At 47.5% G+C, this 144179-nt stretch overlaps 2 protein-coding genes across 2 annotated transcripts; both read right to left on the minus strand.

The window, feature by feature from the left end:
- Positions 1 to 20890: 20890 nt before the first annotated feature.
- On the minus strand, positions 20891 to 105751 carry LOC106581294 (solute carrier family 12 member 9). Its single transcript, XM_014163255.2, has 13 exons — positions 105132 to 105751; positions 94485 to 94619; positions 93993 to 94130; positions 93090 to 93407; positions 89184 to 89291; positions 88978 to 89089; positions 78555 to 78712; positions 75217 to 75299; positions 73666 to 73790; positions 54605 to 54797; positions 43616 to 43790; positions 22189 to 22335; positions 20891 to 22051 (listed from the first exon to the last, which is right to left on the minus strand). The coding sequence occupies exons 1-13, from the start codon at positions 105355 to 105357 to the stop codon at positions 21123 to 21125; spliced, it is 2847 nt and encodes a 948-aa protein (XP_014018730.2). The 5' UTR covers positions 105358 to 105751; the 3' UTR covers positions 20891 to 21122.
- Positions 105752 to 119949: 14198 nt separating this feature from the next.
- On the minus strand, positions 119950 to 127144 carry LOC106581286 (cis-aconitate decarboxylase). The gene is made up of 6 exons (XM_045703909.1): positions 126893 to 127144; positions 125236 to 125293; positions 124329 to 124516; positions 123360 to 123452; positions 122177 to 122382; positions 119950 to 121253 (listed from the first exon to the last, which is right to left on the minus strand). The coding sequence occupies exons 1-6, from the start codon at positions 126908 to 126910 to the stop codon at positions 120308 to 120310; spliced, it is 1509 nt and encodes a 502-aa protein (XP_045559865.1). The 5' UTR covers positions 126911 to 127144; the 3' UTR covers positions 119950 to 120307.
- Positions 127145 to 144179: the final 17035 nt, after the last annotated feature.

Genomic DNA, 144179 nt, shown 5'->3' on the forward strand with positions numbered 1-144179 from the left:
TGTGAGTCTTGGTGAGTGTGACATGTTGCCCCTCTGAACAGGGTTTCAAGTCTGTTGTACACCAGGGGCACCGCAACACCCCAACACATAGCCAGGACCCTAACAGTGAGACCCTCTCCCCAATCCGCTCTGACTGCACTCCCTATTTCGTACTATCCCAGAGCAATAAGATTTCTCATCTCAGAAAACTGTCAGAGGAAACTGAGGCTCTCTGATCATACAAACACATTACACACGTCTGATACTTTCTTTGATTTTTTCAGGGCAAATACCATGTCTTCTACAGCACTTTCAAAGTGTGGCTCTATCTCAATCACTGTTCAGCTCCATTTTCTGACCAGATATTCATGGTTACGTTGGGTAATTTTTTATATCTCTCCCTTACCTTTCCTCCATTTATTTTATAGTTGCCAGCTAAGGGACAGAGCAATTTGTCTGGGCGTGTCTCTCTGTCTGGACTGGAGCCTTCCCATCTCTCCATCCAAGTCTAGTTTATTTGAGAAACACAGCACAGTTGGCACGAGGCCTACAGCTGCAAGACACATTAACTAATTAACCTTGACACACTTGTCGTGACGTTGTATTAGTTAATGTGACGACTGTTGCTCATCGAATGATTAACGGTTTTTAATTGCGTGATTAAATTAATCAAGCTATGAATCAAGCAATTATTAACTCATTAACCTGGGGCACCATGGGAAAATTAGTTTTATTGAGTTTCTATTTCCCAAATTAACTCAAAGAATATCAGAATATCGATTTTACAACAGTCGCTAATGCATCAATTTCCTCTACAGTCTCATTCTGAACGTCGCATAATCCGGGAATCTGCACGGACCCGGGTCCCACCAATGAGTTCGTACCACACCAATCTTAGTTGATTATTTATTTACTAGAAAGCTAAAATTATGATAAAAGATACACATACACAAAACACAGTCTAGGACATTGATTAGGACTTAGTATAACGGGCCAACACACTATGGCGCGTGTTACCCAAAATGGGGATTTAAGAGAGAGAGAAACAAAGAAAGTACACGAGAGAAAAATACATTTGGGTGCATTTGTCAGCTATGCTTATTTTAACCCTAGCATTGCCCCGAACTGCCGCTCTTATGGGTCAGAATATAATGATGTAATTACGTGTTGGAGGTCTCAGATGGGAAGCTCTGTGTGGGTCGTTTAGGCTTCTCAAGGACGCACTTCTCCGACGCAACTCTCTGGTTGTCCTCACGATGTCAGTGTCCCTTTTGGCTTAGTGGTCTGATTCCTCGTCCTTGCTTTGGAAGGGGGCTTCTGAGGACAGACAGCTCTGTAGCTCAGAGCTCACAGCGTAGGAATGAAACAGTGTAGATACTAGGATTCAATGGAGAGTGGAGGCTAGGTGGTTCGGCTTTGGTATTGAATGGCTTGTGGTAACTCAAGGGAACGTTTAGCAAAAGCGTCTGGCATTTCAGTCTCTGTGTCTATCCTGTCATCGGGAAGTTGGTATAGAGCAAGGTCGTCTATGTGAATAATCGCCCCCTCTGGTACCTTAACAAAAACAGTCTGGTTGGGGAGGTTCAATTGGGTGATGGAGTCATGGCGTTCGTAAGTCATAGTGGCAGACGCGAACGGTGTGTTGACCAACCATCGGTTCCCTAGGTGGCCCCATCCCTGGCTGTTAGTTTGGCTCTACAGCGTTCTTCGCTGGTGATAGCTTTAATACCACAAAGACGCTTAGTGTTATGCCTGACAAACGGTTTGCTACGACAGAGGTAGTGGACATCTTTGGTTAGAGTACACATTAGCAGGTTAGGGGTGAGATAGAAATCTGGGTTGTTTCCCTGGTAAGCTACAACTGGGGGTGTGGCAATCTTTACGTGGGTACTGTCACGCCAAAATCCTACATTGAGAACCGTTTTCAATCTATAGATATTCTCCAGTTCAACAACCGGCAGCGTCAGTAGAAAACCCACTTCATTACGATCAACATCAAGGTGTATTGGGATGGCCGACCCTAGACTATAGGCCAAATGTGACTGTAACGGCCTTATCGTGGTTGAAGTAGCTGAGGTCAATATGTTGTGCACCATTGAGAGGGGCACTAGATATGAGGGGATTATATTCATGGCCAAGTGGTCCATAGAAGAGCTAACTTCACGGAGAAAATCCTCCAGTAACAATCGTACTAATTGGACATGGGCATAGTCATGGTTCATGACCTCTGCTAGCTTTCCTACAGACAGGACAGTTTTGTTCAGGAGAGTAGCGTGTGTGTTGACCACCAGAATAGTGTCCTGGAGAGACTTTCCCACATGTTCCAACCTGAGGGCCTGTGCCTTCATCTGCTGCTAGATAAGTGGCATCTCTTCAGTAATCTCCCTAACATTCCTCTTGACTGTGGCTAGACTGACTGCATTGATGGCAGTGGTACCTAGGGCAAATAGTGACCCTACGGCTGCCCCTATCGATAGTAGCGCCCCGACTAATGTTTTTTCTCGCCTGGGCTCGGCTAGTTCTGACTGGGTTACTGTGAACTTTTGGAGTTGGGCCAACATATGGGCAATGTCTAGCTGGACGTGCTTAATTGCCTGGCTGGTCCAGTCAGCCCTGGCCCAACTCAAATGCGCCGCAGGTGGAATGTGTTGGCGGTACACATTCTCTGCATCTAGGCGGACATATACCCTCTGCGTGTGTACTCTGCAGTTAGTTATGAGGAGTCTTGGATCGTCACGGAGAACGATTCCCGTAGGGGGTCCGTTCGTGATTACGTCTGCTGGGTTGATTTTGACCAGGGCGCAGGGTGTCAGGATCATCCAAAGGAACTCCATCCTACAGAAACGCATAATCAGAGATTGTTGGATTATTTCAGTTATTTGTAAACAAAAATGTTTTGACAACTATTTTTCTGGTTTTCTTATTTTGAAACAGTACAGCGCAGGACGATATCAATAGTGACAACCGATGTATATCTGGTAGCTGGGAAGAGAATAAAATATGCTAGGTGCAATGTACTGATCTCCTGGAAGGGATCAGCTGAGGGTACTTAAGAATTTTCTTAGTACCTCTGGCTTTGCTAGGGTTTTATCTATTCGGTGCTGGCTAGCACCCCTTCTATTCCCATGGGGGAGTGTACAACTTGATTTGGTTCCGGTGGACCCACTTTAATGTGGCGTTTTGTCGACCTTTGCTGATTTTGATCTGGTAAGCTACAAGCTACAGCTAATCTCGTGTGGCCCCGTCCAGCGGGGCAGGAACTTTGTTGCGACACCAGCGGGTTTGGTGTATATGTAGTACCACACCTTATCCCTGACCTCGAACACCTGGTGTGAGGCTTTTTTGTCGTAATAGGTCTTGTCACCTTCTGCACTTCTTTCCAACTGTCCTTCAGCATACGCAAAGGTAGTCTGGAGATGGTTCCGCAAGTCGGTCACGTATTGATGAGCCGTGTAGGCGGTGGCTGCGGTGACTTCTCCCGGTTGGTACAGGAGATGCAGTGGAAGTGTCATTTGCCGGCCCGTCATCATCTCGAAGGGTGTTATTCCCGTAGACCTGTTGTGTGTGGCTCTGATCGCCATCAGTACCAATGGGAGTTTGAGGTCCCAATCTTTGTGGTCGGCTGCCACATATTTCCTCAAGATTCTGACGATTGTTGGTTGCTCCTTTCTACCCTCCGCGAGCTCCTAGGGTGGCATGCGATGTGGAGTTTAGCTTTGACTCCCAGAAGCCTCCACTGTTCGGTCATTACAGCTGCTGAAAAGTGGGTTCCTCTGTCGCTGTCCACGGTTTCTCCTGGCAGGCCGAAACGACTGAAAACGTGGTTTAGCAAAAGAACGGCTGTGGTTTCCGCTGTGTCATTGGTTGCCGGCAGGCACTCCACCCACTTTGTGAATGCGCAAGTCACTGTGAGGAGATACTTGTTGCCTCTGGCTGACCTGGCAACTGGGCCGACCCAGTCGATCTGCATCGAGCTCCAGGGGTAAGACACACCCTTGCGTTGCAGGGGTGCTCTGTGAAGTGGCTTGGAGGGTTGAAACTGGCAGCAAACTAGACACCCCCTCACGTATTGTGCCACGTCTTGTTCCATGTGAGGCCAGTAGGCCACCTGTCGCAATGTTTCACATGTAGCCTTGACCCCCTATGGCTTCCACATGGCTCGTCGTGGGCATGGGCTATCATTATCCCCCTCTGTGTTTTAGGAACCACCCACCTTCGAGCGGTGTCGGTTTCTGAAACATACACCAGTAGGTCATCTACAAGTGTGAGGTGCTGTTTAGTTGCGTACAGTGAACGCAAGTCGTTTGAACCTGCCAAAGCCAGTTCGGACACTGTGTGGTTGACAGGATCTGACAGGAACGCCATCAAAGTGGCGAGGGACTCATCTTGGTGTTGCATTGCTACCAGGTCGCCATTCAGGAATGAATGCGTTAGCAACACATTATGTTCGTGCGAAGACGTTTTCCGTGGTGCTACATGGCTACGCGTTACCGCAGACACCATAGCTTCCTCAGTGGCTTTTTCGTCTCGAGCATCAAACACCCAAGGGGTGCCGTGAATTGCACCGGATTTCGCCATGCTGTCGGCATGGTCGTTGCCAAGTTTGTCACGACCAGGTGATTTGGAGTGTCCCTTGACTTTCTTCCAATGCACCTGTATGTCGTGTTTGGTGATGAGGTCATCACAAGCTAGAATGAGCTCTTTGTTTTCACCTCTTTACCACTAAGTAGTCATGTGCTTTTGTTTCCAAAACGGCAAGTGGAATAAGAAGGTGAGTCTCGTGTAGTTGGAGTCGGTGCAGATCGCCAGTTCTGACAATTCGTGTTTCACCGCCATTTGCAAGGTGATCAGCACGCCAGCCACTTCTGCAAACTGGCTGGTCTTGTTGCCAAGCTGAAATTGAAGTGGTTTGCACGGAATGTCGTTGTGCCATACCAATCCCACCCCAGGTTGCAAGTGGTCTAGATGGTGATAAGAACAGCCATCTACAAATGCCATCGGCATGTCGAGACACACGTTCTCTTCGAAGTAGTGATGGTTCGAAGGCAATGGCGGAGCGATGTCACGCGGGGGTGGTGCGGAGTCGGTTTCATCGACACCACAGTGTTGACACACCGCAAAAGCACTGCCCAAAGGCAGGTTTTTCGCTTTTGCGTAGTTGATTACTACATCATGGCTCTGCAGCGTCATGAGCCAAGCCGCTATCCTGCTGTTGTGTACAGCACCCTCACGGATTTGTTGGCTTTTCAGAAAAGTCACAGGCTGGTGACATGTTTCTATGATCACCTTTTGTCCGCCGACATAACTGGTGAAGTGTTTGATTGCCCAGACTGTCGACAGCAGCACTTTTTCGCAGTCTGAGTATTTGTGTTCAGCAGGGTTGAGTGTTTTGCTTGCGTAAGCAACCACACGCTTGTCTTGGTCGTATTTTTGGTACAACCCAGCGCTTAGGCAGTGCTCTGAGAAACCGACTTCCAAAAAGAATGTCTTGTCTTTGTTGGGGTATACCAGGCAGGGTGCCTCGCAAAGCAGGTTTTTCAAGGAAGCCACAGCTTCGTTGTGAGTGGCATCCCAAACGAATGGGGTGTCTTTCTGAAGAAGCAGAGTCAACGGATTTGACAAGTCGGCGTAGTTTTCGATTAATTGATGGGAGTAATTACATACTCCCAAGAAGCTGCGCACCTCGTGAAGGTTTGTAGGTGTTTTGATGTTGTGGACTGCTTGGATTCTGTTAGACTGTGGCAGGATGCCCTCGACACCCACCAGAAGCCCAACGTAGTTTACCATGGTAATGCACCATTGTCCTTTCATGATGGCCAACTTAGCCCCTGCAGTCCCGAGTTGGGTGAGAACGTGGTCCATTTCATTGAGGTGATGTGACCAAGTCTCACTTCTCATGAGAACGTCGTCCACGTAAATTATTGTCCCCCTAGAGGCTGCGTCTGGCATTGCCTTGTGCAGGAAGATGTTGAACTCTGAGGGGGAGTTCGCATACGCAAATGGGCAACGATTGAACATGAAGAGCTTGTTCGAGAAAGAGAAAGCCAACTTGTGTTGGTCACGAGGGTCGACTGTCATGGTCCAGAAACCATTCGCCACGTCGACGGTGGAGAAGTACTTGGCGTTTGCCACCTTTGGCAACTCTTGGTCGAGCTGTGTCATTGGCCAACGAGACAATGGAACCAGTTTGTTGAGTTGTCTATAGTCAATGGTAAGACGCCATTTACCCATTGGTTTTAGAACGGGCCACACGGGAGCGCTGTACGTACTGTTACATTCCCTGATTATCCGTTTAGCTAATAAGGAATCGATAATCTCTTGTACCGCTGAGTATGCGGCAAGCGGGATTTTGAATTGTCTAACAAACGTAGGAGTTGCTCCGGGTGGCGTAGGAATACGCTCCACACGGATACCCGTAACTCCGCAATCCAGCGAGTCTGTCGACCAGATCTCACTGTGTTTGTTAAACAATTCTCTCAACTGATGGCGTTCAGTGTCATTGACAAGAGCATCAGCCTCCGACAGTACATTTACATTTACATTTAAGTCATTTAGCAGACGCTCTAGTTGTAATACCTGTGTATGGAAACCAGGATATGGTTCGGCGACATTGTACAGGTCTTCATCGGGTGGTGACGGCATGTCACTTTTGGAAGAGTCATCGGTTGTTACCTCACAAGAGTGTACTTCGCATGCAGGAGGAGACGTGATATCATCCTCCGTGACGATGGAGTATATTAACAGGTTGCTGTCAGAATCGACATCCAGCCTGAACGTTGATGTGTCGTCAAGTGGCAATACGGGAGTTAGTGCGATTGCTTTTGACTGACAAGTAAACAGCGTACCTCCCTCGCCATCTAGGTCTAGGGAGGACGGAAGAGGCCCAATCACGGGAACAACAACCAGTTCAAAATCATGGAAGGAGTAATCGATCAATGTTCCTAGCTGAGTGTGCCGAGAAATGGAAATATCCGCTAGAGTCAGATTTTGTACCAGGAGGTAAGTGGATCTAGCGGTTAGTTCCAACAGCGGGTTGACATTGATAGTTGGCCCCAAGTCGAATAGTTGTGGAGAGGGTTGGAAGAACACTGTGGTGCCTTCCATCCGGTATCCGGGTGCCAGGTTCAGTCTTACAGAAACCTCTGTGGTTCTTGCCGGAATCAACATGGCGGACTCAGTTATCACCTTGCAAGCTTCAGGAATAGTCTGCCCGGATGCCATTCGCACCGGGTCGAAAGACAAGGCATGTTGGTTTGGCTGCGCCAAAGACCAAAGAACTTGGTGTATGGTATCGAGTTTAACACCCAATCTTACCAAAATGTCCGCTCCCACAGACTGTATGTGGGAGGTCCGCGACAACCAGTAGGTAGTGAGATACTTCCTTGGTTCCAATGCGGATCGATAGCGCACACACCCCTATTGCGGTGAGCGTCTTCTGGGGAGTCGTTCCCAGTGGAAATCTAAACGTTTTCGGCACAAGGGGATGGCAGTTAGCCGTTTTCGAAATTTCGTTGAACATTTCCAAACTGATTGAGGATTTTTCTGACCAGGTTGCCAGCCTGGTATCCTCAACCATAGTGCCGTTTAGGCACACACCCCCTATCAGAGGAGGGAGGTAAGTGTCGGCTGGTGAATCACCCAAGCCACACAGGAAAACCTCATGTTCGGTTAAGTTCCGAGTTGAACTCACCTTGTAATTTGCCACCAATGGCGGGCTCATGGCCAAGTTCACCAGGTTTGCGTCAGATGCTGATGTCGAACCCACGTCGTTGCACAATGTATGGCAGGTAGCGTTGGAAGAATGCGGTGAAGTCAACGGAGTTGGCATAGGTATTTGTGACCAGATTTGATTGGTTTTCCAATCCATTAGTGGTATCAAACGGTCAATTAAATCAATCCCAATCAGCATTCGTTCGATTTCGATGCTAGTCACATACACGGGGTAGATCAGTGACACGCTTTCAAAGTTGAGTTTAAGTAGGAGACGTTTGGTTAGGGGCGAGGTAGCTTGAGTGAAACCTCGAAGATTCGTACCGCAATGTTCCATTTTCAACCAACGTTTTGCTGGGTCCACTGCCCTTTTTAGTTCATCCTGCAAGGTTTCGGATAAGAGGGAAATTGTCGAACCCGAATCTATCAGAGCGTGACAGGTCAAACAGTCCTCCAGGACTGTTCTAAGGTATGGCCTGTTCGAGTTGGTTTTTCTTGTCATATCCCCAACAAAATGGACTGGTTTGGGAGAACGGAGCGGTTTGTAATCTGTGTCGATTTCCAAGACAGATAAGTCACCTACGTGACCCAGTGGGTCCTCTATCGGAATGGGAGAGGAATCATCTGTTGCAAAGCTGCTTATCTGGTGCATCTCCACCTCCGTGTCCAAGTCTGTAGACAAAACCTGCGGGCTTGTGTCTAGAACGAGCGGTTCCTGGACAGGGATTTGAGTGGGGGCGGGGGTAATGTAAATGTTTGCGTCCTCTTGAATTGCGTGAGTTTCGGCGGACTTGGTTTCCAACGATTTTACGCCTAGTCATGATGACTTATCCTTGTCCTCTTTCTGAAATTTCTTACGATGCAGTACATCTCTTATCAGAGCTTCTACATCGTTTTGGTTTGCGTTTAGATCATTCTTGAACAATTTGTTGCCCTTGTTACGCTTGTTACCCTTGTGTCCTGACCCTTTGTGAGAGTTAGGCGCAGGGGCATGTCGGCTAGGTTGATCTCTACGGGACCGGTTAGATTGGGGACGTTCATCGTAGTTATTGTTACGGCAGTGGTTGTCGGGTGGTGGTTACTTGGTAGCCACCCCCTTTGATCGTCAACTTTTACCGCACATGTCCCTGATACAGAACCTTCTAATTCGAGTGATGGTTCCCGCCTAAGCTCGAAAGTCAAGGTGTCCGGGCTCTTAGCCCGGCTTGCTTTTGATGCTTCAAAAGCGGTGCTTGCAAGCTCTCGGAGCGTCGAGATTGGCAACCCAACGTGGGCAGTAGGGCCCAAGTAGTTAAATAAGTTGGGAGACATGTTTGACAGGAACAGTTGTTTGAATGGTAATAGGTCTTCCATTCCTGTTTCAGTGAGCATGCCAAAGTAAGCTGAACGAAGCCGGTGATAGTAGGCTTGCGGGTTTTCATTTCGAGCTTGTCTGATATTGTTAGCCAACGAGCTATCGTGTTTGCGAGTCGCAGAACCACTGAATTCTATTTTCAAAACCGTGGCAAGTTTAGCATAGTCGTTTTGCACGTGTTGCTCTTGTAGACGGTTGAACCTTGTCACGTGTCTGTTGGACGTTCGCTTCAAAGGTAGAGCCTGTCTGCAATCGTAGCATTTGGGTAGCCATCCAAGGCGTCCTCTATGTCTGCTAAGAATGTCTCAGTGTCGTTTGGCTTTCCTGGAACAGGGTCGAAGAGGCGGAAGTTTTTGACGATTTTGTCAAGACGATCCCCGCCAAGTGCGCGGGGAGCATCTGCACTCTCCCTTGGGGAATTGTGGGCCGAGAGGCCAAGAGGAAAAGTCAAGCTGTGGTTGTGTTGGCGAGGAGGCCCCAATTCACTGTGGGCCGAATGGCCAAGAGAAAGAGGCTGAGATCTCCTGTCATCTACATTCCCTCGTTATGTGAGCTAGGTTGCTTGGTTTGGTTGTCCCGCGATAGCGCGTGACTGTTTTGGAGTTCCTCCAGATGATACCTAAGGGTGGTGTTCTGCTGCATCGCAGAGTCCATCCTGGAGTTGAGGGTGTTTATTTTAGACACGTAAGTGTCGCACTTGCTCCGCTTGGCCACATACTTATCTTTCACGGTTTGCAGGGAGAGGTCTCGAGTGTGGAGTGAGAGATCCAGTGATGCGATGTCCTTTTGTTTAGAGGTCACATTTTCCAACTTTCTCACCTGGTCTTTCTCATCCTTCATTAAATCAGCAACTTCAATGAGTTCTGCTGTTTTGTCCTCCAACTTGGTCATTGTGTTCATTAACTGATCATCTTTGGTCTGCAGCTTTTGGAATAGAGCATTATTGCTTTGAGTGGTTTCATTCACAACCGTTTGCCGGGCATCAATTTGCTCGCCCCGTTTTCTAGCTAGCTCGTCCGATTCATCTAGTTTTGCGTGGACTTCATCGTATTTAGTTTTGGCTAAAACGAGTTGTTCCTTTAGAATACGGACTTGGTCAAGAGTTTGTTCGCGTTCTTTGTTATTAGTGTTAGACAGATCTTCCAATTTATCTGTTCTCACACACAGTTCCTCGGCTAGCAGTAGCTTATCTTTTTTGGCTTTCGATGCCAGCTCCCTGGTTCTCTCCACCTGTGCCTTGAACTCCCCAGCTTCCTGCTCGTGCGTCTGCTGGGCACTGAGGTACTGGTGCACTGTCCATCTCTGCTGGTGGGCATAGTTGAGGGCTAAACTGGAGAGAACCTTCACAAGGTCTCCGCCAGATGGTCTATTTTGAAGAGCGTCTGTCGCAATGTCTGCATTTTTCTCGCTTATGGCATCGAAATCTAACATTTTCAGCCCCTCGGCATAGTTAGGATTTGCATCGTTGCTGAGGTCAACGATTAATCTTTCCGTGGGTGAAGGTCCACTGATTAGAGGGGAAATGGGTGGAATCCCATCTGATGGATTGCTCATTGTTATGATTATCAGTTATTTCAATTTACGTAATGTTTGGGTTTTTGAGTTGGAGGCTGCAAACACGATTTAACTCAGTTTGTAAACGTCAATGAATCATCAAGACTGGGTCAGTAATGTGAGTTGGTTATTACTGAATTTGCCAAAACAGTTTTTAATTGATTAAATCGATTTTAATGATAAATCTAACCTATATAGGCTATTTGGGAATTTTAACTTTAATTCACCTGAAAGAGTTGCTATCTCTAAGTTAACGTTTGAAAAGTTTAACGACGTCTCATTGGTTAGAACCCAGTAGTTTGCGTATTAAAGGTAATGTAGCAATTTAATATATGTATTAAATTGAATGAGACAATGATATCTAATCAGTTGAGACTGGTTAGATATCATACACCATAACCTGAATTATTTTTAAATAATTACTGGTGATTCTTCACCACCGGAGGTCACTGTTAACACAAGCTAAATCGTCCAGGTACCAGTGAAGGTAGAATTTCACAATACTGTTAACCTGTCTGGGCTAGGGGGTAGTATTTTCACGGTCGGATGAAAAACGTACCCAATTTAAACAGGTTACTACTCTGGCCCAGAAACTAGAATATGCATATTAGTAGATTTGGATAGAAAACACTCTGAAGTTTCTAAAACTGTTTGAATGGTGTCTGTGAGTATAACAGAACTCATATGGCAGGCAAAAACCTGAGAAAAATCCAAGCAGGAAGTGAAAAGTCTGAGAATTGTAGTTCTTCTTTTGATTCTCTATCGAAGCTACAGTGTCTGTGGGGTGACGTTGCACTTCCTAAGGCTTCCATTGGCTGTCTAAAGCCTTCAGAAAGTGGTTTGAGCATTTTCCTGTCACTGGGCAGATAATAGGAGCTCAGTTACTGAGTTTTGACTGTTCGTCTCTCGTTCTGCACTCGCACGTTATGCCTTTGGATAAGTGATCTGTACGCACGAACAAAACGGAGGTATTTGTCCATAAATATGGATTATTTCGAGAAAAAAACAACATTTCTTGTGGAAGTCCTGGGAGTGCATTCTGATGAAGATCCGCAAAGGAAAGAGAATATTTCGAATACTAATTCTGAGTTTAGGGTGCCCCGAACTTGGCGGGTGTCTGAATAGCTCGCCGTGATGGCTGAGCTATGTACTCAGAATATTCAAAAATATGCTTTCTCCGTAAAGCTATTTTAAAATCTGACACAGCGGTTGCATCCAGGGGTAGTCCATCTATAATTCTTAAAATAATTGTTATATATTTCTTCAACGTTTATGATGAGTATTTTTGTAAATTGATGTGCACATTCACCGGACGTTTTTCTGAACATCACGCGCCAATGTAAAATGCTGTTTTTGGATATAAATAGGAACTTTATCGAACAAAACATACATGTATTGTGAAACATAATGTCCTAGGAGTGTCATCTGATGAAGATCATCAAAGGTTAGTCCTTCATTTAGCTGTGTTTTGGGTTTTATTGACACATGTCCTTGCTTGGAAAATGGCTGTGTGATTATTTTGTCTATGTACTCTCCTAACATAATCTAATGTTTTGCTTTCGCTGTAAAGCCTTTTTGAAATCGGACAATGTGGTTAGATTAACCTTTATGGGCTAGGTGGGACGCTGGCAGCCTGTGGCGCGATTTTCAAAACGTTAAAAATCCTATTACTTCAATTTCTCAAACATGACTATTTTACAGCTATTTAAAGACAAGACTCTCGTTAACCTGTTTAGGATAGGGGGCAGTATTAACACGGCTGGATAAAAAACATACCCGATTTAATCTGGTTACCACTCCTACCCAGTAACTAGAATATGCATATACTTATTACATATGGATAGAAAACACCCAAAATTTTCTAAAACTGTTTGAATGGTGTCTGTGAGTATAACAGAACTCAAATGGCAGGTCAAAACCTGAGAGATTCCTTTACAGGAAGTGGCCTGTCTGACCATTTCTTGAACACTCTTTTCCATCTCTATCATTTACTAAGGATCTCTGCTCTAACGTGACACTTCCCACGTCGTCCATAGGCGCTCAGAGCCCGGGAAAAAACAGAATGTCGTCATTCCAGCCCCAGGCTGAAACACATTATCGCCTTTCTCAAGTGGCCGATCAAGGGACACTGGGCTTATGCGCGTGACCCCGACCGCCCCCGCCTTTGGGATTTTTTCCTCTGTTTGCCGAAAAGGAGATTCCCTGTCGGAATATTATCGCTTTTCTACGAGAAAAATGTCGTAAAAATTGATTTTAAACAGCGGTTGACATGCTTCGAAAGTACGGTAATGGAATACTTAGAATTTTATTGTCACGAATTGCGCCATGCGCGCGACACTTCTTTACTATTTCGGATAGTGTCTGGAACGCACGAACAAAACGCCGCTATTCGGATATAACGATGGATTATTTTGGACCAAACCAACATTTGTCATTGAAGTAGCAGTCCTGGGTGTGCATTCTGACGAAGACAACAAAAGGTAATCAAACTTTTATAATAGTAAATATGATTATGGTGAGTGCTAAACTTGCCGGGTGTCTAAATAGCGAGCCCGTGATGCCTGGGCTATGTACTTAGAATATTGCAAAATGTGCTTTCACCAAAAAGCTATTTTAAAATCGGACATATCGAGTGCATAGAGGAGGTCTGTATCTATAATTCTTAAAATAATTGTTATGCTTTTTGTGAACGTTTATCGTGAGTAATTTAGTAAAATGTTAGCGATTTCCCCGGAAGTTTGCGGGGGTATGCTAGTTCTGAACGTCACATGCTAATGTAAAAAGCTGGTTTTTGATATAAATATGAACTTGATTGAACAAAACATGCATGTATTGTATAACATAATGTCCTAGGGTTGTCATCTGATGAAGATCATCAAAGGTGAGTGCTGCATTTAGCTGTCTTCTGGGTTTTGGTGACATTATATGCTGGCTTGAAAAATGGGTGTCTGATTATTTCTGGCTTGGTACTCTGCTGACATAATCTAATGTTTTGCTTTCGTTGTAAAGCCTTTTTGAAATCGGACAGTGTGGTTAGATTAACGAGAGTCTTGTCTTTAAATGGCTGTAAAATAGTCATATGTTTGAGAAATTGAAGTAATAGGATTTTTAAGGTTTTGAAAATCGCGCCACAGGCTGGCAGTGGCTGTTACGTAGGTGGGACGAATTCGTCCCGCCTAGCCTAGAGAGGTTAATGGAATGTATATATCTTGCTACACAATCGATATGGAATTACCCAATAGTGCGGCCTAATACTATCTTAGACTCCTCACTGGGGGCACCAATATGTTGTGACGTTGTATGTGACGACTGTTGCTCATCGTATGATTAACGGTTTATAATTGCGTGATTAAATGAATCAAGCAATGAATAAAACAATTATTAACTTATTAACCTGGGGCACCATGGGAAAATTAGTTTTATTGAGTTTCTATTTCCCAAATTAACTCAAAGAATATCAGAATATCGATTTTACAACAGTCGCTAATTAATCAATTTCCTCTATAGTCTCATTCTGAACGTCGCATAATCCGGGAATCTGCACAGACCCGGGTCCCACCAATGAGTTCGTACCACACCAATCTTAGTTGATTATTTATTTACTAGAAAGCTAAAATGATGATAAAAGATACACATACACAAAACACAGTCTAGGATATTGATTAGGACTTAGTAAAACGGGACAATATACTATGGCGCGTTACCCAAAATGGGGATTTAACCTCTCTAGGGAAGGTGGGACGAAATCGTCCCACCTACGTAACAGCCAGTGGAATCCTGTTGCGCGTTATTCAAATACCTTAGAAATGCTATTACTTCAATTTCTCAAACATATGACTATTTTACACCATTTTAAAGACAAGACTCTCGTTAATCTAACCACACTGTCCGATTTCAAAAAGGCTTTACAACGAAAGCAAAACATTAGATTATGTCAGCAGAGTACCCAGCCAGAAATAATCAGACACCCATTTTTCAAGCTAGCATATAATGTCACATAAACCCAAACCACAGCTAAATGCAACACTAACCATTGATGATCTTCATCAGATGACAATGCTAGGACATTATGTTATACAATACATGCATGTTTTGTTCAATCAAGTTCATATTTATATCAAAAACCAGCTTTTTACATTAGCATGTGACGTTCAGAACTAGCATACCCCCCGCAAACTTCCGGTGAATTTACTAAATTACTCACGATAAACGTTCACAAAAAAACATACATTATTTTAAGAATTATAGATGCAGAACTCCTCTATGCACTCGCTATGTCCGATTTTAAAATAGCTTTTCGGTGAAAGCACATTTTGCAATATTTTAAGTACATAGCCCGGCATCACAGGGCTAGTTATTTAGACACCCACCAAGTTTAGCCCTCACCAAAGTCAGATTTACTATAAGAAAAATGTTATTACCTTTGCTGTTCTTCGTCAGAATGCACTCCCAGGGCTTCTACTTCAATAAATGTTGGTTTGGTTCAAAATAATCCATAGTTATGTTCAAATATCCTCTGTTTTGTTCGTGCGTTCAAGACACTATCCGAAGTGTAAAGAAGGGTGACGCGCCCGATGCGTTTCGTGACAAAAAAATTCTAAATATTCCATTACCGTACTTCGAAGCATGTCAACCGCTGTTTAAAATACATTTTTATGCAATTTTTCTCGTAAAAAAGCGATAATCTTCCGACCGGGAAACCGTGTTTTAGTACAAAGAGAGAGAAAATAAAAACATGGGGTCGCCTCGTGCACGCGCCTCAATCTCATTGTCCTCTGATAGACCACTTACCAAAGGCGCTAATGTTTTTCAGCCAGGGGCTGCAAAGACGTCATTCAGCTTTTTCCCGGGTTCTGAGAGCCTATGGGAGCCGTAGGAAGTGTCACGTTACAGCAAAGATCCTAAGTTTTCAATAAAAAGAGTCAGGAAGCCCAAGGAATGGTCAGAGGGCACTTCCTGTACAGAATCTTCTCAGGTTTTTGCCTGCCATATGAGTTCTGTTATACTCACAGACACCATTCAAACAGTTTTAGAAACTTTAGGGTGTTTTCTATCCAAAGCCAATAATGATATGCATATTCTAGTTTCTGGGCAGTAGTAATAACCAGATTAAATCGGGTACGTTTTTTATCCGGCCGTGTAAATACTGCCCCCTAGCCCTAACAGGTTAAGAGAGAGAGAGAAACAAAGAAAGTACACGAGAGAAAAATACATTTGGGTGCATTTGTCAGCTATGCTTATTTTAACCCTAGCCTTGCCCTGAACTGCCGCTCTTATGGGTCAGAATATAATGATGTAATTACGTGTTGGAGGTCTCAGATGGGAAACTCTGTGTGGGTCGTTTAGGCTTCTCAAGGACGCACTTCTCCGACGCAACTCTCTGGTTGTCCTCACGATGTCAGTGTCCCTTTCGGCTTAGTGGTCTGATTCCTCGCCCTTGCTTTGGAAGGGGGCTTCTGAAGACAGACAGCTCTGTAGCTCAGAGCTCACAGCGTAGGAATGAAACAGTGTAGATACCACGATTCAATGGAGAGTGGAGGCTAGGTGGTTCGGCTTGAATTCACCCGCTTAGACACAGCTACTCATCCGTAGCTTGGGTAGAAAAAGGATTTCTATGTCTTCAACCTTGTGTTGTGTTTTGGATTTAGTTGAACTTTTAGACCTTGGCTGCAGCCTGGGGTCACTTAGTCTTCTCTGTTCATTCTTCACTCCCCTGTCTTATACCTTCGGGCCAGAAGTGGGCGTAACCTCCTTTAGGGCAATTCTCTGGGCGTACCAAGTTAAGAGGTAAAGCCTAGATTTTACTCAAATCCAATTTTAGACAACTTCACATTTCATCTTTACCAAAACATTCTCTTTGATTTGGACATTTTCCACACAACGTACAATGTATAAACATCAGGCATATACTGGGAAAACTCTTAAAGGTACAATGTTTTCGTAATAACGTCATCTGTTAACCTTTAATAACAAAACAAAAATTACATACATTTTCATATTCCATCTATCGTAATGACCACCATTGTGGCTGATGGAAACCATTGTTCCAAAGTCCCTTTATTGCATGTTTAATGTTCTGAGGCTGGTTCTCTATAGTGAGGACAAAGGAATTTCGTCTCTGGCCTAAGATTTATCATGGGCGTGAGGGGTCATAAAACCCTCACATCTTCAGACCCCTAGATCTCACCTACTCTGTTGGGGGTGAGAGATAATCTGTAGGGTTGTGGTCTCCTGTAACCTGACCTGATCAGGACAGTCATGACACACTCAAAAGTTATCAAAGACAGGGCAACAACAAGGGTTTGAGATTAAATGATTCACACTGACACGTAGCATCAGTGACTGTTCAGTCAGTTGTAATAATTAATTGCATAAAATCATCCACTCTTTACATAGATATCTCTTTTCTCATAGTGTTCATCAGTGGAGGCTGGTGGGAGGTGCTACAGGAGGACGGGCTCATTGTAATGGCATAAATGGAATCAAACAGGTTTGACTCCATTACATTTATTTCATTCCAGCCATTAATGAACCCATCCTCCTATAGCTCCTCCCCCCCAGCCTTCACTGGCGTTCATATTTGTATTATAGGCATTACTAATCAAGCACCACAAAAAACATGAACAGACCAATGGAGCCCGCAGAATATGGTTTTATCACATCCACATTAATTATTAGAATATTTCTTACGATTCTGTTGATCAGTGATGTAGTCGTAAAAAAGGGTGGGTAATGGGTATACTATAAACTCCAGTGGGCGATAGAGAGATAAACACCTATATAAAAAAGAACTGTATCGTTGATTTTTGATGTATGCTTAGGCCTATAGGGAAGATGTGATGTTCATATTGATGTTCATATTGGTTTTAAAATTGCCTTTTGTCCAGCATCTCGCACACAGTCAGCAGCGTCTCTACTTGAGCCGACTCGCTCACTCAAGCTGGGTTAGTTCGTTTCACGTCTCAAGTCTTCGGCCTGTGCCACCAGAGAGCGGAGTCAGCCGTTTGAGAGAGTGGCGAATGTGCTGCTAAAAAGCCAAATCCGACGCATGCGAACATATCAAACAAACTGTTCATGATTCCACTCATTCGCAGAGGCAGGAGCATGTAGAACTCAGATCAAGAATATAAGCGTTCTGAGCTTTGATCAACGCTAGGAGCAATATTTAGGTGTTGACGTTGACCCGTCATCTATTTTCTTTAGTGTACAAGACATATTTTTCAAATTAGAAAAAATTGCTGAGGTCCGGACCTCGGTGTCCTTAAATGTACACTGAACAAATTATAAACGCAACATGCAACAGTTCATACAAGGAAAAAGTCAATTTAAATGAATTAGGCCCTATTAAATAAATGAATTAGGCCCTAATCTATGAATGACTGGGAATACAGATATGAATCTGTTGGTCAAAGATACCTTAAAAAAAAAAAAACATATGGGCGTGGTTTAGAAAACCAGTCAGAATCTGGTGCGACCATCATTTGCCTCATGCAACGTGACAGATCTCTGCATAGAGTTGATCAGGCCATTGATTGTGGCTTCTGGAGTGTTGTCCCACTCCAATTCAACGGCTGTGCAAAGTTGCTGGATATTGGCGGGAACTGGAACACTCAGTCACACACTTCGATCCAGAGCATCCCAAATATGCTCAATGGGTGACATGTCTGGTGAGTATGCAGGCCAAGGAAGAAATGGGACATTTTCAGCTTCCAGGAATTGTGTACAGATTTTTGCAACATGTGGCCATGCATTATCATGCTGAAACATGAGGGGATGGCGGCAGATGAACGGCACGACAATGGTCTTCAGGATCTCAAGATATCTCTGTGTATTCAAATTGCCATCGATAAAACGCAATTGTGTTTGTTGTCCGTAGCTTATGGCTGCCCATACCATAACCCCACCACCTACATGGGGAAGTGTTCATAAAGGTGACATCAGCAAATGATCCAGCAGGTGAAGAAACCAGATGTGGAGGTCCTGGGATGTGGAGGCCTTGGGCTGGCGTGGTTATATGTGGTCTGCAGCGAATGGACATACAAATTCTTTAAAACCACATGAGGCGGCTTATGGTGGAGAAATGAACATTCAATTCTCTGCCAAAAGCTCTGGTGGAAAATCCTGCAGTCATCATGCCAATTTTACACTCCCTCAAAACTTGAGACATCTGTGGCATTGTGTAGTGACAAAACTGCACATTTTAGAGTGGCCTTTTATTGTCCCCATCACAAGGTGCACTTGTGTAATGATAATGTCGTTTAATTAGCTTCTTGATATGCCACACGAGTCAGGTGGATGGATTATCTTGGGAAATGAGAAATGCTCACTAACAGGTATGTAAACAAATTTGTGCACAAAAATTTAGAGAATATTTTTGTACATATGGAACATTTCTGGGATCTTTTATTTCAGCTCATGAAACATGGGACCAACATTTTACATGTTGCGTTTATATTTTTCTTCCGTATAGTTACGGCCGTGAACATACACATCAATCAACACTATGTTTAGATAAATTACTGGCTTACTCAAAACTAATGCACAATGAGACAGTGAAATGAAAATAAAGACAACACAGTACTGTTACAAAACAGCTTCTTTATTTAATTACAATATACACACACTTTAAAACATGATGATTTGGATGGTGCTTTTAACATGTGTGTGTTCCAGCAAAAAGTAATTGAGCTGTATAGTACCGTCATACCCAAGCATTCTTTGCATAGGAGTGTAGTGTTCAATAGAAGGGCTCCATTGAGATGAGATAGATCTATATAGAATAGATATCCCTTCAGTAAACATCCATGAGATTCCATGTAGAGGAGCGGACTAGAGTTGGTCCAGGAGTTTGTCCTGGTGAAGGAAACTACTGGCCCGAATGTATAGTCTGCTACACCCAGGGACACTTTGGCATTCTGATTGGTTCAGTCAGTAACACACACCCATAACAGTACAAAGGCAAATATTTCTAACAGGAAAAACAAATATTTTCTTTAAACATAATTTAATTTTTTTGTTGTCGTTATAAATAGATCCATAATAGTCCCATTAAACAGATTGCTGGATTTTCATATTTGAACTGTAAACTTAAGGTCACATGTTTCTGATTTTGTATTAAAGACAAAAAAAGTGATTTCAGAAAAGAAAACCTTTTACTGAGCTCCAATGACTTGGCAGTGTCAAACTTCAGTCCCCTTGAAGCATTATTATTTATTTTTTGGCCAGTGCAACCCTTCCATATTCATAAGGAGGATAGGGGAACGGAGGAAATACACTAGATTACCAAAAGTATGTGGACATCTGCTTGTCGAACATCTCATTCCAAAATCATGGGCATTAACATTAGAGTGGAGCCTGCTATAACAGCCTCCACTCTTCTGGGAAGGCTTTCCACTAGATGTTGGAACATTGCCGCGGGAACTTGCTTCCATTCAGCCACAAGAGCATTAGTGATGTGGGGCACTGATGTTGGGCGATTAGGCCTGGCTCGCAGTCGGCGTTCCAATTCATCCCAAAGGTGGGGTTAAGGTCAGGGCTCTGTGCAGGCCAGTCAAGTTCTTCCACACCGATCTCAACAAACCATTTCTGTATGGACCTTACTTTGTGCACTGGGGCATTATCATGCTGAAACAGGAAAGTGCCTTTCCCAAACTGTTGCCACAAAGTTGGAAGCACAGAATTGTTAAGAATGTCATTGTATGCTGTGGTGTTAAGATTTCCTAGCCCGAACCATGAAAAACAGCCCCAGACCATTATTTCTCCTCCACCAAACTTTACAGTTAGCACTCTGCATTGGGGCAGGTAGCGTTCTCCTGGCACCAGAGTCTAATGGCGGCGAGCTTTACACTACTCCAGCCGATGTTTGGCATTGTGATCTTAGGCTTGTGTGCGGCTGCTCACCCATTGAAACCCATTTCATGAAGCTCCATTTCATGAAGCTCCCAATGAACAGTTATTGTGCTGACATTTCTTCCAGAGGCAGTTTGGAACTTGGTAGTGAGTGTTGCAACCGAGAACAGACGATTTTTAGGTGCTAAGCGCTTCAGCACTCGGCGGTCCCGTTCTGTGAGCTTGTGTGGCCTACCCCTTCACGGCTGAGCCGTTGTTGCTCCTAGACGTTTCCACTTCACAATAACAGCACTTACAGTTGACTGGGGCAATGCAGAAATCTGACGAACTGACTTGTTGGAAAGGTGGCATCCTATGACAGTGCCACGTTGAAAGTCACTGATCTCTTCAGTACGGGCCATTCTACTGTTTGTGTATGGACATTGCATGGCTGTGTGCTCGATTTTATACACGTCAGCAACGGGCATGGCTGAAATAGCCAAATCCACTTATTTGAAGTGGTGTCCACATACAATATATATATATATATATATATATATATATACAAAAGTATATTAGTACAGCTTTGGGGAAGGTAAGTGGATCCTTGAGCTTTGTCTAAGTACCACTTCTACCTGCAGCAATTTGGTAAGGGGATGAGGGTTTAATCAGGGGTCAGTTGGTGAGAGTTCAGGTGTTAGAGGTCAGTGGTGAGGACAGGTGTAACTCCGTGTATGAGCAGGGTAGGACCCAGGTCCTTGGTGAGCAGGTCAAGCTGGCGCAGGTAGGCCGTGTAGTGCTGCGTGTCAGCCGGGGGGTGGGGCAAATACAGGAAACGCACGGCCGGAGGGGGACAGGCCTGCTCTAGGATCAACCTATTAACCGCCGACAGATACTCATCCGACAGCCTTGTGGCGTTGCTAGGGAAGCTATTCACATAGTCACCTCCTTCCTTCTCTTCAAACAACCCCCTCTTCCCCAGCCCCCCCTCCTCTCTCTGTGACTGGCGGGTGGGCCTCCTCTTGCCCGCCTCACCCTGCCTCTGCCAGTGTAGGGCCACCTGCTGGTCCCAGGGCACAGTGTACACGTTGGCTTTGATCCTCAGTTCCTTCAGCAGCTGACCCAGCTTTTCCTCAGAGCCTCGCAGGCTCCGCCCTTCCTCCACACATAGAAAGAGGCGGAGTCTAGCATGGCGCCAGGCGCGGACCATGTTGAGGACGCAGGCGAGCTGGAGCAGGAAGAGGGAGCAGGTGTCTACGTAGCTGGAGCTGTCTGGTCTCAGCAGGTTGACGGGCCACACATCCACGTACAGAGCACACTTCCCTGGGGACGAGGAGATGGTCGAGGTCCGGTCGAATTGGTGGAAGTAGCGGGCTAGCGCTACGTTCTTCAACATCTTCATGGCGTCTGCGATCACCGCCACGTATTCTTGGGGTCCCATGACTTTTCCGTTTCCCCCCATACCATCATTGGACGGCCGCAGGGCGGGGAAGTGGTAGGGCGGGCGTTTGTCCTCGGGGTCCTGAGTGGGGACAGTGGCATCTGCGAGGGTGGGGTCAGTGAGTTTGTCTTTGGGAGTGCAGTCATCATAGAAACCCAGGACCAAGGTGTTGGGCCTCATCCCACCTAGAGAGACAGAGGGATGGAAAGAGGGAGAGATGAGTGAATGGGTGTGATCGTAAAAGAGGTGTATAAGTGACAGTCGGGCCAGTTACAGCTAATAGAGAACATGGTATCAGAGAGTAGTGAATAGAATCATTGACCTAGGCCAGAGATGAAGAGTAGATGTTGGACTCCGTGCCGTACCGAGTCAGCCAGGGTGAGGTTAACAAATGCCTTGATGTTGAGGTGGTCCACCAGAGACAACCATGAGTCATAACGACACTGGAGAGGGTCAGACGGTAATGTGTCTGAGAGAAAGAGTGAGAAGGGGGGGTGGTGGAGAGAGAGAGGGGGTGGGAGGAGGATGGAGAAAGAGAGCGAGGGGGGAGAGGGTAGGATGGAGAGAGCGAGCGAGAGAAACAAAACATCAAAATCTGTGCAAACATTTTTGCCAGGGGCCATTATCTGCCAACTTCTCAGAGAATAAGAGATGAAGTTATTTCTCTGTGTAGTGACCTGATTGGGCAGTGCCACAGAAAAACATAACAAGAGACGAGAGAGAGAGAGCGAGCGAGACACACGCGAGAGCGAGCGAGACGCGAGAGAGCGCGAGCGAGACGCGAGAGAGAGCGAACGAGACGCGAGAGACAGCGAGCGAGCGAGACAGACGCACGCGAGAGAGCTAGGCGCGCGCGAGAGAGCGCGAGCGAGAGAGCGCGAGCGAGACGCGCGTGAGAGAGAGGGAGAGAGAGAGCGAGACGCGAGAGGGAGAGCGAGACGGGAGAGGCAGAGAGAGAGCGAGACGCGAGAGGGAGAGAGAGAGCGAGACGCGAGAGGGAGAGAGAGAGCGAGACGCGAGAGGGAGAGAGAGAGCGAGACGCGAGAGGGAGAGAGAGAGCGAGACGCGAGAACCAGAGAGAGAGCGAGACGCGAGAGGGAGAGAGAGAGGGCGAGACGCGAGAGAGAGCGAGACGCGAGAGGGAGAGCGAGACGCGAGAAGGAGAGAGAGAGGGAGACGCGAGAGGGAGAAAGAGAGGGAGACGCGAGAGGGAGAGAGAGAGCGAGACGGAGAGAGAGAGCGAGACGCGAGAGGGAGAGAGAGAGCGAGACGCGAGAGGGAGAGAGAGAGCGAGACGCGAGAGGGAGAGAGAGAGCGAGACGCGAGAGGGAGAGAGACGAGACGCGAGAGGGAGAGAGCGAGACGCGAGAGGGAGAGAGAGAGCGAGACGCGAGAGGGAGAGAGAGAGCGAGACGCGACGAGGGAGAGAGAGAGGCGAGACGCGAGAGGGAGAGAGAGAGAGCGAGACGCGAGAGGGAGAGAGAGAGCGAGACGCGAGAGGGAGAGAGAGAGAGCGAGACGCGAGAGGGAGAGAGAGAGCGAGACGCGAGAGGGAGAGAGAGAGCGAGAGGGAGAGAGAGAGCGAGACGCGAGAGGGAGAGAGAGAGCGAGACGCGAGAGGGAGAGAGAGAGCGAGACGCGAGAGGGAGAGAGAGAGCGAGACGCGAGAGGGAGAGAGAGAGCGAGACGGAGAGAGAGAGCGAGACGCGAGAGGGAGAGAGAGAGCGAGACGCGAGAGGGAGAGAGAGAGCGAGACGCGAGAGGGAGAGAGAGAGCGAGACGCGAGAGGGAGAGAGCGAGACGCGAGAGGGAGAGAGAGAGCGAGACGCGAGAGGGAGAGAGAGAGCGAGACGCGAGAGGGAGAGAGAGAGCGAGACGCGAGAGGGAGAGAGAGAGCGAGACGCGAGAGGGAGAGAGAGAGCGAGACGCGAGGAGAGAGAGAGAGAGAGAGCGAGACGCGAGAGAGAGAGAGAGAGCGAGACGCGAGAGGGAGAGAGAGAGCGAGAGGGAGAGAGAGAGCGAGACGCGAGAGAGAGAGCGAGACGCGAGAGGGAGAGAGAGAGCGAGACGCGAGAGGGAGAGAGAGAGCGAGACGCGAGAGGGAGAGAGAGAGCGAGACGCGAGAGGGAGAGAGAGCGAGACGCGAGAGGGAGAGAGAGAGCGAGACACGAGAGGGAGAGAGAGAGCGAGACGCGAGAGGGAGTGAGAGAGCGAGACGCGAGAGGGGGAGAGAGAGAGCGAGCGAGACGCGAGAGAGAGCGAGCGAGACGCGAGAGAGAGCGAGCGAGACGCGAGAGAGAGAGCGAGACAGACGCGAGAGAGAGAGCGAGACGCAACAGAGAGCGAGACGCGAGAGGGGGAGAGAGAGCGAGACGCGAGAGGGGGAGAGAGAGCGAGACGCGAGAGGGGGAGAGAGAGCGAGACGCGAGAGGGGGAGAGAGAGACGAGACGCGAGAGGGGGAGAGAGAGCGAGACGGGAGAGAGAGAGCGAGACGGGAGAGAGAGGGAGACGCAAGAGGGGGAGAGAGAGGGAGACGCAAGAGGGAGAGAGAGGGAGACGCAAGAGAGAGACGTGAGAGAGACGCGAGAGAGAGAGGGAGACGCGAGAGGGAGACGCGAGAGAGCGAGAGGGAGAGGGAGAGCGAGAGGGAGAGAGAGAGCGAGAGAGAGAGCGAGAGAGAGAGAGAGAGAGCGAGAGAGAGAGAGCGAGAGGGAGAGAGAGAGCGAGACGCGAGAGGAGAGAGAGCGAGACGCGAGAGGGAGAGCGAGACGCGAGAGGGAGAGCGAGACGCGAGAGGGAGAGAGAGCAGAGCGAGACGCGAGAGGGAGAGCGAGACGCGAGAGGGAGAGAGAGAGCGAGACGCGAGAGGGAGAGCGAGAGGAGAGAGCGAGACGCGAGAGGGAGAGAACGAGACGCGAGAGGAGAGAGAGAGCGAGACGCGAGAGGGAGAGCGAGACGCGAGAGGAGCGAGCGAGACGAGAGAGAGAGAGCGAGACGCGAGAGGGAGAGAGAGAGCGAGACGCGAGAGGGAGAGAGAGAGAGCGAGACGCGAGAGGGAGAGCGAGACGCGAGAGCGAGAGGGAGAGCGAGAGAGCGAGAGAGAGCGAGACGCGAGAGGGAGAGAGAGAGCGAGACGCGAGAGGGAGAGAGAGAGCGAGACGCGAGAGGGAGAGAGAGAGCGAGACGCGAGAGGGAGAGAGAGAGCGAGACGCGAGAGGGAGAGAGAGAGCGAGACGCGAGAGGGAGAGAGAGAGCGAGACGCGAGAGGGAGAGAGAGAGCGAGACGCGAGAGGGAGAGCGAGACGCGAGAGGAGAGAGAGAGCGAGACGCGAGAGGAGAGAGAGCGAGACGCGAGAGGGAGAGCGAGACGCAGAGGAGAGAGCGAGACGCGAGAGGAGAGAGCGAGACGCGAGAGGGAGAGCGAGACGCGAGAGGGAGAGCGAGACGCGAGAGGGAGAGAGAGAGCGAGACGCGAGAGGGAGAGCGAGACGCGAGAGGGAGAGCGAGACGCGAGAGGGAGAGCGAGACGCGAGAGGGAGAGAGAGAGCGAGACGCGAGAGGGAGAGAGAGAGCGAGACGCGAGAGCGAGAGAGAGAGCGAGACGCGAGAGGGAGAGAGAGAGAGAGAGAGCGAGAGGGAGAGAGAGAGCGAGACGCGAGAGGGGGAGAGAGAGCGAGACGAGAGAGGGAGAGAGAGAGAGCGAGACGCGAGAGGGAGAGAGAGAGCGAGACGCGAGAGGGAGAGAGAGAGCGAGACGCGAGAGGGAGAGAGAGAGCGAGACGCGAGAGGGAGAGAGAGAGCGAGACGCGAGAGGGAGAGAGAGAGCGAGACGCGAGAGGGAGAGCGAGACGCGAGAGAGAGAGCGAGACGCGAGAGGGAGAGCGAGACGCGAGAGGGAGAGCGAGACGCGCGAGAGAGAGAGCGAGAGCGAGAGCGAGAGCCGAGAGAGAGCGAGACGCGAGAGAGAGAGAGAGCGAGACGCGAGAGGAGAGAGAGAGAGCGAGACGCGAGAGGGAGAGAGAGCGAGACGCGAGAGGGAGAGAGAGAGACGCGAGAGGGAGAGAGAGAGCGAGACGGAGAGAGAGACGCGAGAGCGAGAGAGAGAGAGAGAGCGAGACGCGAGAGGGAGAGAGAGCGAGACGCGAGAGGGAGAGAGAGAGCGAGACGCGAGAGGGAGAGAGAGACGGCGAGAGAGAGAGCGAGACGGGAGAGAGAGAGCGAGACGGGCGAGAGAGAGAGAGCGAGACGCGAGAGAGCGAGAGAGAGAGCGAGACGCGAGAGGGAGAGAGAGAGCGAGACGCGAGAGGGAGAGAGCGAGCGAGACGCGAGAGAGAGCGCGAGACGCGAGAGGAGAGACGCGAGAGAGCGAGAGAGCGAGACGCGAGAGGGAGAGAGCGAGACGCGAGAGGGAGAGAGAGAGCGAGACGCGAGAGAGAGCGAGAGAGCGAGACGCGAGAGCGAGACGAGGGAGAGAGCGAGCGAGAGGGAGAGAGAGCGAGACGGAGAGAGAGCGAGACGCAGAGAGCGAGAGAGAGAGCGAGAGCGAGAGGGAGAGAGAGAGCGAGACGCGAGAGGGAGAGAGAGAGCGAGACGCGAGAGGGAGAGAGAGAGCGAGACGCGAGAGGGAGAGAGAGAGCGAGACGCGAGAGGGAGAGAGCGAGCGAGACGCGAGAGGGAGAGAGAGAGCGAGACGCGAGAGGGAGAGAGAGAGCGAGACGCGAGAGGGAGAGAGAGAAGCGAGACGCGAGAGGAGAGAGAGAGCGAGACGCGAGAGGAGAGAGAGAGCGAGAGGAGAGCGAGAGAGAGAGAGACGCGAGAGAGAGCGAGACGCGAGAGGGAGAGAGAGAGCGAGACGCGAGAGGGGGAGAGAGAGCGAGACGCGAGAGGGAGAGAGAGAGCGAGACGCGAGAGGGAGAGAGCGAGACGCGAGAGGAGAGAGAGACGCGAGAGGGAGAGAGAGAGCGAGACGCGAGAGGGGAGAGAGAGCGAGACGCGAGTGGGAGAGAGCGAGCGAGACGCGAGAGGGAGAGAGCGAGCGAGACGCGAGAGGGAGAGAGCGAGCGAGGGAGAGAGCGAGCGAGAGGGAGAGAGAGCGAGAGGGAGAGAGAGCGAGAGAGAGCGAGAGAGGGAGAGAGAGAGCGAGACGCGAGAGAGAGAGAGAGCGAGACGCGAGAGGGAGAGAGAGAGGAGACGCGAGAGCGAGAGAGAGAGCGAGACGCGAGAGGGAGAGAGAGAGCGAGACGCGAGAGGGAGAGAGAGAGCGAGACGCGAGAGGGAGAGCGAGAGCGAGACGCGAGAGAGAGCGAGACGCGCGAGAGAGAGCGAGAAGCGTGAGAAAGAGCGAGACGCGCGAGAGAGAGAGAGACGCGTGAGGGAGAGAGAGACGCGTGAGGGAGAGAGAGACGCGAGAGGGAGAGAGAGAGCGAGAGGGAGAGAGAGAGCGAGAGGGAGAGAGCGAGCGAGACGCGAGAGGGAGGAGAGAGAGCGAGACGCGAGAGGGAGAGAGAGAGCGAGACGCGAGAGGGAGAGAGAGAGCGAGACGCGAGAGGGAGAGAGAGAGCGAGACGCGAGAGGGAGAGAGAGAGCGAGACGCGAGAGGGAGAGAGAGAGCGAGACGCGAGAGGGAGAGAGAGAGCGAGACCGAGAGGGAGAGAGAGCGAGACGCGAGAGGGAGAGCGAGACGCGAGAGGGAGAGCGAGACGCGAGAGGGAGAGCGAGACGCGAGAGGGAGAGAGAGAGCGAGACGCGAGAGGGAGAGAGAGAGCGAGACGCGAGAGGGAGAGAGAGAGCGAGACGCGAGAGGGAGAGAGAGAGCGAGACGCGAGAGGGAGAGAGAGACGAGACGCGAGAGGGAGAGAGAGCGAGACGCAGAGGAGAGCGAGACGCGAGAGGAGAGCGAGACGCGAGAGAGAGAGCGCGAGAGAGAGCGAGACGCGCGAGAGAGAGCGAGACGCGAGAGAGAGAGCGAGACGCGCGAGAGAGAGCGAGACGCGCGAGAGAGAGCGAGACGCGCGAGAGAGAGCGAGACGCGCGAGAGAGAGCGAGACGCGCGAGAGAGAGAGCGAGACGCGAGAGAGAGAGCGAGACGCGAGAGCGAGAGAGAGCGAGACGCAGAGAGAGAGCGAGACGCGCGAGGGAGAGAGAGAGCGAGACGCGAGAGAGAGAGCGAGAGACGCGAGAGAGGAGAGCGAGACGCGCGAGAGAGAGCGAGACGCGCGAGAGAGAGCGAGACGCGCGAGAGAGAGCGAGACGCGCGAGAGAGAGCGAGACGCGCGAGAGAGAGCGAGACGCGCGAGAGAGAGAGACGCGCGAGAGAGAGAGACGCGCGAGAGAGAGACGCGAGAGAGACGCGAGAGGGAGAGAGAGACGCGAGAGGGAGAGAGAGACGCGAGAGGGAGAGAGAGACGCGAGAGGGAGAGAGAGACGCGAGAGGGCGAGACGCGAGAGCAGAGGGAGACGAGAGCGAGAGAGAGACGCGAGAGGGAGAGAGAGAGCGCGCGAGAGAGAGACGAGAGGGAGAGAGGAGCGAGACGCGAGAGGGAGAGAGACGCGAGAGGAGAGAGCAAGGACGCGAGAGGAGAGAGCAGGAGACGCGAGAGGAGAGCGAGACGCGAGAGGGAGAGAGAGCGAGACGCGAGAGGGAGAGAGAGAGCGAGACGCGAGAGGGAGAGAGAGAGCGAGACGCGAGAGGGAGAGAGAGAGACGAGACGCGAGAGGGAGAGAGAGAGCGAGACGCGAGAGGAGAGAGAGAGCGAGACGCGAGAGGGAGAGAGAGAGCGAGACGCGAGAGGAGAGAGAGCGAGACGCGAGAGGGAGAGAGAGCAGACGCGAGAGGGAGAGAGAGAGCGAGACGCGAGAGAGAGAGAGAGCGAGACGCGAGAGGGAGAGAGAGAGCGAGACGCGAGAGGGAGAGAGAGAGCGAGACGCGAGAGGAGGCGAGACGCGCGAGAGGAGAGAGAGAGAGCGAGACGCGAGAGGGAGCAGAGAGAGCGAGACGCGAGAGGGAGAGCGAGACGCGAGAGGGAGAGAGAGCGAGACGCGAGAGGGAGAGAGAGAGCGAGACGCGAGAGGGAGAGAGAAGAGCGAGACGCGAGAGGGAGAGACGAGACGCGAGAGGGAGAGAGACGCGAGAGGGAGCGAAGAGAGAGAGCGAGACGCGAGAGGGAGAGAGAGACGAGACGCGAGAGGGAGAGAGAGAGCGAGACGCGAGAGGAGAGCGAGAGCGAGAGAGAGAGCGAGACGAGGAGAGAGAGAGCGAGACGCGAGAGGGAGAGCGAGACGCGAGAGGGAGAGCGAGAGGAGAGCGAGACGCGAGAGGGAGAGAGAGAGCGAGACGCGAGAGAGAGAGAGCGAGACGCGAGAGGGAGAGAGAGAGCGAGACGAGAGGGGAGAGAGAGCGAGACGCGAGAGGGAGAGAGCGAGAGCGAGAGAGAGAGCGAGACGCGAGAGGGAGAGAGAGACGCGAGAGGGAGAGAGAGCGAGACGCAGAGAGAGAGAGAGCGAGACGCGAGAGGAGAGAGCGAGACGCGAGAGGGAGAGAGAGAGCGAGACGCGAGAGGGGAGAGAGAGAGCGAGACGAGAGGGAGAGAGAGAGCGAGACGCGAGAGGGAGAGAGAGAGCGAGACGCGAGAGGGAGAGAGAGAGCGAGACGCGAGAGGGAGAGAGAGAGCGAGACGCGAGAGGGAGAGAGAGAGCGAGACGCGAGAGAGAGAGCGAGAGAGGGAGAGAGAGCGAGAGAGAGAGCGAGACGCGAGAGCGAGCGAGACGCGAGAGGGAGCGAGACGCGAGAGGGAGAGAGAGAGCGAGACGCGAGAGGGAGAGAGAGAGCGAGACGCGAGAGGGAGAGAGAGAGCGAGACGCGAGAGGGAGAGAGAGAGCGAGACGCGAGAGGGAGAGAGAGAGCGAGACGCGAGAGGAGCGAGAGAGAGAGAGCGAGACGCGAGAGGGAGAGAGAGAGCGAGACGCGAGAGGGAGAGAGAGAGCGAGAGCGAGAGAGCGAGAGAGAGAGCGAGACGCGAGAGGGAGAGAGAGAGCGAGACGCGAGAGGGAGAGAGAGAGCGAGACGCGAGAGGGAGAGCGAGACGCGAGAGGGAGAGCGAGACGCGAGAGAGAGAGCGAGACGCGAGAGAGAGAGCGAGACGCGAGAGAGAGAGCGAGACGCGAGAGGGAGAGAGAGACGCGAGAGGGAGAGAGAGACGCGAGAGGGAGAGAGAGACGCGAGAGGGAGAGAGAGAGCGAGACGCGAGAGGGAGAGAGAGAGCGAGACGCGAGAGGGAGAGAGCGAGCGAGACGCGAGAGGGAGAGAGAGAGCGAGACGCGAGAGGGAGAGAGAGAGCGAGAGGCGAGACGCGAGAGAGAGAGAGCGAGACGCGAGAGGGAGAGAGAGAGCGAGACGCGAGAGGAGAGAGAGAGCGAGACGCGAGAGGGAGAGAGAGAGAGCCAGACGCGAGAGAGAGAGCGAGAGGAGAGAGCGAGACGCGAGAGAGAGAGAGAGAGAGCGAGACGCCGAGAGGAGAGAGAGCGAGACGCGAGAGGGAGAGAGAGAGCGAGACGCGAGAGGGAGAGAGAGAGCGACGCGAGAGGGAGAGCGAGAGCAGAGAGCGAGCGAGAGAGAGAGAGCGAGACGCGAGAGGCGGAGAGAGAGCGAGACGCGAGAGCGAGAGAGAGAGCGAGACGAGAGGGAGAGAGAGAGCGAGACGCGAGAGGGAGAGAGACGCGAGAGAGAGCGAGAGGGAGAGAGACGCGAGAGGGAGAGAGAGACGCGAGAGGGAGAGAGAGAGCGAGACGCGAGAGGGAGAGAGAGCGAGACGAGAGGGAGAGAGAGAGAGCGAGAGAGGGAGAGAGAGCGAGCGAGAGGGAGAGAGAGAGCGAGACGCGAGAGGGAGAGAGAGCGAGACGAGACGAGAGGGAGAGAGAGAGGAGACGCGAGAGAGAGAGAGCCAGAGCGCGAGAGGAGAGCAGAGCGAGAGCGGAAGAGGGAGAGAGAGCGAGACGCGAGAGGGAGAGAGAGACGCGAGAGAGAGACGAGGGAGACAGAGAGGAGAGAGCGAGACGCGAGAGGGCGAAGCGAGCGAGAGAGAGAGAGCAGCGAGACGCGAGAGAGAGAGAGAGCGAGACGCGCGAGGGGAGAGAGAGCGAGACGCGAGAGGGAGAGAGAGAGCGAGACGCGAGAGGGAGAGAGAGCGAGACGAGAGCGAGACGAGAGGAGAGAGCGAGACGCGAGAGGGAGAGGCGAGAGGAGAGCGAGAGAGCGAGCAACGCGAGAGGGAGAGAGAGACGAGACGCGAGAGAGAGAGCGAGACGCGAGAGAGAAGCGAGACGCGAGAGGAGAAGAGCGAGACGCGAGAGGGCGAGAGAGAGAGCGAGACGCGAGAGAAGAGAGCGAGACGCGAGAGGGAGAGAGAGAGCGAGACGCGAGAGGGAGAGAGAGAGCGAGACGCGAGAGGGAGAGAGAGAGCGAGACGAGAGAGAGAGAGCGAGACGCGAGAGGGAGAGAGAGAGCGAGACGCGAGAGGGAGAGAGAGAGGAGAGAGAGAGAGGGAGAGCGAGACGCGCGAGGGAGAGAGAGACGCGCGAGGGAGAGAGAGACGCGAGAGGGAGAGAGAGACGCGAGAGGGAGAGAGAGACGCGAGAGGGAGAGAGGCAGAGAGAGAGCGAGACGCGAGAGGGAGAGAGAGAGCGAGACGCGAGAGGGAGAGAGAGAGCGAGACGCGAGAGCGAGCGAGACGCGAGAGAGAGCGAGCGAGACGCGAGAGAGAGAGCGAGCGAGACGCGAGAGAGAGAGCGAGACGCGAGAGGGGGAGAGAGAGCGAGACGCGAGAGGGGGAGAGAGAGCGAGACGCGAGAGGGGGAGAGAGGCGAGACGCGAGAGGGGGAGAGAGAGCGAGACGCGAGAGGGGGAGAGAGAGCGAGACGCGAGAGGGGGAGAGAGAGCGAGCGAGCGAGACGCGAGAGGGAGAGAGCGAGCGAGACGCGAGAGAGAGAGCGAGCGAGACGCGAGAGAGAGAGCGAGCGAGACGCGAGAGAGAGCGCGAGCGAGACGCGAGAGAGAGAGCGAGACGAGAGAGCGAGCGACGCGAGAGAAAGCGAGCGAGACGCGAGAGACGCGAGAGAGACGCGAGAGAGAGAGCGAGCGAGACGCGAGAGAGACAGCGAGAGAGAGATCGAGAGACGCGAGAGAGAGAGCGAGACGCGAGAGGGGGAGAGAGAGCGAGACGCGAGAGGGGGAGAGAGGCGAGACGCGAGAGGGGGAGAGAGAGCGAGACGCGAGAGGGGGAGAGAGAGCGAGACGCGAGGGGGAGAGAGAGCGAGACGCGAGAGGGGGAGAGAGAGCGAGACGCGAGAGGGGGAGAGCGAGACGCGAGAGGGGAGAGAGAGACGCGCGAGAGAGAGAGACGCGCGAGAGAGAGAGACGCGCGAGAGAGAGACGCGAGAGGAGAGAGAACGCGAGAGGGAGAGAGAGACGCGAGAGGGAGAGAGAGACGCGAGAGGGAGAGAGAGACGCGAGAGGGAGAGAGAGACGCGAGAGGGAGAGAGAGACGCGAGAGGGAGAGAGAGACGCGAGAGGGAGAGAGAGAGCGAGAGAGAGACGAAGACGAGCGAGACGCGAGAGGGAGAGAGCGAGCGAGACGCGAGAGGGAGAGAGGAGCGAGACGCGAGAGAGAGCGAGCGAGAGAGAGAGACGCGAGACGAGAGAGAGAGAGGGAGAGAGAGACGCGAGAGGGAGAGAGAGACGCGAGAGGGAGAGAGAGACGCGAGAGGGAGAGAGAGACGCGAGAGGGAGAGAGACGCGAGAGGGAGAGAGCGACGCGAGAGGGAGAGAGCGGAAGCGAGAGGGAGAGAGAGCGAACGCGAGAGGGAGAGACGAGCGAGACGCGAGAGGGAGAAGAGCGAGCGAGACGCGAGAGGGAGAGAGCGAGCGAGACGCGAGAGGGAGAGAGAGCGAGACGCGAGAGAGAGACGAGCGAGACGCGAGAGAGAGATGACGAGACGAGAGAGAGACGACGAGACGCGAGAGAGCCGACGAGACGCGAGAGGGGGAGAGAGAGCGAGACGCGAGAGGGGGAGAGAGAGCGAGACGCGAGAGGGGGAGAGAGAGCGAGACGCGAGAGGGGGAGAGAGAGAGCGAGACGCGAGAGGGGGAGAGAGAGCGAGACGCAGAGGGGGAGAGAGAGCGAGACGCGAGAGGGGGAGAAGAGCGAGACGCGAGAGGGGGAGAGAGAGCGAGACGCGAGAGGGGGAGAGAGAGCGAGCCAGACGCGAGAGGGGGAGAGAGAGCGAGCCAGACGCGAGAGGGGGAGAGAGAGCGAGCCAGACGCGAGAGGGGGAGAGAGAGCGAGCCAGACGCGAGAGGGGGAGAGAGAGCGAGCCAGACGCGAGAGGGGGAGAGCGAGCGAGCGAGACGCGAGAGGGAGAGAGCGAGCGAGCGAGACGCGAGAGGGAGAGAGAGAGCGAGCAGACGCGAGAGGGAGAGAGAGCGAGCGAGACGCGAGAGGGAGAGATCGAGCGAGCGAGACGCGAGAGGGGGAGAGAGCGAGACGCGAGAGGGGGAGAGAGAAGACGCGAGAGGGAGAGAGCGAGCGAGACGCGAGAGGGAGAGAGCGAGCGAGACGCGAGAGGGAGAGAGCGAGCGAGACGCGAGAGGAGAGAGCAGAGCGAGACGCGAGAGGGAGAGAGCGAGCCAGACGCGAGAGGGAGAGAGCGAGCCAACGCGAGAGGGGAGAGCCGAGACGCGAGAGGGAAGAGCACGCGAGAGGGGGAGAGAAGCGAGACGCGAGAGGGGAGAGAGAGCGAGACGCCAGAGGGAGAGAGAGCGAGACGCGAGAGGGGAGAGACGAGCGAGAGGCGAGAGCGGGAGAGAGCGAGAGGCGAGAGCGAGACGACGAGAGGGAAGAGAGCGAGACGCGAGAGGGGAGAGAGAGCGAGACGCGAGAGGGGGAGAGAGAGCGAGACGCGAGAGGGGGAGAGAGAGCGAGACGCGAGAGGGGGAGAGAGAGCGAGACGCGAGAGGGGAGAGAGAGCGAGACCGAGAGGGGGAGAGGGAGCGAGACGCGAGAGGGGGAGAGGGAGCGAGACGCGAGAGGGGGGAGAGAGAGCGAGACGCGAGAGGGGGAGAGAGAGCGAGACGCGAGAGGGGGAGAGAGCGAGACGCGAGAGGGGGAGAGAGAGCCGAGACGCGAGAGGGGGAGAGAGAGCGAGACGCGAGAGGGAGAGAGAGAGGAGACGCGAGAGGGCGACGCGAGAGGGCACGCGAGAGGGCGACGCGAGAGGGCGACGCGAGAGGGCGACGCGAGAGGGCGACGCGAGAGCGAGACGCGAGAGGGAGACGCGAGAGGGAGACGCGAGAGGGAGACGCGAGAGGGAGACGCGAGAGGGAGACGCGAGAGGGAGACGCGAGAGGGAGACGAGAGGGAGACGCGAGAGGGAGACGCGAGACGGAGACGCGAGAGGAGACGCGAGAGGGAGACGCGAGAGGGAGACGCGCGAGAGGGAGACGCGCGAGAGGGAGACGGAAGAGAGAGAGAGACGCAAGAGAGAGAGAGACGCGAGAGGGAGAGAGAGAGGGAGACGCAAGAGGGAGACGCGAGAGAGACGCGAGAGAGAGCGAGCGAGACGCGAGAGGGGGAGAGAGAGCGAGACGCGAGAGGGGGAGAGCGAGCGAGACGCGAGAGGGGGAGAGCGAGCGAGACGCGAGAGGGGGAGAGGAGCGAGACGCGAGAGGGGGAGAGAGAGCGAGACGCGAGAGGGGGAGAGAGAGCGAGACGCGAGAGGGGGAGAGAGAGCGAGACGCGAGAGGGGGAGAGAGAGAGACGAGACGCGAGAGGGGGAGAGAGAGCGAGACGCGAGAGGGGGAGAGAGAGCGAGACGCGAGAGGGGGAGAGAGAGCGAGACGCGAGAGGAGAGAGCGAGACGCGAGAGGGGAGAGAGCGAGAGAGCGAGACGCGAGAGGGGAGAGAGAGCGAGACGCGAGAGGGGAGAGAGAGCGAGACGCGAGAGGGGAGAGAGAGCGAGACGCGAGAGGGGGAGAGAGAGCGAGACGCGAGAGGGGGAGAGAGAGCGAGACGCGAGGGGGAGAGAGAGCGAGACGCGAGAGGGGGAGAGAGAGCGAGACGCGAGAGGGGGAGAGAGAGCGAGACGCGAGAGGGGGAGAGAGCGAGACGCGAGAGGGGGAGAGAGAGCGAGACGCGAGAGGGGGAGAGAGAGCGAGACGCGAGAGGGGGAGAGAGAGCGAGACGCGAGAGGGGGAGAGAGAGCGAGACGCGAGAGGGGGAGAGAGAGCGAGACGCGAGAGGGGGAGAGAGAGCGAGACGCGAGAGGGGGAGAGAGAGCGAGACGCGAGAGGGGGAGAGAGAGAGAGACGCGAGAGGGGAGAGAGAGAGAGACGCGAGAGGGGGAGAGAGAGAGACGCGAGAGGGGGAGAGAGAGAGAGACGCGAGAGGGGGAGAGAGAGAGACGCGAGATGGGGAGAGAGAGAGAGACGCGAGAGGGGGAGAGGGAGCGAGACGCGAGAGGGGAAGAGGGAGCGAGACGCGAGAGGGGGAGAGGGAGCGAGACGCGAGAGGGGGAGAGGGAGCGAGACGCGAGAGGGGGAGAGGAGCGAGACGCGAGAGGGGGAGAGGGAGCGAGACGCGAGAGGGGGAGAGGGAGCGAGACGCGAGAGGGGGAGAGGGAGCGAGACGCGAGAGGGGGAGAGGGAGCGAGACGCGAGAGGGGGAGAGAGAGCGAGACGCGAGAGGGGGAGAGAGAGCGAGACGCGAGAGGGGGAGAGAGCGAGACGCGAGAGGGGAGAGAGCGAGACGCGAGAGGGGGAGAGAGAGCGAGACGCGAGAGGGGGAGAGAGAGGGAGAGAGAGAGCGAGACGCGAGAGGGAGAGAGAGAGGGAGACGCGAGAGGGCGACGCGAGAGGGCGACGCGAGAGGGCGACGCGAGAGGGCGACGCGAGAGGGAGACGCGAGAGGGAGACGCGAGAGGAGACGCGAGAGGGAGACGCGAGAGGGAGACGCGAGAGGGAGACGCGAGAGGGAGACGCGAGAGGGAGACGCGCGAGAGGGAGACGGAAGAGAGAGAGAGACGCGAGAGAGAGAGAGACGCGAGAGGGAGAGAGACGCGAGAGGGAGAGAGAGAGGGAGACGCGAGAGGGAGACGCGAGAGAGACGCGAGAGAGAGCGAGCGAGACGCGAGAGGGGGAGAGAGAGCGAGACGCGAGAGGGAGAGAGAGAGCGAGACGCGAGAGGGGGAGAGAGAGCGAGACGCGAGAGGGGGAGAGAGAGCGAGACGCGAGAGGGGGAGAGCGAGCGAGACGCGAGAGGGGGAGAGCGAGCGAGACGCGAGAGGGGGAGAGAGAGCGAGACGCGAGAGGGGGAGAGAGAGCGAGACGCGAGAGGGGGAGAGAGAGCGAGACGCGAGAGGGGGAGAGAGAGCGAGACGCGAGAGGGGAGAGAGAGAGCGAGACGCGAGAGGGGGAGAGAGAGCGAGACGCGAGAGGGGGAGAGAGAGCGAGACGCGAGAGGGGGAGAGAGAGAGCGAGACGCGAGAGGGGAGAGAGAGAGCGAGAGGAGAGCGAGACGCGAGAGAGAGAGAGCGAGCGAGACGCGAGAGAGAGCGAGACGCGAGAGAGCGAGCGAGACGCCGAGAGGGAGAGAGCGAGCGAGACGGGGAGAGCGAGCGAGACGCGAGAGAGAGAGCGAGCGAGACGCGAGAGAGAGCGAGCGAGACGCGAGAGAGACGCGAGAGAGAGCGAGCGAGACGCGAGAGAGAGAGCGAGCGAGACGCGAGAGAGAGAGCGAGCGAGACGCGAGAGGGAGAGAGCGAGAGCGAGACGCGAGAGGGAGAGCGAGACGAGAGAGAGAGCGAGCGAGACGCGAGAGGGAGAGAGCGAGACGCGAGAGGGAGAGAGCGAGACGAGAGCGAGACGCGAGAGAGAGAGAGCGAGACGCGAGAGGGGAGAGAGCGAGCGAGACGCGAGAGAGGAGAGCGAGCGAGACGCGAGAGAGAGAGCGAGCGAGACGCGAGAGAGAGAGAGAGCGAGACGAGAGGGGGAGAGAGAGCGAGACGAGAGGGGGAGAGAGAGCGAGACGCGAGAGGGAGAGAGAGAGCGAGACGCGAGAGGGGGAGAGAGAGCGAGACGCGAGAGGGGGAGAGAGAGAGCGAGACGCGAGAGGGGGAGAGAGAGCGAGACGCGAGAGGGGAGAGAGAGCGAGACGCGAGAGGGGAGAGAGAGAGCGAGACGCGAGAGGGGGAGAGAGAGCGAGACGCGAGAGGGGAGAGAGAGAGCGAGACGCGAGAGGGAGAGAGAGAGAGCGAGACGCGAGAGGGGAGAGAGAGAGCGAGACGCGAGAGGGGAGAGAGAGAGCGAGACGCGAGAGGGGGAGAGAGAGCGAGACGCGAGAGGGGGAGAGAGAGCGAGACGCGAGAGGGGAGAGAGAGAGCGAGACGCGAGAGGGAGAGAGAGAGCGAGACGCGAGAGGGAGAGAGAGAGCGAGACGCGAGAGGGGAGAGAGAGAGCGAGACGCGAGAGAGAGAGAGACCGAGACGCGAGAGAGAGAGCGAGACGCGAGAGAGAGAGCGAGAGAGAGAGAGAGAGAGCGAGACGCGAAGGAGGGAGAGAGAGAGAGAGCGAGACGCGCAGGAGGGAGAGAGAGAGAACGAGACGCGAGAGGGAGACGGAGAGAGACGCGAGAGAGAGAGAGAGACGCGAGAGAGACGCGAGAGAGACGCGAGAGAGAGAGGGAGACGCGAGAGGGAGAGAGAGAGCGAGAGGAGAGAGAGAGCGAGACGCCGAGAGGGAGAGAGAGAGCGAGACGCGAGACGGGAGAGAGAGAGAGAGACGCGAGACGGAGAGAGAGAACGAGACGGGAGAGAGACGCGAGAGGGGGAGAGAGAGAGCAGACGCGAGAGGGGGAGAGAGAGAGACGCGAGAGGGGGAGAGAGAGAGAGACGCGAGAGGGGAGAGAGGAGCGAGACGCGAGAGGGGAGAGAGAGAGCGAGACGCGAGAGGGGAGAGAGAGAGCGAGACGCGAGAGGGGAGAGAGAGAGCGAGACGCGAGAGGGGGAGAGAGGAGCGAGACGCGAGAGGGGGAGAGAGAGCGAGACGCGAGAGGGGAGAGAGAGAGCGAGACGCCGAGAGGGAGAGAGAGGGAGCGAGACGCGAGAGGGGAGAGAGAGAGCGAGACGCGAGAGGGGAGAGAGAGAGCGAGACGCGAGAGGGGGAGAGAGAGCGAGACGCGAGAGGGGAGAGAGCGAGACGCGAGAGGGGAGAGAGAGCGAGACGCGAGAGGGGGAGAGAGAGCGAGACGCGAGAGGGGGAGAGAGAGCGAGACGCGAGAGGGAGAGAGAGAGGCGAGACGCGAGAGGGAGAGAGCGAGAGGGCGACGCGAGAGGGCGACGCGAGAGAGGGCGAGACGCGAGAGAGGGCGACGCGAGAGGGAGACGCGAGAGGAGACGCGAGAGGAGAGAGAGAGCGAGACGCGAGAGGGAGAGAGAGAGGGAGACGCGAGAGGGAGAGCGAGAGCGAGACGCGAGAGGAGAGCGAGAGCGAGACGCGAGAGGAGACGCGAGAGGGAGACGCGAGAGGGAGACGCGAGAGGAGACGAGAGAGCGAGACGCGAGAGGAGAGCGAGAGGAGACGCGAGAGCGAGACGCGAGAGGGAGAGAGAGCGAGACGAGAGGGAGAGAGAGCGAGACGCGAGAGAGAGAGAGAGAGAGCGAGACGCGAGAGGGGAAGAGAGAGCGAGACGCGAGAGGGGGAGAGAGAGCGAGACGCGAGAGGGGGAGAGAGAGCGAGACGCGAGAGGGGAGAGAGAGAGCGAGACGCGAGAGGGGAGAGAGAGCGAGACGCGAGAGGGGAGAGAGAGAGCGAGACGCGAGAGGGGAGAGAGAGAGCGAGACGGGGAGAGAGAGAGCGAGACGCGAGAGGGGAGAGAGAGAGCGAGACGCCGAGAGGGGAGAGAGAGCGAGACGCGAGAGGGAGAGAGAGAGCGAGACGCGAGAGGGGGAGAGAGAGCGAGACGCGAGAGGGGAGAGAGAGCGAGACGCGAGAGGGGAGAGAGAGCGAGACGCGAGAGGGAGAGAGAGCGAGACGCGAGAGGGGAGAGAGAGCGAGACGCGAGAGGGGAGAGAGCGAGCGAGACGCGAGAGGGAGAGAGCGAGCGAGACGCGAGAGGGAGAGAGCGAGCGAGACGCGAGAGGGAGAGAGCGAGCGAGACGCGAGAGGGAGAGAGCGAGCGAGACGCGAGAGAGCGAGCGAGACGCGAGAGGGAGAGAGCGAGCGAGACGCGAGAGGGAGAGAGACGAGACGCGCAGGAGGGAGAGAGAGAGAGCGAGACGCGCAGGAGGGAGAGAGAGAGAACGAGACGCGCAGGAGGGAGAGAGAGAGAGCGAGACGCGAAGGAGGGAGAGAGAGAGCGAGACGCGAGAGGGAGAGAGAGAGAGAGCGAGACGCGAGAGGGAGAGAGAGAGAGCGAGACGCGAGAGGGAGAGAGAGAGAGCGAGACGCGAGAGGGAGAGAGAGAGAGCGAGACGCGAGAGGGAGAGAGAGAGAGCGAGACGCGAGAGGGAGAGAGAGAGAGCGAGACGCGAGAGGGAGAGAGAGAGAGCGAGACGCGAGAGGGAGAGAGAGAGAGCGAGACGCGAGAGGGAGAGAGAGAGCGAGACGCGAGAGGGAGAGAGAGAGAGCGAGACGCGAGAGGGAGAGAGAGAGCGAGACGCGAGAGGGAGAGAGAGACGAGACGCGAGAGGGAGAGAGAGACGCGAGAGGGAGAGAGAGAGAGCGAGACGCGAGAGGGAGAGAGAGAGCGAGACGCGAGAGGGAGAGAGAGCGAGACGCGAGAGGGAGAGAGAGAGCGAGACGCGAGAGGGAGAGAGCGAGACGCGAGAGGGAGAGAGAGAGCGAGACGCGAGAGGGAGAGAGAGCGAGACGCGAGAGGGAGAGAGAGCGAGACGCGAGAGGGAGAGAGAGAGCGAGACGCGAGAGGGAGAGAGAGCGAGACGCGAGAGGGAGAGAGAGCGAGACGCGAGAGGAGAGAGAGAGCGAGACGGAGAGGGAGAGAGAGCGAGACGCGAGAGGGAGAGAGAGCGAGACGCGAGAGGAGAGAGAGAGCGAGACGCGAGAGGGAGAGAGAGAGCGAGACGCGAGAGGGAGAGAGAGCGAGACGCGAGAGGGAGAGAGAGCGAGACGCGAGAGGGAGAGAGAGCGAGACGCGAGAGGGAGAGAGAGAGCGAGACGCGAGAGGGAGAGAGAGAAGCGAGACGCGAGAGGGAGAGAGAGCGAACGCGAGAGAGAGAGACGCGAGAGGAGAGAGAGAGCGAGACGCGAGAGGGAGAGAGAGAGCGAGACGCGAGAGGGAGAGAGAGGAGCGAGACGCGAGAGGGAGAGAGAGAGCGAGACGCGAGAGGGAGAGAGAGCGAGACGCGAGAGGGAGAGAGAGAGCGAGACGCGAGAGGGAGAGCGAGAGAGAGAGAGCGAGACGCGAGAGGGAGAGAGAGAGCGAGACGCGAGAGGGAGAGACGAGACGCGAGAGGGAGAGAGAGAGCGAGACGAGAGGAGAGAGAGAGAGCGAGACGTAGAGGGGAGAGAGAGAGCGAGACGCGAGAGGGAGAGAGAGAGCGAGACGCGAGAGGGAGAGAGAGAGGCGAGACGCGGAGGGAGAGAGAGAGCGAGACGCGAGAGGGAGAGAGAGAGCGAGACGCGAGAGGGAGAGAGAGCGAGAGCGAGAGGGAGAGAGAGCGAGACGCGAGAGGGAGAGAGAGCGAGAGCGAGAGAGAGCGAGACGCGAGAGGAGAGAGAGAGAGAGAGAGCGAGAGCGCGACGAGAGGAGAGAGAGAGCGAGACGCGAGAGGGAGAGAGAGAGCGAGACGCGAGAGGGAGAGAGAGAGAGCGAGACGCGAGAGGGAGAGAGCGAGAGAGCGAGACGCGAGAGGGAGAGAGAGAGAGCGAGACGCGTAGGAGGGAGAGAGAGAGAGCGAGACGCGTAGGAGGGAGAGAGAGAGAGCGAGACGCGTAGGAGGGAGAGAGAGAGAGCGAGACGCGTAGGAGGGAGAGAGAGAGAGCGAGACGCGTAGGAGGGAGAGAGAGAGAGAGCGAGACGCGTAGGAGGGAGAGAGAGAGAGCGAGACGCGAGAGGGAGGGAGAGAGAGAGAGCGAGACGCTGTAGGAGGGAGAGAGAGAGAGCGAGACGCGTAGGAGGGAGAGAGAGAGAGCGAGACGCGAGGAGGGAGAGAGAGAGAGCGAGAGAGCGAGACGAGGAGAGAGAGAGAGAGAGCGAGACGCGTAGGAGGGAGAGAGAGAGAGCGAGACGCGAGAGGAGAGAGAGAGAGAGCGAGACGCGAGAGAGAGAGAGAGCGAGAGAGAGACGCGAGAGAGAGAGAGAGAGAGCGAGCCGCGAGAGGGAGAGAGAGCGAGACGCGAGAGGGAGAGAGAGCGAGACGCGAGAGGGAGAGAGAGAGCGAGACGCGAGAGGGAGAGAGAGAGCGAGACGCGAGAGGGAGAGAGAGAGCGAGACGCGAGAGGGAGAGAGAGAGAGCGAGACGCGAGAGGGAGAGAGAGAGCGAGACGCGAGAGGGAGAGAGAGAGCGAGACGCGAGAGGGAGAGAGAGAGCGAGACGCGAGAGGGAGAGAGAGAGCGAGACGCGAGAGGGAGAGAGAGAGCGAGACGCGAGAGGGAGAGAGAGAGAACGAGACGCGAGAGGGAGAGAGAGAGCGAGACGCGAGAGGGAGAGAGAGAGAGCGAGACGCGAGAGGGAGAGAGAGAGCGAGACGCGAGAGGGAGAGAGAGAGCGAGACGCGAGAGGGAGAGAGAGAGCGAGACGCGAGAGGGAGAGAGAGAGCGAGACGCGAGAGGGAGAGAGAGAGAGCGAGACGCGAGAGGGAGAGAGAGAGCGAGACGCGAGAGGGAGAGAGCGTGAGGCGAGAGGGAGAGCGAGAGAGAGAGCGAGACGCGAGAGGGAGAGCGAGAGAGAGAGCGAGACGCGAGAGGGAGAGAGAGAGAGAGCGAGAGGCAAGAGGGAGAGAGAGAGCGAGACGCGAGAGGGAGAGAGAGAGCGAGACGCGAGAGAGAGAGAGAGCGAGACGCGAGAGAGAGCGAGACGCGAGAGAGAGAGAGAGAGCGAGACGCGAGAGGGAGAGAGAGAGCGAGACGCGAGAGGGAGAGAGAGAGCGAGACGCGAGAGGGAGAGAGAGAGCCGAGACGCGAGAGGGAGAGAGAGCGAGACGCGAGAGGGAGAGAGAGAGCGAGACGCGAGAGGGAGAGAGAGAGCGAGACGCGAGAGGGAGAGAGAGAGAGAGAGCGAGAGGGAGAGAGAGAGCGAGACGCGAGAGGGAGAGAGAGAGCGAGACGCGAGAGGGAGAGAGAGAGCGAGAGGGAGAGGGAGAGAGAGAGCAAGACGCGAGAGGGAGAGAGAGAGAGAGCGAGAGGGAGAGAGAGAGCGAGACGCGAGAGGGAGAGAGCGAGCGAGCGAGACGCGAGAGGGAGAAAGAGAGCGAGCGAGACGCGAGAGAGCGAGCGAGACGCGAGAGAGCGAGCGAGACGCGAGAGAGCGAGCGAGACGCGAGAGAGCGAGCGAGACGCGAGAGAGCGAGCGAGACAGCGAGATGCGAGAGAGAGCGAGCGAGAGCGAGAGCGAGCGAGAGGCGTAGGAGGGAGAGAGAGAGAGCGAGACGCGTAGGCGGGAGAGAGAGAGAGCGAGACGCGTAGGCGGGAGAGAGAGAGCGAGACGCGTAGGCGGGAGAGAGAGAGCGAGACGCGTAGGCGGGAGAGAGAGAGAGCGAGACGCGTAGGCGGGAGAGAGAGAGAGCGAGACGCGTAGGAGGGAGAGAGAGCGAGACGCGTAGGAGGGAGAGAGAGAGGCGAGACGCGTGAGGAGGGAGAGAGAGAGCGAGACGCGTAGGAGGGAGAGAGAGAGCGAGACGCGTAGGAGGGAGAGAGAGAGAGCGAGACGCGTAGGAGGGAGAGAGAGAGCGAGACGCGTAGGAGGGAGAGAGAGAGCGAGACGCGTAGGAGGGAGAGAGAGAGCGAGACGCGTAGGAGGGAGAGAGAGAGGCGAGACGCGTAGGCGGGAGAGAGAGCGAGACGCGTAGGAGGGAGAGAGCGAGACGCGTAGGAGGGAGAGAGCGAGACGCGTAGGAGGGAGAGAGAGAGAGCGAGACGCGTAGGAGGGAGAGAGAGCGAGACGCGTAGGAGGGAGAGAGAGAGACGAGACGCGTAGGAGGGAGAGAGAGAGCGAGACGCGTAGGAGGGAGGGAGAGAGAGAGCGAGACGCGTAGGAGGGAGGGAGAGAGAGAGCGAGACGCGTAGGAGGGAGGGAGAGAGAGAGAGAGCGAGACGCGTAGGAGGGAGGGAGAGAGAGAGAGCGAGACGCGTAGGAGGGAGGGAGAGAGAGAGAGCGAGACGCGTAGGAGGGAGAGAGAGAGAGCGAGACGCGTAGGAGAGTTAGAGAGAGCGAGACGCACGCGAGAGAGCAATCACTGTCAGAGCAAACCATTTCCATGAACAAATAAACTTCACACACTGGTAAGCAGCCTGGCTTACCACACATATAACTTTAGTTACTGTACTAGCCAAGTCAGAGACATACTTCTTCAAACATTGGTTTGACATCAACCCAGTCTAACACAATTCCACTAGACATTCACCAACAAGCCTGAACTGTGATGGATGACGGAGGTATTCAGCCACTCTGGGAGAATAATGGAAGGGAAACGTAAAATGCTTCTTTATTCTTAAAAAGCCAACGTCTCCGTGTGTTCTCTTACCCAGGTCTCCTAGCTGTACATGTCCCAGGACATAGAGACCACTCTTCTTGATGTCGTTGATGAAGGTGATGAGACCTACATTGCTACGGGGGTTAGATACCATCAGCAACACCTGGGGTCTCCAGAACTTCACATGGTCCTTACGCACGTCCAACATCAACAGGTACTTACGCACCTGGAGGGAGAGAGCGAGAGTTACATTACAACAGAGCTGTATACTGTATTCTCTATAGCAGTGGATCCAAACCTTTTTTCGGTTACTGTACCACTAGCTGAATTTTGCTCTGCCCGGAGTACCCCCTCAAACATTTTACCAGTAGGCCTATGGTCTCATGAGCCTTCAAGTACCCCCTGTAGATAGGCCAAGTACTCCCAGGGGTCCTATTACCCATGGTTAGGAACCAATGATCTATACTGCACACACAATAGTTATCAGGACTCGAATGCTAATTGGTAGCAACATGGTTGTAGGATCATAATTTGACCTATATTGTCACAGCAAAATAATCCTGCCGGAACAGGAATTACATTTTTGGCCAAAATGTTGCTTTATCGATGGTTAGGCTATTAGCTGGCCAAAAGTAGACTACATGAAAAGTGCAATACTGTTAATATAACAATGTGTTAATGTGGGCTTTAACCTCTATGGGCTAGGTGGGCTACTCAACAGCCAGTGTAATCCCGTGGCGCGATATTCAAATACCTCAAAAATGCAAAAACTAAAATTTTTCAATCATATGACTATAAAATAGTCATTTTAAAGACAAGACTCGTTAATCTAACCACACTGTCCGATTTCAAAAAGGCTTTACAACGAAAGCAAAACATTAGATTATGTCAGCAGAGTACCCAGCCAGAAATAATCAGACACCCATTTTTCAAGCTAGCATATGTCACATAAACCCAAACCACAGCTAAATGCAGCACTAACCTTTGATGATCTTCATCAGATGACAACCCTAGGACATTATGTTATACAATACATGCATGTTTTGTTCAATAACAGACTGGAAGCTTCAAAAGGAGGGTGGTGCTAGGAATCATTGTTCTTCCTCTGTCAACCATGGTTACCTGCAAGGAAACACGTGCCGTCATCATTGCTTTGCACAAAAAGGGCTTCACAGGCAAGGATATTGCTGCCAGTAAGATTGCACCTAAATCAACCATTTATTGGATCATCAAGATCTTCAAAGGAGAGCACTTCAATTGTTGTGAAGAAGGCTTCAGGGCGCCCAAGAAAGTCCAGCAAGCGCCAGGACCATCTCTTAAAGTTGATTCAGCTGCGGGATCGGGGCACCACCAGTACAGAGCTTGCTCAGGAATGGCAGCAGGCAGGTGTGAGTGCATCTGCACGCACAGTGAGGCAAAGACTTTTGGAGGATGGCCTGGTGTCAAGAAGGGCAGCAAAGAAGACACTTCTCTCTACGAAAAACATCAGTGACAGACTGATATTCTGCAAAAGGTACCGGGATTGGACTGCTGAGGACTGGGGTAAAGTCATTTTCTCTGATGAATCCCCTTTCCGATTGTTTGGGGCATCCGGAAAAAAGCTTGTCTGGAGAAGACAAGGTGAGCGCTACCATCAGTCCTGTGTCATGCCAACAGTAAAGCATCCTGACACCATTCATGTGTGGGGTTGCTTCTCAGCCAAGGGATTGGGCTCACTCACAATTTTGCCTAAGAACACAGCCATGAATAAAAACTCCCAACCATCCAGGAACAGTTTGGTGACGAACAATGCTTTGATGGAGCACCTTGCCATAAGGCAAAAGTGTTAAGTGGCTCGGGGAACAAAATATCAATATTTTTGGGTCCATGGCCAGGAAACTCCCCAGACCTTAATTCCATTGAGAACTTGTGGTCAATCCTCAAGAGGTGGTTGGACAAACAAAAACCCACAAATTCTGACAAACTCCAAGCATTGATTATGCAAGAATGGGCTGCCATCAGTCAGGATGTGGCCCAGAAGTTAATTGACAGAATGCCAGGGCGGATTGCAGAGGTCTTGAAAAAGAAGGGTCAACACTGCAAATATTGACTCTTTGCATCAACTTCATGCAACTGTCAATAAAAGCCTTTGACACTTATGAAATGCTTGTAATTATACGTCAGTATTCCATAGTAACATCTGACAAAAATATCTAAAGACACTGAGGCAGCAGACTTTGTGAAAATGTATATTTGTGTCATTCTCAAAACTTTTGGCCCCGACTGTACATTATGTATATGTATGGTATAACAACAAACCACAGAGGAGTTGGCTAAATCACAAACAGATCCGGTTACCACTGGCAACTAGAAACCATGGTGTACATGGCTTAAGTTGGCCACTCTCGCTGCATAAAACCCTTCCTTTACTTTCTTCTGACATGTGTTCCTGTGCACATCCCACACAACGCCCCTTGTCTGCAGAGTGAGCGTGTGTCTGTCTGTGGTCTGATCAGGATTCCACCACTGCAGAAACAAATTGGATCCAGAATCAGAATCCCATTAAGACATGAGACTGTGGCAGAGACTGCAGACCAGGGAGTGTGTAGGAGGGGTGTGTGGTGGTCATGAAGAGACAGTTGTCATTATGGAATGACCTCCCGCCATATTCTCATTACATAAAATCACAGAGCTGTAATTATATCTACAAGACTAATGTTGAAACATTCCAAGTCTGGAACGTAAACCTGCCTATCCTATATTAATTCCTGTTACCTAACCAACCATATAAATAATTAGCAAATACTAGGTCCAAATGGCCACCAACCTACAGATATTCAAGACAATGGGCCTATTAAAAACCTCTGAAAACATTATGTTCCTTCCACCCTTCCTTGGTGTGATCACTGAAGGGGCATGACTTCCTTGGCGTGATCACTGAAGGGGCATGACTTCCTTGGCGTGATCACTGAAGGGGCATGACTTCCTTGGCGTGATCACTGAAGGGGCATGACTTCCTTGGCGTGATTACTGAAGGGGCATGACTTCCTTGGCGTGATCACTGAAGTGGCATGACATCCTTGGCGTGATCACTGAAGGGGCATGACTTCCTTGGTGTGATCACTGAAGGGGCATGACTTCCTTGGCGTGATCACTGAAGGGGCATGACATCCTTGGTGTGATCACTGAAGGGGCATGACTGGATATGTGTAAGACGTGTAGTCGAATCTAGGTTTCACTTAGTATCCCATCTCCCTAATTACTGATCTAACAAAAGTATAAAAAAATTAAAACGCTATGATACACGGTTTACTGAAACCGCTTCTGACCAGACAACCTCATGTGAATAATTAGTGTGTGTATGTATGTTTCTGTGAGAGTACGTGCGTGTGTGTACATACTGCTAATGATGAGAATCCTAAACACTCATAATAACAAACATTATCATCATTATAATCATTATCAAAGTATCTGCCAAACAGAGAGAGTTCCTGGAGTCAACGTGCTTCTGCCTCCTCCACTCATCTACCACTCCATCTGTCACTTACTCCGTCTCTCTCCATCACCCTCTCTTGTGATCCATCACGGTCTTCTGATAGATCACATATTTTCTCAATCCCTCCTCCTCTCTTTCTCACCACCCTATCCCCGTGTCATTGCATTTGCATATTTTCTTAACTTCGACATTATTTTCTATCCGCCCATCTAGAAACTCATCTCCATGTCTTTTTCTTTCATGTCAATCACTCCTTCAATACTATCCCCATCCCTCAAGACTACAGTTTATATCTCCTTGCCTTTATCACATGAATCCCTTCCTCTTCTATGTCTTTCCTCAATGTCACCCAGTTGGCACCGATCCATACTGAGCACTGCCAAAACATGCACCATCATAATCCCTCCACACACACACAAGTTAGTTTAAACTAAGTGTCTCCGCGTTCCTCGTGTTTCCCTCTCTCCCTGGGGATGGGGGAGGGATAGGGAGGAGAGGGGAAGCAGTGGAGAAAGGCTCAATAAGTTAAGTGGCTCCTGGCACTTCACTGCCCTGGCAACCGTCCCCTTGGCAACGGTCCCACCTGGCAACACGACCCCCCTAGAGCAAAAGGCTCGTAGAATAGAGGACAAATATACAAATACTTCGGGATGATAGGCTTGGGCAGTATATTGTATATACCATATTCCCGGGGTATTTGGAAATAGCCACAGGGTGATTTTTCAATACTGCCAATACCATTGAAACTATTTGTTTGAAGTTTTTCCATACATTTTTATATTTGCAGCTACTTTCAACGTGTGCAATATGTTAAGAGATGAAGCTGATTGTGTTCATTTTACCCGTCACATTATTTTAAGTTGTGAAGCTTAGCATAATTCCCCAGAACAGTTGAGCCAGAATATAGCTTCATTTTCATCAGATGACAACCGAAGTGCAACGCTATTTGGCTGGCAAACACACAAGTAAATGAGCTTACAACAAAAAAAGCAAGGTATTTTTTGCAAGAACAATGCATGGCCATATTCCTAATGTTTATCATAGAAAAATGAAGCCAAATCAAATTTGATTTGTCACATATAGTTGAAGTCAGAAGTTTACATACACACATTTAAACTCAGTTTTTCACAATTCCTGACATTTAATCCTAGTAAAAATTCCCTGTCTTAGGTCAATTAGGATTACCACTTTATTTTAAGAATGTGAAATGTCTGAATAATAGTAGAGAGAATTATTTATTTCAGTTTTTATTTCTTTTCATCGTATTCCCAGTGGGTCAAAAGTTTACATACACTCAATTAGTATTTGGTACCATTGCCTTTAAATTGTTTAACTAACTCAAACGTTTCAGGTAGCCTTCCACAAGCTTCCCACAATAAGTTGGGTGAATTTTGGCCCATTCCTCCTGACAGAGCTGGTGCAACTGAGTCAGGTTTTTAGGCCTCCTTGCTCGCACACACTTTTTCAGTTCTGCCCACAAATGTTCTATAGGATTGAGGTCAGGGCTTTGTGATGGCCACTCCAATACCTTGACTTTGTTGTCCTTAAGCCATTTTGCCACAACTTTGGAAGTATGCTTGGGGTTTTTGTCCATTTGGAAGACCCATTTGCGAGCAAGTTTTAACTTCCTGACTGATGTCTTGAGATGTTGCTTCAATATATCCACATCATTTTCCTACCTCATGATGCCATCTATTTTGTAAAGTGCACCAGTCCCTCCTGCAGCAAAGCACCCCCACAACATGATGCTGCCACCCCCGTGCTTCACGGTTGGGATGGTATTCTTCGGCTTGCAGACTTCTGACCCACTGGAATAGTGATACAGTGAATTATAAGTTAAATAATATGTCTGTAAACAATTGTTGGAAAAATTACTTAGGACATCTACTTTATACATGACACAAGCGACTTGCCAAAACTAGAGTTTGTTAACAAAAAATTTGTGGAGTGGTTGAAAAACGAGTTAATGACTCCAACCTAAGTGTTTGTAAACATCCGACTTCAACTGTACACATGGTTAGCAGATGTTAATGCGAGTGTAGCGAAATGCTTGTGCTTCTAGTTCCGACAGAGCAGTAATATCTAACAAGTAATCCAACAATTCCCCAACAACTACCTAATACACACACATCTAAAGGGGTGAATGAGAATATGTACATGTAAGTATATGGATGAGCGATGGCCGAGTGGCATAGGCAAGGTGCAATAGATAGTATAAAATACAGTATATACATGTGATATGAGTAATGCAAGATATGCAAAAATTATTAAAGTGGTATTATTTAGAGTGCATTGTTTAAAGTGACTAGTGATCCATTTATTAAAGTGTCCAGTGATTGCGTCTCAGTGTAGGCAGCAGCCTCTCTGTGTTAGTGATGGCTGTTTAACAGTCTGATGGCCTTGAGATAGAAGCTGTTTTTCAGTCTCTCCGTCCCTGCTTTGATGCACCTGTACTGACATGGTCTTCTGGATGGTAGTGGTGTGAACAGGCAGTGGCTCGGGTGGTTGTTGTCCTTGATTATCTTTTTGGCCTTCCTGTGACATCGGGTGCTGTAGGTGTCATGGAGGGCAGGTAGTTTGCCACCAGTGATGCATTGTGAAGACCGCACCACCCTCTGGAGAGCCTTGCGGTTGAGGGCAGTGCAGTTGCCGTATCAGGCTGTGATACAGGCCGACAGGATGCTCTCGATTGTGCATCTGTAAAAATTTGTCAGGGTTTTGGGTGACAAGCCAAATTTCTTCAGCCTCCTGAGGTTGAAGAAGCGCTGTTGCGCCTTCTTCACCACACCGTCTGTGTGGGTGGATCATTTCAGTTTGTCGTTGATGTGTACACCCAGGGACTTAAAAAAAACGTTCCAGTCTCCACTGCTGTCCCTTCGATGTGGATAGGAGGGTGCTCCCTCTGCTGTTCCTGAAGTCCATGATCATCTCCTTTGTTTTATTGACGTTGAGTGAGGTTGTTTTCCTGACACCCCACTCAGAGTGCCCTCACCTCCTCCCTGTAGGCCATCTCGTTGTTGTTGATAATCAAGCCCACTACTGTTGTGTTGTCTGCAAACTTGATGATTGAGTTGGAGGCGTGCATGGCCACATAGTCATGGGTGAACAGGGAGTACAGGAGGGGGCTGAGCAACTACCCTTGTGGGGCCCCTGTGTTGAGGGTCAGAGAAGTGGAGATGTTGTTTCCTACCTTCACCACCTGGGGCAGACCGTCAGAAAGTCCAGGACCCAATTGCACAGGGCGAGGATGAGACCCAGGGTCTCCAGCTTGATGATGAGCTTGGAGGGTACTATGGTGTTGAATGCTGAGCTGTAGTCAATGAACAGTCAATGAATGTAGTCAATTACATAGGTATTCCTTTTGTCCAGATGGGATAGGGCAGTATGCAGTGAGATGGTGATTGCATCGTCTGTGGACGTGTTGGGGCGGTATGCAATCTGAAGTGGGCCTAGGGTGGTCAGTAAGGTGGAGGTGACATGATCTTGACTAGTCTCTCAAAGCACTTCATGATGACAAAAGTGTGTGCTACGGGGCGGTAGTCTTTTAGTTCAGTTATATTTACCTTCTTGGGTACAGGAACAATGGTAGCCATCTTGAAGCATGTGGGGACAAAAGACTGGGATAGGGAGCGATTGAATATGTCCGTAAACACACCAGCCAGCTGGTTTGCGCATGCTTTGAGGATGCGGCTAGGGATGCTGTCTGGGCCAGCAGCCTTGCGAGGGTTAACACGTTTAAATGTTTTACACACGTCAGCCACGGAGGAGGGGCACAGTCCTTGTCAGTGGGCCACGAGCAAAGAAGGTGTTTAGTTTGTCTGGAAGCGATGTCGGTGTCCGTGACGCGGCTGGATTTATGTTTGTAGTCCGTAATTTCCTGTAAACCCTGCCACATACATCTCGTGTCTCAGCCTTTGAATTGCGACTCCACCTTGTCCCTGTACCTGCATTTCGCTTGTTTGATTGCTTTGCGGAGGGAATAGCTACCTTGTTTATATTCAGACATATTCCCAGACCTCTTTCCATGGTTTAATGCGGTGGTTCGTGCTTTCAGTTTTGCGCAAATGCTGCCATCCATCCACAGTTTCTGGCTAAGGTAGGTTTTAATAGTCACAGTGGGTACAACATCTCCAATGCACTTCCTTATAAACTCACAGTCAGCGTGTTGTTCTCTGAGGCTGACCGGAACATATTCCAGTCCGCGTGATGAAAACAATCTTGAAGCGTGGCTTCTGATTGGTCGGACCAGCATTTAATGTTTCTCGTCACTGGTACATCCTGTTTGAGTTTTTGCCTATAAGACGGAAGGAGCAAGATGGCGTTGTGATCGTATTTGCCGAAGGGAGGGCGGGGGAAGGCTTTGAATGCATTGCGGAAGTTAGAGTAGCAGTGGCGAAGGGTGTTGCGCTTGCGCGTAGCGCAATCAATATGCTGGAAGAATTTAGGTTTGTTAAAATCCCCAGTTACAACAAATGCAGCCTCAGGATGTATGGTTTCCAGTTTGCATTTAGTCCAGTGAAGTTCCTTGGTGGCCATCTTGGTGTCTGCTTGAAGGGGAATGTACACAGCTGTTACTATAACTTACGAGAATTCTCTTGGTAGGTAAAATGCCGGCACTTGATTGTAAGGAATTCTTGATCGGGTGAGCAGAAGGACTTGAGTTCCTGTATGTTGTTATGCGTACGCCATGAGTCGTTAATCATGAAGCATACACCCCCGCCCTTCCTCTTCCCAGAGAGGTGTTTATCTCCGTAGGCACGATGCATGGAGAAGCCCGGTGGCTGAACCGATTCCGACAACATATCCCGAGAAAGCCATGTTTCCGGTGAAAGAGACATGTTACAATCTCTGATGTTTCTCTGGAAGGCAACCCTTGCTCGAATTTTGTCTACCTTGCTGTCAAGAGACTGGACATTGGCAATAGTATACTTGGCAGCGGTGTGCACGTCTACGGAGCTTGGCCAGGTGCCGCTTCGTCTGCCCCTTCTGCGGCGTCATTGTTTTGGATCGCCTACTGGAATTAGATCCAATGTCCTGGGTGGTGGTCCGAACAGAGGATCCGCTTCGGGAAAGCTGTGTTCCTGGTTGTAATGTTGGTAAATTGACGTTGCTCTTATATCCAATAGTTCTTACCGGCTGTATGTAATAAGACTTAAGATTTCCTGGGGTAACAACGTAAGAAATAACACATAAAAAAAAAAAACTTTCCTAAGAACTCAAAGGGACCATCTCTGTCGGCACCATACTGGAACCAGCAACAGCTACATTCCCTAATGTTTTAAAGTCAATATTGCATTTTACCGGAGAAAAGTAGGCTGGCTACACTGAGAAAAGTACATGAGAAAAGTAGCTACACATCAGTCAGAGCGCAGTCTGCTGATAAAATGCCTGTTAGAGAATTGTCATCCGAGTGGAGACGTGCAACTGAAGCACAACATTTGTCTGATGCAGAACAGAAATTACAACAAGAAGCATTGTATATCTGCGTTTACAAAACGCAGCAATATATTTTAGTTTTTATTTATTTTTCCAGCGTGAAAAACAGAATTCTGCGTTAACGCAACCCTTATGTTTAACTAGCTACTTATTTTAGTAAAAGGCTGAATTAATAAGGTGACAGGGCATCATATTGTGTTAGCTTTCTGCCGTGTTTGAGAAGTCAAAGCCCTTTGGATGAGTTCTGTACAGCTGCCAATACAAAAAATATTTGTTCCTTTGCACAATGTCTCTTGTTCACATTCGCTTGGAAATGTCCAAACTCACCAAAATGACATTCGATAGCTCCTACCTACAGTATATACAGTGCATTCGGTAAGTATTCAGACATTCCCATTTTCCACATTTTGTTACAGCCTTATTCTAAAATGGATTAAATAAAAAATAATCCTCAATCTGCACACAGTACCACATAATGACAACGCAAAAACAGGTTTTTAGAAATGTTTGCAAATGTATTAAAAATAAAAAACAGAAATACCTTATTTACATAAAAGTATTCAGACTCTTTGCTATGAGACTCAACATTGACCTCAGGTGCACTCTGTTTCCATTGATCATCCTTGATATGTTTCTACAACTTGATGTCCATTTGTGGTAAATTCAATCGATTGGACATGATTTGGAAAGAGACACCTGTCTTTATAAAGTCCCACAGTTGACAGTGCATGTCAGTGCAAAAGCCAAGCCATGAGGTCGAAGGAATTGTCTGTAGAGCTCTGAGACAGGATTGTGTCGAGGCACAGATCTGGGGAAAGGTACCAAAACATTTCTGCAGTATTGAAGGTCCCCAAGAACACAGTGGCCTCCATCATTCTTAAATGGAAGAAGTTTTGAACTACCAAGACACTTCCTAGAGCTGGCCGCCTGGCCAAACTGAGCAATTGGGGGTGAAGGGCCTTGATCAGGGAGTTGACCAAGAACCCGATGGTCACTCTGACAGAGTTCCTCTGTGGAGATGGGAGAACCTTCCAGAAGGACGGCCATCTCTGCAGCACTCGACCAATCAGGCCTTTACGGTAGAGTGGCCAGACGGAAGCAACTCCTCAGTAAAAATGTACACGACAGCTCGCTTAGAGTTTGCTAAAAGGCACGTAATGGACTTAGACTATGAGAAACAAGATTCTCTGGTCTGATGAAAGCGAAATTGAACTATTTGGCCTGAATGCCAAGTGTCACGTCTGGAAGAAACCTGACACCATCCTTACGGTGAAGCATGGTGGTGGCTGCATCATGCTGTGGGGATGTTTTCAGCAGCAGGGACTGGGAGACTAGTCAGGATTGAGGGAAAGATGAACTGAGCAAAGTACAGAGAGATCCTTGATGAAAACCTGCTCCAGAGAGCTCAGGACCTCAGACTGGGGTGAAGGTTCACCTTCCACAGAACAACGACCCTAATCACACAGCCAAGACAACGCAGGAGTGGCTTCTGTATAAGTCTCTGAATGTCCTTGAGTGGCCTAGCCAGAGCCGGACTTGAACCCGATCAAATATCTCTGTAGAGACCTGAAAATAGATAAATCACTGCCAAAAGGTGCTTCAACAAAACACTGAGTAATGGGTCTGAATACTTATGTAAATGTAATACATACATACATATGTTTTTAAGACATTTGCATACATTTCTAAAAACCTGTTTTTGACTTGGAGAAAAAAATCTATGTAATCCATTTTAGAATAAGGCTGTAACGTAACAGAATGTGGAAAAAGTCAAGGGTCTGAATACTTTCCGAATGCACTGTATGTATAATTTTATGAGCTAGAGTGCCTGTCTTTGCAATTCATTTATATTAATTTGTGCTCGTTAACATACTTAGCTAGTAGCTTCCATGGAAATTAGTTATTACTTGTGCTAATTGTGTTAGCATTCTGGTAGTCGCCCAATGGGATTTCTTTTTGCCCCCTTGTGTACGAAACTGGTAATAGCGTACATTCCAAGATGAGAGAATGACAGTATAACCATGTGAAATCCTGGATACCGCCCAACCCTACTGGATGATGTCATGTCATAATGTTCTGCAGACTGATGTAGCTGAGAAAGTGGATGTAGCGCAGAAGTGTGTGTGTACCTGGTGGAAGATGAGAGCCTGGCTGATATAGCCCCAGCTGCTGGTAGGGCTGAGGTAGTGGATGAGCAGCAGTAGTAGCAGCATGAAGGCGATGGAGGCTGAGGCGTAGATAGCGTTGATCAGGCACATCATGATCGCACAGCCCACGATGCCCAGCACACAGGTGTGCCAGGTGAAGTAACGGAAGGTTGGCCTGGAGGGAGAGGGTTCACACACACACACACACCTTTGCAAATGCATGTGCTTTTAGAGAAGCAAATAATCTTATTTCTTCTCTCTCGCTTTCCCCACTCTCTCGCTCACACAATCTAAGTGAACGTAAAGCTCTATCTAAGCATGATAACAACTGGAGGTGAGTCAGTGTATAGAAAGTGATTGGGTTAATTATCCGTTGTGTTTTTGTGCACAAACTCATTCAGTCTTAGACTAACTGCATCTATAGAAAGGTGTACAGTTCAGTGTGTAGTGTACATGCATTGTGTGAGTTTGAGAGAGAGAGTAAATGAGTGTGTTAGTTAATGTGTTTGTGAGCATATAATTAGAATACGAGAATGGGCAGGAACATACACCACATATTTATGGATATACTTGATTCTTAACATAGCTCACTAATAAACAGAGTGTATAAAACCTTAGCCCCACCAGCCCTACCTTGGCAGAATGACAAGGTGAATTCAAGTGAAAGCTATGATCCCTTATTGATGCCACTTGTTAAATCCACGTCAAAATCAGTTTAGGTGAAGGGGAGGAGACAGGTTAAAGAAGGATTTTTAAGCCCTGAGATAATTGAGACATGGATTGTGTACGTGTGCCATTCAGAAGGTGAATGGGCAAGTCAAAATATTGAAGTGCCTTTAATAGTAGGGGAATGGTAGTAGATGCCAGGTGCACCGGTTTGAGTGCGTCAAGAACGGCAACGTTTTTCACACAACAGTTTCCCGTGAATCAAGAATGGTCCACCATCCAAAGGACATCCAGCCAACTTGACAACTGTGGGAAGCATTGGAGTCAACATGGTCCAGCATCCCTGTGGAACGCTTTCGACCATAGAGTCCATGTCCCAATGAATTGAGGCTGTTCTGAGGGCAAAGGGGGGTACAACTCAATATTAGGAAGGTGCTCATAATGTTTTATACACTCAGTGTATCCACTGCTGTTCACATCATTCTTAGTTTAGTTTGTGTAAATATGTATCGATTGCATTTAAAAAAAAATATTCTAGCTGTTTGACATTTGACTGCATTGTTAGGAGCTAGTAACATTAGCATTTTGCTGCACCGCTATAACACTTGCTGAACTGTGTACGTGACCAATAAACTTCAATTTGATTTGATTAAGGTCAGCCATTTTAGTCAGGGAGTTGGTCAACTATGGATTTCTAGTGGTGTGATAAGATAATATCAAATAATGAATTTGAAGAATTTATCTGCACTTTATGTTTGTTAGCCAGACAGTTTTAGAGGACTGCCAATATTCCAACAATCCACAGACACACACTGGCTGAAATAAGTTGATGTTAGGACTTAGACAAGTTGTAATGTAACAAGTACTGATATTGTATCATATAATAACACTCACAGCTTTCCAAGAAAACAAACATTGGATGGATCCAATTTAACAAACCGTATGCAATGGTAAATCTAAGCGCAGGCCGTAGTGCTATAGGTTCAAGGCTGGGTCAGGAATATTTTTTTCCATTTTCACTATCACAATTATCAGTGCACTTGCTGGCATTGTAGGGAAAAGGCTGCGTTTTGATGAATAAACAAGTTGTGGGTGTGTTGAGGCGTGGCCCCTCACTGGCCAATCAGAACATGCTCCATTGTGAAACGTTTGGTTGCTTCAAGTTGTGTATTTACAGTCTTATGTATTGCCTTGGAATCAACTCCAATTCCAAAGATAGTTAATTAGCTTATAGAAATGAAATAAAAATGTAGACCTATCTATGCTAAATGCATTAACTTGAAACCATTTGCATTCCACATTGTTCTAATTAATTGCATGGATTCAATAGCATTCACACGGACATAGGCACTAGACCTACTGTAAATTGCATTACGGCTGAGCATGGACATGCCAAACATCAATGAGGAAGATTCATTTAATTACTGATAAGGTCTAAAAACATAAATAATTTGAATCAAAACAACTTGTTTTAAATAGGCCGTCACACTTACAGGCACCATCATTTCTACCCGTGGGCATTGAATATTAAAACAACGCAGACTATGGAGGGTTTTACGCACATCCAAACATTTCACAGTAGATGGACAAAGATTCAATATAAAGAAAAAGGCAGAATGTCCACTCACTGTTATACTGCTCCCCAATAGGCCTGTTTTATGAGCATAATCAGAACCATCTTACAGATGAGATCACATTCACACATCTCCAGAAGTTGCATGTACGCCACGGACGTTGTCACCATAAAACCAGGAAGGAGAACTATTCTAATAAGATTGCTTGTTTTTCTTTAAATTTTATTACAACAAATCCTTTTTTTTTTTTTTTTTTACAACTATAAATGTAATGATATCATAAAATCGGCAGGATAAAAAAAACACACATTGCTGTTAAACCAGCCTTCGTTATACAGTAGTAGGCCTGAGGGAGGGCTTGGGTTTTGAAAAAACACTATATTTATATATACAAAAGTATGTGGACACCCCTCCCGAGTGGCGCAGCGCAGTGCTAGAGGCGTCACTACAGACCCGGGTTCGATTCCAGGCTGTATCACAACCGGTCGTGGTTGGGAGTCCCATAGGGCGGCGCACAATTGGCCCAGTGTCGTTAGGGTTTGGCCAGGGTAGGCCGTCATTGTAAATAAGAATTTGTTCTTAACTGACTTGCATAGTTAAAAAAAAGTTAAGTAAATAAATACGTGGATTTGGTTATTTCTGCCACACCCGTTGCTGACAGGTGTATAAAATCAAGCACACAGCCATGCAATCTCCATAGACAAACATTGGCAGTAGAATGGCCTTATTGAAGAGCTCAGTGACTTTCAATGTGGCACCGTCATAGGCTGCCACCTTTCCAACAAGTCAGTTTGTCAAATTTCTGCCCTGCTAAAGCTGCCCCGGTAAACTAAGTTCTGTAATTGTTAAGTGGAAACATCTAGGAGCAACAACAGCTCAGCTGTGAAGTGGTAGGCCACACAAGCTCACAGAACGGGACCACCGAGAGCTGAAGTGCGTAAAAATCTGTCGTCGGTTGCAACACTCATTCGAGTTCCAAACTGCCTCTGGAAGCAAGGTCAGCACAAGAACTGTTCATTGGGAGCGTCATGAAATGGGTTTCCATGGCCGAGCAGCCAAACACAAGCCTAAGATCACCATGCACAATGTCAAGCGTCGGCTGGAGCGGTGTAAAGCTTGCCACCATTGGAATCTGGAGCAGTGGAAACGCATTCTCTGTAAAGATGAACCACCCTTCACCATCTGGCAGTCCAACTGACAAATCTGGGCTTGGCGGATGCCAGGGGAACGCTACCTGCCCCAATGTATAGTGCCAACTGTAAAGTTTGGTGGAGGAGGAATACTGGTCTGGGGCTGTTTTTCATGGTTCGGGCTAGGCCCCTTAGTTCCAGTGAAGGGAAATCTTAATGATATAGCATACAAATTACATTCTAGATGACTCTGTGCTTCCAACTTTGTGGCAATAGTTTGGTGATGGCCCTTTCCTGTTGCATCATGACAATGCTCCCGTGAACAAGTCCATACAGAAATGGTTTGTTGAGATTGGTGTGGAAGAACTTGACTGGCCTGCAGAGCCCAGACCTCAACCCAGCGAACACCTTTGGGATGAATTGGAACGGCGACTGTGAGCCAGGCCTAATCACCCAACATCAGTGCCCAACCTCACTAATGCTCTTGTGGCTGAATGGCAGCAAGTCCCCGCAGAAATGTTCCAACATCTAGTCGAAAGCCTTTCCAGAAGAATGGAGGCTGTTATAGCAGCAAAGGGGGGACCAACTCCATATTAATGCCCTCGATTTTGGAATGAGACGTTTGAGGAGCAGTTGTCCACATACTTTTGGTAATGCAGTGAATGAAACTGAACACAAGCAATTGTTACAGGTTACAGGTAACCTCTAAATACAAGGTTCACCGGGATTCACATCTCTCGTTTCATGATGGGCATGTGCACGTACATCATGGACAGGGTTTTACACACATCCAAAACAGGACCTGCATGGCCAAAATAATGTGGGCCTGCCTGCAATGCATTGGTAAAAAGGGAATTTCAGTTCACCGTTTTACTCCTCGCTAACTTTATAATTTAATAAAGTGTTGGTGATTAAGATTTATTTCCAAGTGATCTCGGGAACCAAATCTTTTAGACTACTTTGCGATTGCATTCGGCAGGACAAAAAAAGCCTTCATTGAGAGGGGAGGCTATGCCAAATAAAAAAACGAAATGGGAAAAAAATTGTTTATATGTTTCTAAATGCAAAAAATACAGGCACTAAAAGCACCTTAGGCTGGTCTTACTCCATGCTCATATGGATAGGCTGCGTTTCCACGGTCAAATTCATAACATAACCAACTGCCAAAACCAGCTTTTGGTTCATCTTAAATATCCCTACCTGCGCTGTCTGAAATTAGCACTTTGGATCATGTTAAGGACATATCTCAAATATTTCCACCCCTCCCATTTTTATTTTTAAAACATTTGCAGAAAAAAAAGTGTTTTTGCTTTGTCATTATGGGGTATTGTGTGTAGATTGATGAAAAAAAAAATCTATCCATTTTAGAATAAGGCTGTAATGTAACAAATTGTGGGAATAGTCAAGGTGTCTGATCACTTCCCGAATGCACTGTATGCGTGTGTGTCAATGAGTGTGAGCGTGTCTGATGTATGCATTTGCGTGTGTTTGATGCATGTGTGTGTTAATGTGATGCATGCGTGTGTTAATGTGATGCATGTGTGTTTGATGCGTGCGTGTGTTAATGTGATGTATGTGTGTTTGATGCATGTGTGTGTTAGTGTGATGTATGTGTGTTTGATGCATGTGTGTGTTAGTGTGATGTATGTGTGTTTGATGCATGTGTGTGTTAGTGTGATGTATGTGTGTTTGATGCATGTGTGTGTTAATGTGATGCATGCGTGTATCACACCTGAGTTCCCCATGAGGGCAGGTGCAAACAAAGGTAGAGTCATTGATCATGTAGCGACCCCAATCTCCTGCAATAACATCTTCAGCAGATAAACAGCTATTAAGGCTAGCTACTGTAATTATCATGCAAATGAACAGGCCCGGGCCCAGCTGGGAGAGCTAGGCTACGCTAAAAGACTTAGCTTCATTAACAGAGTGGAACGCACCCGAGCGCTAATTGATAAGTAGCTCCCGCTAAAATGTGATGGGAGAGATAGAGAAGATTAGAAAAGGAGAGGACGGTAATGACTGCCCCATTCTCTCCATCACCAGAGGAGAGTGAAATACACTACATGACCAAAAGTATGTGGACACCTGCTCGTCGAACATCTCATTCCAAAATCATGGGCATTAATATGGAGTTGGTCCCCCTTTGCTGCTATAACAGCTTCCACTCTTCTGGGAAGTCGCTCTGGATAAGAGCGTCTGCTAAATGACGTAAATGTAAGGCTTTCCACTAGATGTTGGAACATTGCTGCAGGGACTTGCTTCCATTCAGCCTCAAGAGCATTAGTGAGGTTGGGCACTGATGTTGGGCGATTAGGCCTGGCTTGCAGTCGGCGTTTCAATTATTACCAAAGGTGCTCTATGGGGCTGAGGTCTGGGCTCTGTGCAAGCCAGTCAAGTTCTTCCACAATTATCTCAACAAGCCATTTCTGTATGGACTTCGCTTTGTGCACAGGGGCATTGATAAGATTTCCTTTCACTGGAACTAAGGGGCCTGACGAAAAACCATGGAAAACAGCCCCAGACCATTACGACTTCTCCACCAAACTTTACAGTTGGCAGTATGCATTGGGGCAGGTTCTCCTGACATCTGCCAAACCCAGATTTTTCCGTTGGACTGCCAGATGGTGAAGCGTGATTCATCCCTCCAGAGAACGCATTTTTACATTTTAGTCATTTAGCAGACGCTCTTATTCAGAGCGACTTACAGTAGTGAATGCATACATTTCATACATTTTCTTTCCGTACTGGCCCCCCGTGGGAATCGAACCCACAACCCTGGCGTTGCAAACACCATGCTCTACCAACTGAGCCACACGGGACAAGGTGAGCTTTACACCACTCCAGCCGATGCTTGGCATTGTGCATAGTGATCTTAGGCTTGTGTTTGGCTGCTCGGCCATGGAAACCCATTTCATGAAGCTCCCGATGAACAGTTCTTGTGCTGACGTTGCTTCCAGAGGCAGTTTGGAACTCAGTAGTGAGTGTTGCAACTGAGAACAGACGACTTTATGCGCTTCAGCACTCAGCGTTTCCGTTCTGTGAGCTTGTGTGGCTTACCACTGAGCTGTTGTTGCTCCTAGAAGTTTCCACTTCACAATAACATCACTTACAGTTGACCGGGGCAGCTCTAGCAGCGCAGAAATTTGACAAACTTACTTGTTGGAAAGGCAGCATCATATGACAGTGCCACATTGAAAGTCACTGATCTCTTCAGTACGGGCCATTCTACTGCCAATGTTTGTCTATGGAGATTGCATGGCCGAATCCTCTTATTTGAAGGGGCGTCCACATACTTTTGTATATATAGGTGTAGCTCTTCTTTCCCCTACTGTTTGCTCAACTTTCTCTCCACACTTTCCATTTGTTTTAGCTCTAATTTCACAATTTGTCATCCCCCAATGTCTTACTTTTCAATCTTACACCCCCCCTTCTCTCACAGTCCCCCTTACTCGCTATCCACTCCTTTCTCTCTCCCTCCCTCCCTGCTGGAGAGTCATTATGTTAAAAGCTCAACCTGCCTGCTCTCCCTTTCTTTCGCTCTCTTTAATCCCTCTCTCATTAGTGGCAGTGCGTCGCTGGCATTCCCCATGCCTCTCCCCTCCTCTCTCGCATACCAATCATTTCCCAATGACTGATGTCACTTTGCTACCAATCATTTCCCAATGGCTGATGTCACTTTGCTACCAATCATTTCCCAATGGCTGATGTCACTTTGCTACCAATCATTTCCCAATGACTGATGTCACTTTGCTACCAATCATTTCCCAATGGCTGATGTCACTTTGCTACCAATCATTTCCCAATGACTGATGTCACTTTGCTGATATTAGCAAAAAATTTAAAAATGTCCACCATCAAGTATTTAGAGAGGGAGAGAGAGGGGACACGGCAGCCAGCCAGCCAAAAGACACATCATGATTAGATGACATAACTGTTATGGCCGACCATCACCTTAAACACCCTCGCTCTGCAAACACACACTTGACTCAAGTGCACACAAAGTTGGCAGATCTAGAAATACAATGTCAGTGAGGGCTCATTCACACATTACATATCATTCTAGAAGTAATTAGTAGTAACCTGCACAAAACGTACACTCAGACTGACCTGTTGGGGCTCGGGGGCAGTATTGAGACATTTTGAAAAAAAGATGTGCCCATTTTTAACTGCCTCCTACACCAACTCAGAAGCTAGGATATGCATATTATTAACACATTCGGATAGAAAACACTCTGAATTTTCTAAAACAGTTTGAATGGTGTCTGTAAGTATAACAAAACTCATATTGCAGGCAAAAACCTGTGAAAAATAGATTGAATTTTGTGACTGTACTATTTAGTGTCATTGTTTTATAGATACCATAGTGAGAAAGGAATCATTTCGCAACACCTACGGCTTCCACTAGATGTCAACGATCTTTATAAAGTTGTTTGAAGCGTCTATGATAAACAGAGAGCAAATTAGAATCCAAGGAAGTTGACATGTCATCACTTCATTTTTTTGCGCCTGCGCATAAATCTGAGAAACGTGAGTTTGTCATCATTTTTTATCTAGACATAGGATAGGTTGTGTGAAAATATTACTGATGTTTAACGTTAAAAATGGACCAAAAGATTAATGCTAAACAACATTTGACATGTTTGAACGAACATAAATAGATTATTTACTAGGTTTTTTTAGCTTTTCGGCGTGATTTTACCAGCACCACCACGTTTTGTGGGAGCATAATGAACGCTAAGTACTTGGTGTTATTTGGACATAAATTATGAACTTTGTCAAAAGAAACCACATTTGTTCCGGACCTGGGATGCCTTCCGGACCTGGGATGCCTCCCTTCTGATGGAGATAATCAAAGGTAAGGGGATATTTACAATGTTATTATCGATTTTAGATGATGCTAACTGTATAGCATAGCCTGTTGTTCTTAGCATAGCACCCCGTTTATTGCAAAATGTGATTTCCCAGTAAAGTTATTTTGAGATCTGGCCATTCGGTAGCAATTACGAGATGATAATATATTATTCTTTGAATGACAATATTATAATTTACCAATGTTTTCGAATAGTAATTTTGTTATGTTCACCGGAAGCATTTCAGAGAAGAAAAAATCTGAATTTCACGCTACTGTAAAATGCTGTTTTTGGATATAAATATGAACTTGACGGAACAAAAAATGCATGTATTGTATAACATAATGTCCTAGGAGTGTCATCTGATGGAGATTGACAAAAGTTAGTGCATAATTCAAGCTGGTTTCTGCTTTTGGTGACGCCTGACCTTGAATTGAAAATGGATGTTTGTACTTTTGTGGCTATGTACTGTCCTAACATAATCTAACTTTATGCTTTTGCCGTAAAGCCTCTTTGAAAATCGAACAATGTGGTTAGATTAAGGAGATGTTTATCATTTAAATTGTGTAAAATAGTTGATTGTTTGAGAAATTGAAATTATTAGATTTTTGATGTTTTGAATTTCCAGCCTTGTTAGCAATCCCGGCTCGGGGTTCATTGCTAACCTGTAGCCCCAACAGGTTTTAACAGAGCCTGGTTTTCAAGTCTTACTCAAAAATATAGCCTGTGTGTGTGTGTGTGTGTGTGTGTGTGTGTGTGTGTGTGTGTGTGTGTGTGTCTAAGCCACTCAGCTCTGTCCTCTGGTCTAAACCCAGTAGTCAGTCCCATCAGTAGTAGAACATACTGACCCAGAGGAGCCATTTCCTGATAAAGCTGCAGCCAACAGGCCTTCCACGGCCCTTTAAACACACATTCAGAAAGATTAAGAGGGGTGTGTTGGACACAGTGAAAACGCACACACAGATTTTCACACGCCATTTCACACATCCCTTTACACTCTTTTCTCGCACACAGAGGACACACGCACACACTTAACAAGCGGACAGCTCTTCCGCTACATCATAATTCAGTAGCCCGCTCCCTGTCAGCTAAAACACCCGTGTGCCAAATTTAGGGGAAAGAGGAAATATTTCTGCTAAATGAGTTATGCTAATTAGAGAGCAGTTCTCAGGGGAGAGATGCACTAAAACGGCTTTAAATTGTTTCCGGCTGGAAAGAGACACAGGGAACACAACAAACACCCAATACCCGCCCTGCGACAACAGCAGCAACAACAGGCTAATAGAATTAAGGAAGTGCCCCACAGCAGCCAGCTAACCACGCACCTTATCAGCAGTCGGCCAATAGGGAGGGAGATACGGAGGTTGGGAAAAGTTTGGTTAACTATATAGAAAACTTTGTTCACTTTATATACCCTTGACACATGGACAAGCACTGATATGGACAAAGAAGTACAGAGATGCAGGAACTTGTAGAGATGGTTTCCCCTGTATGAAAAATGAGTTGTGATACACAGATGTGTCCACATACCTACCCAGGCACACATCATTAACAGCACACAGGTACTGCTGGAAGACTAACTGAACTGTGCTGCCTGCAGGAGTGAAAGGGGGTGGGTCTGTCTGTGTGCTGTGAATATTGAACATCAATATCGCAATTTAGATTAAAATTTGATTAATTGTGCAGCCCTAGCACACATCAACGTTTAAGGATTCACCATATTCAACACACTTATCTGCATCCCTTCTGAGATGTGCAGCTGGGAGCAGTGGACAGTTTATGTCTTAATTAGCACGTGGGCACAACACCCAGCTGGCATACAGTGGAACACTAACACACTCAACACTATCAGGCGGGGGGGGGGGCAGCATGTGTGTGAAAGGAAGACGAGAGAAAAACAGAGTGAGACGGCAGGGGGGAGAGAAAGATGGAGGAGAGAGAGAGATGGAGGAAAAAGAGAGCGAGAGAAAGAGAGAGAGAGAGATGGAGCTCAACTGGACACCTTAATGAGGCAGTGAATGAACTGAGCGAGAAAGCACGCAGGGCATTCTACGCCATTAAAAAGCAAATTCAAATTGAAATACCTATTCAAATTTGGCTAAAACTAATTGAATATGTCATTGAACCAATTGCACTTTATGGCAGCGAGGTGTGGGGTCCACTTGCAAAACAAGATTTCATCAAATGGGACAAACACCCCATTGAAACCCTACATGCAGAGTTCTGTAAGATTCTCATACGTGTCCAGAGGAAAACTACAAACAATGCATGCAGGGCAGAATTAGGCCAATATCCACTAATAATAAAAACTCAAAAAAGAGCAATTAAGTTTTGGAAACATCTAAAATAGAGTGACCCCCTCTCATATCTTTACCAAGCCCTGCAATGCCAAGAGCTGAGCAAAGAAAAGAGTCCCCTCATCCAGCTGGTCCTGGGGCTGAGTTCACAAACCTGTTCTACTAACACACTGAAGCCTCAGGACCAGAACATCCAATCAATCAGAATAAACCAAATTACAACACAGTCAAAACTACCTTGCTTTTTGGGAAACACAAGCACAAAGCAAAATGCAGTGCTATCTGGCCCTAAATCGACAGTACACCATGGCTAAATATTTGACCAGGGTTACTAATCAAAACCTTAGAAAAACCTTGACAAAGTACAGGCTCAGTGAGCACAGCCTTGCCATTGAGAAGGGTAGACACAGGAAAACCGGCTCCCTGTAGAGGAAAGGCTGTGCAACCACTGTACAACAGCAGAACCTGAGACGGAGCTGCATTTCCTGACAAAATGTCAAAAATATAAAACAATTAGAGTGTCATTTCCCCAAATTTGAAACCCTTATTCAAGGTTTTAAACACCTCTCTGATGAGGATAGGCTACCCGTCCAGTTGGGGGAGGACGCAGAGAGCTGTGTGTTGGCAGCGCACTACATTGCTGCCTGCCATAAGTTGAGGGACAGTGTCTGACAGACCAATAAACCTGCACATGTACTCTACTATATGCTTATTGTTAAATGTATGGTTATTTTGACCCTTGGTTATTGTTGTCCCGTTGACAATTTTGATTCTAATTTTTATATTGTAAATATCCAAAATAAGCTTTGGCAATATGTATATTGTTACGTCATGCCAATAAAGCGAATTGAATTTTGAGAGAGAGAGAGATGGAGGAAAGAGAGAGAGAGAGATGGAGGAAAGAGAGAGAGAGATGGAGGAAAGAGAGAGAGAGAGATGGAGGAAAGAGAGATGGAGGAAAGAGAGAGAGAGATGGAGGAAAGAGAGAGAGAGAGATGGAGGAAAGAGAGAGAGAGAGATGGAGGAAAGAGAGATGGAGGAAAGAGAGATGGAGGAAAGAGAGAGAGAGATGGAGGAAAGAGAGAGAGAGATGGAGGAAAGAGAGAGAGAGATGGAGGAAAGAGAGAGAGAGATGGAGGAAAGAGAGAGACTTCCCCACTAAGGAAGATGGCAGAAAGCAAAAAAGACAAGGACAGCACCCGACCTCTCCGCTCACCTCAGGCACCCCAACAGCAGGGCTATCCTCCCCCCTGTCTGCCTACAACCACCAGAGCCAAGACCACACTACCATCAGCCTGCTGAGAGACAGGCTGGCTCTGTTAGAGCTATGGGTTACTGAGCTGAAGGAGCAGACCCCAGCTACACCACCACCAGCCCAGACACAGAGCTTCTACAGGACCAGATCAACCAGTGCAGGACGCAGCTGAAGAACTCTGTCCAGGAGCTGAGAGAGAGCCTTACCACAGCGCTTGAGGTAAATGCCACCATGAGGAGAGAGCTGGTGCAGATAAAGGAGGAGATGGCAAAGGAATTGTCTGTCATCAAGAGGGTGCTGCAGCATAGAGAGTAGACTGTAGAGACTCCTAGAGAGAAGCTGCAGCCCCTCACCACCCCTAACAACCCCACAATCCCCCCCCCATACCGACAACCCTTTACCCACAACCCCAGTAAACAAGGTGGCTCACATGGGGACACCTACTACAGAGAGAAGCTCCCCCGACACACCCCCACATGTACACAGGCCCTGTGTACCCCAGCCCCAGACCGTAAACCCACTAATCTGGTAAAACCCACTGAGGTGGCAATCCTCATTGACTCAAATGGAAATTCATCCAAGAGGATAAACTCTTCCCCCACCACAAGGTGTGCAAAATATGGTGCCCAAAAAGAAAGGATGCACTCCACATCCTGTCCCAGCCTGACTTTGGCACACCAGGCCACATTATTATTCACACCGGCACCAACAACCTGCGAGAGGAGCAGGAGAGAGTAGGCAGCCTGGTCAACAGAGTAGCAGAGAGGGCCTCTGAGTGGTTCCCCAACTCCCACATCACCATCTCCACTCTGCTGCCCCGCAAAGACTTTCATCCCCGTACCATTCAGAAAGTCAACGCTGACATCACCAGAGGGTGTGGCCTACTTCCGAACGTGCACATTGTTGGGTGGTGAGCAATCACCCCAGAGCATCTGCAGGACCACTCCCATCTGAGGAAGCAGACAGTAGGGATGTTTGCCAAGTCTCGAAAGGACGATCAGGGAGGGAAAAAAGTATTTGATCCCCTGCTGATTTTCTACGTTTGCCCACTGACAAAGAAATGATCAGTCTATAATTTTAATGGTAGCTTTATTTGAACAGTGAGAGACAGAATAACAACAAAAAAATCCTGAAAACCTATGTCAAAAATGTTATAAATTGATTTGCATTTTAATGAGGGAAATAAGTATTTGACCCCCTCTCAATCAGAAAGATTTCTGGCTCCCAGGTGTCTTTTATACAGGTAACGAGCTGAGATTAGGAGCACACTCTTAACCTGTTATGGATAGGGGGCAGTATTTTCACAGCCGGATAAAAAACGTACCCGATTTAATCTGATTATTACTCCTACCCAGAAACTAGAATATGCATATAATTATTAGCTTTGGATAGAAAGCACTCCAAAGTTTCTAAAACTGTTTGAATGGTGTCTGTGAGTATAACAGAACTCATATGGCAGGCCAAAACCTGAGAAGATTCTGTACAGGAAGTACCCTGTCTGACCATTTCTTGGCCTTCTTTGCCATCTCTATCCATTACAGAGGATCTCTGCTGTTACGTGACACTTCCTACAGCTCCCATGGTCTCTCAGAAGGTGGCAAAAAGCTGAATCATGGCTTTACAGGCTCTGGTTGAAACAAAGTAGCGCGTTTGGGTAGTGGCTGGTTACAGTACTGTGAGACTCAGGCGCGTGCCCGCGTCGACAGAATGCTTTGTTTTCTTTCCTCTGTTTACCTAAACGCAGATTCCCGGTCGGAATATTATCACTTTTTTACGAGAAAAATGGCATAAAAATTGATTTTAAACAGCGGTTGACATGCTTCGAAGTACGGTAATGGAATATTTAGAAATCTTTTGTCACGAATTACGCCATGCTCGTGACCCTTATTTACACTTCGGATAGTGTCTAGAACGCACGAACAAAACACCGCTATTTGGATATAACGATGGATTATTTTGGACCAAACCAACATTTGTTATTGAAGTAGCAGTCCTGGGAGTGCATTCTGACGAAGACAACAAAGGTAATCAAACTTTTTTAATAGTAAATCGGAGTTTGGTCACGGCTAAACTTGGTCGGTGTCTAAATGGCTAGCCGTGATGGCTGGGCTATCTACTGAGAATATTGCAAAATGTGCTTTCACCGAAAAGCAATTTTAAAATCGGACATAGAGTGCATAGAGGAGTTCTGTATCTATAATTCTTAAAATAATTATGTTTTTTGTGAACGTTTATCGTGAGTAATTTAGTAAATTCACCGGATGTTTGCGGGGGGTATGCTAGTTCTGAACGTCACATGCTAATGTAAAAAAGCTGTTTTTTATATAAATATGAACTTGATTGAACAAAACATGCATGCATTGTATAACATAATGTCCTAGGGTTGTCATCTGATGAAGATCATCAAAGGTTAGTGCTGCATTTAGCTGTGGTTTTGTTTTTTGTGACATTATATGCTAGCTTAAAAAATGGGTGTCTGATTATTTCTGGCTGGGTACTCTGCTGACATAATCTAATGTTTTGCTTTCGCTGTAAAGCCTTTTTGAAATCGGACAGTGTGGTTAGATTAACGAGTCTTGTCTTTGAAATGCTGTAAAATAGTCATATGTTTGAAAAATGGAAGTTTTCGGATTTTAGAGGAGTTTGTATTTCGCGCCACGCCCATCATTGGATATTGAAGCAGGTGTTCCGCTAGCGGAACGTCTAGATGTAAGAGGTTAAAGGGAGTGCTCCTAATCTCAGCTTGTTACCTATATAAAAGACACCTGTCCACAGAAGCAATCAATCAAATCAGATTCCAAACTCTCCACCATGGCCAAGACCAAAGAGCTCTCCAAGGATGTCAGGGACAAGATTGTAGACCTACACAAGGCTGGAAGGGGCTACAAGACCATCGCCAAGCAGCATGGTGAGAAGGTGACAACAGTTGGTGCGATTATTCACAAATGGAAGAAACACAAAAGAACTGTCAATCTTCCTCAGCCTGGGGCTCGATGCAAGATCTCACCTCGTGGAGTTGCAATGATCATGAGAACGGTGAGGAATCAGTCCAGAACTACACGGGAGGATCTTGTCAATGATCTCAAGGCAGCTGGGACCATAGTCACCAAGAAAACAATTGGTAACACACTACGCCATGAAGGACTGAAATCCTGTAGCGCCCACAAGTTCCCCCTGCTCAAGAAAGCACATATACATGCCTGTCTGAAGTTTGCCAATGAACATCTGAATGATTCAGAGGACAACTGGATGAAAGTGTTGTGGTCAGATGAGACCAAAATGGAGCTCTTTGGCATCAACTCAACTCGCCGTGTTTGGAGGAGGAGGAGGAATGCTGCCTATGACCCCAAGAACACCATCCCCACCATCAAACATGGAGGCGGAAACATTATGCTTTGGGGGTGTTTTTCTGCTAAGCGGACAGGACAACTTCACCACATCAAAGGGACGATGGACGGGGCCATGTACCGTCAAATCTTGGGTGAGAACCTCCTTCCCTCAGCCAGGGCATTGAAAATGGGTCGTGGATGGGTATTCCAGCATGACAATGACCCAAAACATACAGCCAAGGCAACAAAGGAGTGGCTCAAGAAGAAGCACATTAAGGTCCTGGAGTGGTCTAGCCAGTCTCCAGACCTTAATCCCATAGAAAATCTGTGGAGGGAGCTGAAGGTTCGAGTTGCCAAACGTCAGCCTCAAAACCTTAATGACTTGGAGAAGATCTGCAAAGAGGAGTGGGACAAAATCCCTCCTGAGATGTGTGCAAACCTGGTGGCCAACTACAAGAAACGTCTGACCTCTGTGATTGCCAACAAGGGTTTTGCCATCAAGTACTAAGGCATGTTTTGCAGAGGGGTCAAATACTTATTTCCCCTCATTAAAATGCTAATAATTTCATAACATTTTTTACATGCATTTTTTGTTGTTATTCTGTCTCTCACTGTTCAAATAAAGCTACCATTAAAATTATAGACTGATCATTTCTTTGTCAGTGGGCAAACATACAAAACCAGCAGGGGATCAAAAATACTTTTTCCCCCTAACTGTTGCACTTGGTAGAGAAACACCCCATGCCGCACTGGACAGAGGACCACCCAGAGGCCCCTACCAGACCACTGCACCACCAAGGAGCCCCAAGCCCTTTCAACGCCCCACCAGACCCAGCGCACCCCACCCACCCCACCCAGTCTGGAGACGCCGTGGAGAATGTTCTGCTGCCTGCAACATCCTCCAGCATGACCGGTTTGTCGGTGGGTCAGTCATGGTGTGGGGTGGCATTTCTTTGGGGGGCCGCACAGCCCTCCATGTGCTCGCCAGAGGTAGCCTGACTGCCATTAGGTACCGAGATGAGATCCTCAGACCCCTTGTGAGACCATATGCTGGTGCGGTTGGCCCTGGGTTCCTCCTAATGCAAGACAATGCTAGACCTCATGTGGCTGGAGTGTGTCAGCAGTTCCTGCAAGAGGAAGGCATTGATGCTATGGACTGGCCCGCCCGTTCCCCAGACCTGAATCCAATTGAGCACATCTGCGACATCATGTCTCGCTCCATCCACCAACGCCACGTTGCACCACAGACTGTCCAGGAGTTGGCGGAAGCTTTAGTCCAGGTCTGGGAGGAGATCCCTCAGGAGACCATCCGCCACCTCATCAGGAGCATGCCCAGGCGTTGTAGGGAGGTCATACAGGCACGTGGAGGCCACACACACACTACTGAGCCTCATTTTGACTTGTTTTAAGGACATTACATCAAAGTTGGATCAGCCTGTAGTGTGGTTTTCCACTTTAATTTTGAGTGTGACTCCAAATCCAGACCTCCATGGGTTGATAAATTGGATTTCCATTGAGCTGTCATCCTGTTTATCTCACTCTTAACAACTTATTAGTTAGTAGTTACTGTATTACTGACTGCTATTCTTTCTTTTTGCAAGTTAGCATTTGGAACATTGAGGGCCTAAACTCATAAACCTTTGGACTGAAGAGTTTAGCACTGAGTTCAACAAAAATCTTAAAGATGTTGACGTCATCATTCTGCAGGAGACATGGTGTAAGGCTGACATTGTCACTCACTGTCCCACAGGCTACAGAGAGGTAATTGTGCCATCACAGAAACACAGCTCTGTCAATAGAGGCAGAGACTCTGGAGGACTGATCATTTGGTACAAATCCAAACTACAAAATCCAATTGATCCCCTCAAAATTGGTAAATATCACATTAGGTTAAAACTGAAAAAGATGTGTTCCTTTGCGCAATATATATCCCTCAGAATCCCCATATTACTCAGAGGAGATCTTCCCCACACTTGAGGAAGAGACATGCCATTTCCAGGCCCAGGGAAATGTGCTCATCTGTGGGGACACAAATGCGTGCACAGGAACACTACCTGATCTAACGAGCACACGAGGGGAGAGCTTTATTACAGGCCATACTGTTTCTAACTGTCTTCATCTCCCCCATAGAAACAACAGTGACAGCACCGTCAACAAAAATGGAAGGGATCTGTTGCAGCTCTGTAGAAGCCTGGGTCTGTACTAAGGTCCTTTGCTGTTGTTCTGGGATTGATTTGCACTTTTCTCACCAAAGAACGTTCATCTCTAGGAGACAGAACGCATCTCCTTCCTGAGCGGTATGACGGCTGCGTGGTCCCATGGTGTTTATACCTGCGTACTATTGTTTGTACAGATGAGGTCTGAGGTCTTGGCTGATTTCTTTTGATTTTCCCATGATGTCAAGCAAAGGCACTGCGTTTGAAGGTAGGCCTTAAAATACATCCACAGGTACACCTCCAATTGACTCAAATGATGTCAATTAGCCTATCAGAAGCTTCTAAAGCCATGACATAATTTTCTGGAATTTTCCAAGCTGATTAAAGGCACAGTCAATTTAGTGCATGTAAACTTCTGACCCACTGGAATTGTGATACAGTGAATTATAAGTGAAATAATCTGTCTGTAAACAATTGTTGGAAAAATTACTTGTGTTATGCACAAAGTAGATGTCCTAACCGACATGCCAAAACGATAGTTTGTTTACAAAAATGTGTGGAGTGCTTGAAAAACAAGTTAATGACTCCAACCTAAGTGTATGTAAACTTACGACTTCAACTGTACATATCTACCTCAAATACCTTATTATTATCTATCCTGATGCCTAGTCACTTTACCCTGCCTTTATGTACATATCTACCTGAAATACCTTATTCCTCTGCACATTGATCTGGTTCTGGTACTCCCTGTATACAGCGCCACATTGATCTGGTACTGGTACTCCCTGTATACAGCTCCACATTGATCTGGTACTGGTACTCCCTGTATACAGCTCCACATTGATCTGGTACTGGTACTCCCTGTATACAGCTCCACATTGATCTGGTACTGGTACTCCCCTGTATACAGCTCCACATTGATCTGGTACTGCTACTCCCTGTATACAGCTCCACATTGATCTGGTACTGGTACTCCCTGTATACAGCTCCACATTGATCTGGTACTGGTACTCCCTGTATACAGCTCCACATTGATCTGGTACTGGTACTCCCTGTATACAGCTCCACATTGATCTGGTACTGGTACTCCCTGTATACAGCTCCACATTGATCTGGTACTGGTACTCCCTGTATACAGCTCCACATTGATCTGGTACTGGTACTCCCTGTATACAGCTCCACATTGATCTGGTACTGGTACTCCCTGTATATAGCTCCACATTGATCTGGTACTGGTACTCCCTGTATACAGCTCCACATTGATCTGGTACTCCCTGTATACAGCTCCACATTGATCTGGTACTGGTACTCCCTGTATGTAGCTCCACATTGATCTGGTACTGGTACTCCCTGTATGTAGCTCCACATTGATCTGGTGCTGGTACTCCCTGTATGTAGCTCCACATTGATCTGGTACTGGTACTCCCTGTATGTAGCTCCACATTGATCTGGTACTGGTACTCCCTGTATGTAGCTCCACATTGATCTGGTACTGGTACTCCCTGTATGTAGCTCCACATTGATCTGGTGCTGGTACTCCCTGTATGTAGCTCCACATTGATCTGGTGCTGGTACTCCCTGTATGTAGCTCCACATTGATCTGGTACTGGTACTCCCTGTATGTAGCTCCATTCTTGTGTATTTTATTCCTCGTTAGTTACCATTTCATTTTGCATTATTCTTTTTTAAACTCTGCATTGTTGGGAAAGTTTCGTAGCAAGCATTTAATTAAAAGTATACACCAGTTTTATTCGGCATGTGTGATAAACCCAATTTGATTTGGTACCTGAAGTTAGGAGCTGAGGCCCACTCCAGAGCCAGACAGGCCAGGTCCACAGCTGCGTACACCAGCAGGAAGAAGATGGTTACAATGCTGGCGATGGTGTTCAACTTCCCTGTGAACAACACCAACTACAGATGGAGAAAAGGAGAGAAGAAATAGATGGAGGGGAGAAATAGTTTCTCCTCTGACCTCCACAACAAAGTCAGTGAGAGTCAGTCTCCTCAGTTCTCCCCTTTAACAAGAGTATTAATTATCTATTAATTGAGCCCTCAGCCATAGGCCAGTATGGGCAACTTCTGGGCCTGCCACTGCATCATTGTCTGTGTCTCTGTGAGTGAGATCAGGTCAGTTGTCTTCGTGTTGTATGTCCAGTCCATGTAAACCCATGGTAATCACCAAGCTATTCTGAGAGGCTGAGTTATCACTAACATCACACAGCCTTTACTAAAGGTCAGCAAGATAGAGGGGCTTCTAAATCAGTCTCAAGGTCTCCCTCTTCCTCAAATATCATCTGGATCACTTTGAATTGATGCATGACTTGTCTCTATATCCATCTCCCTTTTGGCCTAACACCTTCTTTCACCTTCCTTCCTGACCTCCCTCACTCCCCTTCTCTCATCTGTGAGATTGTTTAACATGGAGTGAGATTAGAATCACACTTGTGTCATCAGTGAATCATTCAAATGGCAGAGAGAGAAAGAGCGAGCGACAGAAAAGAGGGGGAGGACTAGTTAATGAGCTCTGATACAGGCTAATGATTTCACTCTAATTACTCCCCCACTCCAGTGTAGAAGCGGAGCGAGGGATGAGAGGAAGACAAAGATCAGCCATTTAGCCTTTAACACTCGCTTCTTGAAGAGTATCTGACTAGCCAGTCATTATCAGAGAGCTCTCCATCTATTTTTTCTGTCTCTTTGTATCTTTACCCTCCCATCTCATCTCCTTTTCTCGTTATGTCTTGGCCAATTCTCAGTACTCTCAAAGTACTTCCCTTCTCTCTCCATCTACCCTTCTCTCTCCATTTATCTTTTTCCATTTACCCTTCTCTCTACCTTTTCCTTCATCTGACCTGATCAGAGATTATTGAGCAGGTGAAATCAGACCTATTCTCTCCTCTGTGTCTTACCTGTACTAGGAACCAGGAGAGAACAGCCCCTCAGGGGTTCCCATTGTCTTACCAGTACTAGGAACCAGGAGAGAACAGCCCCTCAGGGGTTCCCATTGTCTTACCAGTACTAGGAACCAGGAGAGTAGGACAGACACCCAGGGGTTCCCATTGTCTTACCAGTACTAGGAACCAGGAGAGAACAGCCCCTCAGGGGTTCCCATTGTCTTACCAGTACTAGGAACCAGGAGAGTAGGACAGACACCCAGGGGTTCCCATTGTCTTACCAGTACTAGGAACCAGGAGAGAACAGCCCCTCAGGTGTTCCCATTGTCTTACCAGTACTAGGAACCAGGAGAGTAGGACAGACACCCAGGGATTCCCATTGTCTTACCAGTACTAGGAACCAGGAGAGTAGGACAGACACCCAGGGGTTCCCATTGTCTTACCTGTACTAGGAACCAGGAGAGGAGGACAGACACCCAGGGGTTCCCATTGTGAGATGTCTTCTTAGCTAGAGACAACACTGTGCCTGCAGATGGGGGAGAGGAGTGAGAGAGCGAGAGAGAGAGAGAGAGAGAGAGAGAGAGAATACAGTTGAAGTCAGAAGTTTACATAAACTTAGGTTGGAGTCATTAAAACTCATTTTTCAACCACTCCACACATTTCTTGTTAACAAACTATAGTTTTGGCAACTCGGTTAGGACATCTACTTTGTGCATGACAAGTAATTTATCCAACATTTGTTTACAGACAGATTATTTAACTTATGATTCACTGTATCACAATTCCATTGGGTCAGAAGTTTACATACACTAAGTTGACTGTGCCTTTAACTTCATTAGGGTAGGGGGCACTATTTTCACCTCCAGATGAAAAGCATGCCCAAAGTAATCTGCCTGCTACTCAGGCCCAGAAGCTAGGATATGCATATAATTGGTAGATTTGGATAGAAAACTCTAAAGTTTCCAAAAGTGTTAAAATAACATCTGTGAGTATAACAGAACTGATATGGCAGGCAAAAACCTGAGAACAATCCATCCAGGAAGTAGGATATTTTTATTTTTGTAGTTTTCTGTTGAATGCCATTACAGTATCCATTGACTTAGGACTCAAATTGCACTTCCTATGGCTTCCACTAGATGTCAAGAGTCTTTAGAATTTGTTTCAGACAACCTGAGGATTGATTATAAACACCGTTTGACATGTTTCTACGAACTTCACTGATACCTTTCTGATTTTTCGTCTGTCTGTTGTGACTGCCTTTGAGCCTGTGGATGACTGAACATAACGGAGGTTTTTGGATATAAAGAGGGACTTTATCGAACAAAACAAACATGTATTGAGTAAATGGGAGTCTTGTGAGTGCAACCATACAAAGATAATAAAAGGTAAATGATTAATTTGATCACAATTTCTGACTTGTGTAACTCCTCTACTTGGCTGGTAACTGTAATGATTTGTCTGCTGGGCGCTGTTCTCAGATAATCCCATGGTATGCTTTCGCCGTAAAGCCTTTTTGAAATCTGACACCGTGGTTGGATTAACAAGAAATTAATTTTTAAACCGATGTATAACACTTGTATGTGTTATGAATTTTTGTAATGAGTATTTCTGTTTTTGAATAAGGCGCTCTGCAATTTCACTTGATGTTGGCCAGGTGGGACGATAGCGTCCCACAACCCCTAGGGAGGTTAAACAGCTTGGAAAATTCCAGAAAATGATGTCATGGCTTTAGAAGCTTCTGATAGGCTAATTGACATCATTTGAGTCAATTGGAGGTGTACCTATGGATGTATTTCAAGGCCTACCTTCAAACTCAGTGCCTCTTTGCTTGACATCATGGGAAAATCAAAAGAAATCAGCCAAGACCTCAGAAAATGAATTGTAGACCTCCACAAGTCTGGTTCATCCTTGGGAGCATTTTTCAAACACCTGAAGGTACCACGTTCTCCTGTACAAATAATAGTACCCAAGTATAAACACCATGGGACCACGCAGCCGTCATACCGCTCAGGAAGGAGACGTATTCTGTCTCCTAGAGATAAACGTACTTTGGTGCGAAAAGTGCAAATCAATCCCAGAACAACAGCAAAGGACCTGGTGAAGATGCTGGAGGAAACCAGTACAAAAGTATCTATATCCACAGTAAAAACGAGTCATATATCGACGTAGCCTGAAAGGCCGCTCAGCAAGGAAGAAGCCACTGCTCCAAAACCACCATAAAAAAAGCCAGACTACGGTTTGCAACTGCACATGGGGAGAAAGATTGTACTTTTTGGAGAAATGTCCTCTGGTCTGATGAAACAAAAATAGAACTGTTTGGCCATAATGACTATTGTTATGTTTGGAGGAAAAAGGGGGTAGCTTGCAAGCCGAAGAACACCATCCTTACTGTGAAGCACGGGGATGGCAGCATCATGTTGTGGGGGTGCTTTGCTGCAGGAGGGACTGGTGCACTTCACAAAATAGATGGCATCATGAGGCAGGAAAATTATGTGGACATATGGAAGCAACATCTTAAGACATCGTCAGAAAGTTAAAGCTTGGTCGCAAATGGGTCTTCCAAATGGACAATGACCCCAAGCATACTTCCAAAGTTGTGGCAAAATGGCTTAAGGACAACAAAGTGACGATATTGGAGTGGCCATCACAAAGCCTTGACCTCAACCCTGTAGAAAATGTGTGCGAGCAAGGAGGCCTACAAACCTGACTCAGTTACACCAGCTCTGTCAGGAGGAATGGGCCAAAATTCACCCAGCTTATTGTGGGAAACTTGTGGAAGGCTACCCGAAACGTTTGACCCAAGTTAAACAATTTAATGGCAATGCTACCAAATACTAATTGAGTGTATGTAAACTTTTGACCCAGTGGGAATGTGATGAAAGATATCAAAGCTGAAATAAATCACTCTCTACTATTATTCTGACATTTCACATTCTTAAAATAAAGTGGTGATCCTAACTGACCTAAGACAGGGAATGTTTACTAGGATTAAATGTCAGGAATTGTGAAAAATTGAGTTTAAATGTATTTGGTTAAGGTGTATGTAAACTCCCGACTTCAACTGTATGTATGTGAGAGCAAGAGGGAGGAGGAGAAGGAGTAAGATGGAGGGAATTAACATTTAGGACCACATTTCCGTTGATACATAAAATTAATTAAATTACAGACTTTCAACTCAAATCAATGCAGCCAACAGGATGGATGAAGAGAGGGAGTAAAATAATAGAGAAGAAAAAGGGATGGTGAAGAGCGAAGAGAGCAGATATTTTAAAACTGGGTGAGATGAAGAGATGTGTGTTAAACTATATTAGGGGATCCATTACCCAGTGGGTGTAGGACATTGGCAAGCAGGTTGCACCAGGTATGAATGACACACACACACACGATAAGAACTTGAAGTTACAAACACCTTTAATCATACAGTCACAACAAGGCAAAAACAAAACCCATAAGCTAAAATATATGTTTAACCCCGAAAGGCATTGCTAGTGATCCTGAGCCGAGTCACTGTCAGCATGGCTCAGTCTAGTTCAGCATGGCTCAGTCTAGTTCAGCATGGCTCAGTCTAGTTCAGCATGGCTCAGTCTAGTTCAGCATGGCTCAGTCTAGTTCATCTGTTCTGCTCCAGCTGCCCACTCTACAGAGGAAACCTGCTTAATACCACTATTCTTCTCCCATATCCACACACAACGCCAGTGAGAAGGGAGAGAGAAGAAGCTATAAAGAAAAATAATAAGGGTGAGGTGGATAGTGAGAAAGAGGAGGACATAAGTGTACCCACCAAACAGGTCGTCCCGTGCCAGGGCGTAGAGGATGCGTGACGCCCCTATCAGGTTACTCATGGCAGCAGACATGGTGGAGGAATACACACCAACGGTCACCAACGGGTTCCACACATTAATGTCCCGCAGGAAACTGTAGTCCCTCTGGAGGAGAATACTGAGAGAGAAAGCAGATTATATACATTCATATGAAACCCTCCCCCACTCTACTCACTCCTTCCCTCCACTCCAACCCTCCACCCATCTCTCTAGTCCACTCTGTTTTTCTATCTGTCCGCTCCTTCCATTCCATCTGTCTGTCTACTCCCTCCACTCCCCGTCTGTCCCCTCTGTCTGAAAATTAGGAAATGCCAATGATATGATTTGTGTGTGTGTGTTATTTGGTGTGTGAGTGTTAGTCTGCGTTATTATTTGTGTGCCGCAGTTAAACGTTTATGAACCATTGCTTTCATCAGGCTCTCTGACATTCTTAATAATGATTCACTTTAAAATGTTCCCATCCACCAGCAGCACACACACACAGAGCAGTGAAAACATAAGTCATTTGAGTATGAACGTGTGTTGGTTGGACCATTGAAAGTTACTCTGGTGTGTGTGTGCGCACGTGTGCGTGCATAATGGAGCTGGTCAATGCTATAGCCTGGTTATTAATTCCTGTGACGTGTGGCAAGTGCAGTATAAATCTGAACAAGCTTGACATTTTAAAACCTGAGAGAGAGAGCAACACAGACAGAGAGAGAGACAGGCTGAGCAGTATTAAATGGGATCAATACCTAACAAGGCCTGTAGATCCTCTGCACCCCTCCCTCTGCTACTCTCTCACATTCACTCTACCTCTCTCAATCTCAGACTGTCTCTACTACACCCCTTTTCTCATATTATCTATTGTTTTGCTACATTCTCATTCCTTCTACTATTTTTATGGTTGTTTTTTTATTTCTTTATTAGGATCCCCATTAGCTGTTGCCTGTTGGGGATAGGGGGCAGTATTTGCACGGCCGGATAAAAAAACGTACCCGATTTATTCTGGTTACTACTCCTGCCCAGTAACTAGAATATGCATATAATTAGTAGATTTGGATAGAAAACACTAAAGTTTCTAAAACTGTTTGAATGGTGTCTGTGTATAACAGAACTCATATGGCAGGCCAAAACCTGAGAAGATTCCATGCAGGAAGTGGAAATCTGATTTGTGGAATCACCTTCAACAATTTGCCTATGAAACACACCGTGAGTTAGGATTCATTTAGCACTTCCTAAGGCTTCCACTAGATGTCAACAGTCTTTAAAAAGTGGTTTGAGTCTTCTCTGGTAGAAACTGACCGAACGAGAGGCCTGGAAGGTTGGTCATAGGGGGAGGGCCATTACTACTATGACGCGGACGCCCGTGGGTACCCTTTTGTTCCGAAACGTTTAGTAAGACAATGCAATCGTCCGCCTTGAATATTATTGAAGCTCTGATTGAAAAAGGCCCTAAAGATTTGTTATACAACGTTTGACATGTTTGAACGAACGTAAATATATATTTTTTGCACATTCGTGGACGACAAGTCCCACGCGCCTCATACATTATGAGTAGCCTTCGGAACGCGCTAACAAGAAGGAGCTATTGGGACATAAATTATTAACTTTTTTGAACAAAACTACATTTGTTGTTGACCTGGGATTCCTGGAAGTGCCTTCTGATGAAGATAATCAAAGGGAATATTTACAATAGTATATTTGATTTTAGATGGTTCCAAGATGGCGCTAACCTGTATCGCCTAGCCTATTTTTCTGAGCATAGCACCTCGTTTATTTAAAAGTGTGATTTCCCAGTAAAGTTATTTTTAAATCTGGCAATGCGGTTGCATTCACGAGATGTTAATCTATAATTCTTTGAATGACAATATAACATTTTAACAATGTTTTCGAATAGTAATTTTGTAAATTGTAGCGCTGATTCACCGGAAGCATTTGAGGGAAAATATTTTCTGAACGTCACGCGCCGATGTAAAATCCTGTTTCATATATAAATATGAACTTTATCGAACAAAAAATGCATGTATTGTGTAACATGATGTCCTAGGAGTGTCATCTGATGAAGATTGTCAAAGGTTAGTGCTGCATTTAACTGTGTTTTGGGTATTTGTGATGCATGCTAGTTGCTTTGAAAATGGCAGTGTGATTATTTTTGGCTGAGTACTCTCCTAACATAATCTAATGTTTTGCTTTTGCTGTAACGCCTTTTTGAAATCGGACAACATGGTTCGATTCAGGAGAGGTATCTATAAAATGGTGTAAAATAGTCATATGTTTGAGAAATTGAAGTTATAGCATTTATGAGGTATTTGTATTTCGCGCGACGCGATTCCACTGGCTGTTGACTAGGGTGGGACGCAAGCGTCCCAGGTTCCCAGACAGGTTAACCTGTTAGGGCTAGGGGGCAGTATTGACACGGCTGGATAAAAAACATACCCGATTTAATCTGGTTACCACTCCTACCCAGTAACTAGAATATGCATATACTTATTACATATGGATAGAAAACACCCTAAAGTTTCTAAAACTGTTTGAATGGTGTCTGTGAGTATAACAGAACTCAAATGGCAGGTCAAAACCTGAGAGATTCCTTTACAGGAAGTGGCCTGTCTGACCATTTCTTGAACTTCTTTTCCATCTCTATCATTTACTAAGGATCTCTGCTCTAACGTGACACTTCCCACGTCGTCCATAGGCGCTCAGAGCCCGGGAAAAAACAGAATGTCGTCATTCCAGCCCCAGGCTGAAACACATTATCGCCTTTCTCAAGTGGCCGATCAAGGGACACTGGGCTTATGCGCGTGACCCCGACCGCCCCGCCTTTGGGATTTTTTTCCTCTGTTTGCCGAAAAGGAGATTCCCTGTCGGAATATTATCGCTTTTCTACGAGAAAAATTTCGTAAAAATTGATTTTAAACAGCGGTTGACATGCTTCGAAGTACGGTAATGGAATATTTAGAATTTTATTGTCACGAATTGCACCATGCGCGCGACACTTCTTTACTATTTCGGATAGTGTCTGGAACGCATCGAACAAAACGCCGCTATTCGGATATAACGATGGATTATTTTGGACCAAACCAACATTTGTTATTGAAGTAGCAGTCCTGGGTGTGCATTCTGACGAAGACAACAAAAGGTAATCAAACTTTTATAATAGTAAATATGATTATGGTGAGTGCTAAACTTGCCGGGTGTCTAAATAGCGAGCCCGTGATGCCTGGGCTATGTACTTAGAATATTGCAAAATGTGCTTTCACCAAAAAGCTATTTTAAAATCGGACATATCGAGTGCATAGAGGAGGTCTGTATCTATAATTCTTAAAATAATTGTTATGCTTTTTGTGAACGTTTATCGTGAGTAATATAGTAAAATGTTAGCGAATTCCCCGGAAGTTTGCGGGGGGTATGCTAGTTCTGAACGTCACATGCTAATGTAAAAAGCTGGTTTTTGATATAAATATGAACAAAACATGCATGTATTGTATAACATAATGTCCTAGGGTTGTCATCTGATGAAGATCATCAAAGGTGAGTGCTGCATTTAGCTGTCTTCTGGGTTTTGGTGACATTATATGCTGGCTTGAAAAATGGGTGTCTGATTATTTCTGGTTTTGTACTCTGCTGACATAATCTAATGTTTTGCTTTCGTTGTAAAGCCTTTTTGAAATCGGACAGTGTGGTTAGATTAACGAGAGTCTTGTCTTTAACCTGTTAGGGCTAGAGGGCAGTATTGACACGGCTGGATAAAAAAAAAACATACCCGATTTAATCTGGTTACCACTCCTACCCAGTAACTAGAATATGCATATACTTATTACATATGGATAGAAAACACCCTAAATTTTCTAAAACTGTTTGAATGGTGTCTGTGAGTATAACAGAACTCATTTGGCAGGCAAAACCCTGAGACATTTTCTGACAGGAAGTGGATACCTGATGTGTTGTATTGACTTTAAACCTATCCCATTGAAAAACACAGGGGCTGAGGAATATTTTGGCACTTCCTATTGCTTCCACTAGATGTCACCAGCCTTTACAAAGTGTTTTGAGTCTTCTGGAGGGAGATCTGACCGAACAAGAGCCATGGAACGATGATGGCCCATTAGACACCTGGCGCGCGAGTTCATGTTGGGTACCCTCGTTCCAATACGTTATAAAAGAGTATGCATTCGTCCACCTTGAATATTATTCATGTTCTGGTTAAAAAAGGCCCTAATGATTTATGCTATACAACGTTTGACATGTTTGAACGAACGTAAATATATTTTTTCCCCTCGTTCATGACGAGAAGTCCGGCTGGCTTAGATCATGTGCTAACAAGACGGAGATTTTTGGACATAAATGATGAGCTTTTTTGAACAAAACTACATTCGTTATGGACCTGTGATACCTGGAAGTGACATCTGATGAAGAGAATCAAAGGTAATGGATTATTTACATAGTATTTTCGATTTTAGATCTCCCCAACATGACGTCTAGTCTGTATCGCAACGCGTATTTTTCTGGGCGCAGTGCTCAGATTATTGCAAAGTGTGATTTCCCAGTAAGGTTATTTTTAAATCTGGCAAGTTGATTGCGTTCAAGAGATGTAAATCTATAATTCTTTAAATGACAATATAATATTTTACCAATGTTTTCTAATTTTAATTATTTAATTTGTGACGCTGACTTGACTGCCGGTTATTGGAGGGAAACGATTTCCTCAACATCAATGCCATAGTAAAACGCTGTTTTTGGATATAAATATGAACTTGATAGAACTAAAAATGCATGCATTGTCTAACATAATGTCCTAGGAGTGTCATCTGATGGAGATTGTAAAAGGTTAGTGCATCATTTTAGCTGGTTTTATGGTTTTGGTGACCCAGTCTTTGAATTCACAAAACATTACACACAACTCTTGTAAATGTACTGTCCTAACATACTCTAAATTTATGCTTTCGCCGTAAAACCTTTTTGAAATCGGACAACGTGGTTAGATTAAGGAGATGTTTATCTTTCAAAGGGTGTAAAATAGTTGTATGTTTGAAAAATTTGAATTTTGACATTTATTTGGATTCAAATTTGCCGCTCTTGAAATGCACCTGCTGTTGATGGAGTGCACCACGGGTGGCACGCTAGCGTCCCACCTAGCCCATAGAGGTTAAATAGCTGTAAAATAGTCATATGTTTGAGAAATTGAAGTAATAGGATTTTTAAGGTTTTGAAAATCGCGCCACAGGCTGGCAGTGGCTGTTACGCAAGCGTCCCACCTAGCCCATAGAGGTTAAGCTACTCTTCCTGGGGGTCACAGGATTAGAGGTCATGGGCAACATAACATGAACCTCCTCGTTGTCTTCTCCATCTCTATCCCTGTGTGTTGGCAGGGACAGAGCGGGACAGAGGGGGGGAACGAGAAAGATACAGAGAGATCAGAGACGGACAGAGACCGACAATGAGAGAGATCTGTGGTGGAGAGATAGCAAGCAAATAAAGGATGGACGGACAGAGAGAGCCAAGGACAGGCACTCTGAATTGGGGTGATTGCAAGGGAACAGAGGTATGAGACGAAAGCAGAGGAGGGCAGAGACTGAGAATGTTGGACTTGTTGCCTCAATGTCTGGACAAGAGACTAGCACTACGAGCCAGCGAGTGTGGGGGAGGGGACATGAGAGAGAATTAAACAGCCCCAGGGGAAGCTAGGGAGGAGACGAGATGCTCAAGGGAGAATGGGATGGAGTGAAAAACAGTACCACATTCTCTCACACACAAATAAAAGCCATATGGGGAGGCTGAGAAACAGAAGAAAAAGCAAAGAGATGGAAAGAGCCTTGTGGGACTGCACAGCTTCCACACACACACCAGGCTGCATGTTGAAGATAGCAGAACAAAAGAGGGAGGCAGATTTAAATTAATATAATTATTCAGCCAGTAATAAATACATAAGCTTCTATAGCAGGATGGGATTAGCCAACAGGTCACTGATGCACAATACACAGAGGTTTACACACACACAACAAAGTCACTCAACCAGAGACGCACACATACACCACACCTGCATATATAGACAAACTCCAATGTCACTCATCCATAGAGTGAAGATAAAGATACACACACAACCACACTCTGTAGTTAGTCATCCAGAGAACGAATGCACACACCAGTCACTCATTCAGGAACACACACTTCACTTATCCAAAGAAAGAGACAGACCGTAAAATACCCACAGATCATTCAGGTCTCAGTCCCTAAACAAGATACACAGACACACTCACTCTAAGCTTACTGTATATTGGGGGATTGGGCTGGATTTGGTTGTGAGTGGGTGGAGAGTTGGCAATAGGCTATTTGTCACCACTGGCTACCCTGTCACACTGGGTTAATATACTTCTCATAGCTGGACAGTAAACCCTCATCATGTTTTACATTGGGCTCCTATGCACCTTCCCAGACCCATCTAGAACACATACACATTCTATAACTGTGCACCTGTAACAAACACACACCTGTAACCTATTCAGGTATGCATCAGATGTCATTCTACCAAAAGGCAGCACTATTGTAGATCTGAACAGCCATTCTTAATCTCCCTGACATTTATGTTACGTGAACACAGTGCCTTTTACCAAGAATGCAGAGTAACTAGCTGAAGAGGGGAGCAATTTACTTTGTCTTTATTCAAAGGTTACATCATTTCTGTATTAGTAAGGCTGCATTGAAACAGGTAGCCCAATTCTGATATTTTTCGACCAATCAGCTCTGAAAAAAATCTAATTTGATGCGAAAACGACTAATGTGATTGGTCAAAAGATCAGAATTGCGCTGCCCGTGTAAACGCTACCTAAGAAACCCCTCAGAATGTCAGTCTGAAATACAAAGGGAGCTTCCTCATGTGAGATGGTGTGACCGCCACCTGTTGGATACTTCTGGGTACTGCTACCAAGTTACTATTTGACAAAAAAAGGGGAATAACGTCCAACTCAAAAAGATATGATTTGTTCCTCCTCAGTGAAAATCACTTACCCAGACCATGATAGACATTCAACTGCTTTCCCTTCATCGAGTCGTTGTTGCTATAGCAATGCAAAGAGCTGCAAAAATCTCTGAAGCTGTAGACTCATATCTCCCTCACGAGCTTTAAGCACCAGCTGTCAGAGCAGCTCACAGATCACAGCACCTGTACATAGACCATCTTTAAACAGCCCATCTATCTACATACCTCATCCCCATACTGTATTTATTTATCTTGCTCCTTTGCACCCCAGTATCTCTACTTGCACATTCATCTTCTGCACATCTACCATTCCAGTGTTTAATTGCTATATTGTAATTACTTCGCCACCATGGCCTATTTATTGCCTTAACTTACCTCATTTTCCCTCACTGTTTATAGACTTTTTGTTTTCTTTTGTTCTACTGTATTATTGACTGTATGTTTTGTTTATTCCATGTGTAACTCTGTGTTGTTGTATGTGTCAAATTGCTATGCTTTATCTTGGCCAGGTCGCAGTTGCAGTGGCCTACCTGGTTAAAGAAAGGTGAAATAAAATAAAAGAGTGTCTGTGGTGAAAGGGGGGGGGTCCAGTGTTTGGCATTTAGTAATGTCACGTTGACGTGACGTTTACTGATGGCTTTAATGCACATTCTTCCTATTTAATCTGAGTAATCCATTTAGTCTGTCTCTTAATGCACATTCTTCCTATTTAATCTGAGTAATCCATTTAGTCTGTCTCTTAATGCACATTCTTCCTATTTAATCTGAGTAATCCATTTAGTCTGTCTCTTAATGCACATTCTTCCTATTTAATCTGAGTAATCCATTTAGTCTGTCTCTTAATGACACACTGGTGACACATTCACTTTAAAAGTTAATATCATATTTATGATAAGTGCAGAAAGTTCTCTAGTTTGGTGACAGATGTAACAATCCTTGACTAGCGCAATGAGTTTTTCCTGAATAGTGACTTGACTTGGAAAAACTCTTGCCACTTTTTCTGCGGCCTTATAACTGACAACCAACTGTAACTTTCAACTAAAGAAAATGTGGCCTATTGTTGAAAGAAAACCTGTGACCTGCCTTGTGACAAGGGTGTAACTGTTTCATAATGTAAATGGACATTTATGAGCGTTTACCTCTAGTCAAGAATGTTATACAGCCCTTTTAAGTAAATTAGGTTATAATCAATGTGGAATTCCCTGGCCAGAAATAAAAAGTTTATGATTCCAGTAACATGCATGATGAAATGGTGACTTTACCAAGTTACCATTATCACTTCCACGGGGTTACTGTCCTCTTCCACGGGGTTACTGTCCTCTTCCACGGGGTTACTGTACTCTTCCACGGGGTTACTGTACTCTTCCACGGGGTTACTGTACTCTTCCACGGGGTTACTGTACTCTATGTACAACTGGAGGAGCAGTCAGTGTGTTTTCACATGTGCAGTAACTACTGAGACAGTTCAGTAAAAGGTTTAGATATGGTTGAGGCACCATCAAGTACCATAAAAGGACATTGGAGGTAGTATCATTCATAAACCCTGTACATTTCCTCCATTCAGTCCGACTATCGAAGACCAATAAAGTCACACTCCACTGCATGCCGGGCCCTGTCCAACATCAATAAAGCAACACTAAACCAACAGCAGATATGGACACAGCTAGATAACAACCGGACTGAACACACTGGAAAAGGAAATGCATTCTTGTTATCCTTTGTTCATATCCTGAAGCATGGATTGAAATGGACTCAATTTCCTCAGTGTAAAAAAGGATGTATGCGTGCATGCGAGACAGGTACTGACCGGTCCTGAATGCCACTTCCCTCATGATCTAGATTGTGTAGAAATCAACCACCTAGGATTTCATGATCCAGCGTCTGATCAACTACTACATTATCCATCAATGACCACGTTTACATGCGCAAAGTATTCCAGATAGTAGCTCATATCCTGCTTAAGGTCTTATTCGGAATAAGCTGTTTACATGCACCTTTGATATCCCACTCATGAGTATCCTGTATCCATAAATAAAGTGAATATTCCTAATTTAAGTTCAAATGGGTTAAATGGAACAGTAACAGAAATCTGGACACCGACCGTAGACCTATAACCTCTCACATGTAGAGAAATATCATATTAACTCCTGCAGAATTAACCATTTCTAGTAGTAGGCCTAGAATTATATAACAAATGGGAACAGGAGTGGAGAAATATAATTTTGGTTTTTCAGCATCTCCAGAAAATGCAAATGCATGTGTAACTTATATATTTCACACTATCGTAAGCAGACAGTATTTCTACCACATAAAATATGCACCCAAGGCAAACTGAAGTCTTATCAGAAAGGTGTTTAATTGTTTTCTCAACTGTTAATTTCCTTAAAACCCAGCCAAACTGATGACATTTGGACATTTTGCACAGGAACAATCTTTTCACTGTTGTGGAGTTTCCTCCACGGTCCCTAACCAAAACAGACAACTTTACCGGTGTTAACTACATTACTAATTCATTCATTCATTCATGTAAGACATTCTGGTTAGCACTACTTTTTTAGTCAGAAGCTGCATGTATAATTATAGTTGACAAATGGCCTATCAAATGCTGGAAATTATAAGCAGAAATGTATCTAAATTAGGGGTGGAAGTAGCCGAAGCCACCAGGCTATACGGTCCAGTAGGCTACGGTGTATCAGCAAAATAAATTATTATGGTGGATGGAAATGCGCAGGTATAGCCTACTTTTTTTAAATGTATTTTTTTTATAAGTGATTTGTTTGACAATCAGATGAAAACATCAACACACATGATATGCAATACTGAGCCTGCGCAGACTGCAAAAACAACAGTAAACAGGATAAGATGTTTACATGCCACAGTATCCCATCTAAGATCAGCATTTCCCAGGCATCTTATGCGGGTTTCTCATAACTGGAATACAAGCTTTTTTGGGTTATTATAAATGTGATATGATGTTCATATGCGTCAACTCAAATACTTGAGTATCCCAAATAATAACGGGATATTGGTGGGCATGTAAACACGGTCAATGAGTCAGCATATTTCTCTTCCCTTTCTATCTGCCCATGTCTACTGAGGGGGAGAGGGCGAAACAGGCAGAGGGGAGGACAGGGAGGAGTATAATTGATGGCTGTATTGATTTCCAATGCATCTTTAAAGGGCCTTTTATGTCACTTTAGCACTTTGGCAACACTTGTGTTAGTGCCACATCAATACGGCACACTGGCACTGAGCTAGAGATGGGAGAGGGAGTGAGAGAAAGTGTGTGAGTGTCAATTTTTGTAAAGTTTGAGATGGATTGGGCCTGTGTGTTTGTGTGTGCCTATATTTGTATTTGAACATACGTGTTTACAGGTGTGTTTATCTACATAGATTATGCCCAAACTAGTGTGTGTGTGACTGACCGGTCACAGGAGCAGGCCACCATCAGACTGAGGAGGTTGTAGATGATGAAAGTGAAGATGACAGCTGTGATGGTTCCTCGAGGGATAGAGTTGCTAGGGTTCTTTAGGTCACCTGGGACACAGCACAACACCAGGTTAGACACAGACTACACGCACACAATCACACACTCCTGACCGACTCCTTTGATCAAAAAACGATTTATTACCTGACATGTTGGATCCGGCCATGATGCCTGTGCAACCGTTAAACATGACCGCAAACACCGTGGCAAAGGACATCATGGTTCCTGTTGTGTAGTCCACAGCATAGTCAGCTAGGGGAGGGTTAGATATAAATTCAATCAGCTTCATGTCGAAATCCTCCCCAAATTCAGATATTTAACAACAAAAATTGTATTGATTAACATAATAATCAATCATATTTCAACCGGACAATAGCTTCGTCAATAGAAAAGGAGAAACAAGAAAGGCACGCTCCCGATGACGCGCTGGACTCTTGCCTTTAACCTCACTAGGGTAGGGGGCAGCATTCGGAATTTTGGATGAAAAGCGTGCCCAAAGTAAACTGCCTGCTACTCAGGTCCAGAAGCTAGGATATGCATATAATTGGTAGATTTGGATAGAAAACACTAACGTTTCCAAAACTGTTAAAATAATGTCTGTCAGTGTAACAGAACTGATATGGCAGGCAAAAACCTGAGGGAAATCCATCCAGGAAGTGCTATTATTTCGAAATGCCTGTTTTTCCATTGAAAGCCTATCCACCATACAAAGACTTATGACCTAGTTCACAATCCCTATGGCTTCCACTACATGTGGCCAGTCTTTAGGTATTGTTTCAGGCTTTTACTCTGAAAAATGAGCGAGACACCACTTTCAATGAGTGGACAGTGGAAATTTCCAGACATGAGTCCAGCGCGTCACCGGGAGCGTGCCTTTCTTGTTTCTCCTTTTCTATTGATGAAGCTTTTGTCCGGTTGAAATATGATTGATTATTTATGACAAAAACAACCTGAGGATTGATTATAAACATCGTTTGACATGTTTCTACGAACTTTTATGGTACTTTTTAGATTTTTCGTCTGTCTGTTGTGACCGCGCTTTGTTCCAATGGATTACTGAACAAAACAGAGGTTTTTGGACATAAAGAGGGACATTATCGAACAAAACGAACATTTATTGTGTAACATGGAGTCTTCGGAGTGCAACCATATGTAGATCATCATAGGTAAGTGATACATTTTATCGCCATTTCTGACTTTTGTTATTCCTCTTCTTGGCTGCTAACTGTTTGTAATGATTTGTCTGCTGGGCGCTGTTCTCAGATAATCGCATGGTTTGCTTTCGCCGTAAAGCCTTGTTGAAATCTGACACCGTGGTTGGATTAACAAGAAGTTAATTTTTAAACCGATGTATAACACTTGTATGTTTCATTAATTTTTATAATGAGTATTTCTGTTTTTGAATTTGGCGCTCTGCAATTTCACAGGATGTTGGCCAGGTGGGACGGTAGCGTCCCACACCCCCTAGAGAGGTCAAGGAGGACTTAGAATTCAAAAAGGACAGAAATGCTTAATCTTGCCATGTCAAGTTCAGATATAGCTTGTGGTACATACAGTTGAAGTCAGAAGTTTACATACATTTAGGTTGGAGTCAATAAAACTCGTTTTTCAACCACTCCACAAATTTCTTGTTAACAAACTATAGTTTGTGAATGACAAGTAATTTTTCCAACAATTGTTTACAGAGATTATTTCACTTATAATTCATTGTATCACAATTCCAGTGGGTCAGAAGTTTACATACACTAAGTTGACTGTGCCTTTAAACAGCTTGGAAAATTCCAGAAAATGTAATGGCTTTAGAAGCTTCTGATAAATGATGTAAATTAGCCTGAGTCAATTGGAGGTGTACCTGTGGATGTATTTCAAGGCCTACCTTCAAACTCAGTGCCTCTTTGCTTGACATCATGGGAAAATCAAAAGAAATCAGCCAAGACCTCAGAAAATGAATTGTAGACCTCCACAAGTCTGGTTCATCCTTGGGAGCATTTTTCAAACACCTGAAGGTACCACGTTCTCCTGTACAAATAATAGTACCCAAGTTTTAAACACCATGGGACCACGCAGCCGTCATACTGCTTAAGAAGGAGATGTGTTCTGTCTCCTAGAGATGAACGTACTTTGGTTGCGAAAAGTGCAAATCAATCCCAGAACAGCAGCAAAGGACCTTGTGAAGATGCTGGAGGAAACAGGTACAACAGTATCTATATCCACAGTAAAACGAGTCCTATATCGACATAACCTGAAAGGCCGCTCAGCAAGGAAGAAGCCCCTGCTCCAAAACGTCCATTAAAAAAAGCCAGACTACGATTTGCAACTGCACATGGGGACAAAGATCGTACTTTTTGGAGAAATGTCCTCTGGTCTGATGAAACAAAAATAGAACCGTTTGGCCATAATGACCATCGTTATGTTTGAAGGAAAAAGGGAGAGGCTTGCAAGCCGAAGAACACCATCCCAACCATGAAGCACGGGAGTGGCAGCATCATGTTGTGGGGGTGCTTTGCTGCAGGAGGGACGGGTGCACTTTACAAAATAGACGGCATCATCAAGTAGGAAAATTATGTGGATATATTGAAGCAACATCTCAAGACATCAGTCAGGAAGTTAAAGATTGGTCGCAAATGGGTCTTCCAAATGGACAATGACCCCAAGCATACTTCCAAAGTTGTGGCAAAATGGCTTAAGGACAACAAAGTCAAGGTATTGGAGTGGCCATCACAAAGCCCTGACCTCAACCTTATAGAAAATGTGCGGGCAGAACTGAAAAAGTGTGCACGTGCAAGGAGGCCTACAAACCTGACTCAGTTACACCAGCTCTGTCAGGAGGAATGGGCCAAAATTCACCCAACTTATTGTGGGAAGCTTGTGGAAGGCTAGCCGAAACATTTGACCCAAGTTAAACAATTTAAAGGCAATGCTACCAAATACTAATTGAGTGTATGTAAACTTCTGACCCACTGGGAATGTGATGAAAGAAATAAAAGCTGAAATAAATCACTCTACTATTATTTTGACATTTCACATTCTTAAAATAAAGTGGTGATACTAACTGACCTAAGACAGGGAATTTTTACTAGGCTTAAATGTCAGGAATTGTGAAAAACTGAGTTTAAATGTATTTGGCTAAGGTGTATGTAAACTTCCGACTTCAACTTTATGAAGCCATTGACTTTTAACCCACTTCTTTCTTATTGGAGGGAAAGCTTTAGAGTGGCAAACAAAGTGTGTAAGTGTGTCAATGTATGATTTTGTTGACAACAAGGTCTTTGAAGGTGAAGGTTGATTTCCACCCAGAATATAAATCCTTCAGCTCAGTAGTCAGGTTGGTACGTTACAGTGGAAATGGGGAGCCAAAGGATATTTACGAGACCCACTAATTACAACTAAATAATCAATTACCTTTTTCACTGCCAGCAACCCTGGTAAACATTCAGTAAATCAAGAGGCTAAGCCTATAATTAGTGTGTGTGTGTGTGTGTGTGTGTGTGTGTGTGTGTATAAACCAGTAAATTCTGCCACCATAAAGTATGCATAACTGACATGATACATCACTCACATTGCCTATGCTCACATTAATAATTATTTGCTATATTCATTCCTTAAAAGATGCATTATGCACAAATTGCTCCACCATTTCCTGGTTGCTAAAATTCTAAACCGCCTAATTTCAGTTTATGTGAGAAAACAAGCAAGTATAGCGTAGAGAATTTTGTACAAATCTAAACAGCTGTGAAATATATTTTCCATAACCAAAAATATGTATTTTCAGCTGTTTGAAGCTGGTGTACAAAACCGAAATTAAAAGATGCAAAAACGAAACTTAAGAACAGGAAGCATAGTGCACTCAGAACAGATCTACTGCTTTTTAGATTTGCTTTCAATGAGAATGAAAGCTCTATAACACACATTTCTATGTCAATTTGGTAGTGGCGCCCAAAAAGTTATATTGCAGCCTTAAATCAAGCGAAATTCTATTTAGCATGACACATACAGTACATTAAGCACACACATTTATGTTGGTGAGTAACGCACACACCCCTTACTCACCATCCAGGTTGCCCAGCAGTGTGTCCAGTTTAAAGCCGGTAAAGTTGGCCATGTTGGGTGGCTGTGGCCCTGTGTTGTTGTGGACGGGCAGGGCGGCAGGCAGGAGGATGGTGCGCGGGCACACGGCGAAGAAGCTGATAAAGATGGTGGCCAGCACCAGCATGACTACCAGGAAGATGAGGAAGGAGGCCTTGGCATAGATCTCTGCCCCCACCAGACACACAAGCAGGCAGAGGAGGAGGATGCCGGTGGCATAGAGCAACGACCACCAATACCCTGCTGGCAACACCTGGAGGGAACCTGCTGGGCTCACCCCATCTGGAGTGGGGAGGGAGGGATGGTGGTAAGTAGGTTAAAAGGTGTAGGGGGTTAATGAGATGATGAGAGAGAAGGAATGAGGGTGAAAGGGTGAAAGAGACCATGAAAGGTCAAAGGGTGGGAATCCAATTCAGTTTGATTTAAATTGATTCAGTTTGATTCAATGAGCTTTAACATGGGCATACAATGCATTAGTAGACATTGTGAAATCAGATTAGTTTTAGATCAAATACAAACATACTAGAAAAGTAGTCTGTCAATGTAAACAGAGCGCAGGTTGGCATTTATTGGGATGGCTCATGTACTGGAGGCAGCTCTGCAGGGTAGTCACTAGCTGTCACAGCCAAAAAGTAATAAAATCAGATTTTAAACCGCACCACACTTCCAACATTATGCCTAACCTTAAATTATGACCAAAAAGTACATTTTTGTTTTCATAAATTTTTACAATATATAGCCAATGTTGACTTTGCCGCTGACCCATCTTGTGGAAATCGCACAGCTCTGCCTCCAGGACAAGATTCATCCCAAAAAACATCGACCTTCAAACAAAGCAGGTAAAAGGGAGAGAGTATGGCTGTATACCTTCTGGAAGCCCGAAAGTTGCTACTATGGCCTCAACCAGACCCAGGATATAGAGGGCACTGCTACACACGTTAGCCAGGAAGAACATAACACCTAGACTGCCCCCAAACTCTGGCCCCAACGCACGACTTATCATGTCTGGGGGAGGAGGGAGTTAAGGCTGGCACTCACAGGAGTTAAGAGTGAGTGTCAATATGTGTGTGAGAAAGAGTGTGTGTTTGTATGTGCACACTATAGTGTAGTGAAGGCACTGAAAGGATAGGCGCAGGCATACACACACACACAATGTGTCTTACAGATAAAATGAAAGCAATACCAGCCATTCACTGGCACACACACACAAATACCTGGACGAATGCAATGCTACATTAATGAAAAAGAAAGAACACTGAGGTGGAGTGTGTGTAAAGTATATGGGGTGGTGTCGCCTGAAATAACATGTCTATACATCTGACTATCATATACAGCCGTGTGTATTGCTGAGGAGGATACAGTAGGCCCCTCCTGCGTCCAGAGCTCCATTGGTTGAGATGGCACACACAGATAGCACGGTCATACTGATGATGAAGTAGGCCACTAGGAACATGGCTATAGTCTGATACAGTCCACACTGGCCCACCACGAAACCTGACAGGAGAGAACACAAGGACCACACTATGGTTAAACAACACTACGAATTCAAATCATCTCAAAGTCCCTAACGGGAACTGGGTTTGGTGATTTAACAAGTGGTGGAACAACTTTCCTAGAGGAAGTTGAAACTTGGAATTTACAGTAATTGTCTATAAGAACATGCAGTGGGGAATTCTCATTGGCTTTCACCTTAACTACACAGTTGAGAAAGCAGTTTGACTCACCTCCCTCATACAGAGTCATGTCATTATTAACCAAAACACCATGCCAAGGCATTCAGATATATTTGTTTAAGAAATGTTGTTGAATGTCACACAAAATCAGTTTAGACTGACAATATATTTTATTGATAATAGCCTATGGCAAAATACCAAACTTCTACAATGCTACTATTTCCTTGCAACATTCAACAATAGGTCAAAATGCATAACAAGTTATTTCATGCTTTTAACAAAAACAGAACTCTTCCAATTCACTGGGCAGCACTCATATTTCTCCTATGCATTGTTGAAACAGAAGCACTGCAGTGCATTGTGCCTTATGTGGAATGGTATTATTGTCTCTCAAACGGGTGGCTGTTCAGCCTGTGCGTGTCTACACCACAGCAGCTGAGGTATCATGAGACAAGGGGCAAAACAGAGGGGGAGCACATCAAGGCAGGAGAGAGAACAGACAGACCATTTTACTTACCGTGAGAACTGTGATTAGAATGAAACACCTCTGAACAAAGAAAACAGATGAGAGATATTGATGAATGGGTATTGTATTTGTAAACATATCTTCGGAATATTTGTGATTACATTAGAGATACTGTTGTCATTATTGCCATCAGATATTGGACTTCGAGCTCTGCATCATGTGAACGCGATTAACGGCTCGAGAGTAAAGTTATGGTGCGAGGCAATAAAGCCATTTCTTCCAAGAGCTAGAACTATATTTTACTCCAAGTTAGTCCACTTCAAACTACTCTATTCCTCCAATAACAAAATTGTTGTCTTACATATTTCACATTTATTATCATTACTATGACCACCATAACGATCCATTCCCAATGTGTCCTGGGATGCACTCACTCCAGTATGCCCTATCCGTTAACCTACTTTTTCCTCCATACCTCTCAGGAGTTCATACCCTTGTGCTGTATCACATCAAGGGACTTTCCAAGTGGTACAAGGGTCATTCCACCAAGTGTAACGTGGTAAAAAAAATACATTTGATTTCTAATTTCAAGATTGTCATAAAGAGCACTTTCAACACGTTATTCCCATCTCAAGAGGTTAAAAACAAAAAATGCCTATAGTAAGTGCTAAATAAAGTTACAGGGTTGAAGATTTCACCTTAAATCATCCAAAAATCTCATTGTGACAGGGGCAATCAAAGCATGTGTGCATCAGGGAGTAGCAACTGAACGCAAAATTGTTCAAACATTTCAAGCCTGTCTATTTATGTCTAACAGATTTAGATGCACAATTGTAAAGTGGTTGTTCCACTGGATATTATAAGGTGAATGCACCAATTTGTAAGTCGCTCTGGATAAGAGCGTCTGCTAAATGACTTAAATGTTAAATGTAAATGTAACAGGGTTGACGTGTTCTGCCCGACCCGCCTGGTTTTCCACCAGAAAATGGCGAATGAGAGTAGAACCAGCTCACCTGTTTTTACACTGTTTAAAAAGGAATAGGTTCACCATAATAAAACAAGAGTTCAGTTCATGTAACAGGGTTGACCTTAAAAGGATGGATAGATGTAAATTAATCACTACCGAATAAAACATACAAGTTAAATGGGTTTCCATCGCATTTTCAACTTTACTGAGAGCTCATATTTTTATTTTTTTTAACCTCTATGGGCTAGGTGGGACGCTAGCGTCCCCCCCGTGGTGCACTCCATCAACAGCAGGTGCATTTCAAGAGCGGCAAATTTGAATCCAAATAAATGTCAAAATTCAAATTTTTCAAACATACAACTATTTTACACCCTTTGAAAGATAAACATCTCCTTAATCTAACCACGTTTTACGATTTCAAAAAGGTTTTACGGCGAAAGCATAAATTTAGAGTATGTTAGGACAGTACATTTACAAGAGTTGTGTGTAATGTTTTGTCAATTCAAAGACAGGGTCACCAAAACCATAAAACCAGCTAAAATGATGCACTAACCTTTTACAATCTCCATCAGATGACACTCCTAGGACATTATGTTAGACAATGCATGCATTTTTAGTTCTATCAAGTTCATATTTATATCCAAAAACAGCGTTTTACTATGGCATTGATGTTGAGGAAATCGTTTCCCTCCAATAACCGGCAGTCAAGTCAACACCACAAATTAAATAATTAAAATTAGAAAACATTGGTAAAACATTATATTGTCATTTAAAGAATTATAGATTTACATCTCTTGAACGCAATCAACTTGCCAGATTTAAAAATAACCTTACTGGGAAATCACACTTTGCAATAATCTGAGCACTGCGCCCAGAAAAATACGCGTTGCGATACAGACTAGACGTCATGTTGGGGAGATCTAAAATCGAAAATACTATGTAAATAATCCATTACCTTTGATTCTCTTCATCAGATGTCACTTCCAGGTATCACAGGTCCATAACGAATGTAGTTTTGTTCAAAAAAGCTCATCATTTATGTCCAAAAATCTCCGTCTTGTTAGCACATGATCTAAGCCAGCCGGACTTCTCGTCATGAACGAGGGGAAAAAATATATTTACGTTCGTTCAAACATGTCAAACGTTGTATAGCATAAATCATTAGGGCCTTTTTTAACCAGAACATGAATAATATTCAAGGTGGACGAATGCATACTCTTTTATAACGTATTGGAACGAGGGTACCCAACATGAACTCGCGCGCCAGGTGTCTAATGGGCCATCACCTTTCCATGGCTCTTGTTCGGTCAGATCTCCCTCCAGAAGACTCAAAACACTTTGTAAAGGCTGGTGACATCTAGTGGAAGCAATAGGAAGTGCCAAAATATTCCTCAGCCCCTGTGTTTTTCAATGGGATAGGTTTAAAGGTAATACAACACATCAGGTATCCACTTCCTGTCAGAAAATGTCTCAGGGTTTTGCCTGCCAAATGAGTTCTGTTATACTCACAGACACCATTCAAACAGTTTTAGAAACTTTAGAGTGTTTTCTATCCATATATAATAAGTATATGCATATTCTAGTTACTGGGTAGGATTAGTAACCAGATTAAATCGGGTAAATTTTTTTTATCCAGCCGTGCAAATACTGCCCCCTAGCCCTAACAGGTTAACATTATATAGTGAGTATGCCACCTCCCGAATTATAACGTGTTCTGACATGACGACCCCCCCCACACACACATTCTGAATCAAACAATGAAACTGTAGATAGTCAATTTTTTTCACCGTAATGTTTTTATTAGTCAGTATAGCAATGTAACATTATTGATCTGTCAGTTTCCCTAGTTCATTTCCTACTTGTTACACTGACACGGTATAAACAGCTCTACAGGCTTCACTGTCATGATGCACAGTCAGTACGCAACACTATGCTCGTCTTAGCAGGATCAGATGGTGACAGGTGTCCCAGCAGGGTCAGACAGCCAGGGAAGACCAGTCTTCGGAGCTCAGGTGAATTTTGCAGTATATTATAACAATCAGTGAATGGATACAAAGTTCCATCTTGAGTTGATGGATATGCTACAGCCAGGGGTCTGAGAATAATGGTAATTTCAATTATTGAACCATTATATTATCCAAGAATAGAATCAATGTATAAATGTACACCAAGGTCATTCTTCTCATGCCTCATCTGAGCAGGATCAGATGGTGACAGAGGTCTCATCAGTGTCAGGCAGTCAGGGAAGACCAGTCTGACTGCACTGAGAGGAACCTTTTTGCAGATGCAACACTTTATTCTTTCTGTGCAGTAAACACTGGACAAGCCAGAAGCTTCAAAGATTGAATCTATTGTAAGGCAGTCTGGCAAACCTCTAAAATTGATTTACAAACTGTATCAAGGGTTGATGGAGGCTTTTCCAGATGACAAAACATGTTAAACAAAAATGTGAGGAAGACCTGGGAGACTGATGATGAATGGATACAGATATGTTTCAATGCCCAGTCATCCTCATATAATCTCAGACATAAATTACTGCAGTTTAAGACCATCCATAGAACGTACTATATGCCAGTGAAACTGAATATCATCACTCAGAAATGTTACTATTCTGCTGGAGGTGTAAAACACAAAAGGGGACATATTTGCATATGTTGTGGTCTTGTGAAGGCTGGCTGAATTCTGGCAAAAAGTTATTTTATCTCAGCATATCTACAGATTCTCCCTGTTTTTGTTTGCTTGGAAATGTTGATACTGGAGACTTATCAAAAGAAACTGTGTCACCAAGCATTTATAGCAGCTAAGAAACATATTGCCATTAATTGGAAGGTGGGTTATCCACTCACAATGTAACAATGGATGGCAGAAATATCAAGTTATGTATCACTAGATTTGATTTATTACAAGATTAAGGGTATACTGTGCAACTTTCATGAGGTCTGGATGCCTTATATGGCATGGTCTGGGGCGGTGTCACAGCATCATCGGACTGAGCTTGTTGTCATTGCAGGCAATCTCAACGCTGTGCGTTACAGGGGAAGACATCCTCCTCCCTCATGGGGTACCCTTCCTGCAGGCTCATCCTGACATGACCCTCCAGCATGACAATGCCACCAGCCATACTGCTCATTCTGTGCGTGATTTCCTGCAAGACAGGAATGTCAGTGTTCTGCTATGGCCAGCAAAGAGCCCGGATCTCAATCCCTTTGAGCACATCTGGGACCTGTTGGATCGGAGGGAGAGGGCTAGAGCCATTCCCCACAGAAATGTCCGGGAACTTGCAGGTGCCTTGGTGGAAGATTGGGGTAACATCTCACAGCAAGAACTGGCAAATCTGGTGCAGTCCATGAGGAGATGCACTGCAGTACTTAATGCAGCTGGTGGCAACACCAGATAGTGACTTACTTCTGATTTTCACCCCCCCCCTTTGTTCAGGGACACATTATTCAATTTATGTTAGTCACATGTCTGTGGAACTTGTTCAGTTTGTCTCAGTTGTTGAATCTTGTTATGTTCATACAAATATTTACACGTTAAGTTTGCTGAAAATAAACGCAGTTGACGACTTGTGAGGCATCTGTTTCTCACACTAGGCGCTAATGTACTTGTCCTCTTGCTCAGTTGTGCACCGGGGCCTCCCACTCTTTCTATTCTGGTTAGTGCCAGTTTGCGCTGTTCTGTGAAGGGAGTAGTACACAGCGTTGTACGAGATCTTTAGTTTCTTGGCAATTTCTCGCATGGAATAGCCTTCATTTCTCAGAACAAGAATAGAATGACGAGTTTCAGAAGAAAGTCTTTGTTTCTGGCCATTTTGAGCCTGTAATCAAACCCACAAATGCTGATGCTCCAGACACTCAACTAGTCTAAAGGCGGACAGTTTTATTGCTTCTTTAATTAGCACAACAGTTTTCAGATGTGCTAACATAATTGCAAAATGGTTTTGGAATGATCAATTAGCCTATTAAAATTATAAACTTGGAATAGCTAACTCAACGTGCCATTGGAACACAGGAGTGATGGTTGCTGATAATGGGCCTCTGTACACCTACAGTGAGCACCATAATTCATTGGACAGTGACCATTTTTTTGTTATTTTGGTTCTGTAGTCTAGCACTTTGAGTTTGATGACAATGAGGGTGAAGTGCAGACTGTCAGCTTTAATTTGAGGGTATTTTCATACATATCGAATGAACCGTTTAGAAATTATAGAAGCTTTTGTAATAGTCCCCCACATTTTTGGGCATCAAAAATTGGCCAGTTTAACATAATGTAGAATAAAGTAATCATTGTTAATATTTGGTTGCATATCCTTTGCATGCAATGACTGCTTGAAGTCTGCGATGCATCGACATCACCAGACGCTGTGTATCTTCCCTGGTGATGCTCTGCCAGGCCTGTACTGCAGCCATCTTCAGTTCCTGCTTGTTTCGGGGACTTATTGCCTTCACTCTCCTCTTCAGCATGTAAAATGCATGTTTGATTGGATTCAGATCCGGTGATTGACTCAGCCAGTCAAGGATTTTCCACTTTTTGGGCCATCAAAAACCCCTTCGTTGCTCTAGCAGTATTAGGGTCATTGTCTTGTTGCATGATGAAGTGCCGTCCAATGAGTTTGGAGGCATTTGGTTTTATCTGAGCAGATAAATATTTCTGTAGACTTCAGAATTCATTGTTCTACTTCTGTCTGCAGTCACATTATCGATGAAGACAAGTGAGCCTGTTCCACTGGCAGCCATACAGGCCCAAGCCATAACACCCCCTCCACCATGTTTCACAGTTAAGGTGGTATGCTTTGGATCATGGGCATGTCTTTTTTCTCCACACTTTCCTCTTTCCATCACTCTGGTACATGTTAATCTTTGTCTTATCTGTCCACAATACTTTTCTCCAGAACTCTTGGGGCCCTTTTAGGTGCTTTTTAGCAAACTGTAATCTCGCTTTTCTGTTCTTCAGGCGTATCAGTGGTTTGCATCTTGTAGTGTACCCTCTGTAGTCCTGCTGGTGTAGTCTTCTACGTATGGTAGACTGACACATCTACACCTGCATCCAGGAGAGTGTTTTTGATCTGTTGGGCTGTTGTCAGGGGGTTTTCTTCACCATAGAGAATATTCTCCGGTCATCCACTACAGTGGTCTTCCTCAGTCTACCGGGTCTTTTGACATAATTGAGTTCACCGGTTGGTTTGTTCTTGTTAATGATGAACGAAACTGTTGACTTGGGTTTTTGCAATGTTCCTGATTGATTGATTTTCATTTCTGAGCCTTATGACGGCCAGCTTCATTTGCATCGACACTGCCGCCTTCCTCATGTTGTCACACCCCAATAACAACCTCCAAAGGCAATAGCAAAGTCTAGAATCAATACTTTTCATCAACAACTCTCCTGCATTCACTAACGACACAAATGAATACACCTGCCTAACGACACACATCTGTGAAGCCAATTCAACAAATACTTGTAGTACCTTAAAATGGGGGGAACATGTACAAAAAGGTGCTGCCATTTCTAAACGGTTCATCTGATATGTATGAAAATACCCTCAAATTAAAGCTGACAGTCTGCACTTCACCCTCGTTGTCATTGTATCCTTTCAAACTCAAAGTGCTAGAGTACAGAACCAAAATAACAAAAAATTGTCACTGTGCAATGAATTATGGTGCTCACTGTATGTAGATAGTCCAACTATTTTATCTGCTGTTTCCAGCTACAATAGTCATTTACAACATTAACAATGTCTTCACTGCATTTCTAATCAACTTGATGTTATTTTAATGGACAAAGAAATGTGCTTTTCTTTCAAAAACAAGGACATTTCAAAGTGACCCCAAACTTTTGAATGGTAGCGTATGTGTGATTTTATAAAACGTATGTTTTCCAAACCTTTCCCGAGACATAAAAAGATGGGAAGGAAGTTCTGTTGGGGAGAGATTTGAGTCATTGACTAGACTGATAAGGGTTGGGCGGTGTTGCTGAAATTTGATATAGATTATGTTTTGATGAAGAATAAAAAATTAAGTCTGTACTTTGTAAGAGTTGTTCATTTGTTAGGCTATTGGTTAAAGGTGCAACAATATTGATTAATTATCATTGATCTAGTTCAGTCTTATCAATCACGCAGTGGCGATTTAAGCATGTACATCTTGGTGGGTACATTTTTTTTTAAAGTGAGATGAATGCCGGCAAAGCCACTACACAACACTAAACAATACATTAATTGCAATATAACGGTGACAAACAGTGCCCACAAACTATTAGGGCCTACATAAAGCTGTCCCAACACCTTACCACTGCTACACCTGGCTATCAGCGGAGCCTTGTCTGGCAGCGAAACAGTCTCATTTACGACTTTAAAAAATATATAGTTGATATGACTGACTTGCTTCTTTAACAAATGTGCTTTCTACTGACAATTGAGATGTACAAACTATGGCATAAGGGGACGACAAGCGGATAAGAGGCTATTCGTAATTTTGATTTAAGACATTAACGAGCAAGCTAGGACGGACGTAGTCAATATAACTATTTGTTCAGTACTTTTGAAATGAACACTGACAGAATTCAGAACATGGGTCATTCTTACAGTGTTCTCCCTGTACACCAAGTCAGAACCGTAGGATAAATAAAGGGGGCATATAAGCAGACAATGAAAGCTCTTACAACATTCAATGATTACATTTATCAAAAACAGATCATAGGCTACATGTTCACCACCAAGTCAGAACAGTAGGCGAAATTAAGAGGTGAAAAATAGACAAATTATTAGGGTGAGGCACATGGGCCACCTTACTACACAACATACACTTAGTATTACTTTCTTAGCTACAGTATATATATCTCCCTGGCATATTACATAATTTATGCAGCAGCATACCAGACATTTCTGGACTCACCTTGTTGTGCTGTGCTCACTTGAACAGGAAGGTGGCACGGCGGATCTTCTTGGGCAAACTGTCATCAAAGTCTGGGATTCTCTGGATTTATGGTGCTTTCAAGACAACTGGGAACTCGAAGATATAAAAAGGTTGAATCATGATGACGTCAGTGATCTTCAGGTCGTAGCTCTAGAAAGAGGCAGCGTTCTGAATTTACAATTCCGAGTTGGATGAAAGTCCAAAATGTATTTTCCCAGTCGTAGCTCGTTTTTCTCCGAGTTCCCAGTTGTCTTGAACTCACTAAAATCAGATTTTGAAGTTCCAAGTTAAGTTGTTTTGAGAGCGGCACAAATCATGTTTCATTGACAGCATGGCCAATGTTGAATGTTTATCATTTTAAAACTAGGAAAAGAGAACCTTCATCTTTGACTTGGGACCACAAAGCCACTCCACTGAATAGCAGGCTAACGATTGCTTGCAGTTAGCGACACGGACTCCTTCCAAACCACTCATTGTTGCGATTTCCAACTTGTTGTGTAATGTTTACGTCCAATGGCCAATGAGCACCCGATACATTTTACCTATAAATTGCTCTTCATTATTTATCTTCATATGAGAAGGATTAAAAAGGATTTGCCAGTAGTTTGTCAACTTGATTCATGATGACTGCTAGCTAAGATTTAGATCAGTCCAATCAAAGCTACTGTAGATATGTGATTTGACGTCATTTTATCTGTGGCCAATGACCTTGAGCCTTCTTGGATAGGCACTTCTAATGTAACTCTATGGGCTTGAATTTGAGAGCTCTACCCTTAGACTTGGAGGTGACTTAGTGTCCCCATAAGTGACAGAACACTAAGCCAATCACGGCGCAAAGCTCCGTATTTTCTGTTGGCTTTCCCCACCACCACAGCAAGCACTGAGCTAGGCGGAAATACATGCATTTTGGAGCTGCCTTAAGAAAACAAAAAAAGAGACCATGTTTGTATGCAGCTTTATTAACTCAATTATATATTATTTTACATTGTTTGCAAACTGATATGTGACACGTACTGATGCCAAAATAACATGCAAAACAGGCAAAATGTTTTTTTTTTTTATTGTTATTTTTTTATGCTAAAAATGTGAGGCTCAAAAGAAAATGGGGCTCTGCCCCACCTGCCCTGAATGACGGGTCGCCACTGCAATCACTTCAGCATATTTAATAATGATCTCTTACCTAGATGACTGTGGGCATTTTTGCTTACTTTTTGTTGTTCTAAATAGAGACCGCTAGGAGGGCCATATTAGATTGTGTAGAAATGCAGGAAAATAGCTTCAGATGCCCCCCAAAATTGAGAGGACCCCCAAAACCCCCGCCAAATGATGTCCCCCCACTTCTAAAACCAAAGTTGCGCCCCTAATTCTACACAATGGCCCGAGGGTATCTGCCCGCTTTTGGCTAGAGCGCACATATAGCCTACATAATGAGATTATTATTGGCAAAAGAGCGAGATTATTTTGTTAAAAAAAACAGCCAAACATCGATGATCTGGTCACCAGAATAAGACCCTCGATATCTATAGGAAAGGCGCATTAAACTCATCACCTTGCACTTTCACCACCCTGTGAATTTGATCATAACTTTCTTCATCTGTAATCTAATCATTTCATTCATTTTACCGACAAGAAGATCCCACCTTGTCTAGAGTATTTTGTTTTGTCGACATTTGGAAAGTTGACCGAAAAAAATTGTTCCCATCAGGCCTGTATTTTTATTCAAGAATGTTGAATAAAATTACATTTTAACGTCAACATTTTATTTCACATTCTGGCTTGTAGAGGTCGTGAGAGTTAACTTTCCTGATTCAAACTCTAATTTATGCTCGATGAAGAATTCAATTGAATTCAAAGTCGGGTTTCCAGGCAACAACTGGCTCAAATGTACCAACATGGGCCTAAAGTAAAGCTATGTTGTGGACACTGTCATAAATAACGGTAGGCTATACTCACCGGACATTGTAATAAATAACCGTAGGCTATACTCACCAATTCGTAGAAAGACCACCACGCTGAACATAGACAGTAAGGTGGGTATCACCACGCCAAAGAATGTGGAGAGTTTTTTGGGACGGCTGTGGTGCGCCGACTTCAGTCTGGAAAAAGCCAGGGACTGCTCCACAGTCTCCCCAGACAGACACGGCTGATGCTCCCCCGACTGCTCATTGACGTTTGTGGAGAGACGATAGTGCAGGAGCGGTGTCCTCTCCGACATGGTGAAGCTGCTGTTGGCTACTAGGACTAGCCAGAACTTTAGAACACGCTGGCACGTGTCGGCTTCATACACTAAACTAGTTTCTAGAGTTCACTCCCAAAACGTAGAAGCCAAAATCAGTTCGCGTGACTTTACTAACACATGATTTTCTCAATAATGTAACCAGACGCTGGACAACATTGTCACGGGCCAATCGTTGAAGTCTGAATGCTAATCAATGTAGTGATATAGAATGCCTACACCGACATTATAAATACATGTTCTCCTCGTGTGGCCTAACTCCACTCGAACTCAGAGAAAGCACTATATTGTCGTGGGCCTACATTAAAAGCCACACATTTTCGTAAAAATTGTCCTTAGCCACTTTCCAACAATCCGTGAGCATTGTGAACCCAGCGACATCTAGGTCATACAGCACATTTTCAAAATAAAAGTTGCTGTCTTGACCTCTGAATACATAGCTATGAAAAGCCAACTGCCAACTGACTCCTGATGTGTTGAACTGTTGCATCCTCTAAATAGTTTTTTCATTATAGCTCTACACATCACATTTCTACTGTACCATTTAAACTACAGAAGTTGTCAGCCCTGTACATCTGCTTGGTATTGTACTTTTGAAATGATAAAAGTTTGGAATGCTCAGACCCTCTACTAATGGGATCCTGTGTCATACCATGAAAATGTGTGTCATTGGGGTATTTCTTAGAGAGCTGTAAATAAGGCCTTGTGTTATTGGGGTATTTTTTAGAGAGCTGTAAATAAGGCCTTGTGTTATTGGGGTATTTTTTAGAGAGCTGTAATAAGGCCTTGTGTTATTGGGGTATTTTTTAGAGAGCTGTAAATAAGGCCTTGTGTCATTGGGGTATTTTTTAGAGAGCTGTAAATAAGGCCTTGTGTCATTGGGGTATTTTTTAGAGAGCTGTAAATAAGGCCTTGTGTTATTGGGGTATTTTTTAGAGAGCTGTAAATAAGGCCTTGTGTTATTGGGGTATTTTTTAGAGAGCTGTAAATAAGGCCTTGTGTTATTGGGGTATATTTTTTTGGTCAGCGGTCACAGTAGCTTTCTGCTGAAAAATAGACACTTATGGTAAATCTTCATGGTATGAAACTGGATCTTAGTAGTAGAGGGTCTGATGATTCTGAAATGCCCCCTTTTTACGCTGACGACGTCTATAGTTTAAAATAAATGGCATAGAATCAAACATCTGTTGATCAATCGATCAAATGTATTTCATAAAGCCCTTTTTACGTCAGCAGTTGTCACAAAGTGCTTTACAGATACCGAGCCTAAACCCCCAAAGAGCAAGCAATGAAGATGCAGAAGCACAGCGGCTAGGAAAACCATAGGAGCAGGAACCTAGGAAGAAACCTAGTCACCAGGCACTATGATCTTTGTGTTTTCAGTAAATGTGTGCTTAACTAACTTTAAACTAGATGTTTTTTTGAATTGTTAAATCAGAAAAACATTCTTTAACAGTCAAGTAACCTTTTTTCAAGGGCTTTTTATTAGAAAATTGGCCTTATGGTGCTAGCTTGTGTGATGCTGGCCTTGTTCAAGAGAGTCAAATCACCATGCATCGTGGGTAAATGCTGACTGACTGATCTACAAAGTAGTTATTTATGATGCAAGGTGATTTGTAGATCAGTCAGTTGGCAATGTCAAACAAGCCATTGTGTTCAAGTAAATGGAGGACCTTTATTTTGAAGCTATTTGGGACACGTTGATGTCGCATATTGGCGCTGATTTCACGGAGCTCAATCCGTTGACTAGATTTATCATGTGATGCCAGTATTTTCAAGTTTGTCATCTGCTCATATGAGCCAGCCCGTTTGTCCAATCAACTCTCTCCAACTTGTCAAGGCATTTTGGTTTAAAATATTACATTGTAACAATCTCCGTGTCTTACTTCCTTATACTGGAAACTTTGCATCGAAACGAAAATTGACACCTGTTTACACTCAACAAGTGACATTGTATCGTTGGAATAAATTAGCCTACAGTAATTATGTTGCTGTTGGCTAATCCTTCCATCTACCGTGGAATCGCAACCTAAAAGCTGCTAAATAAATCACTGAGTCCAGCACTAATACCAAAAGTCCACACTCTTTCATTAGATTTTATCTTATACGGATGTAGTCTATAAATAGAAACCATGGGTAGGCTACATAACGTCTATATATTGAATTATTTACATAGCCTACACCTTTAATGGAATGCATTTAATGATTTCAATTTGTTATAACATTCCATGTAACAGGCTATCTCATGCATATTGAAAATACTGAAATAATAAGCAAATCATATTTCAATATAAAATATGACACAGCCAAACATGTTTTTTCGACACTTGAACATCAATCATGTAGAATACAACACACACACTCTTTCTCCCTCGCTTGACCTTTTAATTCAGTCTTTTGGCTCAACTTTTTCCAAACCAGCCATTCTTCAAAAGTATGGCTTTGATGAATATTCCCTTCCATTCTTCCAACCAGTGCAGTAATTGATTTTAACCAACCATATTTCCACCATGGATGTTTCTTTCCCTCCTATCATGGCTGTGAAAAACCATGCATATTAGGCTGCCTTTACTCTGTTGATATTCCCATTTGAGAAAATTATGTAGCACAGAGGCACTTTAAAGTGGGGCCAACAGTCTTTAGAATTGTCTCATCTAATTAAGAGCATAGGTCCAGTCTCTTTGGACTTGTCTCACTGATAGTGCCTGCTTCTAATAGAGAGCAATTAATGGCGTATTTTGGTGGATCTAACTCCGCCATGGCTCGCTGGCCAAAGCCTATGGGGAAATTAATGTTTTTTTTTATTAATGCTGAAAATAAGGATTTTGGTAAACACAGGTTGAGGAGATTGTATGCATTTTCTTCTAGCTAATGTCACTTTTTGTGAATTATGAAGCATTCATGTAAGCAAAGCAAGCACATAAAGACATCATAATTCATAAAGGCAGTGTTAATTGATATTATCTTACAGAACAAAAAATATAAGATCTCCTAAACCTGTGTTAACCCCATTCTTTCAACATTCATTTCCCCTATAGGAATGGCTGAACCAACCAGAGGAAACTCATTTCAAGTTTTTAGGACTACAAGCTGGCGAGCTCTATAGAAGCCAGTTGTAGCCTACTCAGATCCCACCTTCTCCTCAACAGGTACCACACCATGTCATGCTGTATATCACCAGAAGAGGGCTCTGTAACTCCATCAATAAATCCAGGTGGCAGCAAAACACTGCCGTGTAGTAAAGAGATCTCCACCAGGGAGTGCTAGTGGAGTCTTCTGGTCACCCTAGATTCCTCATCCAGTTCAGCATTGATAAGAAGGGAGAGAGAAGAGAGAGAGAGAGATGGCATGAATGAAAGTGAGAGAGTGAGTGTGCATGTGTGTGTGTCTCTGTCGGTATGTGCGTAGGTGTGTGTGCGTCTTACTGTGATGTCCAGGTTGGTGACTATGTGCAGGTAGTTTGTTATTCCATGCTCCAGTCTCTCCAGGTGAGTTTGGTCTGTGTCCTCACTCTCCAACAACACCCCCAAACCCCTCTCACCTCAGCATGCTTCTCCTGCAGCTAGGGAGGCACACACACGCACAATCAATTTGTAACTTTATGACTTTGTGTTATATTAAAATATAGATTTAAGTTGACATATTTCTGATGCCAGGATGCCATTAGAATGGTCTGAACCACTATGGCTAACCTGGATGGATCAAATAAACAGTAAAGATACAGTTGAAGTCGGAAGTTTATATATACTTAGGTTGGAGTCATTAAAACTCGTATTTCAACCACTCCACACATTTCTTGTAAACAAACTATAGTTTTGGCAAGTCGGTTAGGACATCTACTTTGTACATGACACAAGTCATTTTTCCAACAATTGTTTACAGACAGATTATTTCACTTATAATTCACTGTATCACAATTCCAGTGGGTCAGAAGTTTAAATACACTAAGTTGACTGTGCCTTTAAACAGCTTGGAAAATTCCTGAAAAATATGTCATGCTTTAGAAGATTCTGATAGGCTAATTGACATCATTTGAGTCAATTGGAGGTGTACCTGTGGATGTATTTCAAGGCCTACCTTCAAACTCAGTCCCTCTTTGCTTGACATCATGGGAAAATCAAAAGAAATCAATCAAGACCTCAGAAATAAAATTGTAGACCTCCACAAGTCTGGTTCATCCTTGGGAGCAATTTCCAAACACCTAAAGGTACAACGTTCATCTTTATAAACAATAGCATGCAAGTATAAACACCATGGGACCACGCAGCCATCATACTGCTCAGGAAGGAGACACGTTCTGTCTCCTAGAGATGAACGTACTTTGGTGCGAAAAGTGCAAATCAATCCCAGAACAACAGCAAAGGACCTTGTGAAGATGTTGGAGAAAACAGGTACAAAAGTATCTATATCCACAGTAAAACGAGTCCTATATCAACATAACCTGAAAGGCCGCTCAGCAAGGAAGAAGCCACTGCTCCAAAACCGCCATAAACAAGCCAGACTACGGTTTGCAACTGCACATGGGGAGAAAGATCATACGTTTTGGAGAAATGTCCTCTGGTCTGATGAAACCAAAATATAACTCTTTGGTCATCATGACCGTCGTTATGTTTGGAGGAAAAAGGGGGTCGCTTGCAAGCCGAAGAACACCATCCCAACCGTGAATCACGGGGGTGGCAGCATCATGTTGTGGGGGTGCTTTGCTGCAGGAGGGACTGGTGCACTTCACAAAATAGATGGCATCATGAGGATGGAAAATTATGTGGATATATTGAAGCAATATCTCATGACATCAGTCAGGAAATTAAAGCTTGCTTGCAAATGTGTCTTCCAAATGGACAATGACCCCAAGCATACTTCCAAAGTTGTGGCAAAATGGCTTAAGGACAACAAGCCAAGGTAATGGAGTGGCCATCACAAAGCTCTGACCTCAATCCTACAGAAAATTTGTGGGCAGAACTGAAGAAGCGTGTGCAAGCAAAGAGGCCTACAAACCTGACTCAGTTACACCAGCTCTGTCCGGAGGAATGGGCCAAAATCCACCCAACTTATTGTGGGAAGCTTGTGGAATGCTACCCGAAATGTTTGACCCAAGTTAAATAATTTAAAGGCGATGCTACCAAATACTAATTGAGTGTATCTAAACTTTTGACCCACTGGGAATGTGATGAAAGAAATAAAAGCCGAAATATATCAGTCTCTCTACTATTATTCTGACATTTCACATTCTTAAAATAAAGTGGTGATCCTAACTGACCTAAGACAGTTAATTCTTACTAGGATTAAATGTCAGGAATTGTGAAAAACGGAGTTTAAATGTATTTGGCTAAGGTGTATGTAAACTTCGGACTTCAACTGTATTGTATTCTATACCATCTACTATACCATCTAGGACACTGTGGCCCCGTCCGATGATACCCCGGGCCAACCAGGCAGGATATAACCCCACCCACTTTGCCAAAGCACAGCCCCCACATCACTAGAGGGATATCAACAGACCACCAGCTTTCTATCCTGAGACATGGCTGAGTACAGCCCACGAAGATCTCCTCCATGCATGAGCCCGAGGGGACACAAGACCGGACAGGAAGATCACATCAGTGACTCAACCCACTCAAGTATAGCTCAAAAAGGCCTGGCACAACGTGATGCACCCCTCCTAGGGACGGCATGGAAGAGAAATAATAAGCCAGTTACTCAGCCCTGTAGTAGGGTCAGAGGCAGAGAATCCCAGTGGAGAGAGGGGAGCCGGCTAGGCAGAGGCAGCAAGGGCAGTTCGTCATTGTGACTTGCTGTTCACCTTCGCACACCTGGGCCAGACTACACTCAATCATAGAACCTACTGAGGAGCTGAGTCTTCAGTAAAAACATAAGGTCGAGACCGAGGCTGCATTTCTCACATGGATAGGCAGACAATTCCATAATAACTAAGCTCTATAGGAGAAAGCCCTGCCTCCAGCTGTTTGCTTAGAAATTCTAGGGACTACTGTGAGGCATGCGTCTTGTGACTGTAGCCTATGTGTAGGTATGTACGGCAGCACCAAATCGGAGAGATAGGCAGGAGCAAGTCCATGTAAGGCTTTGTAGGTTAGCAGTAAAACCTTGAAATCAGCCCTAGCCTTAACAGGAAGCCAGTGTAGAGAGGCTAGCACTGGAGTAATATCATCAACTAGAAGTGTGAGATGAGCAGAAGAGGGATGGATGACTCCTGCTGGGAGCTTGCTATGAGTGGCCCACTCTTCCTTTGTTCTCAGGCCAATGAAGAGAGCTCCTTGTGTATTCTCATTGTATTTGATGTCTGGCGTGGATGTGTTAATTCAACGCTCCTCTACACATCTATTTTGGTCAGGTCGACCCCCTTTAGTTTGCCATGGTCAGCCTTGTAGATGAGCCTCGGGACAGCGAAGGAGTTCAACATCTTCATCTTCCATATGCAATCACAAAGTAGCCCGATCAGTTCCAGCTTAACAATGCCAGCCCACGGGTTCACTTGCATTCCAAGATATTTTTAGGATTCTTCAGGCACGATCAAGTGCAAGTCCTCTCCGTTCAGTTTCCAGGCTGAACAACCATTAACCTTGAACGAGCACTTGCCTGTGCTATTACCGTATTTTTCAATGAAGACACTGTGGCATTTTTTGGGTTGAACTCTCAAACCCATTAGTTGGCCATTGTTTTCCAGAATTGCAATGTTTTTTTCCCATACCTTTCACAGAGCCGCTCAAAAGTACCAAGTCATCGGCAGATGTTAAAGTGGTAGTCTGGCGGCCTCCCGACCCTTCCCCAAGGACATAGCATTCGAGTGTCTGGAGGGAAATATAAGACTCCAGCTTCAGTGATTTTTGCAATTCATTCCAGTCATTGGCAACAGAGAACTGGAAGGAAAGGCGGCCAAAGTAGATGTTGTCTTTGGGGATGACCAGTGAGATATACCTGCTGGAGGGCGTGCTACGGGTGGGTGTTGTTATCGTGACCAGTGAGCTGAGATAAGGCGGAGCTTTACCTAGCAATGACTTATAGATGACCTGGAGACAGTGGGTCTGGCAACGAATATGTAGCGAGGGCCAGCCGACTAAAGCATACAGGTCGCAGTGGTGGGTGGTATAAGGGGCTTTGGTGACCAAACGGATGGCACTGTGATAGACTGCATCCAGTTTGCTGAGTAGAGTATTGGAAGCTATTTTGTAAATGACATCGCCGAAGTCGAGGATCGGTAGGATAGTCACTTTTACGAGGGTATGTTTGGCGACGTGAGTGAAGGAGGCTTTGTTGCGAAATAGGAAGCCGATTCTAGATTTAATTTTGGATTGGAGATGTTTAACATGATTCTGGAAGGAGAGTTTACAGTCTAGCCAGACACCTAGGTATTTGTAGTTGTCCACATATTCTAAGTCAGAATCGTCCAGAGAAGTGATGCTAGTTGGGTGGGCAGGTGCAGGCAGCGAATGGTTGAAAAGCATGCATTTGGTTTTACTAGCGTTTAAGAGCAGTTGGAGGCCATGGAAGGAGTGTTGTATGGCATTGAAGCTTGTTTGGAGGTTAGTTAACACAGTGTCCAAAGAAGGGCCAGAGGTATACAGAATGGTGTCGTCTGCGTAGAGGTGGATTAGGGAATCACCCGCAGCAAGAGCGATATCGTTGATATATACAGAGAAAAGAGTAGGCCCGAGAATTGAACCCTGTGGCACCCCCATAGAGACTGCCAGAGGTCCGGACAACAGGCCCTCCGATTTGACACACTGAACTCTGTCTGAGAAGTAGTTGGTGAACCAGGCAAAGCAGTCATTTGAGAAACCAAGGCTGTTGAGTCTGACGATAAGAATACGGTGATTGACAGAGTCGAAAGCCTTGGCCAGGTCGATGAAGACGGCTGCACAGTACTGTCTTTTATCGATGGCGGTTATGATATCATTTAGTACCTTGAGCGTGGCTGAGGTGCACTCATGACAAGCTCGAGAACCGGATTGCACAGCGGAGAATGTACGGTGGGATTCGAAATGGTCAGTGATCTGTTTATTAGCTTGGCTTTTGAAGACTTTAGAAAGGCAGGGCAGGATGGATATAGGTCTATAACAGTTTGGGTCTAGAGTGTCACCCCCTTTGAAGAGGGGGATGAACGCGGCAGCTTTCCAATCTTTAGGGATCTCGGACGATACGAAAGAGAGGTTGAACAGACTGGTAATAGAGGTTGCAACAATGGCGGCGGATAATTTTAGAAAGAGAGGGTCCAGATTGTCTAGCCCAGCTGATTTGTACAGGTCCAGGATTTGCAGCTCTTTCAGAACATCTGCTATCTGGATTTGGGTGAAGGAGAAGCTGGAGAGGCTTGGGCAAGTAGCTGCGGGGGTACGGAGCTGTTGGCCGGGGTTGGGGTAGCCAGGAGGAAAGCCTGGCCGGCCGTAGAGAATTGCTTATTGAAATTCTCGATTATCGTGGATTTATCGGTGGTGACAGTGTTACCTAGCTTCAGTGCAGTGGGCAGCTGGGAGGAGGTGCTCTTATTCTCCATGGACTTTAGTGTCCCAAAACTTTTTGGAGTTAGAGCTACAGGATGAAAATTTCTGTTTGAAAAAGCTAGCCTTTGCTTTCCTGACTGACTGCGTGTATTGGTTCCTGACTTCCCTGAAAAGTTGCATATCGCGACTATTTGATGCTAGTGCAGTCCGCCACAGGATGTTTTTGTGCTGGTCAAGGGCAGTCAGGTCTGGAGTGAACCAAGGGCTATATCTGTTCTTAGTTCTACATTTTTTGAAAGGGGCATGCTTATTCAAGATGGTGAGGAAATTACTTTTAAAGAACGACCAGGCATCCTCGATTGACGGGATGAGGTCAATATCTTGCCAGGATACCCGGGCCAGGTCGATTTAGAAAGGCCTACTCGCAGAAGTGTTTTAGGGAACGTTTGACAGTGATGGGGGGTCGTCGTTTGACCGCGGACCAATAGCGGATGTAGGCAATGAGGCAGTGATCGCTGAGATCCTGATTGAAAACAGCAGAGGTGTATTTGGAGGGCAAGTTGGTCAGGATAATATCTATGAGGGTGCCCATGTTAACGGATTTATGGTTGTACCTGGTGGGTTCCTTGATCATTTGTGTGAGATTGAGGGCATCTAGCTGAGATTGTAGGACTGCCGGGGTGTTAAGCATATCCATGTTTAGGGCACCTAACAGAACAAACTCTGAAGATAGATGAGGGGAAATCAATTCACATATGATGTCCAGGGCACAGCTGGAAGCTGAGGGAGGTCTATAACAGGCGGCAACAGTGAGAGACTTATTTCTGGAGAGATTCATTTTTAAAATTAGAAGCTTTAACTGTTTGGGCATAGACCTGGAAAGTATGACAGAACTTTGCAGGCTATCTCTGGAGTAGATTGCAACTCCTCCCCTTTAGCAGTTCTATCTTGATGGAAAATGTAGTTTTTGGTGGCCTTCCTAAGCCAGGATTCAGATATGGCAAGGGCATCAGGGTTGGCGGAGTGTGCTAAAGCAGTGAGTGAAACAAACTTAGGGAGGAGGCTTCTGATGTTAACATGCATGAAACCAAGGCTTTTTCGGTTACAGAAGTCAACAAATGAGAGTGCCTGAGGGAACGCAGGGCCTGGGTTAACCTCCACATCACCCGAGGAACAGAGGAGGAGTAGGATGAGGGTACGGCTAAAGGCTATCAAAACTGGTCGTCTAGTGCGTTGGGGACAGAGAATTAAAGGAGCAGATTTCTGGGTGTGGTAGAATAGATTCAGGGCATAATGTACAGACAGGGGTATGGTGGGGTGTGGGTACAGTGGAGGTAAGCCCAGGCACCGAGTGATGATAAGAGAGGTTGCATCTCTGGACAGGCTAGTTATGCTGGGTGAGGTCACCGCATGTGTGGGAGGTGGGACAAAGGAGGTATCTAAGGCATATTGAGTGGGGCTCCACAGTAAACTAAAACAATGATAACTATCCTAAACAACAGTGTACAAGGCATATTGACATTTGAGAGAGACATAAAGTGAGGCATAAAGTAATCACAGGTGTTGATTGGGAGAGCTAGCTTAAGACAACAGCAGGTAAGACAACAACAGTTAATCAGCTAGGACAACAACAACAAATAAATTGGCGATGAATGGGTAGAGAGGGTCGGTTAACTACACACAGGGTCTGAGTTCGAGGCAGGGGCCAACAGATAATCAAAAAATAAACAAAATGGAGTACTGTGATTAATGAACAGTCCAGCAGGCATCAGCTATGTAGCCAAGTGATCATAGGGTCCAGTGAACAGAAATAGATGGAACAGGGAAGCCGCGGGGTAGTCGCTACTACACTAGCACGCGGGAAACACAGCGTTTAAAGTTAGCAGGCCAGAGTAAGTAGAAGTGTCTGCTCCGACGTCCAGCAAAGGCCGGTTGAGGACACAGCGGATGGAGTTATGTCGGTGGACCAGTCGTGGTGGTACGGCGGGGCACCGTGTCAACATAGGGTCCGGGCCAGATGGCGAAAGAGGTATTGTAGTTGAAGTGATCTTGTTTGCTAGCCTGGGACATGCGCCTGACTCGCGGCTAACTGGTGCTAGCTTCGGGGCAGGGGTTTAGCCACTATAGCCACTCGGTAGCAGCTAGCTAGCAGCGATGATCCGATGCAAAGGTCCAGAGCTTACGGCAAGGATCTGGTGGAGTAGTGGATTCAATCCATGTTAGGGGTAGAGTCCGGGAGGCCTCGGCTGAGTAGCCGAGTGATCACAGAGTAGGCCGGGAGGTGGGCCTGGCTCAGGGCTAGCTTCGGGGCTGGGTCACTCGGTGGGAGCTAGCTAGCTGTGATGATCAGGAGTAATGGTCCAGGGTTTACGGCAGGAATCTGCCGTTGTAGTGGAGAAAACAGTCCGATACAGGCAGGCTGGCAAGTATTATCCAGGCCAAAAAAAACAGCTGGTGTCTGTGCTGAAGGTAAAGGCCGCTAGCAGCGGCTAACAATGACTAAATAGCTAATAGCTAATTAGCTGGTTAGCTTCTGATGGCTAGCTTTTGATGGAGGTTCTGGCTATAAGGTCTAAAAAATTGCGGATCCATGTCACATTGGATGAGGAGTGTTACCGGAAGAAAAAAATGGAAAAGAGATTGAAATTAAATTGAAATATATACAAAAAAGACGAAAAATACAAAAAGTAAACAAGAGGACGACAAACCACGTCTGCACTGCTACGCCATCTTGGAAATAAGGTAAAATAAACAGCAATGTTACTGTGTAAAACACATGTGGTCAACTCTATCTGGACAGCTAGATCACTGGGTGTGCAGGCTTTTGATCCAGCACTGCTCAAACACAGGAGTCAGCATCCACAAGGTTCTGTTGATTTGTAGAATCTGGTGTGTTAGAGTAGGGCTGCAACAACTCTACACAATCAGTAGCTCCTTTGGAGGTATTATGCTATAACATTAGAACATTAGCCTAAAACCAAAAAGTCTAAAGAATGCCCTCATTCAGTGAAGTATCAAATGGCTATACTTCAAAGAAAGGTAGTTAAGCAGGAGGGCTCTAGACTGACTTTTTCCAGAGCCAAGTAAGACAGATCTTAGCTATTTCATCTAACATATTAGATTTGTAACATGTCAAAATAGGATCCAGAACAATCAGGTATTTTTTATGCTCTTTAGAGATTAGTTAGCCTGCATGTTTTTTGTGCATATTGACCTAGACTATATGCTACATTATTTACCACTTGAGGAAGTGGGAACACAAAACACATTAGCTAGATTGCTAACTCTAAATATTAAATTGTTGCGAGATAGCCATGCAATTGATCTAACAGTAAATGTAATGTCCTACAAAAATGTCCCATTGGTAGTTGTATAGGCTACTTGATGTCTTCACCGCAAATGGCACGCTCTGCTCTGTTCCACTGGTGCATAATCTCAATTACATACTCCGTTTGTAAAGTGGTGTTATTTCCTCTATAAATAATTGTTATACTTAAACCTAAGACTCCTTTTTTTAGCAGTAGTTTTAAAAACTGTCTTTCCCGCAATTACATTTTGAAATGATGGTCAACTGTCAGTATACTTGCGCTCATCAGAATGCCTCTATCCCTTCACTGTGTGTGCTAAAGGGGGAGTGAGAGCTAGCAGCAAAACAGGGATGCAACCAAGAGTTTTTACAGTTTTTACATTGTGCTGGACTCATAACTCTCTTGATTGCGTCGAAGCTAGACAGGACAGATACTTTCATTACAGGAAACAGGGTAATGCACATTACTGTTGACCAAATAATGGGTTTAGAACCAAAACATCTACAGGAACATTGTGTAGTGTTGTGGAAATTCTTACACAGGGACACTCAAAGTCAATCTTAAATGAATCATTGTTTTTTATTAGTTAACTGGAGAGATTCCAACAAACTTGATGCACCATAGTGAATGTCTGTCAGGAGCTCTCCCGTGGCAGTCCCATTAGTTTCCTTATACACAGACAAGTTATATTTGCCTGATTTAGCTTATTCATTCAAAATTAATTCATCATTAACATTTACTTCATTCATGTGACCGCCCAATACCTCAGGAGGATTCTTTTCTCTAAGCCAGGGGTGGGCAACTCCAGTCCTCGGGGTAATGATTGGTGTCACACTTTTTATCCATCCCTAGCAAACACAGCTGGTTAATCAAATTGCATTCTAAACTGAAGATTATGATTAGGTGATTATTGGAGTCAGGTGTGGTAGCTGGGGCTGGGGCAAAACTGTGAAACCAATCAGGCCCTCGAGGACTGGAATTGCCCACCCCTGCTCTAAGCTGACACCTTGAAACTGAGATTTCTTTCGTTCTCAAAACATGGGTCTGGGCGTACTGCCAAATTGGAGATACTGATAGTGAGGGTTCGTTCAATCAGTCACTTGCATGAACACAGAAAACGATTATTAGAAAAGCACATGAATAGAACACAGAAATTGTTTATTAGAAAAGCACAAAAACAAAAATGTCCGTCACAGTATCGAAATTACCAAGCAAAATTGCTTCGGTATGAGGTAAGAGGAGGCAATTCCATGTAGGTAATTTTTGGTTTATTGTCCCAGCTCGTGTTAGTGTTGTTGTCTATCAAATTTTATAGGCTTGCAGCCCCGGCTCGAGGATAAGTGACTAAGGGGGCAGTTAAAATCAGTGAGGGGACACAATTTTGTGGGGTTCTTGCATTGGAATTATATTGAATTCTGCTTATATCAAGCTATACCACAAACGTAAAGTTCAAGTGCTGAGTCTCCGAGACCATTAATTGAGTGCTTTTGAAGTGACAGGTTGGAGTGTACCCATGCCGCTCATGAGTACAGCAACAAGTTGTCATATGGCACAATACACTTCTGATCAAATTCGACCCACGTAATCAATTAAGCTATGCCAGCCTGAACATGTTTCCAATTCGTACAGTTCCATTTACAACCATGAAAACCAATAGGCTTCCAAGAAAACCATAATAGAATGAATCGATTTCTATGTGGAAACATTCCGATATGCACACCCATTAAAGTGAGTGAAGTGAGCGCCAGTTTATGCTCTCACTAGAATACAGTGTCCCAACCACAATAATATACTGACCATTAGGATCTGAAATCAAGGATGAGCAAATAACATGTATATTTCTCCTTAGAAACTACAACCAGGAAAATATGTGACACTGAGTTGATGGTTCATGTTTTGATACAGTGAGTTTAACAAAGAGGAGAAAACAGGTGAGATGCAGAGTTTTCAACCTTTTTATTTAAAGATTAAAGTATAGAATAAGAATAATACACGATTGATATAATATAAGACAGTTTAACTCCTCTCAAAATACAGAATAAGAAAATGAAGTATATTGATTTAATGTACATATACATCTATAGCACAGCCATCCTTCAAATTAATTGTTTCCATTCTCCCAATCCACACAGAACGGTAGAGATACATTGTCAAGTAAACACAGTAAATACATAAATGGATGCAGTAAAAGGTACAGTACTTTATAATAATTTAGCTTTGATTGTTTAGATAATTTAATGTACAGTTAAAGTTAATCACCTATAATCTCTCCCACCTCCCTCACATTGAAGGTAGATTCTTAATTTAAACTTAATTTAGCTTTAATTCTTTAAATCATTCAATGCACTTAAATGTCACTTCCCTCACATTGGAAGTAGATTCTTCATCATAACTTGTCTCACAGTAGAAAGTGTTAAAATGCTACAAGCAAAGTCCCTTCATGACACCATAGTAAACAGCAGTGGTGGAAAAAGTACCCAATTGCCATACTTGAGTAAAAGTAAAGATACCTTAACAGAAAATGACTCAAGTGAAAGTGAAAGTCACCCAGTAAAATAGATACTTGAGTAAAAGTGTAAAAGTATTTGATTTGAAATATACCATAAGTATAAAAAGTAATATTACTTATATACTACTAAAAGTAGTATTTTTTTTATTTATGGATAGTCAGGGGCACACTCCAACGCATCATTTACAAATGAAGCATTTGTGTTTCGTGAGTCCTCCAGATCAGAGGCAGTAGGGATAAGCAGGGATGCTCCCTTGATAAGTGTGTGAATAGGACCATGTTCCTGTCCTGTTAAGCATTCAAAATGTAATGAGTACTTGTGGTGAATGTAGTGAAATAAAATGAAAAGTTGTCAAAAATATAAATAGTAAAGTACAGATACCCCCAAAAACTACTTAAGTAGTACTTTAAAGTATTTTTACCTAAGTAATTTACACCACTGGCAAACAGAACATCCAAGACCAACGTAAGTTATGCACACCTGAAGATGCAAGCTCTTGGTCTGTATATGTCTATAAACACCTGATGTAAAATGCAGAAAGATCAGCTAGTCAGAAAAGAGTGCTGTGATGAGGTATATATCTTTGTGTGTGTGTGTGCGCATGAGAGAGAGAGTGTGTAGGTATGTGTGCACGTCTGTGATGTGTGTGTGTGTTTCAATGCAGCAGTGCCAGTAGAGGAGAGCAGTCCTCCAGTCTGTCCAGTCCCTCTACAGCTTCAATCAGCCCCTCCACCTTTTCCCTGGGTAGGACCGCACCCGCGTTGCTACGGAACTTCTTCCTTAGACTTTCATTGGTCAGCGGGTTGCGCCAGTGACCATAAAAAGTATCACAGCGTCCCTTCAGCACATCCCCACCCACCAGCGTCACCTGCACCTCACCATACATGCGGTCGAAGTTAGCCGGGTTGTCATGGGGATGCTCAACGCGGACACGCCCCAGCAAGGCCAGCAGGTCGGGTCGCTGTAGTGCCTCCTGGGAGAATGAGAGCACGGTGACCTCCCCGTCCAGCAGGGCAGAGCAGGCATTGAACTGGAAGGAGTGTCTGGCCTGGTGCTCCGACTCCGGGAATGGACGGTTAATGTACTTGGAGTGGGGAACCCTCAGCAAGATGTCCTGGACCTGACCTACAACCTGTGACCCTTGCCCCATCCCCTGTGACCCCAGCTCCCCCAGCAGTAGCTTGTGCACTGAGGCAGCAGCGTCGGCCACCCAGTGCATCCCCAGGTGGGCCGGGAACCTCTTGAACCCCATGTCCTGGTCCTCCAGTAGGAACCGCAACCCAGCCTGCTCTGGTGAGGTCAAAGGTTGTGGGGCGTAGTCCTCGTAGAAGGCGCTGAACCCCGCGACCCCGGCGGTGTCATCCAGGACCCTGGGCGAGGCCTCCAGTCCTATTGAGGACAGCAGAGCCGCCTCCAGCCCCAGCCGCGAAGCGTTTCCGATGTGGAGGGGTTTAGACTGGGTGGCCGCGTTCGCCATGGGGGCTCCTGATAGGCTGGCAGCGATGGCCAGGGCGTGGCTACACTGAGAGCGTTCCAGAGAGAGGAGGCGGGCGCAGGCTGCAGCACTACCCAGAGTACCCACGACGGTGGGGGGGTGGAATCTGGAGGGAGGGGGAGGGGTGAGGAGGGGGGTGTGGAGGGAGGGAGGAGGGAGGGAGGGAGGGAGGGAGGGAGGGAGGGAGGGAGGGAGGGAGGGAGGGAGGGAGGGAGGGAGGGAGGGAGGGAGAGACAGAGAGAGATCAGATGTTTTGGAGGCACATGTCTATTTTAGTAGCAGCCTAATTGAGTAATCTTGAGTAAAGTGTCTGTCTCAGTCATTATTAAATGATTGCTGGGCCAGTGAGTACAAGTGTCTGTCTAGCAGGTTGACGTTTATTGTCGTGGATCTTGTCCTGGAGGCATAACTGAGCGCTTTCCCCTTAGATAGGCCAGCTGCAAAATCAAAATCGGCTATATTCATGAAAACAAATATTAGCCTTTTGGTCTTAATTTAAGGTTAGAGTTAGGCAATAGGGATAGCAGTGTGGTTAAGGTTACAGTTAGGTTTCAAATCTGATTGTATGACTTTGTGCCTGTGCCAAGTAGTGACCACTCTGCAGAGCTGCCTCCAGAACAAGATTCCTGATCAAAAACACTAACCTGCATTTGTCTAAAGTGAGGACAGGTGTCTGTCTAGTGCAGAATGGAATACTACTGGACAGGACAGCCATCTGGTCTATACAGTTTAGGTCTGCGTAGGGAGGAGAGGCTGAGAGTCTGTTTTAGCGGTATTGAGGGATTTAACAAATTATAAGTCATTTCACCACATTCTCACAGTGTAAACACAGTAGAAGGCTGTAATGGTGTTTAAACACCTATGTCTGACGGAATCCACCTGTTAAACTAAACGAATTAGACTAGCCACTGAGCCTCTCCTATCCCAGAGACAGGCTGGTAGAATACCACACAAACAGACCTGTAGGCATCGAGAATACTTTATTTTACAGCCCCATAGAGAGCGCCAGAGTAATGGTCCAGTCCTCACCTCTTGGGGATGTTCTGAGCCTCGTTGGAGAACCTCATCAGGCGTCCCTGGACCTCTATCCCAACATTGAAGGCCAACAGGAAGTCCCGCCCACTAGGCTTTCTGTTGTTGGGCAGCATATCGCTGATCGCCAGTAAGGCAGGAAGGACCGCCCCCGACGGGTGAGTAGCAGGGTGCCAGGTGTCGTCAAAGTCCATGGAGTGGGTCTGTACAGGACAACCGACACGCAACAGGCACACGATAGACACAGTTAGCCCAGACACAACAGACAACAGATACAGTTATCTTGGACAACAGACAGACAATGGAGACAGACAATGGAAAGACCACAGTTATTATCAGACTCATTGCTTTAATGATTCAAATTTTATTTAAATTACAAAACCAAGGAAGGTGGGTGTACACAGTTGGTTTACCACATGAGACAATAAATAGTGACAAATACTGACAATTATATGTGAGTTGCTGGATGTTTTTATGTCATGCTGGATACTCTGACTTTATGACCTGTCTGTCTGTCTGTCTGTCTGTCTGTCTGTCTGTCTGTCTGTCTGTCTGTCTGTCTGTCTGTCTGTCTGTCTGTCTGTCTGTCTGTCTGTCTGTCTGTCTGTCTGTCTGTCTGTCTGTCGTAGTACGAGCCCTATAGTGTCCACATATATCTCTCTGTTATGACTCTCCCTCTCTGTTAACAATAATGTACTAACCCTAGCCAGCAATGATCTAGTGTAAAAACTGTAGCAGACATTGTCCAGCATGCCTAGGCCTCTATCTGCCCATCATCGCTTCACATTTATATTGAGACCTGTCTATCTGTCTAACTCTAACCCACAAACAGAAGGTGAAGGTTGAGGGTTTCCTTTTTCCAGGTTGTGTGGCTGAATGACTGTGGTGGTGGTGGTGGTGATGTGGTATAAGACCAAGTCCATATTATAGCAAGAACAGCTCAAATAAGCAACAGGAACAACATTCCATCACTACTTTAAGACATGAAGGTGTCTGTGGTACACGAGCAATGGACATTAGACCGGTTTAAATCTGTACTTTGGTCTGATGAGTCAAAATTTGAGATTTTTGGTTCCTACCACCGTATCTATTGTCTCTCCGCTACAGTGTCTATGCTCTTGTACCTTACATATATCTACACTCATGTCTATGCAGAACTACTGTAGATGTATCTACTCACGGCCACTCCGTTGACGAAGGCAGCAAGGGTTGGGGAGAGTCTGGTTCCTCCGCGTCCGTAAACAGAACTGACCTCATTGGGAGCATACATGTGCTGCAGGACACAGGATAGACAGTAGGGAGAGGTAGAGAGAAAGAACAGATGGACAACATAACTGTTAAAACAACCTGTTTTTCTCCTCTTCCTAACAACACTGTGTCCATATCACGCTGTGTTTCCACACAGCTACACATGAACTTAATCACCATGGGGACTGTGAGTGACCAATCTTTACAGAGTACATTCCTTCATTCCTGTCCTGACTAAGTGATGACAGAGTGTCTGCCTCTAACAGTTATGTAGTCTGTCAACTGTCTCTGTCTAACCTTAACCCTAGCTCCAGTGACTGTGTGTTGTCTGCAGGCTGCCTCTTACGCACTGTTACAACACTGGGCTGGACTCATAGAGCTGTCAGTAAGGGAAAAGCCCTTGCCTCATCACGTGGTGTCCTCTCCTTCATCTGCACTGATGTGCCAACTTGGTAGATTGACATTACTACAAGCTATCTGCTTTCACATCAGTTAGGGGTAGGGTGAAGGGTGAAGGGAAGGAGACGAGGAGAAAAGGAAGCTGAAAGATGCTGGTTCAAGTCCGGGAATGGAACTGAACTAGCAGCTGAGAAGCTGCTCGTCTCTGAGCCCATACACCATCGCCTGCCGTTGGGCCCTTGAGCAAAGCACTTAACCCCCCACAATTGCTCTGCATCCAGGGGCGCTCTGTGCGGCTGACCCTGTGCCTCTCAACGTGTGTATATCTAGGGGTGTTGGGAAAGGCAGAAGACAAGTTTCTGTTGTAACCAATGGACAATAAAGTGCAAAAAAAGAATGTATGCATTCACTACTGTAAGTCGCTCTGGATAAGAGCGTCTGCTAAAATGACTAAAATGTAAAAAAAACTGTAAAATGTAAAGTATCCATTCTATTATCTCACCTGACAGTGTTGTAGGGCCAGCTGGAAGACGTGTGTGGTGCTGCCCAGTAGTCCCACTCCGATGGAGTCCAGAACCATCCTCTTGCTACGGTGGAGCAGGGTGTGGGTCAGGTGGTGGGGCTGGACACCCTGGATGAACTGTCCAAAACTGTCCGTCACACTGTCCTCTGAGTCTGGACACTGTATTACTGGAAGGAAGGAGGAGAGCAGGGGGATGGGAGGAAATGAAGAGTGATGAGGAGGATGATGAGGAGAGAAGGAGGGGGAGGAGAGGAGGAGGCGGAGGGGGGTGAGGGGTGAGGGAGGAGAGGTGGAAAGGGGCAGGAAGAAAGGGGGAGAGGAGGAGGAGGGAGGGAAAGGGGGAGAGGTGTTGAAGAGGACGAGGAGAGGGGAGAAAAAGGGAGACGAGGACAGGAGGAGACAAGGAATGTTTAAAACCTCCCCAGTATGTTCTAAGCTCAGTTTATTCACGTCTGAACTGAGACGGAGAAACAGAGGAGAGTTAGAGAACCAACACAGACAGCCTATGTCAATGTAGGTCTATGTAGCCTAGGTCTATGTACAGTATAGACCTGACCAACACATCCTGTATGAATAGAACAGAACAGACCAATATTTACTACTGTCAAACATAAGCATTCTCATATCCAAGCCAGAAAGAAACCCTTAGCTAACGCGTTTCTGTGTGTGTGTGTGTGTGTGTGTGTGTGTGTGTGTGTGTGTGTGTGTGTGTGTGTGTGTGTGTGTGTGTGTGTGTGTGTGTGTGTGTGTGTGTGTGTGTGTGTGTGTGTGTGTGTGTGTGTGTGTGTGTGTGTGTGTTTTGATATTGTGATAAAGGAAAATCCTAACACAGGATGGAGACAGCAGAGAGTACCCAGTACAGAGTAGAGTGCTGAGCAGAGCTTACTGTCCAGGGCAGACTGGTGGAGTCCTCTCAGTGTAGCAGACATGGGTCTGAAGGATCTCTGACAAACACACAAACAGACAGACAGCAGTATGTCAGTAATACAGTCCTGACAGACGGATAGAGAGAAAGAATGAACATAAAACAGCAAAAACACAAAACTTTCAGTTTGTTGTTTTCAGTTTAACACTTCTTTGGGATAGGGGGCGGATGAAAAGCGTGCCCAAAGTAAACTGCCTGCTACTCAGGCCAAGAAGCTCGGATATGCATATAATTGGTAGATTTCGATAGAAAACACTCTAAAGTTTCTGAAACTGTTAAAATAATGTCTGTGAACTTAGCAGAACTGAAATGGCAGGCAAAACCCTGAGGACAAACCATCCCAAAAAAAATGAATTTCATCCTACCACTGATTTCAATGGCTGGCACTTTTATAATAGGGCGAAATCGTCCCCGATTGCAGTTCCTAGGGCTTCCACTAGATGCCAACAGTCTTCAGAAAGAGTTTCAGGCTGGTTTTTAGAAAAATTAGGGAGAAGTTGAAGTTTTTCTAAGTGGCTCCCATTCTGGCTGTAGTTTCCAAGCGCATGGCCGAGACAGCGCGTTCTTTTTGTTTATCTCCGGTAAAGACAATAACGATTCTCCGTCTTAAATTTGATTGCTTATTTGCGTATTAGGGTACCTAAGGATTGATTATAAACGTTGATTGACTTGTTTGGTTAAATTTATTGGTAACGTTTGGGATTAATTTTGTACGCATTTTGAAAGAGGGAAACCGAGTGGATTATTGACTGAAGCTCGCCAGCTAAACTGAGTTTTTATGGATATAAAAAAGGACTTTATCAAACAAAAGGACCATTTGTAATGTAACTGGGACATTTTGGAGTGCCAACAGAAGAAGATCTTCAAAGGTAAGGCATATATTATATCGCTATTTCTGACTTTCGTGTCTCAACTCCCTGGTTGAAAATGATTGTTATGCATTTGTGTGCTGGACGCTGTCCTCAGATAATTGCTTGGTTTGCTTTCGCCGTAAAGCCTTTTTGAAATCTGACACCTTGGCTGGATTAACAACAAGTTAAGCTGTATTTCACTGCAATTTCACCGGCTGTTGTCCAGGTGGGACGTTAATGTCCCATCTATCCCAAAGAAGTTTTAAAAAAATGACCTGTGTGTTATTTGACACTTCAGATAAAGAGACGAGTACTGACCCAAACAGCGTTCGATTGGTGAGCTGTGTGTAGCCAGGTGTGGCATGAGTCATTAAAACAGAATACCCCATGACTACATCAAATTATTTTTAAAAACACCTGATGATAAAGCTTGAGTCTTGAAGTATTCACCATACAAATCACAGACAGACATACATACAACTTTATTCTCTCTCGGCTTCTAACCCCACACACTGACGGTCAGTGGAATAGAGAGAATCCCACATATATCAATGTATGATGAATGAGTTAATGCATGGTGTACATATAGCTCATATTACAGCTCATATTACATCACCAACAGTCAACAACATCCCTTCTAGGTCTCTAACCAGACACACTGACAGGGAATGGGATAGAGAGAGACCCATACTATAAATATCAATAATTTCATATAATTCTCTTATAGGTTATATGCATGGTGAGTGACCATAGTGACTGGTGCTTACCTGTACTTTGAAGAGCATGCCTGTCTGTCGTCACTCTCTCTGTGGTTAAATTCTTCTCTCGTTGTTTGACTGTCTGTCCTCTGTTTTGTCGTTTTAGGCTCTTCTCTCTGTTTGTCCTCCTTCTCTCAATTCTTCTTTCTGTTCCTCGTAGATCTGTTGGTGAGATTGAGGGGTAGATGAATGGCTGGAGGAAGAGTATATGGAGGAAAGGAGGCAGGTTGTCTCTCAGGTGAAGTCTGTCAGTCTTTTATACTCCAGAGGGACAAAGATCCCCGATACTGGGCAGGGAGAGGGAGGGAGTGGGACGGAGGGGCGGGGGGGCGACAGAGAAGGTCAGGGAAGGGCAGGGAGGGGGGCAGGGGGGGACAGATAAGGGTGGGAGGGGCATACAGGGGAACAGAGAGAGGCAGGAAATTCTACAAACAAGAACCTCTACTACAATAACATGCTGGGATTTTCCCTCACCATCATCATCAGCATCAGGAGGAAGGCATTTCCTTCTTAGGTAAGGTGTGATGTTATACTCCAGAGAGACAAAGATCCCTGACACAGGACAGAGAGGGGCAGGGGGGTCATTCCACCATTTCAGTGCCTTATGAGATGTGTAACTTGGTGGGGCAAAATAATTATGTCATAAAGAGCACATGTTGAACCTAATAAAAACAAGTTTTCCCATTTCAAGAGGTGAAATAAAAAAAATACTATAGTAAGTGCCTATTAAGTGTCAAAAAAAGTAACAGGGTTGACGATTTCACCTTAAATCAGCCATAAATTCCCTATTGACAGTGGGATGGAAAGTTGTGTACAACAGGGAGGGGCAATTGAATGCAAGTAAAAAAAAAGTGAATTGTTTAAACATGTCTAGCCTGTTTATCTATGGATAACAGGTTTGACGTGTTATGCTCCACCCAGCCAGTTTTTCACCACAAAATGGTCAAAAAGAGTAGAACCAGTCCACCTGCTTTTACACTGTGATTTGACTGTTATCCAAGATGGCGTAGCAGTCAGATGTCTTTGTCCTGTCGTGTTCCTTGTATATATCTTTTTACATCTTTTCTTCGCATATCTTTTAAAAATATTTTCCTAAACCTCATCTTCTAAATACTCTCCTGCAACCCGCCTCACCCAATGTGGCGTGGATTTGTTTTTTTTTCCTAAAGTATTTCTATTTACTTCGGATCTGGAATCCGTCAACTGAAGCTAGCCAGCTAACTACCTACCAGCTATCAGTCAGCAAACCATTGCTAGCGGTCATCAGCTAACCTTCAGTTCGGAACGCTCTCGCCAGTTCGAACAACGTGACTCAAACCAGAGCATAACAGACCTACGTATTATTATTTTATTTTTTTCTCCCCATATCCCCGGATTCCTATCGCAAACTCTGAACATTTTCATCTGGATCTTCGCAACTACCTAACCGCAATCCCGGGTGACTACTCCTGGCTAGTGCTCAATTTACTCTCTGTTCCGAACGTGCTAGACGGCCAGTTCGTATAGCCTTTAGCCGTACCCTTATCCTACTTCTCCTCTGTTCCTCTGGTGATGTGGAGGTTAATCCAGGTCCTGCAGTGCCTAGCTCCACTCCCACTCCCCAGGTGCTCTCATTTATTGACTTCTGTAACTGTAAAAGCCTTGGTTTCATGCATGTTAACATTAGAAGCCTACTCCCTAAGTTTGTTTTACTCACTGCTTTAGCACACTCTGACAACCCGGATGTCTTAGTCGTGTCTGAATCCTGGCTTAGGAAAACCACCAAAAACCCTGAAATCTCCATTGCCAACTATAACATTTTCCGCCAAGATAGAACTGCCAAAGGGGGCGGTGTTGCAATCTACTACAAAGATAGCCTGCAGAGTTCTGTATTACTATCCAAGTCTGTACCCAAACAATTCGAGCTTCTACTTCTAAAAATTCACCTTTCCAGAAACAAGTCTCTCACTGTTGCCACTTGCTATAGACCTCCCTCTGCCCCAGCTGTGCCCTCGATACCATATGTGAATTGATTGCCCCCCATCTATCTTCTGAGCTCGTGCTACTAGGCGACCTAAACTGGGACATGCTTAACACCCCGGCCATCCTACAATCTAAGCTTGATGCCCTCAATCTCACACAAATTATCAATGAACCTACCAGGTACAACCCCAAATCTGTAAACACAGGCACCCTCATAGATGTCATCTTAACTAACTCGCCCTCCAAATACACCTCTGCTGTTTTCAATCAAGATCTCAGCGATCACTGCCTCATTGCCTGCATCCGTAATGGGTCTGCGACCAAACGACCACCCCTCATCACTGTCAAACGCTCCCTAAAACACTTCTGCGAGCAGGCCTTTCTAATCGATCTGGCCGGGGTATCCTGGAATGATATTGACTTCATCCCGTCAGTAGATGATGCCTGGCTTTTCTGTAAAAGTGCCTACCTCAACATCTTAAATATGCATGCCCCACTCAAAAAATGTAGAACTAGGAATAGATATAGTCCTTGGTTCACTCCAGACCTGTCTGCCCTTGACCAGCACAAAAACATCCTGTGGCGTTCTGCATTAGCATTGAATAGCCCCTGTGATATGTAACTTTTGAGGGAAGTTAGGAACAAATATACACAGGCAGTATGAAAAGCAAAGTCTAGCTTTTTCAAACAGACATTTGCATCCTGTAGTACTAACTCAAAAAAGTTCTGGGACACTGTAAGGTCCATGGAGAATAAGAGCACCTCCTCCCAGCTGCCCACTGCACTGAGGCTAGGAAACACTGTTACCACGCGATAAATCCACTATAATTGAGAATTTCAATAAGCATTTCTCTACGGCTGGCCATGCTTTCCACCTGGCTACCCCTACTCCGGTCAACTGCCCGGCACCCTCCACAGCAACCCGCCAAAGCCCCCACCATTTCTCCTTCACCCAAATCCAGATAGCGGATGTTCTGAAAGAGCTGCAAAATCTGGACCCATACAAATCAGCCGGGCTAGACAATCTGGACCCTTTCTTTCTAAAATTATCTGCCGAAATTGTTGCAACCCCTATTACTAGCCTGTTCAACCTCTCGTATCGTCTGAGATTCCCAAAGACTGGAAAGCTGCCGCGGTCATCCCCCTCTTCAAAGGGGGTGACACTCTAGACCCAAACTGCAACAGACGTATATCTATCCTACCCTGTCTTTCTAAGGTCTTCGAAAGCCAAGTTAACAAACAGATTACCGACCATTTCGAATCCCACCGTACCTTCTCCGCTATGCAATCTGGTTTCAGAGCTGGTCATGGGTGCACCTCAGCCACGCTCAATGTCCTAAACAACATCATAATCGCCATCGATAAGAGACATTACTGTGCAGCCGTATTCATCGACCTGGCCAAGGCTTTCGACTCTGTCAATGTTGTTGTTGGCAGACTCGACAGCCTTGGTTTCTCAAATGATTGCCTCGCCTGGTTTACCAACTACTTCTCTGATAGAGTTCAGTGTGTCAAATCGGAGGGCCTGTTGTCCGTACCTCTGGCAGTCTCTATGTGTGTGCCACAGGGTTCAATTCTCGGGCCGACTCTCTTCTCTGTATACATCAATGATGTTGCTCTTGCTGCTGGTGATTCTCTGATCCACCTCTACGCAGACGACACCATTCTGTATACTTCTGGCCCCTCTTTGGACACTGTGTTAACTAACCTCCAGACGAGCTTCAATGCCATACAACTCACCTTCCATGGCCTCCAACTGCTCTTAAACGCAAGTAAAACTAAATGCATACTATTCAATCGATCACTGCCCTCACCTGCTCGCCCGTCCACCATCACTACTCTGGACGGCTCTGACTTAGAATAAGTGGACAACTACAAATACCTGGGTGTCTGGTTAGACTGTAAACTCTCCTTCCAGACTCACATTAAGCATCTCCAATCCAAAATTAAATCTAGAATCAGCTTCCTATATCGCAACAAAGCATCCTTCACTCATGCTGCCAAACATACCCTCGTAAAACTGACCATCCTACCGATCCTCGACTTCGGTGATGTCATCTATAAAATAGCCTCCAACACTCTACTCAACAAACTGGATGCAGTCTATCACAGTGTCATCCGTTTTGTGACCAAATCGCCATACACTACCCACCATTGCGACCTGTATGCTCTCGTTGGTTGGCCCTAACTTCATACTCGTCGCCAAACCCACTGGCTACAGGTTATCTACAAGTCTCTGCTAGGTAAAGCCCCACGTTATCTCAGCTCACTGGTCACCATAGCATCACCCACTCATAGCACGCGCTCCAGCAGGTATATCTCACTGGTCACCCCCAAAGCCAATTCCTCCTTTGGTCGTCTTTCCTTCCAGTTCTCTGCTGCCAATGACTGGAACGAACTGCAAAAATCTCTGAAGCTGGAGACTCATATCTTCCTCACTAGCTTTAAGCACCAGCTGTCAGAGCAGCTCACAGATCACTGCACCTGTACATAGTCCATCTGTAAACAGCCCATCTATCTACCTACCTCATCCTCATACTGTATTTATTTATTTATCTTGCTCCTTTGCACCCCAGTATCTCTACTTGCACATTCATCTTCTGCACATCTACCATTCCAGTGTTAAATTGCTATATTGTAATTACTTTGTCATCATGGCCTATTTATTGCCTTAGCTTACCTCATTTGAACTCACTGTATATAGACTTTTTGTTTTCTTTTGTTCTACTGTATTATTGACTGTATGTTTTGTTTATTCCATGTGTAACTCTGTGTTGTTGTATGTGTCAAATTGCTATGCTTTATCTTGGCCAGGTCACAGTTGCAAATGAGAACTTGTTCTCAACTAGCATACCTGGTTAAATAAAGGTGAAATAAAAAATAAATAAATAAATAAAAAGATGTTCAATGTCTCTTTTGAAAAAATTGTTTAAAAGGAATAGTTTCACCATATTAAACCAAGAGTTCAGTTCAGATGACCGGGTTGATCTTAAAATGAGGGCTAGGTTTATTAGCATTTTTTTAACCTTTATTTCACTAATCTTCAGAACATACATTGTCAAAGCAACAAAATAACTAGGGCTTTACAGATGAAAGATGGCGCCGAAAGATAGGGCAGCCGCGCTTCCAGCCCCTAAGCAACTTCTTTTTTTTACAAGAATTTCACTACACCCGCAATAACATCTGATAAACATGTGTATGTGACCAATAAAATTTGATTTTGACAATGATAGTAAAAACTTGGAGAAATGTTGGTGTCAAGTGGGTTAAAAAGTAACAGAGTGTGAAGAGAGGGACATGTCAAATTTGGAATTTGGGCACTTTAGCAAATCTATTCATATAAACAAATCTGATTGATTGAATTCTCCATGTGGTCTATATTAAAGTGCACGTCATTAAATATAAATGGCTTTGAAAATGCTATATTGGTGCACATTTTCTACTTAAAAGATCAGTGCAGTCAAAAACGGGATTTTCCTGTGTTTTATATACACTGAGAGTACAAAGCTCTTTCCATGACATAGAATAACCAGTTTGAGTGTGTCAAGAACTGCAGCACTGCTGTGTATTTTACACTCAACAGCTTCCCGTGTCTATCAAGAATGGTCCACCACCCAAAGGACAACCAACCAATTTGACATGACTGTGGGCAGCATTGGACACTGTTTAGAGGTCATACCCGACTAATTGAGGGTGTTTTGAGGGCGAAAAAGGGGGTGCAACTGTTTGTAAATAAGAATTTGTTCTTAACTGACTTGCCTAGTTAAATAAAGGTTAAATCAAGTAAAAAATAACTCGATATTAAGGTGTACCTAATGTTTTATACACTCAGTGTGAAAATATACACTGAGGTCGGAATAATACTGTGAAGTTGTGAAAATTATGATAATGCCCTTTTTGGGTAAGACATTTTTGAAACCTGTTTTGGTGGGATGGAGATTTTGGCCTGCCTGTTGACATCACCAGATGGTAAATTAGTTAATAGACCAATAGGAAATAGAGTTGCAAACATCCCTGCCAATAACACATTTTCAGTTTTCCCCTCCCCACTTCCATACAGTCCTAGCAACATTTTGCAAAAGAAATTGCTCTTTGCTAAGAAGCGAATTTTGTTAATTTTTCACAATTTTAATTGAAAACAATCATATAAAAACGTCTGCATTGGACCTTTAAAATATCAAGGGGAGAAAAAAAAGGCACTCATTTCATGAAACAACCCAGGTAAGGTGTGATGTCACCTCTCGAGGGGTGAGGCCAGAAGAAATCCTCGAGCTCTTCCCAATCTCAGGATGGGATATTTATGTTGACAAACTTTCCTCCAGAACATCTGGCAAGCAACGTCCTCTCTCTGTCTGATCAAACTCATTTGAGCATCATCATCACCATCAGCGAGTAGTGGCAGCAGCCTCCTATCTCTCTAGGCAGCAGCCAACTATTTCTCTATGCAGCAGCCTCCTATCTCTCTAGGCAGCAGCCAACTATTTCACTAGGCAGCAGCCAACTATCTCTCTAGGCAGCAGCCTCCTATCTCTCTAGGCAGCAGCCAACTATTTTTCTAGGCAGCAGCCTCATATCTCTCTAGGCAGCAGCCAACTATTTCACTAGGCAGCAGCCACCCATGTCTCTAGGCAGCAGCCTTCCATCTCTCTAGGGAGCAGCCTCCCATCTCTCTAGGCAGCAGCCTCCCATCTCTCTAGGCAGCAGCCTCCTATCTCTCTAGGCAGCAGCCAACTATCTCTCTAGGCAGCAGCCAACTATCTCTCTAGGCAGCAGCCAACTATCTCTCTATGCAGCAGCCTCGTATCTCTCTAGGCAGCAGCCTCCCATGTCTCTAGTCAGCAGCCTCCCATCTCTCAAGTCAGCAGCCTCCCATCTTTCTAGGCAGCAGCTTCCCATCTCTCTAGGCAGCAGCCTCCCATCTCTCTAGGCATCTGCATCCCATCTCCCTAGGCAGCAGCATCCCCTCTATCTAGGCAGCAGCATCCCATCTCTCTAGGCAGCAGGCTCCTATTTCTCTAGGCAGCAGCCTCCCATCTCTCTAGGCAGCAGCATCCCATCTCTCTAGGCAGCAGCCTTCCATCTCTCTAGGCAGCAGCCTTCCATCTCTCTAGGCAGCAGCCTCCTTTATCTCTAGGCAGCAGCCTCCCATCTCTCTAGGCAGCAGCCTCCCATCTCTCTAGGCAGCAGCCTTCCATCTCTCTAGGCAGCAGCCTTCCATCTCTCTAGGGAGCAGCCTTCCATCTCTGTAGGCAGCAGCCTCCAATCTCTCTAGGCAGCAGCCTTCCATCTCTCTAGGCAGCAGCCTCCCATCTCTCTAGGCAGCAGCCTTCCATGTCTCTAGGCAGCATCCTTCCATCTCTCTAGGGAGCAGCCTCCCATCTCTCTAGGCAGCAGACTCCCATCTCTCTAGGCAGCAGCTTCCCATCTCTCTAGGCAGCAGCCTTCCATCTCTCTAGGCAGCAGCCTCCCGTCTCTCTAGGCAGCAGCCTCCCTTCTCTCTAGGCAGCAGCCTCCGTTATCTCTAGGCAGCAGCCTCCTTTATCTCTAGGCAGCAGCCTCCTTCATCTCTAGGCAGCAGCCTCCCATCTCTCGAGGCAGCAGCCTCCCATCTCTCTAGGCAGCAGCCTCCTTTCTCTCTAGGCAGCAGCCTCCCATCTCTCTTGGCAGCAGCCTCCCATCTCTCTAGGCAGCAGCCTCCCATCTCTCTAGGCAGCAGCCTCCCATCTCTCTAGGCAGCAGCCTCCTTTATCTCTAGGCAGCAGCCTCCTTTATCTCTAGGCAGCAGCCTCCTTTATCTCTACGCAGCAGCCTCATTTATCTCTAGGCAGCTGCCTCCTTTATCTCTAGGCAGCAGCCTCCTTTATCTCTAGGCAGCAGCCTCCCATCTCTCTAGGCAGCAGCCTCCTTTATCTCTACGCAGCAGCCTCCTTTATCTCTAGGCAGCAGCCTCCCCTCTCTAGGCAGCAGCCTCCCATCTCTCTAGGCAGCAGCCTCCCATCTCTCTAGGCAGCAGACTTCCATCTCTCTAGGCAGCAGCCTCCTTTATCTGTAGGCAGCAGCCTCCTTTATCTCTAGGCAGCAGCCTCCCATCTCTCTAGGCAGAAGCCTCCTTTATCTCTAGGCAGCAGCCTCCCATCTCTCTAGGCAGCAGCCTCTTTTATCTCTAGGCAGCAGCCTCCTTTATCTCTAGGCAGCAGCCTACCATCTCTCTAGGCAGCAGCCTCCTTTATCTCTAGGCAGCAGCCTCCTTTATCTCTACGCAGCAGCCTCCTTTATCTCTAGGCAGCAGCTTCCTTTATCTCAAGCCAGCAGCCTCCTTTATCTCTAGGCAGCAGCCTCCCCTCTCTAGGCAGCAGCCTCCCATCTCTCTAGGCAGCAGCCTCCCATCTCTCTAGGCAGCAGACTTCCATCTCTCTAGGCAGCAGCCTCCTTTATCTGTAGGCAGCAGCCTCCTTTATCTCTAGGCAGCAGCCTCCCATCTCTCTAGGCAGAAGCCTCCTTTATCTCTAGGCAGCAGCCTCCCATCTCTCTAGGCAGCAGCCTCTTTTATCTCTAGGCAGCAGCCTCCTTTATCTCTAGGCAGCAGCCTACCATCTCTCTAGGCAGCAGCCTCCTTTATCTCTAGGCAGCAGCCTCCTTTATCTCTACGCAGCAGCCTCCTTTATCTCTAGGCAGCAGCTTCCTTTATCTCAAGCCAGCAGTCTCCTTTATCTCTAGGCAGCAGCCTCCCATCTCTCTAGGCAGCAGCCTCCCATCTCTCTAGGCAGCAGCCTTCCATCTCTCTAGGCAGCAGACTCCCATCTCTCTAGGCAGCAGCCTCCCATCTCTCTAGGCAGCAGCCTCCTTTATCTCTAGGCAGCAGCCTCCTTGATCTCTAAGCAGCAGCCTCCTTTATCTCTAGGCAGCAGCCTCCTTTATCTCTAGGCAGCAGCCTCCTTTATCTCTAGGCAGCAGCCTCCCATCTCTCTAGGCAGCAGCCTCCCATCTCTCTAGGCAGCAGCCTTCCATCTCTCTAGGCAGCAGCCTCCCATCTCTCTAGGCAGCAGCCTTCCATCTCTCTAGACAGCAGCCTCCCATCTCTCTAGGGAGCAGCCTTCCATGTCTCTAGGCAGCAGCCTCCCATCTCTCTAGGCAGCAGCCTTCCATCTCTGTAGGGAGCAGCCTCCCATCTCTGTAGGCAGCAGCCTCCCATCTCTCTAGGCAGCAGCCTCCCATCTCTCTAGGCAGCAGCCTTCCATCTCTCTAGGCAGCAGCCTTCCATCTCTCTAGGGAGCAGCCTCCCATCTCTCTAGGCAGCAGCCTTCCATCTCTCTAGGCAGCAGCCTTCCAACTCTCTAGGCAGCAGCCTCCCGTCTCTAGGCATCAGCCTCCCATCTCCCTAGGCAGCAGCCTCCCATCTCCCTAGGCAGCAACCTCCCATCTCCCTATGCAGCAGCCTCCTATTTCTCTAGGCAGCAGCCTCCCATCTCTCTAGGCAGCAGCCTCCCATCTCTCTAGGCAGCAGCCTTCCATCTCTCTAGGCAGCAGCCTTCCATCTCTCTAGGGAGCAGCCTTCCATCTCTGTAGGCAGCAGCCTCACATCTCTCTAGGCAGCAGCCTCCCATCTCTCTAGGCAGCAGTCTTCCATCTCTCTAGGCAGCAGCCTCCTTTATCTCTAGGCAGCAGCCTCCCATCTCTCTAGGCAGCAGCCTCCTTTATCTCTAGGCAGCAGCCTCCTTTATCTCTAGGCAGCAGTCTCTCATCTCTCTAGGCAGCAGCCTCCCATCTCTATAGGCAGCAGCCTTCCATCTCTGTAGGCAGTAGCCCAGCAGCCAACTATTTCACTAGGCAGCAGCCAACTATCTGTCTAGGCAGCAGACTCCCATCTCTCTAGTCAACGGCCTCGTATCTCTCTGGGCAGCAGCCTCACATCTCTCTAGGCAGCAGCTTCCCATCTCTCAAGTCAGCAGCCTCCCATCTCTCAAGTCAGCAGCCTCCCATCTCTCAAGTCAGCAGCCTCCCATCTCTCTAGGCAGCAGCTTCCCATCTCTCTAGGCAGCAGCCTCCCATCTCTCTAGGCAGCAGCCTCCCATCTCTCTAGGCAGCAGCATCCCATCTCTTTAGGCAGCAGCATCCCATCTATCTAGGCAGCAGCATCCCATCTCTCTAGGCAGCAGCATCCCATCTCTCTAGGCAGCAGGATCCCATCTCTCTAGGCAGCAGCATTCCATCTCTCTAGGCAGCAGCCTCGTATCCCTTTAGGCAGCAGCCTCGTATCTCTCTAGGCAGCAGACTCGTATCTCTCTAGGCAGCAGCCTCCCATCTCTCTAGGAAGCAGCCTCCCATCTCTCTAGGCAGCAGCCTCCCATCTCTCTAGGCAGCTTCCTCCATTCTCTCTAGGCAGCTGCCTCCATTCTCTCTAGGCAGCAGCCTCCCACCTCTCTAGGCAGCAGTCTCCCATCTCTCTAGGCAGCAGCCTCCCATCTCTCTAGGCAGCAGCCTCCCATCTCTTAGGTAGCTGCCTCCCATCTCTCTAGGCAGCAGCCTCCCATCTCTCTAGGCAGCAGCCTCCCACCTCTCTAGGCAGCAGCCTCCCACCTCTCTAGGCAGCAGCCTCCCACCTCTCTAGGCAGCAGCCTCCCTCCTCTCTAGGCAGCAGCCTCCCTCCTCTCTTTGCAGCAGCCTCCCTCCTCTCTAGGCAGCAGCCTCCCTCCTCTCTAGGCAGCAGCCTCCCTCCTCTCTAGGCAGCAGCCTCCCACCTCTCTAGGCAGCAGCCTCCCACCTCTCTAGGCAGCACACTCCCATCTCTCTAGAAAGCAGACTGCTATTACTCTAGGCAGCAGCCTCCCATCTCTCAAGAAAGCAGCCTTCTTTTACTCGAGGCAGCTGCCTCCTATCTCTCTCGGCTGCAGCCTCCCATCTCTCTAGGCAGCAGCCTCCCATCTCTCTAGGAAGCAGCCTCCCATCTCTCTAGGCAGCAGCCTCCTTTATCTCTCTAGGCAGCAGCCTCCTTTATCTCTCTAGGCAGCAGCCTCCCATCTCTCTAGGCAGCAGCCTCTCATCTCTCTTGGCAGCAGCCTCCCATCTCTCTAGGCAGCATTCTCGTATCTCTAGGCAGCAGCCTCCCATCTCTCAGCCTCCCAGCCTTCTATTACTCTAGGCAGCTGCCTCCCGTCACTCTAGGCAGCGGCCTTCCTTCTCTCTACGCAGCGGCCTCCCGTCTCTCTAGGCAGCGGCCTCCCGTCTCTCTAGGCAGCAGCCTCGTATCCCTTTAGGCAGCAGCCTCGTATCTCTCTAGGCAGCAGTCGCGTATCTCTCTAGGCAGCAGCCTCCCATCTCTCTAGGAAGCAGCCTCCCATCTCTCTAGGCAGCAGCCTCCAATCTCTCAAGGCAGCAGCCTCCATACTCTCTAGGCAGCTGCCTCCATTCTCTCTAGGCAGCTGCCTCCACTCTCTCTAGGCAGCAGCCTTCCATCTCTCTAGGCAGCAGCCTCCCATCTCTCTAGGCAGCAGCCTCCCATCTCTCTAGGCAGCAGCCTCCCTTCTCTCTAGGCGGCAGCCTCCCTTCTCTCTAGGCGGCAGCCTCCCTTCTCTCTAGGCGGCATTCTCCATTCTCTCTAGGCGGCAGCCTCCATTCTCTCTAGGCGGCAGCCTCCCTTCACTCTAGGCGGCAGCCTCCCTTCACTCTAGGCGGCAGCCTCCCTTCACTCTGGGCGGCAGCCTCCTTCTCTCTGGGTAGCAGCCTCCCATCTCTCTGGGTAGCAGCCCCCATCTCTCTGGGTAGCAGCCTCCCATCTCTCTGGGCAGCAGCCTCCCATCTCTCTGGGCAGCAGCCTCGTATCTCTGGGCAGCAGGCTCGTATCTCTCTAGGCAGCAGCCTCGTATCTCTCTAGGCAGCAGGCTCGTATCTCTCTAGGCAGCATTCTCGTATCTCTCTAGGCAGCAGCTTCGTATCTCTCTAGGCAACAGCCTCCCATCTCTCTAGTCAACATCCTCCCATCTCTCTAGTCAACAGCCTCCCTATCTCTCTAGGCAGCAGCCTCCTATCTCTCTAGGCAGCAGCCTCCCATCTCTCTAGGCAGCAGCCTCCCATCTCTCTAGGCAGCAAACCTCCCATCTCTTAGGTAGCTGCCTCCCATCTCTTAGGTAGCAGCCTCCCATCTCTCTAGGCAGCAGCCTCCCATCTCTCCAGGCAGCAGCCTCCCATCTCTCTAGGCAGCAGCCTCCCATCTCTCTAGGCAGCAGCCTCCCATCTCTCCTGGCAGCAGCCTCCCATCTCTCCTGGCAGCAGCCTCCCATCTCTCTAGGCAGCAGCCTCCCACCTCTCTAGGCAGCAGCCTCCCACCTCTCTAGGCAGCAGCCTCCCACCTCTCTAGGCAGCAACCTCCCTCCTCTCTAGGCAGCAGCCTCCCTCCTCTCTTTGCAGCAGCCTCCCTCCTCTCTAGGCAGCAGCCTCCCTCCTCTCTAGGCAGCAGCCTCCCTCCTCTCTAGGCAGCAGCCTCCCACCTCTCTAGGCAGCAGTCTCCCACCTCTCTAGGCAGCACACTCCCATCTCTCTAGAAAGCAGACTGCTATTACTCTAGGCAGCAGCCTCCCATCTCTCAAGAAAGCAGCCTTCTTTTACTCGAGGCAGCTGCCTCCTATCTCTCTCGGCTGCAGCCTCCCATCTCTCTAGGCAGCAGCCTCCCATCTCTCTAGGAAGCAGCCTCCCATCTCTCTAGGCAGCAGCCTCCTTTATCTCTCTAGGCAGCAGCCTCCTTTATCTCTCTAGGCAGCAGCCTCCCATCTCTCTAGGCAGCAGCCTCTCATCTCTCTTGGCAGCAGCCTCCCATCTCTCTAGGCAGCATTCTCGTATCTCTAGGCAGCAGCCTCCCATCTCTCAGCCTCCCAGCCTTCTATTACTCTAGGCAGCTGCCTCCCGTCACTCTAGGCAGCGGCCTTCCTTCTCTCTACGCAGCGGCCTCCCGTCTCTCTAGGCAGCTGCCTCCCGTCTCTCTAGGCAGCGGCCTCGTATCCCTTTAGGCAGCAGCCTCGTATCTCTCTAGGCAGCAGTCGCGTATCTCTCTAGGCAGCAGCCTCCCATCTCTCTAGGAAGCAGCCTCCCATCTCTCTAGGCAGCAGCCTCCATTCTCTCAAGGCAGCAGCCTCCATACTCTCTAGGCAGCTGCCTCCTTTCTCTCTAGGCAGCTGCCTCCACTCTCTCTAGGCAGCAGCCTTCCATCTCTCTAGGCAGCAGCCTCCCATCTCTCTAGGCAGCAGCCTCCCATCTCTTAGGTAGCTGCCTCCCATCTCTCTAGGCAGCAGCCTCCCATCTCTCTAGGCAGCAGCCTCCCACCTCTCTAGGCAGCAGCCTCCCACCTCTCTAGGCAGCAGCCTCCCACCTCTCTAGGCAGCAGCCTCCCTCCTCTCTAGGCAGCAGCCTCCCTCCTCTCTTTGCAGCAGCCTCCCTCCTCTCTAGGCAGCAGCCTCCCTCCTCTCTAGGCAGCAGCCTCCCTCCTCTCTAGGCAGCAGCCTCCCACCTCTCTAGGCAGCAGCCTCCCACCTCTCTAGGCAGCACACTCCCATCTCTCTAGAAAGCAGACTGCTATTACTCTAGGCAGCAGCCTCCCATCTCTCAAGAAAGCAGCCTTCTTTTACTCGAGGCAGCTGCCTCCTATCTCTCTCGGCTGCAGCCTCCCATCTCTCTAGGCAGCAGCCTCCCATCTCTCTAGGAAGCAGCCTCCCATCTCTCTAGGCAGCAGCCTCCTTTATCTCTCTAGGCAGCAGCCTCCTTTATCTCTCTAGGCAGCAGCCTCCCATCTCTCTAGGCAGCAGCCTCTCATCTCTCTTGGCAGCAGCCTCCCATCTCTCTAGGCAGCATTCTCGTATCTCTAGGCAGCAGCCTCCCATCTCTCAGCCTCCCAGCCTTCTATTACTCTAGGCAGCTGCCTCCCGTCACTCTAGGCAGCGGCCTTCCTTCTCTCTACGCAGCGGCCTCCCGTCTCTCTAGGCAGCGGCCTCCCGTCTCTCTAGGCAGCGGCCTCGTATCCCTTTAGGCAGCAGCCTCGTATCTCTCTAGGCAGCAGTCGCGTATCTCTCTAGGCAGCAGCCTCCCATCTCTCTAGGAAGCAGCCTCCCATCTCTCTAGGCAGCAGCCTCCATTCTCTCAAGGCAGCAGCCTCCATACTCTCTAGGCAGCTGCCTCCATTCTCTCTAGGCAGCTGCCTCCACTCTCTCTAGGCAGCAGCCTTCCATCTCTCTAGGCAGCAGCCTCCCATCTCTCTAGGCAGCAGCCTCCCATCTCTCTAGGCAGCAGCCTCCCTTCTCTCTAGGCGGCAGCCTCCCTTCTCTCTAGGCGGCAGCCTCCCTTCTCTCTAGGCGGCAGCCTCCATTCTCTCTAGGCGGCAGCCTCCATTCTCTCTAGGCGGCAGCCTCCCTTCACTCTAGGCGGCAGCCTCCCTTCACTCTAGGCGGCAGCATCCCTTCACTCTGGGCGGCAGCCTCCCTTCTCTCCGGGTAGCAGCCTCCCATCTCTCTGGGTAGCAGCCCCCATCTCTCTGGGTAGCAGCCTCCCATCTCTCTGGGCAGCAGCCTCCCATCTCTCTGGGCAGCAGCCTCGTATCTCTGGGCAGCAGGCTCGTATCTCTCTAGGCAGCAGCCTCGTATCTCTCTAGGCAGCAGGCTCGTATCTCTCTAGGCAGCATTCTCGTATCTCTCTAGGCAGCAGCTTCGTATCTCTCTAGGCAACAGCCTCCCATCTCTCTAGTCAACATCCTCCCATCTCTCTAGTCAACAGCCTCCTATCTCTCTAGGCAGCAGCCTCCTATCTCTCTAGGCAGCAGCCTCCCATCTCTCTAGGCAGCAGCCTCCCATCTCTCTAGGCAGCAAACCTCCCATCTCTTAGGTAGCTGCCTCCCATCTCTTAGGTAGCAGCCTCCCATCTCTCCAGGCAGCAGCCTCCCATCTCTCCAGGCAGCAGCCTCCCATCTCTCTAGGCAGCAGCCTCCCATCTCTCTAGGCAGCAGCCTCCCATCTCTCCTGGCAGCAGCCTCCCATCTCTCCTGGCAGCAGCCTCCCATCTCTCTTGGCAGCAGCCTCCCCGTCTCTCTAGGCAGCGGCCTCGTATCTCTCTAGGCAGTGGCCTCGTATACCTTTAGGCAGCAGCCTCGTATCTCTCTAGGCAGCAGACTCGTATCTCTCTAGGCAGCAGCCTCCCATCTCTCTAGGAAGCAGCCTCCCATCTCTCTAGGCAGCAGCCTCCCATCTCTCTAGGCAGCAGCCTCCATTCTCTCTAGGCAGCAGCCTCCATACTCTCTAGGCAGCTGCCTCCATTCTCTCTAGGCAGCTGCCTCCATTCTCTCTAGGCAGCAGCCTCCCATCTCTCTAGGCAGCAGTCTCCCATCTCTCTAGGCAGCAGCCTCCCATCTCTCTAGGCAGCAGCTTCCCATCTCTTAGGTAGCTGCCTCCCATCTCTCTAGGCAGCAGCCTCCCATCTCTCTAGGCAGCAGCCTCCCACCTCTCTAGGCAGCAGCCTCCCACCTCTCTAGGCAGCAGCCTCCCACCTCTCTAGGCAGCAGCCTCCCTCCTCTCTAGGCAGCAGCCTCCCTCCTCTCTTGGCAGCAGCCTCCCTCCTCTCTAGGCAGCAGCCTCCCTCCTCTCTAGGCAGCAGCCTCCCTACTCTCTAGGCAGCAGCCTCCCACCTCTCTAGGCAGCAGCCTCCCACCTCTCTAGGCAGCAGCCTCCCATCTCTCTAGAAAGCAGACTGCTATTACTCTAGGCAGCAGCCTCCCATCTCTCAAGAAAGCAGCCTTCTTTTACTCGAGGCAGCTGCCTCCTATCTCTCTCGGCTGCAGCCTCCCATCTCTCTAGGCAGCAGCCTCCTTTATCTCTAGGCAGCAGCCTCCCATCTCTCTAGGAAGCAGCCTCCCATCTCTCTAGGCAGCAGCCTCCTTTATCTCTCTAGGCAGCAGCCTCCTTTATCTCTCTAGGCAGCAGCCTCCCATCTCTCTAGGCAGCAGCCTCTCATCTCTCTTGGCAGCAGCCTCCCATCTCTCTAGGCAGCATTCTCGTATCTCTAGGCAGCAGCCTCCCATCTCTCAGCCTCCCAGCCTTCTATTACTCCAGGCAGCTGCCTCCCGTCACTCTAGGCAGCGGCCTTCCTTCTCTCTACGCAGCGGCCTCCCCGTCTCTCTAGGCAGCGGCCTCCCGTCTCTCTAGGCAGCGGCCTCGTATCCCTTTAGGCAGCAGCCTCGTATCTCTCTAGGCAGCAGTCGCGTATCTCTCTAGGCAGCAGCCTCCCATCTCTCTAGGAAGCAGCCTCCCATCTCTCTAGGCAGCAGCCTCCATTCTCTCAAGGCAGCAGCCTCCATACTCTCTAGGCAGCTGCCTCCATTCTCTCTAGGCAGCTGCCTCCACTCTCTCTAGGCAGCAGCCTTCCATCTTTCTAGGCAGCAGCCTCCCATCTGTCTAGGCAGCAGCCTCCCATCTCTTGGCAGCAGCCTCCCTTCTCTCTAGGCGGCAGCCTCCTATCTCTCTAGGCAGCAGCCTCCCCATCTCTCTAGGCAGCAGCCTCCCATCTCTCTAGGCAGCAGCCTCCCATCTCTCTAGGCGGCAGCCCTCCCATCTCTTAGGTAGCTGCCTCCCATCTCTTAGGTAGCAGCCTCCCATCTCTCCAGGCAGCAGCCTCCCATCTCTCCAGGCAGCAGCCTCCCATCTCTCTAGGAAGCAGCCTCCCATCTCTCTAGGCAGCAGCCTCCATTCTCTCAAGGCAGCAGCCTCCATACTCTCTCAGGCAGCTGCCTCCATTCTCTCTCGGCAGCTGCCTCCACTCTCTCTAGGCAGCAGCCTTCCATCTCTCTAGGCAGCAGCCTCCCATCTCTCTAGGCAGCAGCCTCCCATCTCTCTAGGCAGCAGCCGCCCTTCTCTCTAGGCGGCAGCCTCCCTTGTCTCTAGGCGGCAGCCTCCCTTCTCTCTAGGCGGCATTCTCCATTCTCTCTAGGCGGCAGCCTTCATTCTCTCTAGGCGGCAGCCTCCCTTCACTCTAGGCGGCAGCCTCCCTTCACTCTGGGCGGCAGCCTCCCTTCTCTCTGGGTAGCAGCCTCCCATCTCTCTGGGTAGCAGCCCCCATCTCTCTGGGTAGCAGCCTCCCATCTCTCTGGGCAGCAGCCTCCCATCTCTCTAGGCAGCAGCCTCCCATCTCTTAGGTAGCTGCCTCCCATCTCTCTAGGCAGCAGCCTCCCATCTCTCTAGGCAGCAGCCTCCCACCTCTCTAGGCAGCAGCCTCCCACCTCTCTAGGCAGCAGCCTCCCACCTCTCTAGGCAGCAGCCTCCCTCCTCTCTAGGCAGCAGCCTCCTCCTCTCTTTGCAGCAGGCTCCCT

The sequence above is a fragment of the Salmo salar genome, chromosome ssa20, assembly GCF_905237065.1.
Source record: "Salmo salar chromosome ssa20, Ssal_v3.1, whole genome shotgun sequence".
Classification (NCBI taxonomy): Eukaryota; Metazoa; Chordata; class Actinopteri; order Salmoniformes; family Salmonidae; genus Salmo; species Salmo salar.

Coding starts and splice junctions, on each gene's coding strand:
- LOC106581294 (XM_014163255.2), bottom strand. CDS start 105,357: ATGTCGGAGAGGACACCGCTCCTGCACTATCGTCTCTCCACAAACGTC. Junction 94,131..94,484: donor GGACGCAGGAGGGGCCTACT/GTATCCTCCTCA, acceptor CTCCTCCCCCAG/ACATGATAAGTCGTGCGTTG. Junction 54,798..73,665: donor GCCTCAGCTCCTAACTTCAG/GTACCAAATCAA, acceptor CTCTCCCTCCAG/GCCAACCTTCCGTTACTTCA.
- LOC106581286 (XM_045703909.1), bottom strand. Junction 123,453..124,328: donor TGGCCCTACAACACTGTCAG/GTGAGATAATAG, acceptor TGTGTCCTGCAG/CACATGTATGCTCCCAATGA. Junction 121,254..122,176: donor GCTCAGAACATCCCCAAGAG/GTGAGGACTGGA, acceptor CCCTCCCTCCAG/ATTCCACCCCCCCACCGTCG.